A 125,324-nucleotide genomic window follows, 5' to 3' on the forward strand; every position below is an offset into this window, starting at 1 on the left:
AAGGGAAATTTATTGACATTTTAGAAAGGAAATACAATTTACTTTCATATGCTATTTTAATAAGGGAATAAACACTGTCAGAAATGAAGCTGCCAATGTGTCACCTTTTATACCTGTACAACAAAACTAATTGACTGCCATAATATGTCATGTACTGACCAGGGATGGGTGAGTCCAGTGCGGCTTGGCTGTAGTCACAAGTCTCTGCTGCCCCATGACTCAAGTTGGGAGGGACTGTGTGAGAGTGAGGACAGAAGCAGCAAGTAGGAGGGACATGCGGAGCAGCCGCAAGGCTTACCAGAATGACCCAATCCTTTGCAGCTCTACTCAGAAGTACTCCCATTTGCATCAGTCATTCAATGAGGCTTCCTCCTTCCAAATAACAGAGCCCACCTGTAGCATAACTAGAGGGGATGCAAAACACTAGGTTTTGTGTTTCACAGATTATGTTGCACAGATTTTGTGTTGTGGTGGTGCAGAGCGTAACTGCAGGTGTGCAAGCAGCCCCCTCCCCTTCAGAGCAGGGATGTGCAGTGGGGGGGGGCGGCAGGTGAGGCAGAACTGCCCGTCCTTGTCCATGGAAAAACACCGCAGCTGTCCTGTCTGCAACCCAAGAAAGTGGGTGTAAGGAGATCCTCCTTGGGTGTAAGCAAGCGGGGCAGCTGCGGTGTTTTTCCACCGACAACAATGGGGCAGTTCTGCCTCACCTGCTGTCCCTGCAGTCTCTGTTCTGAAGGACAGGGGGCTGCTTGCACACCTGCAGTGAGGCTCCCTGCAAAGCACCCCATCTAACTACGCTACTAGAGCCTATAGAAGCCAGCCATGTGGTTGGAAAGCATGATAGCTACAAACTGCCTCCTCCCCCTCCCTGGACTTCTTCAGCCAATTCTAACCCCCTTGGGCTCCTCCTTCTGCCCTACTTCAGCCAAAGAAAAACATCAGACCACCCATCCTTCCTTCAATGATCATAGAAGGAAAAGAGAGCCTGCTCCTGCCTTCTCTCTCCTTGATGCAAAAGCTAAACATTAACCCTTCCCTGCCCCCTGGCTGGAACTTCTTTTCTGCTCACCTGGTTGGCTCCACGAGGTCTTTCACACCACAAAAAAAAAGTAAGCATCCAGGCACAGACAGATTCCTGTGCCCATGCATGGGGAATCAATGCCAAGTCAAGTGGCCTCAGACTCAAGTGCCTGAGTCATTGGTGCAGGTCACTTGAGTCTCCACGAGTCAGCAAAAAATGCTGATTTTCACAACTTGGACTCAACTCACCTGACTTGAGTTCCCATCCCTGGTACTGACAAGATTTTATTCCTTACATAGCACCACTGGTGTTCATAGCACTTGACACAGAACTGGACCCTGCCCGGAAGGGCTTACAATCTATAGACAAGTGAAACAGCAGGTGAAGGAGAGGAAAACCACACTTGTCTCAGTTACAGGTGCTTAAGCTTAGTTAGAGTAGGGAAAGAGGGCCCAATCCAATACAGAGCTACCACTGCCAGAACTAGCATTCTGGTGGTGGTGCGTGTGTTTTGGTAATCACAAATGGCATTCAAAAAGTGCACAAAGCTATCCACTTCTGGATTGTTGTTGGAGATGCTGTCCAGGCCCAGCATGTGGCAACTTAGTGAAGATGGCCCACCAACACTGCTGGTAAGTCAGCAGGGTGGGCATAATGGAGGGGGACCAGAGTTATGTCAGAGGTTGGAATTGGTAGCACCTAGCACAGGTGACTTGAACCAGATGCTACCCTCTCTGGTGTGAGCTGACAAGCCCCCTTTGTCTCTTTGGACTTGCACCTCTGCCTTACAGTGTTGCAGAAGGTACATTCCTGAATCCTGCATGTTGTTGCTTTTGATGCACCTGGAATACAGGCTGAGACTAATTATTTGCATGGGTTCCATTGCAAGTACTCATGTGAATGGCAAAAAAACTATTTGCACTATAGCAAATCAATTTAAAAAACAAGGTTTCTTTGCCCAGGTGATTTAAAAACAGCCTTGCTGACCTTTGTGATGTAAGATAAGAGTCATTAACAAGACTATCAATCAGTCTTCCTCCAAGAGCTTAGAAAGGCACTTCACTCAGCCTCTCCCTTCACCAATGCAAAGGATCACCTTTCTTTCATGTGCTCATGGGGAAGGGAGGGGTTGCCTGGAGAGAGGATTGATGGATTGTCATTAAGGAGGCTATTGTTAAAGGACTGTTCAGTTTTTAAAATTGATTTTAAAGGGATGCATTTTCCCCTTCTCCAGGGATCAGCACATTCCTTCTCATTTGCAGGGGCCGTTTGTGTTGAGTCAAATCTGTGTATAAATAGGTTGGACCTGTATAGCCATTTTTCTTGCTTATATAAGTGATCATACTTTATCATTTGGGCAAAATCACAGTATCTATCAAGGATGATTTTTATACTGTTAAAGTTTGTATTGTACCTGAAAATAAAAATACAAAACATAGTATTGTGCTGAAATTTAAAAAAGCAAATATGTTCTCTTTCCTTGTAGGCCTTTTCTGTCAAAAACATGCTTCTTCATTTGGATTGGCTTGTTCCTTTCTCACTCATTTTCTTGTATGACTGGATGCATACAACGTTTTCCCTAAATCTTGAGGATCCAAATGTGTGTAGCCACTGGGAGAGGTAAACTCTTTTTTTTACTAGACCACTCATAATATTTTGCTTGTAATTTGTTTATATTACTTTAAAGGATATATATTTATATTAATCCCTTTTTTAAAAAGTTTGTTTATTTAAAATATATGTTGCATCTATGACAACAAGCTATGGACCAGATCCTGAAGTTATCAAATGGACAGAAATGCACAAGTAAGACAAATATACACAATTCTATGTTGAAATATATCCATGTCTGGATTAGGAAACAGCCATCATTATAAATAACAGCCACACTAGAAATGAAGTATACCTTTAATCCAATTAACTCAGTGGGAGAATCTGCATATTCAGAGTGTAATTAGCCCTATTGGAAGCCATCCTGCTGTAATTATGAAGCTTTTTAATCTATTTTAAAAGTTGTTGGTTTTAATTATTTCTTTTTGGGGGAGGGGCAGGAAATTCAGAATTACACAATATGTAGCTGTAATTTTAGTGCAGTGTGTCATTCACTTTAATAGATGGGGCAATTCTGTGTATAGAAAGAGATGTGTGCAAAGTTGCCCTCTTACTATAACAGTTGCAGGAGTGCTAAGTGCATCAGAGTTCTCATGGATGAAAGACAGCAGTGATTATTTAACACAATACAAAGCTTGCAAAAACAATTTGAGAAGCTGTTATGACTGTTTCATACTCATTCCTATAAATAGTTGCATCTTTTAATTTTTGTCCCCTGAGGAAACTGCTGCACAGTAGAGAAATGCATAGTCAACAGATGAATCCAGAGCATTTATGTGAAATAAATAGCAAAAATCTGTTGGAAAAAACACAAGCAACTAAAAGAAAAGCAAAAACCCAAGTCCTAGTGGTTGTGTTTAAATATAGTACCGTAATCTTTCATCTGTCTTCCCATATTCAGGGGTGGGGCAGGAGGGAAGAACATAGAAAAACCACAATCTGGAACATTAACAAAGCACTCGCAGTTGTATTGGTGGGGCATACATGTTAATTAACATTAACTTGTCCTTGCTGTATCTTTCGCAACTTAACATACTTTGCATAAAATATTTTCATAGATGAAATGTGACTGTTGATAGAAAGAAAATAGGAGAAAGTTAACCTGCTAAAGGCTGTAATCCTATTCTATTACTTGGAAGTAAATTCTACTAATCTCAGTTGCACTTACTACTCAATAAATTGGCACAGGATTGGACTGCACTTTACTTAAATTGCATGGTGTTGTCTTGGACAATCTTAAGCAGCTGGATAAACTGTGTAAGATCACAGAAGCCACATTTCGTCCTGCAAAAAGCATAGTACTACAGGCTTTTATTGGAATTTGAGAGATTGTATTTTAATTGTGTAAACTACAAAAGAAGTAATTTCAGGTTTGTCCAGATAAGCTTGAAAATGGTCAAAATGGTAGAAACTGCAGAACAGGCAAGCAGTATTTAAATTATTTCATTTTAAATCCATATATTAGGGCCAGCCCAACCATGAGTCAAGGTTAGGGAGGCTGCCTTGGGTAGCAGATGCGTGCAGGTGGCACTCTGAACCTATTTGCTACTTCTGAATCTCTCCTTAACTCTCCTGAGGCCTCTCCTTGCCTCTCCTCACCTCCTGTTTCTTTGCTTTCTCATTTTTTTTTCAAATGGAGTAGCAGAGTGGATAGGAAGAAGGATGTCAGGAGAAGCACCATCTCACTTCCAAAAAAGGAAAGTTTTTTTTTTTGATTGGTTGGTTCTTCTTCCAACTTCTTCTTGATCTATTTAAAAACAGTGGCAGAATGAAGACTGAGAAAGTTAGAAGGGACAGTGTGTGGACATGCAGGCTGGTGGGGAGCTGCTTCCAGCACCACAGCCACAAGAACTTGGAGATGAAGGAGGTGGGAGGAGCTCACCCTGGTAGGGGTTCCTGCCATCATCCTGCCATTGTCTCATCTCTTTCTCTACCTCTGGTTCCTCTAAGCTGACAGATCCAGATGGCTTAGAGGAGGTGACAATGGCTGTGGAGGGTATGTGCCAATAAACAAAGAAAGGAGGAGGCAAATTCTGTATTTGTGTGTGTTGCCTGGCAACAGGGGGATGCCACCATGTGGAGGGGGCCTGACTCATGAGCTGCCAAGTGAGAATGGCTGAGTTTGGGCAGTGGGGTGTACGCCAGTATGCCAGGCAATGTTTCAGGAGGCAGATCATCTTGGGTTACCCCGCCTTACCCCATGATGATTTTTCTTATTTTTTTTCGTATTTGAGGACATCTGTTTTCATAGTAACAATATTTAATGAGTAAACTTAATGCGCCATCCAAAACTACAGACTTGTAGCTGCCACATTAATAAAAATGTTATTGTGTGCATTACCACATGTGCAAATAAACTTTAGTTCCCTTGCACATCATAATTTCTAGCGTTGAATGAAGTACCCCATGCCTGGATAAGTGCTAATAGCAGATTAATGGACACAAACAAGTGAAATGGAGAGAAAACACATTACCTGAGAAGGTGAAAAACTCCTTCAGTATGTACTGGGTGAAAGCACTGACATACCCATATTGTCTGGCTTGGGCAAATACAGACATGCCTCCAGGTCTGTATTACTGAAGAAAGAGTACCATTCATTTAATAGTTTACAATACCTTTATGCAGTCTCGTTTCATAGACTATTTCAGCAGTAAGCATTTGATTAAAAAGGACAAATTGATTTTTTTCATCTGTAATGTGGTTGGTGTTCACTTGCCAATTGTTATTACACTACTTCATCACAGACTATGCTGGGCTGGTTATGTTCTGCAACTTGGGATCTAGCCAAGATCCTAGAAATCGCAGAGAGATCTTTGTAGGATTCTTGCTTTTCCAAACAATGTTGTTTTCTGGAGCTGAGCTGGTGTAATTTGCTTAAGGTCAAGATCATTGAGGTGTTTCTTCAGACTTTTAAGCGCTGCTCCAAGGGCTCTAATGACAATTGGCACAATATTGACTTTCTTCTACCAGGGACACCCACGTTCTACTCTCAGATCTTAATATTTTCTGATCTTCTCATGTTCTTTATTTGCAACGCTACTGTCACCTGGGATTGCAATATCAGTGATCTTTGATTTTTCTTGATTTTTCTTGATTTTTCTTTTTGTCAATTACTGTTTCATCTGGAATATTGTGTTCTAGAAGTTTATCTGTCTGTAATCAGAAGTTCCAAAGAATCTATGTTTGGTTGTTTATCAGATTAAAGATTCCAGGAATTTTGGTGTGAAGGTAAATTGTGTTGTTTGCAAAGATTCCACTGAACCATAGCCACAACTCTAACCTGAGATTCTTTATAGTCAATTTGGATAATCCTACTACAGGCACTGATCAGATGGTCAACTGTTTTGATCTTTCATACTACAAAGTTGACATTTGCTGTTGTCATTGGTCTTCTGAATCTTTGCTTTGATATTATTATTGATATTATTATTAAAAATATCTATTTACCACTTATGAGCAAAAAAAATTCACAAAGTGGTTTACAAAGTTAAATCTCTGCTTTAAGTCTAAATCTTCAGTTTCCTCTCATCAGACTCTGAAATAATTGCAATAGGGTGCATACTTAGTAATTGGTTTTTGTTTCTGTTCAGTTATTCTGTTACAGTACAAGAATCCTATCCCCATCCTTTTGATCAAATTTACTACACCAGCTGTACGGACATATTGAACTGGTTTAAATGCACACGACACAGGTGAATTCTGTTTTCCAATTGTTTTCAGATATGTAGGAGAGTAATAGTTGTTTTATACAGTTATTTTAGATTTAACCTGTGATTTTACAAATGGGCTATGTCAGAATGCCAGATGCAAGGGAAGGCACCAGGATGCAGATCTCTTGTTGTCTTGTATGCTCCCTGGGGCATTTGGTGGGCCACTGTGAGATACAGGAAGCTGGACTAGATGAGCCTATGGCCTGATCCAGTGGGGCTCTTCTTATGTTCTTAACCTGATTTGCTAGTGGGTGAAGCTATAATTTGCATGTGGGCATGTGGTACTCACATGACTTCAGAATGATTTCTGAATTCTTCTGAAGGTTTTTGAATCTCCTTTTTTGTCAGAAAGACTGACTGTCCCAGCTTAGGGCTCAGTCCAGTTGGAGGTGGTCCTGCCTGCTGTCTCTTTGGCTTGTTGCCTATTCAGCCATTCATTGCCAGTGGCATAGCAAGTGGGGGGGCAGGAGATGGTCCACCCTGGGTACCAGGCCAGAAGGGGGTGCTGTGTGGTTGCGATGCAAGTCAACTCTCCACTGCAAGCAGTTATGACAGGTACAGGAGGCAGAAGCAGCAGGTATCTTGGTGATCATATTCTGAATGTTCCCCTTCTAAGAGAAAAATCAAAAGAGGATTGTTTCACCTCTACCCTCTTGCCTGCTCTGCCGTGACCAGGCAGGCAAGAAGGAGACAGATTTGACACCCATCTCCTTACCTTTACCTCTGCTGCCACCTGCTTATTTCATAATGTACATAAAGCACATTTATGGCATCCAGTGAGTAGGGAGCATTGGCGCTGGGCCTGTACCAGTCAGGTAATGAGCACAGCTCCAGCAGGAGGAAGATGCACCGCTACTGAGGATAAGTGAGACCACTGGGCGGCAGTGCGGCTTCTGGGGGGCAGGGGAGAGCAAGTTGGGGGAGGAACCAGGGCAGGAGGGAGGTGGGACTGGTGGAGCTCTGCTGTACCATATCCTGAACTCCGTGTCAGATAGCAAAACCTGACATGGAGTCTCTCAAGTCTGCAAAATAGCTGGCGCAGACTTGAAAAACCCCATTGCGGGGCTTGAGGCTTTCCCTTGGGGTAAGGAACATTTGTCTGGCAGCTTCCTGGCACCCACTGGATACAGCCATAGCCTCTTTGGTGCTACTGCCTCAGCAGGCACTGGGAAGTTTAGGACTGGGCTGCCCAACAGTTGGATAGGCAAGGAAGAAGAGGCAGCAGTAGGCTGTGTGCGCTAATGAATATGTGATTGAATGAAAGAAAAAAGAGGGTGGAAAATTAGGGTGCCACCTAAGACACCACTTCAGTTTGGGCTGTTCCTGGGTGTGCTTAAGCCCATGCCAGGGAATTGGTTTAAATGCTCCTAACTTCATGCAAAATAAACTCAGTGCACAACTGTGGCCATAATTTCAAGTTCACTTTTGAAGGCAGTATTGCTGACTGAGTTTTGAATAGTTCTGCTTTTTTGTTTTTTTACTGCTTCAAATCTGAACTAGCTTTGGAAATATTTGAAAGCTCCTCTGTATGGTATGGCTCATTGTACAAATACCTGAACAAAAGGTTTTTAGTGTCTTGACTTACATGTTATTTCATAGCAGATATTTTAAAGTATGCGATAACACATTTTACATTTGCCTATTTTAATAGAATCAGTTACCGTACCGCTTACAGGCATGGAGAAAAAACAATGTACAGACGAAAATCCCAGTGTTGCCCTGGATTTTATGAAAGCAGGGAAATGTGCATCCGTAAGTATCTTCACATCAAGGGTTTGATTTTTTTCTCTTTCTGCTTTCATTATTAGGATTTCATTGTGTTTATGCAACTCTTGATGAACCTTGTATGTAGATGACTGCTGATGTTGGTTGCCAAGAAAAGGAGTGCAGAGGCATGCTGCTCCTGCAGCGCAAGGTCGCCCCACAATAGGTAGTCCCATTCGAACTAGAGAGTTGGCCCAAGAGGATGTGCTCCAATTGCTTCCCCACTAGGTGGAATTACTAGGTATACAGTTTTTGTACAACGCCATGTGGTATCCCAAAGATATGGAAAGCTATTAGTTACTGTAGAAGCACTGTTACTGTAGTAAAATAAACCTCTGTCCATATCAGTCCTTCCTGTGTGGATGCTTTTGAGAGCTAAGCAAGCAGGTTTGTTGTAATTAGAACTGTTGTGTTTTAAGGCAACATCTCTGAATTCCTCTTCCTTGAAAGTGCCAATGCTGATGAATGCATAATGTTTCTGACTGACAGCTCCAGTTGGCTATTCTACGTTCTTGTCTAGCATCTCTGGTGCCAGGATTAGAAGAGCCCCTGATTATTTCTTCAGCTGTCAGTCAGCCAGAGAGATTGTAGTGTGCAAGTTTAAGAGTGGACAGTGGCTCTCTCATGCCACTGGAGAACAAAACTATGGTCTCTTCCTGCAGATGAAGAGATGGAAATGAGTGTCTTGGATTCCATGAATATTGGCCTTGAGAGAGACATGACATTCATGTCTTCTTTCTCAGTGGCAGTACCTTATTTTTCCTATTGCTTATGCAGTTTTCACTGGTAGTTGCAACTGAAGAAAATTATGCCTTTTGGGTACTTTAAATAATTAGCACTTTAGGGCGCACTTCTGACCCAGGATTGGGCCGGCGCAAGTCCCTTGCGCTGGCTGTGACGTAAAGCACGTTTGCGCCTCCTTGAGAGGAAACCAGGCCGGTGCTCTGAGAAGCACCGGCCTGTGTAGGCTGACATAAGCCTCTGCACCGGTTTCCACTCTGAGGCTTGTGTTGGCCCAGGTGGGCCAACGCAAGCAGCAAAGGTAGGTGGGGGGAGGTGGGAGGGAGGCATTCCTGGGCGGGGGGGAGGGTGGGTGGCCCCGGGGGCAGGAGGTGGGGCTGGGATCTGGCAATTATGCCAGATCCCAGCCCCTGTTCCTGGGGAGAATGGAGCAGCTTCAAGTTCTCCTCATCACTGGGCTGCCTTGCGTGTTGTAGACAGAACACGTAAACTCCTATCTGCAAGTTCTCCTACCCACAAAGTTCAACTGACAAATTTACAGCTCTCTCAGGTTCCATCTTCATACAAGTACTGAGTCTCCCATCCAGGTGGTCATGTGTCTAGAATCTTGACAAGTATGTCCCTTCTTTAGGTGGAGTATGGTTCTCATACAATAAAGGCAACTGACCAGTGGCTGCAGGACCATTAGACTATGAGGTCAAGTCACAGGACTTATTCACTCTGCACTTTCAATACAAGTCTCATGACCTGCCAGCTATATAGGGTGTGGTTAAAGCGAAACCTCTGTGTTCTAAGATGCTGAGCAAAATAGGAAAATGTTATGTTTTGAAGCTCAACAGGAAGCTCACCTTATGTCTGTTAGTTGACAATATTAGATATAGAAAATGGGGTTTAGGAACTTTCCACCTCTCCCCAGCATAAGTGCACACCTCTGGCTTGGATGTTGAAGAATCATACAGGAGTCCTAACTTTCCAGTTGTGTGCCTATGACTCCCAAGGCTTGGCGTTCATGTGGATGTCATTCCAGACAGACACAGCTACCTGTGAGACACAAGAAACTGTTCTGAAACCTAACCACAAGAAAAACAGTATGCATTTTGAAGGTTTGGGCAAAGGAGCTAAGATTCAGACTTGAGGCAAGCAATTTTGCCATAACACTATGGCCTGGACTGGCCAAGCTCTGGTCTGACTTAGATTTTTAACCATCATATCTATGATTCTCCCCTGATCCTTCCATTCTGCCAATTTACTGGTGATGACAGGGCACATAGGGGGTACAGCAGGCTGCTGTTGCCTTTGTATGATCTCTAGCCGTTTGCCCTGGCAGTTGTGACCTGCTTAAGGGCAGAGCAGCTCTCCTGTTATTGGCACAGGACATATGCTGACAAATTTGGAGATCCATCAGCGTAAAGCGCTGATGCGATTGGGCCATAAGGCAGTAATCTTATGCAATCTCATGCACACTTTCCTAAGAGTAAGCCCCGCTGAACACATTGTGACTTACTTCCAAATAAACATGCAGAGAATTGCACTATAAATTTAATTAGACAATTAGGTAATACTTAAAAATCTAGCTGTCTGATACTGCATCTCCTTACATTCCTTGTAGCAAACTGGATTTTAAATTATATCAGGCTTTGTAATTTTAGCATCTCCCTACATCTGGTTTTAAGATTTCCTGACAAACCATGATACAGACACAACCCTTTTCACCTTCCTAAAACTCTCCAAGTCTTTGAACAAAGTCCAAATGTAAATATCATTACAGCTGTTTCTAGCATGTTACATATGTCCCTAATAGCTGTGCTGTTTTGTGTGTCCTAGCCGATGCACAGATTATGTTCCCTTGTGTAGTACCAGCACTAAGATTAACCTAGGAATGTGTAAAAGGTCATAATTTACAGCGCAATTCTATCTTGTGCTGGAACAGGCAGGCCAGGAGGCCTACACTGTATTCAGTGCAAGGTAGGGGCCCAAAGTGGCTCAGCCGGAGGTAAGGAGAAACTCTTCCCCTTTCCCCTGGTAAGCCACCGCAGCCCCAATGGGTCTCCTCGGACTTGTGCCCCCTCTGGAGGTGGCATAAGTCTGTGGAGAGCGAAGCGGCTTGCAGCTGTTCCACACTGCTCGGGAACAGGGGCTAGGATTCGAGCTGAGTCCCAGCCCCGTCATATGTACCGAGTCCCAGCCCCGCCCCCCGGACCGCCCTCCCCCCTGCCCCAGAATGCCTCCCTCCCACCTCCTTCCCGCCCTCCACAGAGCTTTGTATCAGCCAAGCTCGGCCAACACAAGACTCCCCCGTGAAGTTGCTGTGGAGGCTGGATTTGGCCTCCACGGGCCAGCGCGTGTCCCTGTGCCAGCCCTGCCAACTCTAGCAGAGGCACAAACACGCCTTATGGCAGGTTTGTGACCCTCTTGGGCCAGCACAAGGGACTTGCACCAGCCCAGGGCACTCCTAGGATTGCGCCCTTAGTCATGTAGTCAAGAGGAAGGACTGGCAGGACAATAGGAAGAGGGACAGGGAAGAAAGAGGCAAGGAGTTGTACCCACTGACTCTTGTACACTCTGACCATAATTCATATTAACATCTTATTAGCATCTGTATTCAAGATTACTGAATGGAGAATTGTCTTTAACATTGTATACAATTCACAGACATTCTACATGCATTTAATTGTTGACGTAGCATAGTACCACTAGAGGGTAAAATTACTGCACCTTGAAAACATATTGATGCTTGGTGCAGGAATTGCAAGTTCAGAACCAGGTAACAATTGCAATGACACATGCTAATCATAAAGAATGATGAAAGGAAAAAAAAATTAATGCAGCTGACCATAAGGTGTATAGACTGTTGGTCTATACAACTGTTATATTTTGCAGGATTTGTTTTGAGAAAATGTGAGGAGGGACACGTTGAAATGGAAGCTCTCCATTTGCATTGTTTTATTTTCTTGTAGTTGTTTATGCCCCTGAATGCAGTAGAGCACAGGCTGTCCTGGCTGTCATCTTCATAGCTGAAAACAGTGGGCTGCTTATTGGCATATCAAAAAGTTAAAGAAAGAAGAAAAACATTATAAATGAAGAGTAGAAAAATAGGTAATTAAATGTTGCATGTTGGTTGAAACAACAAAGACTCTAATTATTAAAGTTTAACCACTGTGCAAGCCTATGCATGTTTACTTGGAAGTAAGTGTTCAGTGAAGCTTACTTCCAGCAAAGTGTGCATAGGATTGCAGGGTAAATTTATTTTGGTGTAAGCTTTTGTGAACTACTGTCTTCTTCATCAGGTGCAATCAACTGATCATACTTGTAGTCCACAAAAGCTTAGGCTAAAATAAATTCCTTAGTTCTTAAGGTGCTATAAGACTCTTTGTTGTTTTTGCTGCAACAAAAGGGTCAAACTAGACAAGATCCTATACACATGATTGGAATTTCTGTGTTTTACCATTTTTCATGAGTAGCTCATGGGAGTGGAAGGGAATATGACACAATGGCCTGAAATCACAGTGGGGATAGGGGGCTTTAATACTTCGTTCCTGCCAAGATTCCACTCTCAATTGTGGCATCAAACATGTTGTTTTTAATGGATGTAAACTTCCACTGAAAGCTAAGAGAAGCTTTTTTCCCTATTAAGAATAGCAAGGGGGTAGTCACAACCAGGATTATAACAACAGCAGGGACAAAGTACTTAAGACTCCTTTCCCATGCCCTAGTTTTGGGCTATTTAACCCCCCCCCCCATGTGCTCTTTACTAAAGAAAAACAAAATATGGAAGCTCCAACAGTATGCTTAGGGTCATGTCTACTTTGACTCCAATGCACTTACCTGTTTGAAAATTATTTGTGTGAGTTGAGTGTGTCAACTATCCACAGTATATAACAGGGGTGGCCAGACTTGCTTAATGTAAGAGTCACATATAATAAACTTCAGATATTTGAGAGGTGCAATAGAGATGTTTGACAGCCACAATTTAAGACGCATTAAAATTCTTAATGGTCCAGTCCTATCAGCCTCTTCCTTGCTGATGCAACTAGCATTGTGCCAGCAAAGGCTTCTTTTAGCAGTTGCAAAGCAGCCTCCACTGGTGTGTGCTGCAGGCCTGCTGGTGGGGAGGCTGGAGCTGCCTCCTGTACCCTGGCGGATCCACAAAGACTTGCCAGAGCAGATAAGCCTGCTCAGGAGGTTTGAGGGAGGTGGGAAGGGGGTTGAATGCAGTGGGTGGTAGTAGAACAGGGTGGTGACAAGAGCAGAGAGGAGGGTGGATTGGGTCTGCAAGGGGGCTAGTTTGGCAGTAGCACATGCCAAATTCTAGGCCTCATCCTCCATCATGGTTCAACATGGACTTGCACCGGCAATATCACTGCTGCAGGTCTGGATTGTCTCATACCTGCTGCTAGGACTTACTCTGGGGCAAGGGGACAAACTTTCCCTTACCCTGAGGAGACCTCCAGCAACTAAAAATCACCCATGGGATACAGTGCTAGCTGTGCTAGCACTCCTGCATCACCCCATAGGGATTTAGGTAGGATTGAACATTAAACTTACTGTGCGTTTTAATCCAGTTGACTCTCAGTTTGTACCTGGTAAATATAGTGCTTGAACATTTTTTATTTATCTTTTATATTAATGTTGACATATTTCTGCGAGCTGCATGTTGTATGTCAAAGAATGACTTGCAAGCTGTGGTTTGGCCACCCTGGTGTATAACATAGAAGTAGAAAAAACAAAGTAAGACTTCTTTTCTGCATATAACTGATGGTAGTTATTCTCTGAAAGTGAAGTGTGTCCTTAACTATGTTTATGTATAAAGCTGGAATGGCTGCGGTGGAATCCTTGCTGAAATGTTCAAGCTGGAGAGAACAATTTGTAGCTGTTAAACATATATTCACTCTGCAGAAGTTTTAAAAACTAAATATGTTAACATTTTCTTTGTTAAGAGAAATGGAAGAATAGAAAACAGCTGGGTCATAGAGAGCATTGGTTTCTCCCCCCCCCCCCGATCATACATTTGTATTCTTCCTGATTTCTGTCTCTCTCTGACAGCTCACTGTGCTGACAAATGTGTACACGGCCGTTGTATTGCTCCAAACACCTGTCAGTGTGAGCCTGGCTGGGGTGGACCCAATTGCTCCAGTGGTAAGTCTACATCTGTTGCTGTCTATCTGGTGCTCTGTCTAGTCTGTTGTCCTCCTTTGCAAGGAGATTTCAAAAGTTTAGTGCCAGGATTCCCTAGTGCCTGTCTGAGAACTCAGCTCTGATTTACAAAAAGGTATAGAAAGAACTGCTTTGTGTGATCCAGTTTTTTCTCTGAATTTTCTTTATTAAATTACAGGAGATGCCAAGTGTCAGCAGCTAAATACCCACATTAATTCATTTCTTCACATATAGGACACAGGTTTTAATAGAATATAAGTGACTGATTTTTCAGTTCAGCAGAACTAAGTGGAATTCATTGCAAGTTCAGCAGAATATGCATCTGGAGACCTGTAAAGTTGGTATTTCCTTGCTTTCCCTCCTCCATTACACACAAAAAGCAATGAATTAACTAAATAAATGAATGCAGTGATTGTATATGGAAGACTAAAATCTTTTAAACATATTCTCCATGTTGATTTTCATTTTCCTTTCATTGGTGCCGGTGTTAAAGCCCTTTCTTCTGTTAGTGCCTCCGTTCATGCGGCACTTGCTGCTAGTGTCATCAGGTTCAACTGTGCAAATACTATGTTCTTGTCTGTGCACAATAGAAGCCATGTGAAAGAGCACTTGTTGCTGCATCTTGAATTGAGTGGCCTCCCGGGAGGTTTGTGATCCCTTGCAAAAGTTTTTGCATACTAATTGCAGCTAACTTGAAGTACTAAAATTTGTTTCAGAATACTGTCATACTTCAAGGACATATTAGGATCAAATATGACATTTTGTTCATAGGCTGCCGGGTATGGGGGACTGTTTAAGGGAAGCTGTGACTAGAATACATCCCTTTTTCCCCAGTAGACAAAAGAGATGCTATGTTTATTGAATTGTCTTGCTGCAAATCAAATTGTTCACAGTCATTCCAAGACTTGTAGGCTGCATAATTTTGATGAACACTGTTGTCTGTTGTGCAATGTCAGGTGTGATTTCCTTATCTGTGTTGACAAACAGAGCTTTTTGCTGCAAGATGGCAGTGAAATTCTCACCAAAAACGCGATACTGGGAGATAGTGCTTGGAATTCTATGACAATCTGGATCTGTTAATATTGCCAATATTAAAATTGCTAGGGGAGGGAGAGAGGCAGGTCCAGTGGAACTCCGCTCCACCGGATCCTGTGCGTTCGTGTGGGGCTCGGTGCCCTACACAAATGCCTTTACCTTGGGGCTGGTAAAGATAAATTGAGTAGCCCCATACTTGAGTAGCTCCATTGCGGGGCTACTTCCCTTACCCGTGAGAAGGGGACAAAAGTCCCCTTCTCCCGAGGTGCCGCCCACGGTAGCCTGTGGCACGTAGGATCTGGCAGCAGCTGTTTTCGGTGCCGCCAAAGCTGCGTGCCACAGTTGCTCAGGATTGGGTTGGGAGTGGAGTAGGTCAGACTTAGATAAACCAGTTCTTTTGTACTCACACAGCCACAAGTCTGTAATAATAAATGAGTTATTTAACCCTTTTCGTCCATACCATGATTGCTTTTTAAAAAAAAATAAGACATTTGAGAGTTTCATTAAAGGAGCTCCTGTATTACATCCAGTCTGTGTGTTAGTTAAAATAATCAAGTTGATAAGGGCCAAGCTACACATTATAATGAATATTAGTTTTCTCTGGTTCTGTTCTTTTTTGTACATACAGGGATGTGCGCCTTAAAACACTTCTAAAAAGTCTTCCGAGACTGAAGGTTGCCAACGAACGGTGGGGGATATTGCACGCTCCCTGCAAGCTGCTTACAGTTTATGAAGCTTTTAAAAACTTAAATAGTCCACAAGTAGTGCACAATCAGGATAGGTATTGCAACAGGGGTTATGAGCTAAAGCCCCCTTTCCTCAGCATGTTTGTGCACCATTTTGTATGCTGAAAAGCAAGGACCACATTTAGTGTATAGCATGACCTTTATTGTTATGTAGGGTCTTAAATTCTTAATGTATATTGTGAAGAACAAGGTAAAATCACTGGCTTCGTTCTGGTTCCATCTTGTAGGCCTGCAGCCATTTTGCAGCAGCTGTGAGAACAGAGCTTGTTAGCAGTGGCATCAGTATGGGAGTGCAGGCAGTGTCACTCAGGACGGGTAACACCATACCACCAAAGCCTCTGTTTGCTGATCTTCGGCTTGCTTCGGTTCTAGCTGCCTTGCACTCTTGCTGACGATATTGTTTTTGCCGCTCACCAACAAGAACACAGTGACTGGGCTGTGAGCAGACCAGAGATGGCTGGATGGAAGTGGTCTGAAGGCAGGCTTTTCACATTTAAAGTAGTGTGATAGCCTGGAAGGTCAGGGGTGATGTGATTATGGTATTACATCACTCTCGAACTTCTGACATGCTGGACTTCTGCAGGTAAGCACTGCACCATTCCTTATCAAGAATCTCACTTCCTCCAGATCCTGAGCTCGAAAATGTGCAGGACATCAAGGTATTGCTAATTGGAAATGGGAGCCAGCTGTGAATCTTCAGTTGGGAGGGGTCAGAGTATGTTACTGGCACTAACACCAGATGGTGAGGTTATTTGCCTGAAGGTTTGGCAGCCCCAAATCTCTGGTTGACGAAGGGCTAATTTTAAGGTGTAAAAAAAACCCTGGTGCTGGGAAGGGATGAGCAGCTCTTTGCCATTACTGATTGCTGATCTCTGTTTGTATCTGCTGTGGTGCAACAGGTAGAAGAGCTGCCCTTTGGTTATGCTCAAAAGTTGGAAAAATTCACATGAGCGCTAGGAACAAGTAAATTTAGGAGCTTAGCTTTATTGCTTTAGGATTATGTATGTGTTGTACTTATTCTCTCAAATACCTAAATGCCTTTCATAATAATGTGTAACCATAATTCTGTTCTTTAAAAAGAAACTCTTCTTGCACCATGGTGCTAATCCAAATTCTCCCTCTTTCTGTAGCTGCACTTTGAAAATGATGTTGGGACTGTCACTTATGGAACTCCCACATCATGCTCAATTCCTCTGGAGAAACGTCTCCTACTGTACGTGTTCTTACACCCATTGCTATCAGCTCCAAGCATCCAATTTGCTGTGATTGTGGTTTTGACCATATGTCTTTGCTTTGTCACAATTATGCTTAAGGAGCAATGTGCTGTTGTGTTTATGACTCTGGGAAGCTCATGTTGGCAAAGCTTGAGATCCTTGCTTGGAGCAGAAAATTAAACAGAGGCATCAGAACATGACATGTCTTATCTTGTTCCGAAAATTATTGTAGTAAAGAAGATGATACTTTTTTTGTTCTTATCTGATCTTTCTTTGGCAAATGTGTTATATATTGGATGTCTTGTATTGCCTGAAGTATAATTTGATGGAAGCAGATGGAGGAAGCTTATATGCAACTGAAAAGATGCATTACATGATGTAACAGGATATACACATAGAGAATATTTTCTTTTCAGCTAAAGAGCTGACATTCATGAACAAAATTATGTGATTAAAGGTTTATTGAATGGACACAGTAGACAGATCAATGTCATTTGTGCAGACAGAAAACAAGTTGAAGCTATCCCTTGCAGCTAGGGAGTCAACACAACACATTGAGAAAGTTGTTCATCTAGCTGGAAGAATATTGATTGATATGTTTGTTTCCAAATGTATGGAAGAACAGGGAGATGGTGATTGCAAGCACAATGGAAGCAGTTTTATGGTTTTCAGTAATTTTAATAAAACTGACTTTGTAACACTACTACAACAGTCCTTTTTAAAATGGAAATAATGTTTTTGGCAATGCAACTATTAGAGGAGAACATATTGGGATGAAGAGGTGCTTTACCATTTCTTTTTCAACTGGTTCCCCATTCCAGAACACTCCCAAAGTTCTTTTCCCTGTTGGGGTTCCTGATGCAGGTTGAGCACCCTCTTTGCACCCTTCTTTCTTCTCCAGTTGACCAGCTGGAAGTGACTTTTCCTGTTTTAAAAGGATTGCTGGATAACATTACACAGATGTGTATGCACTATCTAATTTTGCCAATTTTGTTTAGTTATACCCAATAGAAAGTGAGTGGGTGATTTATTGACCATGCACACTGTGACTCCTGTGAGACTTTGCCAATGAAAAGCAAATAATTGTCATCATTAATCTTCTATTTCCTTAAGTGAAAACACTTGCTTTCACTGGTAGTATTCTTGTTTGTCGCTAGGGGTAATTCTGGGTCAATACAGGTGTGAAAGCTTCATTGTGTAATTTAACATCAATAGAATTGCAGTGAGAACTGGATTTTAAAGAGCACAGCTGCTATTAAAAGCAGTTACTCCCCAAAGTGTTACTCCTCCCAGTCTTTATTATAAGTGAAAGTGTTTGATTTAAAAAAGTCTCAGTTTGGGCCCAATATTTTCATGTTAAGTTTGCAGGCTGGACAAATCAAAAACCAAAAACAAAACCCCACATCTTTTTATTTTTAAGTTGCACACATTTATTAAGGAAATTTTCAGACACAATTATGGTATCCTGCAGTGCCATTTACTATAAGGAATGCCTGCAAAGTTTGTGAGTTCCATGCTCCCAGCTATTTTTCTCACAGGCCTGGCAGATAGAGAAGAGAAACACTATCCCTTGGCACATTTTCTGTGGGATATGCACACGAAGTACAAATGTTGCCAGATTCTCAGAGAAGTGTTTAGTTTTTAATCAACCTTTGAAAGACTAAACTCGATTGACAACCAAACCAAATGAATACATTCTGCCAACCCAGGAGGATTCAAGTCACCAGGGAGTCAAATCAAACTTGAACCTGCAGTGAAAATTGGGTCTCCTCCCCCCTAGCCAGAACAGAACCCAAGCAACCATTTGACTGTACCTAATGAATATGAACTAAAGCTGGACTGAAAAAGAAAATAAGATTTCTAACTCAAAATAAGATATGACTACAAAACTGATGTCATAACATACATTTCAGCTCACTTGCCTAACCTTAATTAATAATGAGCCTTTTATCAGTTCTATACATTTTGTATGTGTCTAGCCTCCTGTAGTGCTCTGCTGTGATCCAGGACTAGCCAAGGAAGAATGGGTAGCCTGCTGCTATTAGGATGCAAGTCCTTGTAGAATAAGCAATGAAGATAAACATTTTGATGGAGAAATGGGAAAGCTAGCTGTTTTTATATGCACTGTAGGGGAAAAAATGCCGTTTAGAGTGGCTCATCCATTCAGTAGGTGTTGAAATTGTTTCTTTAACTCTTAATCTAAAGGCTACCACAAGCATAGTTGAAAAGAAAATTTTCTTGCTGGTGAGCTGCATCTGTGGTTAGGTTAGCAGGATCCCAGACAAAGCAGATTGCAGTAATCTTCAAATGCACAGCTTGTTCCCTTAACCCAGCCATTTTCAACCCCTGTGCTGTGGCACACTGGTGTGCTGTGAATGGTCCCCAGGTGAGCAGCAGGAATTTGGGAAAGGGTCATTTATTAGTAGAGCCATTGGGGGATATGGGCCTCCCATTGGCAGCACAGTGTGCCTTGTCAATTGTATGTATAAAAATCGGATGGCATGCCTTGACCGGTTTAGTGCCTTGCCAGTGTGCTGTGAGATGAAAAAGGTTGAAATCACTGCCTTAACTAGTAAAAGCATTCTGGATGTTTAATTTGGGGCAGGTTGTTTTGCTTTTGCTATTAGTTCAGTAAGTTGCCAGAAATGCAAGGGGCGGGGCCATTCCTTCTGTTCCTCAACCTGTTTTCATTTAGGTATACAACTTTGGTGAACAGACAGTCTATGTATTGGGATCCAGATTCACCCAGAAACAATTGGCACTATTCCTAGACCCATTAAGAACAATTGAGCAGTGCTACCAGACTCATTAAAAACCACTGGATAGCACTCCTAGATCCGTCAGACAGCTGCTGCGCACTACCTTTGGCCAGCCAAGTAATGCTGGACTCCAGTTGTGTCACTGGAGGGTTTCAGTTTGTGTCACCCAGTGTAGGAGGCCAGCATGTCACCCCCTATGATGGACATCCTCCCATGCAGTGGGTGGGGCAATGCCCTGGACAGTGGGCTTGGTGATGTATCATCACCCCACACCTACTGGTTTTTTGGCTATAACTTTTGATAGAATGGAGATATTTCATTGACTTGTATGAAATTATACCTCGATTTATATATAACATGATGGTATTATTCAAAAATACCAAGATTTAAAAAATGTTGGTGAGTAGTGGAATCACCCCCCCGCCCCCGTGCATCACCTGGTGTGGCCCACATCCTCCTAGTGATGCCACTGCTGGCTCTTCTCTTAGGCCTGCTCTAGGAGCTAACTCAGGCCTCATCCAGGTGCCAGAATGTTTGGTGCTAAGAACTGGAAACTTTACCAAGTATTTAGGCTCTTACAAATCTATGCACACTTATTTGTATCAAGATAGAATGGATTAAAAATAATAATAAAAATTACTTCACACGTTTAGTAGCTCTGACTAAATGTGCTAGTGGGAAACAGCAAACATGCATAGGCTAATAGAGTAAAGGCACCTCCATAAGAAATGACAATATGTATCATTAAAAAAATAAAATACATAATCCTTCAGATGTTTCAGTGTGCAGGACAATGGACTATCAAGTGATACCCACTCACTTCTTCTCCAGCTTTGCAGGTGACACTAAAAAGTAAGAAGACACTCAGAAAGCTTTCATTGATTTTCATTATTTCCTTGATTCTATGTCCATGTGTGGCACTATCCTTAACTGACATTTAGTTCTTTATGCTAATATCAAAATTCCATACAAATGGTCAGCATTACATGAGAATTATCAACTGAACTTAGAAACAACTGTGAAATAATAACATAGTTAAACTGGGAAAAGCTCAACACAAATTCCATCCTGGTATAAACCACTCATACAGTATTTGTGTTTTTAAGGTTTCCTATAATTATGACTTGTTCCCAAAGATTTCCTGTTTTTCTGTAATGTACGATTGACAAGAAAACCCATGTGTGCTCTACCAAAAGAAAATTAAAAGGTCTTGTGAAATGTACAATGTGCAAAGCATACAATTCAGCCATTTTATACCTTTGACACCACATTTTCACTTTCTTCCATTTCATGGATCAAAAAGCTTTTTCAAAAAAATTAAGCCTAAATTCTCAGATGGAAAAAAATCCTTTCTTTACACAGAACAATAAGAATGGCATATACGCCAAAGGGTTGAAAGCCCACATGTAACAAACAAAATTTGAAAGAAACGAAAGATTCTGGTGGGGAACCTAGATGTGAAAGGAACTACACTCTACAAAATCATGTTATGTTTCTTAGGAACACAAAAGGCACATAAATATTTTAATGAAAATAATAGCAGAACCATATAAAATTATTCTAGTTGAAACCTGTGGAATAGAAATACAAATGCTAGTGTAAGGCTGCAATCCTAACTACACTTTCCTTGAAAGTAAGCCCCACTGAACAAAATAGGACTTATGAGTAGAACTGGTTAGGATTGTGCCCAAAGAGTGTTTTTGTAGGTTATTAGTGGTAACATAACCAATTTACAGTAATGCCCTGTTGTTTCTTGATAAACATTATTTTCTGTTATATTATTGATGCTTTAAATCCTCTGTCTTTCATTCCAATAGGAAAGTCAGCTGTTATCTTTCATCTCACATAAGCTGTGAATTGGATATTTTGCTATTTCCTTAAATCCAGTTTCAAGCATCATGGAAGAGAGCCTTGGACTTGTGCTTCTTACAGTGCAAGGCCAGTGGGCCTGCACTGTATCCAGTGCAAGTTTGGGGCTCTCTGAGGCTTGGCCCAAGGCAAGGGGAAACTTTTCCCCTTACCCTGGGAAGAGCTGCAGCAGCCCCAATGGGTCTACTTGGATCTGCGACTCCTAAAGAGGTGGCGCAGATCAGAGCAACACAGGACTGCCCCAAGCCACCAATGAGGTCAGAATCTGACATAACTGCTGGATCCTGACCCCACTCCCCACCCTCCCGGCCCTGGGAATGCCTGTCACCCGCCCTCCCCCCACCTCAAAACGCCACAGTGCAAAGGATAACAGGCAGTTGGAGGTGCATATTCATTTGGATAATCTCTAAAACACCTGAAATTATTTATTACAAATAGTATGTTAGAGAAGGAGCAGAAGGAGGGAAGGTGGAACAGGGAGAAGATGGGGCAGATCAGACCTGGGAGCGAGGCAGGTTCAGCAGCAGCCTTCCAGAAGGAGTCACAATGTAACTATAAGTGCTTGATTTTGTAGTTCATTTTTCCCTAGAATGCTGAGTTCCATCTGATAGCCTCATTCTGTTCTCGTTAAATTCTATTCTTTGGAGAAGAACAGGACTGCATGCAATCACAGTGAAATATTCAGGAATATTCTTACATTCATTCATGTTTCTATTTTTTTGCTACTTTGTCAGATGAAGTGAACAAAAAGAAGAAAAAAGCGAGGCAAAAACCCCTGTGGTCAGGTTCCGTTAATATTGGGCTGACATGTTGTTTACATTTTCAAAAAGACTTTTAAAACAATCAGAAATTCATGCAGAGTGACAGAAAATATGACTCATTTCATATTTCACGCTGTATACAATACCACAGTTCTTTCCTTCTCAGTTTACAAAGCAGTGGACGTTTAGGAAAGCTATCTGCATAAAACTGGATGTCAAGTAGCAGAATAATAATGTACGCTGATGCTGAATTACAATATGAAATGCACTCTTACATCTTCAAATGTACAAAAGTTCCAAGAATGATGCCCATTGATGTTAATACTGGGTTAGGGGAGGGAAGGCAGCTTCCTAGTTTGTCCCATTGAAAAAGAATTTTGTAGCCTGGGATTATTTCTCTGTACTGTATATAGTTGTCACTTGACAGTCAGCTTCAGAGAGCATTTATAATTTGCTTTTGTTGCAGTTGATGGTAAATGTGAATTGTCTTCATGATCTATGCATTTTAATAGCATTTATATAATGTAATATTCCTTTTCCCATAAGCATTTTTTCACTTGAGACATTGTCAGTGAAATGTTTGTTGTCCTATATTTTGTATGATCTGCTGAATCTGTACTACAGAGGATTAAAGCAATATTGTTCCCAAGTGATCTGAATGGGCAAGACAAATAAATACAAATATAAGTAGAATCACATTGTTTTATTTACTTAGAATATACCAGGGCTTTTCAAACTGGGGCGGCGCGGCGCCCCAACCTGCGGGCCCTGGCCCCTGCCCCCTTAAGGGGCGGGGGCAGCCTGGAGGCAGGGAGGAGGCAGCGGCGCGATCCCCAGGATCCCCAGGATCGCACCGCTCAGGGGGGCTGCAGGGCTTGGGTACACGTACCCAAGCCCCTGCAGCCTCCCGGGGATGCGGGGAGCCCAGCGTGACCTGCAGCAGGGCTCCCCGCAGCAGAGAAAGTAGATGCGGAGCATAAGTGGAGCGCGATTACTCTGCATCCACTTTCACTGCTGCGGGATGCTGCAGGAGCTTCTATATGTGTACACAAGCCCCTGCAGCCCCCCTGAGCGGTCCAATCCTGGGGATTGCGCAGCTGCCTTCCCCCGCCCCTGCTGCCTCCCCCCTCCCGCCCACGCAAGAACTTAGTGACTCTCAAACTCTCCCAGCGGAGACCCCCAGCTACTTCCCAGTACCTGCTGGATACAATGGTAGGCACTTTGGCGCTGCTGCTCCAGCAGGTGCCGGGAAGCACAGGACCGGTTTGTAAGCAGGCACATAGCTTCTTACTATAATGTACTGTGAGCACCATTTGTATGTCGCACATTTTGAAATAAACTGTATAAATATTTACCATCACCTTAAATGCTTACATTATGTAAAAGAATCACATTGTTCTTTGATATGATTTCCGCTTATGGTCAGTTCAGATGTTACTATCTGCAATTGTGTGAGTCAATTCCCATGCCTTTGGCATCTGCACTCATGTAAATAATGTGATGTGAGAACTGGGACCTCTTGTGTATTTGTGGGACAATTTAAATGTTGATGGAGACCAGGTGTCCAAACTTTTTGGCAGGAGAGCCACATCAGATCTCTGACACTAAGTTGGGGATTGTGCTGTTCGTTTCTTCTTTGTTGCTTACACCAGATTTTGGAACAGTAATGTCAGTCATTGTGATATATATTCCAATAAACCCATGTCTGATACACTGTAACCGGAGGATAGTCTGAAGGACTGCCTGTTTTCAGAATACTAAAAACTGTGCAACCTCTATGGATGTTTCAATGTTTTAAATACTCAGCAGAAGCAGTGAGATGAAACAGTGTTTCATTCATGGGGTCTTTAAGCATACTTGCTGTGAATACATTTTTGTAATAGTTTTTCACTGCAATTTTGCTCATTCTGTAGTTTTTAAATTTCACATAACTTATCCTTGGGAATCAACTATCTGGAGACCTATTGACTTCAGTAGTATGGAGCTAAGTAAAGAGAAAGGAAGTGTGCGCTTGCGCTCTCTCTCTCTTGCTCTCTCTCTTTCTCACACACACACACACACACACACACACACACACACACACACACACACAAAGGTACACCACCAAGCTTTTTATTGTATTGGCAACCTTCAGTCTCGAAAGACTATGGTATCGCGCTCTGAAAGGTGGTTCTGGCACAGCGTCTAGTGTGGCTGAAAAGGCCAATCCGGGAGTGACAATCCCTTCTGCACCGGGAGCAAGTGCAGTCTGTCCCTGGTCTGTCTCCCTGGCTATGGGCCTTCCTTCTTTGCCTCTTAGCCTCAGACTGTTGGCAAAGTGTCTCTTCAAACTGGGAAAGGCCATGCTGCACAGCCTGCCTAAGGTTGCTCTATGCAACTTTCTCTATGCAACTTTCTCTAGCATACTGTATAGCTATTTTTTTTAAAAGGTTAACCTCTACTTCACTGGTATTTAAAGTGGTAGGTTGCAACCCACCATAGAAACAAAAAACAGGCCATTCCCCCTTAAGGGGAGTGACCCAGAAATGGGTGCCCTGGTGGCGATACAGCGATCACGGTGTTGTGGGGACACAGAGGCTTGTCTCCCTCCCTGGTGAGGGGGTTAGCAAGCCTTGGAGAGGGTCCAGGAGGTCCACAGGCCCCTCTGTGGGTCTCCCCCAAGCGATTTAGCACTCTGATCTACATGTTGGAGCAACTTCTGGTTTACCCCAAGTGCCTCCTGGTAAACCAGAAGTCGCTCCAATCTGTAGATTGGAATAATAAATTGCTTGGGGGAGACCCGCAGAGGGGGAGCGGTCCTTCTGGACTCTCTGAGACTTGCTGACACTCCAGGTAGTGAGACAAGCCTCTGAGTGCCCATGGTGCTGTGATTGCTGTGCTGCCGCCAGAGCACATCCGCCCTCCCAGTCCCTGCCCTCGCAAGCACTTACCAGCAGTTCTTGAACTCCTGGTGAATTTGAGAACTATTGCTCTACTTATTAAATAAATGTACGCAGGTTTAGTTAGAGCTGAGGACTGTGGTGACTAAGGCAAACAGTTCTCTCTCAGCATTAAGCCCTCATCTACAATATAAGCATCACCATCATCATCATCAACCCACCTTAGAAGGCCAACAGTGTTGGCAGGATTATGAGTAAGTATATGTGAACTGCATTGTCTCTTTCTATATACTCTAGTCTAAGCATTGATTTACGAACTGCTCCCTCTCTTGAAACTTTCTGGTGAGGCCTGAAGACTTTCCTTTTTTAGACAAGACTTCTGAGTTCCTGGCCTTTTTAACATCATTTTTTAACATCTTTTAATACCTTTTAATATTGGTTATAAGCTCAGGTCTTTTTATAAAGTTGCTGTTTGCTCTTTTTACGCTTTTTATCTGATTGCTGTTTTTTAAGATGTCTTTTGGAAATATGTTTTTTTTCTTGTTTTTAATTCATGTTTTTAATTGTGTTTTAATCATTGTTGTAAGCCACTTGGGTCCCTTTGGGGAGAAAGGTGGGGTATTAATTAAATAAATAAATAAATAAATAAATAAATAAATAAGCACTACTATCAGGGGTCAGGAAGCCATAGAATCCATAATCTTGCTGACCTATGAATTAATGGCAAAATAACATTTGTGCTGCACCTCTCAAGTGCCACTTTTCTGCACAGGAAAGATTTCATGCAGTAAGTGATTTCATTATCCTCATATAGCCATAGTGTCCCTGAAACTTGGAACAAGATCATTGAACATGTGTGTTATATTCTAAATCAATCTAATATAGACAGAATTTGTTGAACACACTAGGGCACTAATAAATTATCTGTCTTCATTCAAAAAGTGTACCTTACAATGAAAATTATTTAAACTGACACACACACACAACATAGCTACTGTTTCTGTGGTTAAGAAGCAGAAGCATGTCCAGAAGATGTTTTGGCTTTTGACAAATAACATGAATCCAAAGGCTACAGTGTATCTTAGAAGAAACAGTGTGCCTGCTGTCTGGTCTGCATTAGTACCATGGCATGGGTGCAGTAGCACAAGGTAGTTGTGGTGAGTTGGAGAATGAGTAAGCTGTCTCTCCAGACATCTGCATGACCACTAGTGGGTTGCATCAAATATCCCACTTCCAGCCGGTGGTAAAATAATGTGAGCTGTGTGAGCTCTGTGAACCAAGATATTTCTTTTCTTATTGTTGAAGATAGTTTGAGTTATTTGACCAAGTTCATCCCTAGTGCAATCCACACTAGAGATGACTATATCCCATTTTATTTAATAGAACTGCTCTCCAATGTTCACTTTTAAATTCTGCAATTCTCCAGGTGGTTTGTGTAGACATTTCAAGATGTCCAAGTTCGCTCTTAATCTCTCTTTGGGGATTGACTGAAACAGTCTTGTTCCACTTTAAAGGGGACTGTAATCTGAATACACTAGAAGGTGTTAAGCAAAATTAGATTGGTGGTCTTCAGGGAACTTCTCTCTGAAAATTAATGCTAGCATATCTCATAACATGGCATTTAAAGTAAGGTAAGGTAGAGATTGAACAGAAACATAACATTTTCTCTTCAATCAGATACATTTAAAACTTTTAAAAAGTTTTTAAATCATGATTTTTCATGATTTTGAATAGATAAGACCTGCAATTTTTGAAGGCAATGGGAGTGCAGAACTGAATGTGCAGCAGGCCAAACAAGGAAAGAAGCATGGTAAAAGCTTGTTTTATGCAGTAAGACCCTATCTAATGGAGGGACATCCTTGTTTTTTGTCATAGTCTACCTATATATAGTGATGTTGGTACAACACATTGCAAATTATAATGCCATTAGAGGAGAATCCTGTTGAAGAAGACACTACTGCAGCAGTTATCTGTAATCTTATGATATATCTAGGTTACAAATCATATAAATGGGAAAAGATCCTTAAAAAAAAAAAAAAAGGCTAGCTCTTTTTATTTTTGCAATCTGAATGATCTGGTCTTGTGCTAGCACATTTTTCCTCCCTGAGGAGATGTCTTTTCTTTTGTCTCCTTTAAGAAAGTAGGACTGTTCTCTGCCTGATTGCTCTGCCTCAGGAGAAGGCTACCAGAATAATAGCTGTCAGTCATTAAGCAGTCTAAGTGTGTATGATCAGCAAGTAGTTACTCTGGAATTTTGCCATGGTTCTGTTATTATCTGTGCAACATGAAAATAAAAAGCAGATGCTTTGAGCATGCGTTGAGCAAATTCCTACTGAACTCCATATGACCTTTTTATTGGTTACTTAAAAAAAATTCTTCCTTTGAAAAGCTCTGTTTTATATTTTCCCTTGAAAGCAAGAAAATAAAAGGGTTTGGAAGTAACTTATTTATCAAGGTCTGACAATTCTTATAACTAGATATTGATTTGATCCAACCCACTTAGAGTGCAGCATCCACGCCTATAAGGATTGCTAGGGTTACAAAGGGGGAAAATAATTACTAAATTGATTTATGCTCTATAACGCCTCATTTGTTTCATTATCCAGTCATTGATATTAATTGTTTTCTTACCCATGTTTATTTTTATTAAGAGGGAGTGTCTCCCTGGTACTGTGGCAACAGTGGCAACAGACTTCCCTACTTTAAAAAAAAAATGAAATAAAACTTGAAATGAGGAAACAGATCAGGGAGGTGAAAAGGAGGGACAGGGTTGTAATCATGGGGGACTTCAATTATCCTCATATAGACTGGGTGAATTTGTGTTCTGGTCACGAAAAGGAGACCAGATTCCCTGACATGCTAAATAACTATGCCTTAGAGCAGCTAGTCATGCAGCCCACCAGAGAACAGGTGACTCTAGATTTAATATTGTGCAGTACTCAGGACCTGGTTAGAGATGTCAATGTTACTGAGCCATTGGGGAACAGTGATCATGCTACGATCCGTTTCGACATGAACGTCAGGGGAAGAATACCAGGCAAATCTCTCACAAAAACCCTTGACTTCAGACGGGCGGACTTTCCTCAAATAAGGAGGCTGGTTAGAAGGAGGTTGAAAGGGAAGGTAAAAAGAGTCCAATCTCTCCAGAGTGCATGGAGGCTGCTTAAAACAACAGTAATAGAGGCCCAGCAGAGGTGTGTACCACAAAGAAAGAAGGGTTCCACTAAATCCAGGCGGGTGCCCACATGGCTAACGAGCCAAGTTAGAGGCTGTGAAGGGCAAGGAAGCTCCCTTCCGTAAATGGAAGTCTTGCCCTAATGAGGAGAATAAAAAGGAACATAAACTGTGACAAGAGAAATGTAAGAAGGTGATATGGGAGGCCAAGAAAGACTATGAGGAACGCATGGCCGGCAACATTAAGGGGAATAATAAAAGCTTCTTCAAATATGTTAGAAGCAGGAAACCCGCCAGAGAAGTGGTTGGTCCTCTGGATGGTGAGGAAGGGAAGGGGGAGATAAAAGGAGACTTAGAGATAGCAGAGAAATTGAATGAGTTCTTTGCATCTGTCTTCACTGCAGAAGACCTCGGGCAGATACCGCTGCCTGAACGGCCCCTCCTGACCAAGGAATTAAGTCACATAGAGGTTAAAAGAGAAGATGTTCTAGACCTCATTGATAAATTAAAGATCAATAAGTCACTGGCCCTGATGGCATCCACCCTAGAGTTATTAAGGAATTGATGAAGTTGCTGATCTCTTGACTAAAATATGCAACTTGTCCCTCAAAATGGCCACGGTGCCAGAAGATTGGAGGATAGCAAATGTCACACCGATCTTTAAAAAGGGAAAGAGGGGGGACCCGGGAAACTATAGGCTGGTCAGCCTAACATCTATACCGGGTAAGATGGTGGAATGCCTCATCAAAGTTAGAATCTCAAAACACATAGACAAACAGGCCTTGCTGAGGGAAAATCAGCATAGCTTCTGTAAGGGTAAGTCTTGCCTCACAAACCTTATAGAATTCTTTGAAAAGGTCAACAGGCATGTGGATGCGGGAGAACCTGTAGACTTTATATAACTGGACTTTCAGAAGGCATTTGACACGGTCCCTCACCAAAGGCTACTAAAAAAACACCATAGTCAGGGAATTAGAGGACAGGTCCTCTCCTGGAATGAGAACTGGTTGAAGACCAGGAAACAGAGAGTGGGTGTCAATGGGCAATTTTCACAATGGAGAAAAATGAAAAGTGGTGTGCCCCAAGGATCTGTCCTGGGACCGGTGCTTTTCAACCTCTTCATGAACGACCTGGAGACACGGTTGAGCAGTGAGGTGGCTAAGTTTGCAGACAACACCAGACTTCTCCAGACTGGCAGAACGGGCAGCAAAATGGCAGATGCATTTCAATGTAAGTAAGTGTAAAGTTATGCACATTGGGGCAAAAAATCAAAACTTCATATATAGGCTAATGGGTTCTGAGCTGTCTCTGACAGATCAGGAGAGAGATCTTGGGGTGGTGGTGGACAGGTCGATGAAAGTGTCGACCCAGTGTGCGGCGGCAGTAGAGAAGGCCAATTCTATGCTTGGGATCATTAGAAAAGGTATTGAGAACAAAACAGCTAATATTATAATGCTGTTGTACAAATCAATGGTAAGGCCACACCTGGAGTATTGTGTCCAGTTCTGGTTGCCGCATCTCAAAAAAGACAGTGGAAATGGAAAAGGTGCAAAAGAGAGTGACGAAGATGATTACTGGGTTGGGGAACTTTCCTTATGAGGAAAGGCTACGGCGTTTGGGCCTCTTCAGTCTAGAAAAGAGGCGCCTTGGGGGACATGATTGAGACATACAAAATTATGCAGGGGATGGACAGAGTGGATAGGCAAATGCTCCTTACACTTTCACATAACACCAGAACCAGGGCACATCCACTAAAATTGAGTGTTGGGAGAGATAGAACAGACAAAAGAAAATATTTCTTTACTCAGCGTGTAAAGGGCTGAGGGCACCAGGATGAGGTCTCTTGTTATCTGGTGTGTTCCCTGGGGCATTTGATGGGCCGCTGTGAGATACAGGAAGCTGGACTTGATGGGCCTATGGCCTGATCCAGTGGGGTTGTTCTTATGTTCTTATTTTTATGCTTTATAAAGTACTGCATAAAAATCACGCTACACTAAAAGGTAGAGCTCCTTTCCTGGAACTTGCCACTGCCACTCTTCCCCATTACCTTGGATACTGTGTTGGTCTGGATCCTGAGGGAAAAGAAGTGGGAGCTGCCATGGTTTTTTTGGCATCCAGTCAACATTTCCACCTCTGGCATCCACCTCTCACAATGACCTGTAGATGCAACATTTGGGGCACGTTGAGAAAAAAAAGTGAAAGGATCTCTTGTATTGGTACTTTCTGTTTAGTGTAAAGAGTTTTTGAAAAAATAAAAAGAAGCTCACTCTTACTGTCAAACTGCAATATGAGCCCCCCCACCCGGTGAAAATGAATAGAGTTATGTACTTAATGAATGGCAATTTGGCTTTTTGTTTCGTTCGGACTGCCATTTGTTTCTGTATACATTCATTAAATGATGGTGAAAAAAATGAACCAAAGAGGTTCAATCTGGGTTATTTTTTCATTCATCCTGGAATGAATGACATCCTGAGGGATCATTATAGGTCATAATGGAGCTCTGTGCTCCCTTTCTCAACCTATGCGTTATGGGTGCATATTCAGACCTGCTACTTATGCATGTATCTCTTTGCTCTGTCCAGACAACATTCTCTGCTTAACCAAGGATCAATTCATTCATTAACTGAGCAGAAGCAGTGAATGGACAGAAGGGTGAGAAGTATGCCAGGGTTGTATGACCATGTCCATGCTGTCATGCATGGCTGTAGAGCCTTGCAGCAAGAGCAACAAAAAAATTGTCAGCATAATTGGGTTAATGTTGCCTTCCATAAAGCATTTATTAGTCCTCTCTCTCTCTCTCCAAGAACTAGACATGAAAGAAAACTCTTATTTCCAAAATTTTAATCTTTTGCTTAATCCAGTAACACACATGTCCTTACTTGTTTTTACTTGTCTTCTTTTTTTAATATAGAAAAGCTAACAATTCATATGTTTATCATTGCCATACTCTCAAGTATTTCAGAATAAGTAGAATCATAGGATTATAGTTGAAAGGGAACCTTGGAGATCATCTAACTCAAGTGTTTACTCCATGCAAGCAGGAACTGAAAAAAAGTGCATGTAACTTTTGCTTTGTTTTTGTACAGCCTGTGATAGTTATCACTGGGGACCCCACTGCAGTAGTCGCTGCCAGTGCAAAAATGGAGCTTTGTGCAACCCCATCACTGGAGCCTGCCACTGTGCTGCTGGATTCAAGGGATGGCGCTGTGAGGAGCACTGCGATCAAGGAACATATGGAAATGATTGCCACCAAAAATGCCAGTGTCAGAATGGAGCCACTTGTGACCATGTGACTGGAGAATGCAGATGCCCTCCTGGATACACTGGAGCTTTGTATGCAATAACTGTATTTACTATGTGAGGAGTATCACCAGTATTTGCCAAGAATGCAACTACACCTCTTTTCACAAAAGTTAAGGAAGGGTGACAAAATTTCCCCATGTCCTTTATAGCAGGAATATCACCAGCGATCAGAGTGGCTTAAGTAAAGCAACAAACTGCTCACTCCTATCCAGGGCTTATGATGACAGATCTTGTGATATTGGACTGGTGACTTGAAAGCTGCTCCATTGTTGTGTGCTTCAGGACCACCAGCACAAATGGCTGGAGGTTCCATGCATGTGACAGCAACTCCTCGCTGGGGATGGTTTGGTTTGGGGGAGAATCATGGGTGCTTTGGGGCAGGGAGAGGGCTAGGTAGGAGGGGGAGAATCTTGGTAGCTGCTGGGGTTTTCCCAAGGGCAAGGGGATATACAGGTTGAGTCTCATTATTCGCGTGGGTTCCGTTCTAAGCACTCACATGGATGGCAAAAAAGCACTATAGCAAATCAATTTAAAAAACAAAGTTTCTTTGCTCCTGTGATTTAAAAACAGCCTTGCTGACCTTTGTGATGTAAGATAAGAGTCATTAACAAGACAATCCATCAATCAGTCCTCCTCCAAGAGCTTACAAAGGCGCTTCATTCAACCGCTCCCTTCACCAATGCAAAGTGATCACCTTTCTTTCATGTGCTCAGGGAGAAGGGAGGGGTCGCCTGGAGAGAGAAGGACTGATGGATTGTCAGCCAGCTGCCCCCGCCCTCTCATTAAGGAGGCTATTGTTAAAGGACTGTTCAGTTTTTTAAACTGATTTTAAAGGGATGCATTTTTCCCCTTCTCCAGGGATCAGCACATTCCTTGTCATCTGCAGTGGCCATTTGTGTTGAGTCAAATCCTTGTATAAAAAATCAGTGTATAACAAGACTGGACCTGTATGTCCCCTTACTCCAATGTGACCTCCAGCAGCAAAAAAAAAAAAACAAAAACAAAACAAAACCCTACAGGATGCAGCAGAAACTATGCCAGTGCTATTGCATCTTTGCACTAGGATTTAGGTAGCATTGGGTTGTTAGGGCAGCAAAATACCTGGCATAGGTCCGGAGAGACCCATTGAAGGCCAGGTGGTCTACAGGGTGGTAAATAATAAAACGTTTTGCTTACCTCTCTTGGCCCGCCTGCTTGCCCCCCCATAGTGCACACACCATCAGTGATGCTGCATGCTATGGGCTGATGGGGATATGATTGGATGCTATACCAAACGTCATGTTAATCATATAATTTGACCCATGTTTTTGGTTTGTCTGGTTTTTTTACTTATGTGGTGGATATGAAGGAAGGGGCTTGATCAGGATTGGAACCGCCACACAACAGGAGGGACTATTTAAATCTCTCCTCTGGTCCTAAAAAATATGGCCCCCAAATTTGCTTTTAGTTTCTGAGTGAATGCTAACATCACCTCCAGTAGCAGTTTTCCTCTTAATGCCAAGGTAGATAGATATAATTAATATCTAAATAAAATAAATAATAAGCAATTTTGATTAGGTCTATGGTGCAAGGGCTAATACCATCTCCCTATTTTTTGTGGCCCAATCCTCAATACCTGTTTCCTTCCCACCGGTGGCTTCAAGTTAAAAAAAAATAATGCAGGACCAAACTTCACATTTAACGTAACGTGTAGTTTGACCCCGTTGGGATTTTAATTTGTCTACCAGGAGTCTACCAAATCCAACACCCTAAATTATGGATAAAATATCCACACTGGAAACATGAGAAACAAAAATATGAAAATATAAAATATTCTCATGCACAAAAGGGGGGAGGAGGCCATGAGCCTAAGAGGATTAGATGCTTTCATTGGTAAGAAATAGTTTCATCTGAATATGGGAAACCATAATTTCTACAAATAATGGTTTAATAAACTGGGACAGCAAACCAGAATTGGATTCTTCTTTTATACCTTTCTCATATTACTGATGTTTTCTGATCTTTTTTCTGATCTTTTTCTGATCTTTTACCTGTAATTTAAGGCGTTGAACTTGGTTTGCTGTTATGTCTGAATGAAGCCAATATATTTCAGCCTAATCTGGTGCCTGGTTGGTTGTGTTTGAGGGATCATGTATCCTCCAGAGTTGCTTGGAGGGAAAGTGAGATAAGAATGTAATACATTATTCTGCAGACTGCTAATACTTGTTCAGTCCTTGCTGAAATTTGTATTAGAGTTGTCACATTGGGTCTAGAATAGAACAAGTGCGAAAGGGGTAAGATATGTTTTCCTGGAAGCCTGAGGAATGTCTCTAGAAGTCACACTACCAAAACATTTAACAAGGCATTCCAAATATAAAAGTAAGGAGAAAACAGGGACAGTGATAAGAAAAAAGGGACTGTCCGTAGTAAATAGAGATAGTTGGAGCACATCTTGATTTAGTACGCCCCTTTAGAATCAGTCAGCCAGTCAACTAAATAAATCTGATTGCCTCCAGCATAAAGTCTCCATTTCCTATACATGTTCTAAAAGATAATAGTGGAAAGTCAAGTACTCCTGGTGCGCAAATGACAGCAACATAAATCTCTATACCAGCAGGTCTTAATATTTTCCATAATATAGGATCCTGAGGATACATGATTTCTATGTGTAAATAAGGAAGCATTAAAAATCTAATGAATGCTTGCTGGAGTTTAAACATTTGCTCATAGCATCTCAAATATAAATTGGATTTGGAAACATTTGTAAAAGGAAGTGGGCATATCTTTGCAGTCCTTTAATCTACTAGAAACTTTGTTTGCATACTTCATTGTAACTTACAGGAGTTTTGCAACTGAAGCAAAGAGTACTTGGTGTAATGTTCCTTTGGTTTCTGCAGATTAGTAGTCTTGCTCATTGTCCATTTTCTCATAGTTATGGAGAGCTTGATGTGTTGCTTTGCATTCTTAGCTTGAGTAATCATAGGGCACCTTAAAACCAAGGAGAGTGCTAGAATATTCATGAGTAATAATCATATTTAATATGCCCTCTTTTTCTTTTAGCTGTGAAGATCTTTGTCCCCCTGGTAAACATGGGCCACAGTGTGAAGAAAGATGTCCATGCCAGAATGGAGGAGTGTGTCATCATGTAACTGGGGAATGTGCCTGTCCTCCTGGATGGATGGTAAATACACCTGATAGTATGAATTTGCAACATTTTGAGCCTCTTGAGAACATGTAATTGGAATAACAGGCTGACATCAGGCAAGAAAGGACAGGATGTGTTATAGCATGCAATGTTAACACATGGGATCGAAAGCAAACCAATGCAAAAACATGTGTTAGTCAGCATTCTCTTATCCAGAGAAACGTACACAGCCTTTAGTGAACAGGAAAAGAAATGTGCTTTTCTAAGACTGCAGGTTGCTTACAAAAATATTCACATTTTGGAAAATAAAAATAAGTAGTATTAGGTCCAAATCCTAACCCACTTTCCAGCACTGGCGTGGCTGTGCCAATGGGACATGTGCTGCATCCTGCAGTTGGGTGGCACTCATTGAGCCCTCCTCAAAGTAAGGGAATGTTTAGTCCCTGCCCTCAGAGCTGCATTGCCCTTATGTCAGTGTTGGAAAGTGGGTTAGGATTATGCCCTTAACAGCATTATGAAGACAAAGATAATTCCCTAAACATTCCATAAACAGATCTCAGATGGATGATAGAGTGATTTGGCACATATCATTATTTGGTTTGGTATTATGTGAATGAGCAGAGAAAAACCTCAAGATGGTGTACTTTCTCTTCTCCTTATCTGCTGCAACTCTGTTCCTCCCGTCCTGGATTGCACCAAACTATAGTATACTGTTTTTCTCTGACTTGGCAAACTATGATTTGTGCTTTTCATGTAAATCAGGATTTTCAAACCACTGTTTATGTTCATTTGAATTACTCCAGTGCATTACTGAAATGACAAAGAACAGGTGGTAATTTTTAGTAGGCATCATCCACGTAAAGTTGTTCCAAAATTAGGAAGCTACTATCAAGAATGTTGTGGTGAATGAAATGCATGAACAAGAGAGGGAAACTGTACAACAGGGGTGTCAAACACGTTTTATACAGAGGGCCAAAGTTAGCATTCAGGGCTCCTGCTGAGCACCGGAAGTGATGTTATTAAACAGAAAGTGACATCATTAAGCAGCTAATGGCCAGAAATCAGACCTTGTTCTCATATAGAAACTCATTAACTGCAAATGACAGAAGAGAAAGTAAGCAAATCTTGATCGTATTGCATGATTTGGGAAAGCCCAATTTTTATGTGGGCTGCCATTTCAGCGTTGAGAGCAGCTGAACCTCAGTAGCTGAGAGCCTGAGGGCTGGATAAAAAGCTTTTGAGGGCCTCGTCCGGCCCCCGGGCCTTATGTTTGATACCCCTGCTGTACAAGAATATGTGATAGACTGTGATCTCAGAGATTCTGCTCTTCTCTCAGGACAGTACCTTGGTGACTTCTTGTCATCAACTATGTGTTTGTACCTGATCTGCTGTCAAAACCTGATGGGTGCTATTCCAATAATGGCCCAATCTTATCTGGGTCTTGTATTGACGGAACTATTATGATCACTTGTGAGATCACAAGGCCCAGTTTGCTGGTGTGGCAGCTGCTGCAACTGGGGCCATCAGTGCAATTGGCTGGTTGCCCTGGGTGCTCACCAATGACCTTCGGAGCCTGCACCGGATTAGGTAAATTTGTGTAGGGCACATTCTGGGCATCCCAAGGGAGGATCAGGGTGCAGATTAGGAATGGCTGGGGATGTCTTGTTGGCAGGCTAGGGGTGGATATCAGAAGCTGCTGCTGCACTGATATCCTATGCACCTGGCCCAGGCTTGACATACCGCCTTGGATATGCTTGGATTTATGCTAGCCAAAGAATGGGTATAGATCTGAGAAGGCCCATTGGGAACAAGGCAGTGCAGAGTACATAAGTAAAAATATTTTTACTCTGTCACTGCCTGGTTCCTGGCTGGCTCATAGCATAAAGTAGAGGCTGTGCCAGTGTGCTGCATGCTCTGGGCCAGCCCAAGATAGAATTGGACTGTAAGTCAGATTTCCTTGCTTAATTGCCACTTTTTCAAAGGCAATTTACCTTAAGCAAGGAGCCTGAGCAGCATCAACTCAACAGATATTTTATTTTGAACCTAATCCCCAAAGGATTTTAAAGCAAATCTAACAAATAAAGCAAAAATAGTGTTACATTACAATAAGTTTATTTTTGTTGGTGTTGTTTCAGGTATTTTAATTCCAAATATTTGCTTGTATTCCCCCCCAGTGTGAAAAAATGAAGAACTAGGTTTAAATATAGGTTTACTCTTGCCTGGAAATGAAATCTGGGATTAGATTTATTTTATAGGATGAAAATTCCAACAAATTAACAGCCTAGCTATTATGAAAAAAAACATTCATTGCATTGCAAGCTACAAAATATCTAGCATTTCTAAGATGTACACAAGCTGCTTGGCATAAGAACTTGTTAATCTATTTGTTTCCTTCATTTCCACTTCATCATTCATTCTCATAGCTGCACTTCTATGCATAATACTGAACTTTGGTTTCCAAACAGGGCACAGTCTGTGGTCAGCCTTGTCCCGAAGGGCGCTATGGAAAGAACTGCTCCCAAGAATGTCAATGCCACAATGGAGGAACATGTGACTCAGCCACAGGTCAATGCCACTGCAGTCCAGGTTATACAGGGGAACGGTAAGGAGATATTACTATCAAGGCTATTGTGGCAGAAGGGAAAATGAAGGAAGATGAAAATGAAAGGCATTCCAATAAATTTATTCAGAGTATTGTGCAAATTCATCAGCTGTTCCAAGCAAAATATTAGCTGTGACAATGTGATTAATGAAAGTTACTTTAATTCTTATGAAAAGGGATATGGCTATATAATTCTTCTGTGTGTTTCATGGAAAACTAGTTATCTAGGAGACTATTTTTAATGTATTTTATGTGGGTGCCACTGGCTGCCAAGACCAAGGATGAATTTGCTATAGGAAAATACTCTTTTCTTGACAAACTATCTGTAAAATAGGTAAATCAGAGGGCCAATGATGCAGTAAAGTGGATAAATGTCTGAAATACAGCATTTTCCTCTAGGGAAGAAAGCATAACCTTTCAGTTTTGTTACTCCAAACGAAAATAGTTCTTTCTCTTACAAATAAGAAAAAGACACAGAAAAGAAACTGTAATGAAAATTTATTGAGCAGCACACAGTACACAGTGCATATGTTTAAGCCAGAAATCATTTTAGAACCACTTCATATGCAAGTCGGGGCTGATCCTTTTCAAATCACAACCTACATATGTTTTGAAGTGAAAAGTCATCATTTATGCTCAAAGGTTCCTCTCATAACTGACACAATGTGAGTTAGGTTTCTGGTCATGAATTTGTTCCCAATCACAACACTCTCATATGAAATCTCCTGACATCTGTGAAGTTACACCAGGCAACTGCTTCCGCTGCAATCCAGTACCATTGCCACAAAAAATTTCCATGCAGAGTGCAAGGATAACTATAATATAACATAAACAAACCAAAAGGAAAAGATACTCCCTATTAAGTCAAGTCAGCTGTTCTTGTGCCAGACTGTTGTGTTTTCCTCTGTGAAGAAAGAGAACGGTGGTGCATTCAGTGTCTTTATTATGCAAAGAGCTAGGATTACATTGGAACAAGAATGGTGCAGGTATAATGCCATGTATCATGTTATTGTTACTGTCCCTTTCAGATATGAAGTTAGACATAAGAATACTTGGTGCTGACAATAAAAAGGAGCATATTTGGACAATAAAAAGGAGCATAATTTATTTTGTTTTGATAAATTATTTTTGTTTTATTTTTGAACATGGGAAGGACAAAAGCTATTCAAGGAGTCAACGGGCAGGACACTGAACCCTGCCCCTTGACTCCTGAAATTCTGTTTAGGAGTCTCTGGTTCTTAGGATCAGATTAGAGGTTCATGCAAATTTAGGCGTTTTGGCCCTTAAGTCTTGGTCTTTTTTTTAACAGCTTGAGGAGGAGTATGCAAAATGACCCAAAACCATAGCAGGGAATAGGAAGGCTTTAGCACTCAATGCACACCCCTGCATGCTATTTATACAGTGGTGCCTCGCATAACGAATGCCCCGCGCACCGAAAAACCCACATAACGAAAGCGTTTTTGCAATTTTGTCCGGTGACTCGCAAAACAAATTTTCTATGGCCGTGCTTCGCATAACGAATTTTTTTTATGACCGTGCTTCGCATAACGAATTTTTAAAATTAAAAAGTTGAAGTTTTGTGCTTGAAATTTTTGAAATCCTCAGTACAGTATGTATGCCTTTAAAGAGCACTTAATAAACACTTTGTAAACCAAATTTGACTTTGTTCTGACTTTTCTTGCCCATAGGAACGCATTAATTAAATTTCAATGCATTCCTATGGGAAAACGCGATTCGCATAACGAAAAATTCGCATAACGAAAGGACTTGCGGAACGGATTGATTTCGTTATGTGAGGCACCACTGTAGTTTTAAAACAAGCTTCTGCCCAACTAATCTGACCCTTAGAGTCACAGCTGCAACCAAAAGGGGGGCCATACAACACAACAGAATGATAAGAAGGGCACAATTGATGGGTGTAAGTTTACATATCACAAAGAAGCTGCTCTTTCCTCCTTTGGCTAGTAAACTTGTTTACTGATTCAGAAGCTAGTAAAAAACAATTATCAGATTCTTTTTGGTAAGAATTTAGATGCTGAGTAATTTTTCTTGAAGAAGTAAATTTATAATCAAAAACCATTGAGAACTGTGGAATCAACTTGTCAACAAATCTTTCTCCTGCATTCATCAGTTATACAAATGTATACCCTTTCTTACTATCGCCTCCCAATAAGAGAAGTAGGCAGCCCAATCCTAACTAAATTCTCCTGCGGCAATACAGCGGCACTGGTGCGGCTATGCTGTTTCCTGTGAGGGAATTTCGACTGTTGGAGGTCACCTCAAGATAAGGAGACATTTGTCCGCTTGTCCTGGGGTAACCCCCAGAAGCTGTAATTGATCAACGCAAGTCCTGAAAGGGGATTAGGCATGACGCATGCTGGTGCCAGCAATCTTGCCCCTTCCCAGGCCCTATCGGCCCAACCCTGCCCCACCTTACCTCTTTTGCTGCCCTCCCCACCCCATTCCACCTCCTACCTGCCCTTACCCACCAGACTTACCCGCTCTTGCAGGCATTGCTTTGGCCCAGTCATTTTCAACCACTGTGCCATGGCACATTGGTGTGCTGCGAGTGGTCCACGGGTGTGCCGCAGGAATTTGGGGAAAGGTCATTTATTAGTAGGGCCATTGGGGGATGTGAGCCTCCACTGGCAAGATGGTGTGCCTTGTCAATTGTCAAAAGACTGATGGTGTGCCTTGACAATTTTAATGCCTTGTCAGTGTGCCATGAGATGAAAAAGGTTGAAAATCGCTGCCCTGGCCACTAGCGTGGGGAGGGGGGAAGGCTCTGCCCAAGGTAAGCTCCAGCAGCTGCAAAGGGTCAGACCTGCACCAGCGACATCACAGGTAGATCAGGTATGGGAAGAGGGTTGGTATTTGGAATGCACTGCCACCACCAAACATGCCCCCTTCTGGGCCTGATCTGTCCATCCCTGCCCATCTCCTCCTTGCTCTACCCTTTCTCACCCTCTTCCAACCCTCCCCCCATGCCAGTTTTACCTGCCCTGACAGGCCTCCTTTGCTCCACTTGCGCATGTGGGAAGAGTCACACCTTCCTGCTGGTGCAGTGGCTCCCTGTGCTGCCACAAAGTGCTTTTACAGCAGTTCTGTGGCAGCCAGGGATGGAAGAACACATGTTCCACTGGTGCTTCCGATGATTAGGACTGGGCCGCTGGCTACAGAATTTGGAAGCAAATAGATATGATATGCCAGGTTGCAATTCAGAAAAGTTTCTTTATCAGCCCCATTCTGTTGCACGCACTCTACTGCCTTATGTCGTGCGGACAAAGCTAGAGGTTTGCATGCTGTAATTTATGCTAGTGTTAGTTTCTGTGTAATAGTTTGCAGTTTTCCTTCCTTCCTAATTTCTCTTGCTATTCCAGACCTAAACTATACTGGAACCTAAACAAGAATCCTTTTTTGTTTCAGAGTTATTCAGTTTTCAACCGACAGACTTTGGACTTATGCATTATCTTGCCTTTCGCTCTAATTGTCTTCCAGTTTTCCTGACATGGTATCAAAAATTATTTTTAGGAAGAGAGAGAAGGAAAAATGTGTGTGTTTTCCCAGGGCTTTCATTTGATGCTTGCCAGCACTAGAATTCATGCTCTGCTTCTTTGCTGTGCTTGTGCAAGAGAACTGCCCAGTGTATTCTGCCCTTAGCTAGTGAACACTAAGAACTGTCTATGCTCTCCCTTTGTATTTGATCAAATGTTGCATACTGTCTGTGTTGTTTGAAAAGAATGTGGAGCAGCTGGCCTTTAGCCTGGCCTCCTTTTCTAACCCTCAATTATCTCCGCATAACCACTTTTTATGCCATAAAGAGCACAGGCCTTTGGCACAGGGCTTTTCTAGTGTATTCTTGTTTCAACTGTCACAGGAAATATCACATTATGCAGGTTTTTTCATCTTGGATTTGATCCTAAAGTGAAGCGAAGGCACTTTTGTAAGACGGTAAATGACTCTTCACATGACGGATCCTACAGTGCTCTGCAGGAGAAGCATTCGGTTAAGAGTCATGTCAAAGTGACATTTCATATATAGGAATGATGACAGAATTTTTTAGAAGCCTACTTTAGAAAATTGACTTTTAGTTTCTAAGCAACAAATTATCTAAAGGGAATTTCCTCTTTCCTCTGAGGCATCAGGAACTGCCACAACTTTATACAGAACATTGGTATGAAGTCCTCCCTCCCTCAAAATGCCATTGGGAAGATTAATTGAATATGTTTTACTCATATAGTGTGCTCAGGAGCTGACTGGCTACCATGCTTCATTCGGAGTTAAAAAGAAATTTTCCATCAGCTTAGTTTTGTCAAGTCACCTTTTGCTATATTGCATTCCTCTATTTCGTGTAACTTGGTTTCCATGCTTGTGACATTCAGGATTACTTGACGTAGAGGCACCTTTCTGTCATGGCGCTTAGGGCCCAATCCTACTCCTCAACAGCCTGTGTGATGCAGTGGCACTGATAGAGCATGCATTGCATGCCATGATGGGAGGGGCGGTAAATAAATCTCCAGGCCTTCAATGGGTCCCTTTGAACCTATTGCTACAGATTTTTTGCTGGCATAAGTCTGAGGAATGGGGACAAAACAGGGCAGGGAGAGGGTGGGGAGGGAGTGGGGAGTGGGTGGATTGGGCCCTGGGAGGGTATTGGATCACTGGTGACAGTGCCACCGATATCCTAGCCCTCTTCCTGAGTCTGGTCCTATGGCACAGGTCAATGCAGTTCGAGTAGACCCATCCACACTGTGGAAGCTTTCCTCCAAGTAAGGGCACAATTGTTCCCTCACCTAGATGGGACCTTTGCAACTGTCCCCTCCCTACTATAGGATGCAGCAGTCACCATTTTGGCACTGCTGTATTAATGGGGGCAAAAGGAATAGGATTGGCTTGAAATCTTTATGAGAGTTTGCACATAGGAGACCTTCTGTCATAAACCAAATGAGCCTGCCACATCTTTTTATAAACTTTTTTAAAAAGGAATGGTATTATTGAGTCTAGTCAGTACACAACCATTCCAAAAATGCTTGCTGGTGTTTGAATGACTGAGGTCCTTCAGCAGTAGGATAACGCCTTGCAAATGGGCTTTAAAAGCTTAACAGCTGACTTAAATAGAAACACCACTCTCATAGCATTTATCCTGTTCTATTATTAAATACTCTTTTGCAAAGATTTGCTCTGTTTTTCTCAACTATTTAAATTTAGTAGAATACAATCCTTTATTTGTGTCACTGGAACTAAAACTCCTACCTCTCTTATTCATGTTCACAGTATTTCATAGAAGCATTGACCTACATTACTTGCAAGCTGCAAAACTTCTTTAAAACAGACTTGCTTTACTCTTTTCATGGTTCACATAGTAGTTATCTTCAAACCTACACTTAGATCTCGCCTGTATTTCATCAACAATTTTTTTATGTTAAGCAAATTAGAGCACTTGTCCCTTTGCATCTGGCTTTATTGTGTGGAAGAAAACTTGATTTGGCTTTTGTTTCGATCTGCATATTGTTTACAAAGACAAATATCTGCCTCTGTTAAGCACAGATTCTCAAACTTTATCACAGCAGTAGCCTCATGCTTTACATTCTGATACTCATATCAGTACCTAGGAATGGATGAGGTAGTAGGTTAATAATGTAAAGACAGAACTCCTTGTCATGTTGCAGGACCAACTTCAGTTCATCAGTCCTACTGCAGCAGTGCTTCCTTACCTTCCATTAAGCATATCAAAGGCGATAGGGAAGATTAAGGGCCAACAACAACTCTTTCTAGGCCTTCCTAACGGTTTGTTGCAGCTTAGGTTTTTATTCACTGGAGCGGTGCGCCTCTTTTATTAATCATTATGTGACAAGTAAGGGATGGTGTGCTAATTATCCATTCTCAGAACTGCAACCTCTTGCATTCTGACATTGAATATTTGTCAGCTCAGTCGATAAAAGTTATGATACTTAACATTTAAATTAGCATTGTATAGTTAGATGGTAGTTTTCTAACCCAGAGGGTTTATATTCAATGGACAAGTCCGTGGGAACAACAGAGATTGACGATGAGTGGGAGTGATGATGTGAAGAAGGCCATGGAAGGCCATGGAAGGTCAACGTTTGGGTGACAAAAGTTTTATAAGCACTTGAAAGCAATTATATATTAAGAATGGAGATTTAAATTGATCTGGAAAATGTTCAATAGAAGGCAAGTAGACCTAATTTTGTTTTGACTTTTTCAATAGGTGCCAAGATGAATGTCCAGTGGGTACTTTTGGAGTACAGTGTTCAGAGACTTGTCAATGCATGAATGGTGGAAAATGCTATCACATTAGTGGTGCATGCCTTTGTGAGCCAGGATACACTGGAGAACGCTGTGAAACAAGACTATGCGCTGAAGGTGTCTATGGCATCAAATGTGACAAAAGGTGTCCCTGCCATTTGCCAAACACTCATAGGTAAGCCTCCATTGTTTAGCAACTCTTTTCATTTGTCACAACATTTTTACCTAGATATGTAAGCCACCTTGGGAAAATCTTTAAAGATGAAAAGATGGGGAAAAAATATTTTTTATAAATACACAAATAACTAGAACTTTTGATAGACATTGTAATGTGACAGTGTTTGGGAAACTTTATATGGAACTATTTAGGGCCCAATCCTGAACCCAGCCAGTGCTGGCACTGAGCCCTAGTGCTGGCACTGGGTGCCATAAAACATGCTGTAAAGCAGTTTACTGTGACTGGCAAGTAAGGAGTGCTGGCGCTGGGCCCGTGCCAGTTAGGCGCCAGGCCCAGCACCAGCAGGAAGAGGACATACTGCTGCCAGGGGTAAATGCAACCACTGGGTGGCGGTGTGGCCTCTGGTGGGTAGGGAAGGTTGGAATGAGGGTAGGGTAGAGGAGCTGGAGTGGGAGGGGGTGGGACAGAGCCCTTCTCCACAGGATCCTGAACTCTGTGTCGCGTCAGAAGGCCTGACATGCAGTCTCTCAAGTCTGTGCCGGCAAAATAGCCAGCGCAAAATAGGCAATGCTGGACTTGGAGCTTTTCCCAGGGGAAGGGAATGAAAGTTCCCTTCTCCTGAAAAAACTTCCAGCTGCTTTCTAGCATCCACTGGATACAGCAGTAGCCACTTTGGTGCCGTTGCTCCACCAGGTGCTGAGAAGCTTAGAATTGGGCTGTTAATCAATTGGAGAGCTACACTGGGGGCTTTAAATAACTTGGGGAATCTGAAAGGTGTCTATTGCTTCTCTGCTGTCCTGAGATGTTACATTGCTGCACAAAGGTCTGATGAAACGTGTAGCTCTGTAGATGCTGATATTTGAGAAAAAGTCATTATGCTCTGGATTCCTTGTAGTAAAACAAGTTCCAGTAGAGAAACTTCAATGCAGAGGAACTTCAATGACAGTATTTCCACCTTTCCATGGCATCATTTTTAACAAGATTTGTATTTTTAAAAGTTCCAGTTGCTTGTTCTGCTCAGAAATGTACTAGGCAGTAAATTGCATCCCCTTCTCACTTTCTCTAATATGCATCCTCACTGGTAATTGTGCTTTTTTCCCATGAGCTGTAATCCAAAAATAGGGTGGAGAAAATAAGTGGTGGGCTTGGGTTGAATGCATGGGTTAATAAAACTTTAGTTCTATCAATCCCTCCCACCTTGTTTCTATTAAAAACTTGTATGGAGGAGTGTTGACTTTTTGAATAGTTAATCTTTTGGAAAATTAACTAAAATCTGCTATAAACATTTTCCATTGTCCAGAATGTATGGCTGAGCACTGTATAGCATTTCTGATATTTCAAGGATTGAGTCTGATTCATGTTCAACACAGCTGTTCATTTATACCACTGGAAAGCAGCTTGTGGTCAAGTCAAATTGCAAACGTTTAGATGTAAACAAAAGCATATGTCTATTTTTGAATGTTTTCAACATTTCCCTCTCTGTGTGACAAATTGAATGGGCTTAGTGACATTGTAGGCGTGGGAGCATCTCTGTTTATTCACTTACTGTTTAAAACACTTTGTAAGCAAAGCAAAACATGTTAGATATGCCAGACATATCTAAAATGTATTTGTATCTGGTTCCTAAAACCACCCCTAGCATTTCTACTTCACATTAACATCTGTATTCACTTTCTTTAAAATGAACATCTCCCTGTTAATTCCACTACTCTGCCTTTCCATTCAAATAAAATCTTGCACTGAAAACAGGAAATACATATTTGGGAGAATGGCAACTATTGCAGCCATATCAGCAACTGACACTGAAGTTATGGAGTAGGATGTGCCTGTCTCTGCACATCCAAGTCACAGTGGGGAAAACACAGTCTGGGGCAGCAGGACAAGGATTTTCCCCTCAACATTCAAAAGTTCAATGTTAAAAACTAAGATCACTGTGGATATACAAGGGCCATACCTATAGAAATATACTTCTCTCCGTGTTGACTAGTACAACCTGTTTGTTGTTTTTTAAAATAGTTACATCAGCTGCTAAACCAATAATATAAAAAAGAATGATGTGAGGCCTCCCTGTGGGGGGAGGGGAGGGCCCGCTCGGCCTTTCCGAGGGGGACCCCTTTGTGGAGGCCTCAGACTAGTTTCCCAGAAGAAAGGGGGGTTGTATCACCTGGCTCCTCCTCTTTGGGTTGGCAGCATTCACCAGAATCAGGAGCAGGGGCTGCTGTCAGCAGATCCTCCTGCCTACACTTCTAACTCCCAACTGCCTTGTCATCCCTGGCCTCCAGGTTTATGTAGGGCAGACCCCTCCCTTTGGCCCCTCCCCTTCCCTCACAGGAATGGTACAAAAAGGGCCTGTCGCTGGGACGGCCCTCCCCTGGGATTACCACCACTCCTCCCCTTCCTCTCTCTGTTTCCCTCCCACCTCCTCTCACCTGGAGCTGCCAGGGTTGCTCCTGCCTCTGTTCTGGTCTCTGCCTTTGGGAAGTGGGCTGGCCCTGCCCACCTGGGTCCTGTAGCTCTGCAGACGACTTCAGGAGGTCCAGCTGAGGGCTCCTGATGTCACAGCCAGGTGCCCTGCCCGGCAAGGCAGGCCCCAGCTGGCTGGGCAAGGGAGTGCTCCCCTTCTCCCCCGAGGCGGGGGAGGGGCGGCTGCCCAGCAGCCATATGGCTTGCGTCCTGTCTCCCCCCTTCCTCCTCCAAGGTGGAGGGAGGAGTGGGGGGGTTCGGCACGCAGTGTTCCTCTGCTGCGCTTTGCCACCCACAGGAGTGCCCAGGCAGCTTATGGGGAAGTGGCCCCATGCTCCACCTGCTTCCTCCCTGATCCTCTGACCCAGAAGTCCTCTCCCTGGGTAAGTTCGGATCCTGTGGGAGGAGGGGAACCCCGACAAATACATTTAAAAAAAATAAAATAGTGCGGACTATAAATCCTCTTTTGTATGTTGGCCTCACACAGTTAATCAAATCAGATAAAAATAACACAGGCCTATAAAACTGAGGGTCAGAAAAGTTTTTCCCAAACTTTATGGTAGTTTGATATGAATTTGGGGTGCTGATTCCAAAAATGGCATCCGTTTTACCCTATCACATCTAGTTTTGGAGAAATGGCATAGCCTCTTTAGTGAATGGTTCAAGCAGCTTTCTCATGAGGAAGCCATGATGTAGGCTTCCTCATGAGGAAGCTGCTTGAACCATTCACTAAAGAGGTTATGCCGTGTCTCCAAAACTAGACGTGATAGGGCAAAACAGATGCCATTTTTGGAATCAGCACCCCAAATATATCCAGGAATTGGTGTAAAGTGTCAGGAAGCAAAATGTGTGTTGTTGGCCTGTGTAATCATACCAACAAGTACAGTTGGTTTTAATTTATTATTGATAATTACTTTTTTGAATCACATAATCCTCTATGATAGTGGTTCCCAAACATTTTAAAAGCCTTAGAGGCTGCTACCTGATTTATCTACGCCAAGGAGTGTGGCTATAATGGGATTGGGCAGCTGTGCTCTCCCCCCCCCCCCCAGTAGCAGCTTGTTTAACCTTTGATGCACATAACCTAATCTGAGTTTTGTGACCCACCAAAAATTGTGTCCCAATCCACTGCTAGATGCCAGACCCACAATTTGGGAATTGTTGGTCTGTGATGTTTAAAGAGGTAGATAAAAGCTTGGGAGCACTAAGAAAAAATGAGAAGGAAGGGAGGAAGTAAGACTAGTCCTTGAGTCCTTGATTAGTCTTGTGGTGGTTTTTCAATATCAGTAAAACAAGTGTACTAGATTGGAGTTGCTGACCTGTTATTAATTATATGCCTCAGTGTATGCTGTACATGGGTTTTATCCTAGGTTTAGTTACTTATGACTAACTAAACATAGGATATAGACCTGTATGTTTTGATAAATGTTATCTCCGATACATAAATTGTGTAATTTTAAAAAAGGATAAAATGGTTCATTTTTGAATGCTCTACCTATAGTAAGCATTTCAGTTGCATGACTAGTGGCCCAGTCCTATCGATTGTTGCCACCCCAAGAACTATAGTAGCATTCTGGCATCAGAACATGCTTTCTGGCTTGTTGTGAAAGGTGCTCTGGAAGTGCATGGATCCATGCATTTCCGGACCACTGCTGTTAAGAGGCTGTTAAGAGGCTGTTAAGGCCCAGCACACAACAGCGGGAAGAGGAATGCCCACTGATGATGGTGAGAAGAAGAGAAAGGGGAGGAATATGGGAGTGGTATGCGGCATGTCAGAGAGGGGAGGGGGTGGCACTCAGCAATTATGGACCTGGCCCCTGTGGCGCCCCAGGGTGCAGGCCTGCAATGCCGCCCCACCGCATCATGCCAACCCCCCTCCTCCCTAGATACTTACCTAGCTCCATGGAGCCTTGCACGGCATTCAGGTCTGCTCTGAAGCCTTCTGAGGCTTCCACCATGGTCTTAAACAGGAGTTCTGGTTTCTGCTTAAGTCCGTGTCAGCAGCCTCTGAAGGCTTTTGGAGCAGTCCCAAAAGCCACGTGGGGCTTTGCCTACCCCCAGAATGCCTCTAGAGGGCAAGTGGAGATGGCACAGTGGGTGGAGGTGGCAGTGGCGGCAGCAGTGTTGCAGTAGCCTGGGGCTTTTGCCCCCCTCCCCTCGACCTGCCACTGGCACCTGGTATAGGCAACATGCGCCGGTTGCTATCCCATCCAGAATGAGCCAACATAACCTCTGAAATTTGCCTCCTAAGACTTGTGCCAGTTAGAGAGCTGGTGCAAGCCCAAGGAAACCCATGGCCAATCAAGAGGTTTATGGAAGGGTAAGAGAAAATAACTTCCCTTTCCCCTCCCAAGCCTCTCAATCTGTGTTCCCCCCCCCCCACTATAGCATGCAGCACAGCTTGTTTTGGTGCAGCCACATGCTATGGCAGGGAAAACAGTAGGATTAGGCTATATCGTCTTCATTTTTTGTTACCAGCTGGGAAATATTTGATTAACTATAAATTTAGAGACTAATTTGATGTTCTGCAGGCAAACACACTCCACAGCATGTGAACTCAGAGATAAGTATGTTCAGTACAGCATTCCTTGATATCGGTGTTAACTGCACGTTGGCAATTAAACTAACTGCACGAGAACCATCAAATGCATCAAAAGTGTTTCTGCTTCCTATATTTAATTACAAATTATAAAATTCTAATTATGATGTCAATCAATGTAGGTGCAAGCATGGTTTTCTAACGCTGTGGCAGGAGGAAAGAGATACAGAATATAAATGTCATGTTTGGCTTCTTCGATAGGAGACTCATAGGCGATCAAGCAGCCTACAAGGGCATAAGTAAACAATATATTTTTTAAAAATTTACTTACCTCCTGCAGGCTGTCTGACTTTCCCCTCCTGCGCCCCACCAAAGCATGCAGTGCAGCATCCATTGGTACAGCTGCATGCTCTAAAGTGGCAGGGAAAAGGATAGGGAAGTCTGTGCTTCAGCCTTTATGTCTCACCAGCTCTCAGTTACGTTAAGTCTAAGTCTCAGTTAAGGAATTCCTAGTTCTGTTTCTTTCTGGGGTGAAGCAACAAAAACCATTCCACAGCTGGGATAAGGATAAGGCAGGTTGGAGGTGGACCATTTCATCAGCTTTCAGGCAGGCTGGTACGCATGATTCACAGACAGGATCCCAAATCACATATGTACCAGGATATGGTATTTACCACATGTGTGAAACTGTACTTGGGAATCCCAGTTCTGTACTGGTGGAAGCTTCTGAACTATCTTCAAAGTCAGCACTTTATAGTGCATTGCTTAATCCAATCTGAAGTTTTCTATAACTGTGGGACCTCAGTCAATTTATCTGATACATTTGATAAAAATCATTCCTAGCCACTGCTGCTGCTTGGGTTTTCAGGAGCAAGACAGGCAGAAATACACTCTAGTCTCAGACCTCCCCTTTCAAGAAGAATACATCCAGTTCAATAGACACAGCCCACAACAAAAATCACAAGAAGCACCAAATCCACATATTATACGAGATGTATGCATCTTTTTGACCATTGTGTAAGACTGCTGTAACTGATCTTTTATTGTGGGTGACTGATTTTTAATAATAGCAATGAAGAACAGCTGAACATTGAGGAAATTAAATTGACATAAAATGAGAAAAGAATCATGCACAAAGGGTTTTTTAAAGAATTCCTGAAGGAAGGCATTTTTTTGTCATAGTTCATTTAATGTCTGAACTTGGGAACATTTTTTTCCTCAGAATGCCTAAGGGAATATTAGTGTGATCAGAGCCCTTCTTTAAACAGGCTGCATATTGTAAACATAATTGATCTGGATATTAAGACTTCCCTTTGGTGAAAGTCAAACTAAGAGCTTTGTCTGCCAGAGCACCATAGAACACCCCTTTGTGTCCACTTTCTCATCACATATATCTTAGCACAGCTGATGGTGTCCATTTGTTACGGGACAACAGCTGTGTTACTAGTTATTCAATGGAGCTGCTGTTTTCAGGTAGAGACAGCTGGTCTGTCACCAGGTATGGAGCTAGGCTGCCCACATTCTCCAAGGTTGTAAGAGTGCCCCTGATCTCTCCTGTTAAAATGATTTTGCATCACTTCTAGGAGAAAAAGACAGTTCCACTTAAACACAGTATTAAATGAAGACCACACAGCTTTCTGTTAAGTATTGTGTCATTTCCTGAAGCAGCACATTAATGTATCAGAAGGAAGCTATATATTCAATTTAGAGTCCAATTTAGACAATTTGTATATTTCAATTTAGACTTCACAATAAAAATCAGAGTGCAGATTATAACCACAATCTCAACAGCAGTAATTTTTGGTGACAATTGCAACTGTAATGAAACATAAAGTACTGAGGTTGTTTGCAAGGATATTATAAGAATTGTTTATTTGTCACAACCCATTCCAAAAGTACTGAGGTCTGGGATTCGAAAGGAAGTGGAAACAAAATATAGGATTTAGTCCAATCCTACCCTGAGTGTGCAGTGGTGCTGGGGCAGCCTTGGCTGCATGCAATGGGGCAGCTGGGGATTAGGTGGTAAAAAATGTTTTTACTTGTCTAGTTCGTCTCTGCCTTGTCCCCAATAGACCTACTCAGATCTGTGCCAGTTCTTGGCTGACATAAATCTGAGTGGATAGATGTGTCAAGGCCAGGCTGGGGGGGGCATATAATCTTGGTGGTGTTGCTGTTGCTGATACCTGCCCTATCATTTATGATATCCCATTCTAAATAAGCCCCACACTGGTGCAGATCCCCACCCTGATCCTCGCCAGAATACTCCCTGCACCAACTCCTCCTGCTCTGGTGGAGGCTCCAGAGGTTGTTGGCATGTGCCTGTGACCAGGGGTGATTGTGCTGGTGGCTGCGACCTGCAGACCTTTTCCAGCAGCCCTGATAGGATTGGGCTGTAAATCATATAATAGTTGAGGAATCTAATTATAAATATATTTATGTAACATGTCTGTGTGAGAGGTAGTTTTCAACAATACACATGGAGGAAGAAATAAGATACAGAATAAATATAAAGAGAATAGAGATTTTTAAATTTAATTACTAGCAGTAGTATTGTGACAGGATAGCATGTGTTCTTATACCCCCACATGCACATTAAAAAAAAAAAAGTTATCCATGTGAAATCCTTTTCTAACATGTCTATAACAATAATTTGCTGCAATGGGTTCTTGTTGTCATCTTTAGTTCCAAGTGTTTTATTCCTTTCATCTCTTTGTGGCAGCTGTCACCCTATGTCTGGAGAATGCTCCTGCAAGCCTGGCTGGTCTGGACTCTCTTGTAATGAGACATGTTCCCCAGGATTCTATGGTGAATCTTGTCAGCAGATTTGCAGTTGCCAAAATGGTGCTGACTGTGATAGTGTGACTGGAAAATGCATCTGTGCCCCAGGATTTAAGGTAAAGAATTCTGATTATTCTGATTGACTAGTTCAGCAATGTTGTCAGTCCCTTGGGCACAGAGTTATTGCTTTATACCCATCCTAATTATAGGTATACTAATACTGAGTTGCATAAAAATAAGATTCATATGTAGAGGTGAGAGTTTTTCTCCCATGGATTTTGGTGTTTTCCAAAACTAGAAGTGCAGAAAGCAGTGTTATGTGTTTTTATTCAAAATTAACATTTTAATTATAATCGCTTTAAAAGTGTACTAGGTAGGTGATATAGGTGGTATAGTGTCAACAGATGCGGCCACAATTATTAGCCATGCACTCCCCATTAAATAAGAAAAACAAAATAAATTGATTTTTTTTTTTTTTTGCAGTTTGGGGTTTTTTGTTTGTTTTACAAAAATGAAAAGTACAGAAAGCAGTGTTAATTGTCTTTATTTTTATGATGTTGTGATGTCTCACAATGTCACACAGCATTATGGTGTCACTTCTGGGTTTACCCTGGAGAGCAGGGTGCTCACTGCTGCAGCTTTGCATGCCACATTCCTTCTCCTGTGGAGGCTGGGTGCTCTGCAGGAGAGGCAATGAGATGTGTGACGCTACCAACACCTCCTCCATAACTAGGGTGTAGCCCAGGGTGTAGCATGGGGTTGGTCAAGTGCCTCCAGGGCACGTGCCCCTCCTCATGCTCTGCCCAAGTTACACCTTGCTGAGACGCTCCATGGAGTTCCTGCTTTTGTCCAAGATACTGCTGCCAGAAGGATTACTGCTGCCCACATCTAGAAAACAAAAACCTGTGTGAGCAGCAACGATTCACTTCACTCATCTCACTCCTTCCTTGAATGGGCTCTTTAAACTTAAAGGGACTGCATAAGGATAGAATAAGATGAAGGGGTAGAGAAGCCTTGCTTGGGGCTGGCTGAAGCTATTGGGCTGCTGAAGCTATTCAGCCCTCTGCCAGCATTGCTGCCCCCAAGACTCATTCAGCCGGGCTCTTTTCTTTACATGGGCTCAAGAATCAGTGAATAATCAGTTACGCTTAAAAATTAAATTATTAAAGTTATTCAAAGACCGGTCGCTTAGTAGTTGAGATAAAAAGAGAAACAAAAAGGTACACATGAAATTACTTTTCTTTTGCTGACTCTGTACTTTTGCTCATCTTTTGTCAAATGTGTTTTAGGGTTCTGATTGTTCTATTCCTTGCCCTCTTGGAGCATATGGAGTAAAATGTTCCTCCACGTGCAACTGCAAAAATGAGGCCATCTGTTCCCCAGTGGATGGTTCTTGTACCTGCAAAGCAGGTAAGCTGAATAATTTACCTCCTGTGATATGGAATTAATATGAAACATGCTTTGGTATGAGAATGAACTGCAAAAAAAAAGCAAAAAAAGAAATGGGTTTAAGCTAATAAATTGCCAGATATTAAAGCTACAATTGTGCTTTTTCTTTCTACTGTTTGCAAAGATGTCAAAGCAAAAATAGCAAAGAAGGAGCAGCAGTTTTCTCTATCTGTGCACTGCCCATGTAATAAAGTGCTTTTCAAAATCCCCAAAAAGTTTGTCTTAAAAATTTTTCCAGGAGAACTGTGGCTTGAGACTAGAAAAGGGAGCAGAAATAATATATACAATTTCATCATACAATGGTTGAGGAATCCAGTTTATCTTTTTCTCAGATAATATCTAAATTTCCAACAAAACAAATAGGCAAACAGAAAAGGTTTGTGTTGGCATGCAATCAGTGTGACCAGATAAAAGCAGCTTAACATAGAAGTGCTTCAAAAGCTGCAGCTGCCAAAATTCCCTGACATGACATGAAGTATATGTGTATGATTTTAACAGCAAGATATCTGTGTGGATGAGGTGAAAATCTGAGAATCGACCTCCAACTTACCTACCCGTAGCCTTAACCCCTAAGCACTTTCCTCGCAGCCAAATTCTGATCCGTTTTGCATATGGAGATTTTGTTTTTATTGTTCCAGGTTGGCATGGTGTGGATTGCTCCATAAACTGTCCTAGTGGGACATGGGGTCTTGGCTGTAACTTAACCTGCCAGTGCCTTAATGGAGGGGCATGCAATACTCTGGATGGAACTTGCACCTGTGCTCCAGGATGGAGAGGGGAAAAATGTGAACACCCTTGTCAGGTAATTTAACACAATTTTCTAAAAGGCGAAGTTTGGAATGGCAATCGGTTTGCTCATGGAAACAATTGCACTGCCCTATTGAGTTTAGGATGACATATTTTTGTTATGAAGCTTGGGAAACATTTTGCCACCAATTTCAAAGTGCTGAATGTATTTCATAGTATGCTACTCTGCCTTCAAATTACCTTTCCCAATATATATTAGGGAATTTTTTATTAAATCTGATTACACATTTTAATCTTGGATCTTTTGTGTTATAGTGGATTGCAGAGATAAACTGAGGAAGGCTATGTTATTTTGCTTTAGAACTGAAAGATAGATTTTGCTCACTAATCCCTTAGCTGTCTTGTATAAATATAAGTGTGAATGTCAGGAAGCAGCGATGATTCTTATTTGAGCTACATTTCAGGTTCTTGTCTTACTGTGAATAGTTTTAGCTTTGGAATTCAGATTTTTAGTTCCCCCCCCCCCTTTGGGTTTTCCCTTAACTGTATAATTGGAAGTTGCAGATGTGCCCTGCCATATATTTATATGGTTCCTCCACTGAGTTTGAAATGTACTTGTGATAGGAAAGCAATTCCAATAGTGCCATTAGATGCCAAAGAAAAGGCAAAACTCAGTTGAAGTTGACCCAATGATCACAGTATATAATCTGATCCTGGATTGCAGTCTCTCTTCTTTTTTTTCTTTTTTTCTAGGCAGACATTTGAGTAAAGGATAGAATTGGATTGAAACCACAGACATGTGCTGGAGGATGGAAGGGTGCTTAACACTTTTCTCCTGTGTCATTTCCTTGATCTAAATTGGCCCCTCTAATTTGCTTTGAGAATTGGTTAGAAATGACTTATGAGAAAAGGAAAAAAATCTACTTTGAATTGGCAAAAATTTACTGTGTGCCATTGATTTTTTTTGTAGCCAAAAGCCAGATTTATTAAAAAAAGAAAAGTATGGTGTTGGATCAAAAGACTTCCATGACTAGTTCTGTACCTTTTTTTTCACAAGAGCCACTTTATCTAGCCACAATATTTTGTATACTGACCATTTTCTAAGATTCCTGTTAAAGGCATCAAATTATCCTGAACTAAGGAAGAGAGATCTTACATTAATAATACTCCCAGGGATCAAATGTTCTTTGGTTTTCACCTGGGATAGGTGAAAACACCCTGGGGTTAAGCATCCTGGGATAGGTGAAGACAGCAATGGCAGCCCCAGGGAAAAGCTACAAAAGTTGAGGGAGGGGAAAAGAAAGATGCAGTCTTTTTTTCTGATGCAGCACTTCATGTCTACTCAAAAATAAGCCCCACAGAATTCAGTAGCTTTCTTGCTTCCAGGTAAATGTGCGTAGGGTTGCAGCCTCAAATACCTTTCTTATCTGCAGAGTAACATCTTTTTCAGCCTCCAGCGATATTTCCAGCAATGAATATTGGAATATCTACTGGCTGAGCCTCAGGCTGAGCCCCCGGCACTTGCCCTTTGGCTCATGCCTCTGCCAAGGCATGTGTTTTCTATGCAATTAATACATGAGGTGGGAGGAACACAAAAAGCACCCAGTCCGTCAGAAGCTACAGCTGCAAGCAGTTCGGCCACACAAATGTCCCTCCACTTGTCTGTTTTTGATGTGGCATAGGGATGTGCCTCTCAAAAGGAAGGAGCAAAAGGTTCTCTTAGTCATGGCCAAACCCTTGGGAGTGCCTAAGGCTACAATCCTATACACATTTACCTGCGTGTAAATTCCACTGAACTCAGTGGAGTTGCTTCTGAATAGAAATGCATAGGCTTATTATGCTGTAAGAAGCTCTTCAGATTTAAGCCTCCATACATACATTCCACCTTTAATTAATACATTTCTTTTCAAAATTATTTTTGAAAAGTTATACTTGTGAAAATGTTTTTATCTAGAGTAGTAAAATAATATATGTTCATACCCACACCCATTTTTTATATGACCACTTCAGGAAAGTAAGCCACTTCTGGCTTTAGTAAGTCGAACGTAGCTGTCCTCATGTCCTCTTTCACTTAGTAAGTAGATGTCCTGTTCCTACTTGTTGATGTCCTGCTCCTGCATTTAGTTTTAACTTTCTTAGGTTTTGTGCGCATTGCTTTGTATATGTGTGTTAGTTCACTTTATTACAGTTGCGGACCTACCATTGTATTCTATGGGAAAATGCCCCAGGCGCCAGGCTGTAGGACCCCGCGGAAGCCTCTCTTCTGATTTCCCAGAAGCACAGTCTATAGCAGTGATGGTGAACCTTTTAGAGACCGAGTGCCCAAACTGCAACCCAAAACCCACTTATTTATTGCAAAGTGCCAACGCAGCAATTTAACCTGAATACTGAGGTTTTAGTTTAGAAAAAACAACTCATACATTAACACCTTTTACCTACTATTACTTGTAACCCGTAATGAACCTTTCCTCTAGAAATTTGTCCAATCCCTTCTTAAAGGCATCTAGGCAAGTTGTCATCACTGCTTCCTGTGGCAAACAGTTCCACAGACTAATTACATGCTGGGTAAGGAAATATTGGCAGGGAAGGGGTGGTTGCAAGACCTTACCGCTGCTCATTTTCTCAAAGAAGGAAAAAAAATTTTTAAGCCCCACCCACAGAAGTGGGCTCTAAGGCTGCAATCCCAGCCACTCTTTCCTAGGAGTAAGCCTCATTGACTCTAATGAGGCTTACTTCTGAGTAGGCATGCACAGGAGCAGGCTCCAAGGCTGCATCCCGGCCACTCTTTCCTGGGAATAAGTCTCATCAACTCTAATGGGGTTGGTTGGATGGCTGCATCATGCTGTATTGCATGCTCACAGCTATGTGAAATTGTGCATGCACTTCTTTTCCAATAGGATTGGAGAAGCAATTCTGTGGTTTACCTTTAAGATAATATAAAAATTAGTTTTGTGTGACGTTCTTACAGATAAGCCTCCAGAGGGCAATAAGGCAGGGCCAGCAGCACGTGCAGGGCTGGCGCCACAAAGCCCAAGCTGTGGCCCGAGCGCTCTGCTCCCTTCCAGCTATGCCACGCTGTGAGCTATGCTCCCCTCCAGCCTAGCTCCTCTCCAACCCCACCACAGGAATGTCTGCACTGCACCCTCAGGCTGCAATCCTTCCCTCACATTCTTGGGAGTAGCCCCACTGACTACAGTGGACTTACCTCTGAGTAGACATGCATAGGAGTGGGCTCTCAGGCTGCAATCCAAGCCACACTTTCCTGCTCACCCCCAGCTGCGCCTGTGCTGCGGAGGAAAAGCCTCTCCTGGCGCTGAGTGGGCAGTTGGAAAGGCTCAAATGGCTGAGGAGGAGAGCAGCCCAGGATTAGCTGGTCGTCAGCCAGTGAAGGGCCCTGAGCCATTCTAACAGAAAAAGCCAGGAGCCTGCTGGATGCTGATTGGCTGAGCCTGCTGGAGAGTTGGGGAAGGGAAAAACAAGGAGGGAAACAAACTTGGGGCAGTGGGGGCAACGGAGTGAAGGGAGAGAGGCAGCAGCTTCAGCGCTCCTCTCCAGGCTGCCTGGCTCAGCACATGTGCCCACAGAAATGGCTCGGTGTGCCCTCTCTGGCACACGTGCCATAGGTTCGCCAACACTGGTCTATAGTGTCAGGGAATCTCAGAGAGGCTTCCCCAATGCAGACACAGGTCGTACGAGACTCCGTGAGCCTCAGGTGAGTGGGAGGGGGGAGATTTGCATGGGAGGGGGCAGTGACAGCCCACAGGGGTGCGCCATCACAGACTTTTGCCCCAGGGTGCGGAGCTGGGGAGGTCCACCGCTGCTTTATTAATTACAATATGTGCAATTGCTGTCCTCGCTCATTACAAATCATTGCTTTTATTCCTTCAGGAATTGCTCAGTAAATCAAGTTTTTAAGTTTCTTACATGTTAGCTGAATCTAAGTGTAATGTTCTTCTACCCTACTGCACCATCTTTTCTTATCTGACAGGATGGCACTTATGGGTTGGACTGTGCGGAGCGCTGTGACTGCAGCCATGCAGATGGTTGTCACCCAACTACAGGATACTGTCGCTGCCTCCCAGGATGGTCAGGTAAAGTGAACACTGATGGGCAATAACAAGGCAATATCCAAAGTGCTGTAAACTGTTGCTTCTGTGAACAGATTATCTAGGTCAGTATGTGAAATATTCAGAAGTAGCAAGCATTCTCTGGATGTAATCAGTAAAAATCAGAGTTCTATTAATTAAAAGTTGTCCAAAACAGAAAGGTCATCACCATTCATATAATAACAGAGAGGAAGGATGCCTGATTTCTTTAGTTGAAGGAGTTCCTCAACTGCGTTGCCACCACTTAGAAAGTCTTACCTCTGGTACCCACCAACTGAATCTCTTTTGATGTTGGGCAAGAGAGGAGAGCTCTTGCAGCCAATGTCAGAGCTTGGACAGATTCATATAGTACAGGGGTGTCCAAACTTTTTGGCAGGAGGGCCACATCATCTCTTTGACACTGTGTCAAGGGGGGACAGGGGAAAAAAATTGATTACATTTCAAATTTGAATAAATTTACATAAATTTACATAAAAGACTATATTAGAGATGGAACTTATATGAATGAATGAGAGTCTTGCAATAGCTCAAGGCCTATAAAAGTCATTCCACAAGGCAAGGCTGGTCTTTCCTTTTCACTGTGTGAAACAGCAAACAGTGGAAGGAGCCCTCGACTTCACACCCACAGTTCACACGAGAGGTCGAACAGTCGCCCTCATGCTGAGAGCAGTTGCATTGGGCCAGTATGGGCTCCAGCAAGTCTCCAGAGGGCCAGAGGCTCATTGGAGGCTGGGGGCTCCCTGTGGGCTGGATTGGGAGTACCCAAGGACCGCAAATGGCCCTCAGGCTGGGGTTTGGGCACCCCGATATAGGAGATGGCAGTCCTTAATGTAACCTGGTTCCAGATCATTCAGGGTCTTAGGGTGTAATCCTATCCTGTGTTGGAACAGGCAAGCCAAGAGGATAGGGGCCATAAGCGGCTCAGCCAGAGGCAAGGGGAAACATTTCCCCTTACCTCCGGGTAAGGGCACTGGCCTATGGGTCTCCTGGGACTTGCACCACCTCTTGAGGTGGCACAAGTCCAAGGAGAATGCAGCGACTTGGAGCCATTCCGTTCTCCCCGGGAATGGGGGTTGGGATCTGGCATAACTGCTGGATCCCAGCCCTGCCTCCTGCTCCCAGGGTTGCCCACCACCCACCCTCCCCCCGCCCAGGAATGCTTCCCTCCCGCCTCCTTTCCACCCCCCAGCTACCTCAGAGCCTTGCATCAGCACAGCCATGCCAACACAAGGCGCTTGGAGGAAGCCGGCGCAGAGGCTTCTGCCAACCTCCGCAGGCTGGCGCTTCTCTGAGCGCTGGCCCAGCTTCCTCCCAAGGAGGCGCAAACATGCCAGGATTGCACCCTTAAAGACCAAAACCAGCAATCTAAAGTGAGCATGGTAGTGAATGCAGTAATAGGCATAACATACTCGTCTTTTCCCCAGCAACCCTGCAGTGGCCACTGCATCTTTGAGTATTTACCAAGGACTTAAGAAGTATGAACATGTCCACTTTAATGCACATTGGAGTTAATAGCACACATTTCACTGAGTGACAGTAGCAGAAGGGAATACTATTTCATTTGTTCTTTCATCTACAGATTCACTGAGAAGCCTTTTTGAAAATATCTTGTTCACTTATAAGTTAATTTCTCTGAATGGTGCATTATGTTCATTCATCAACACTTCTTTCTATTTCTCTAATTGTTAGATGACTAATTCCATCATCCGAATACCATCACATAATGGCAAATCTGATCCAGCTATTTTAGAGACTATCCTTAAATATTATCTTGTTTCACAGTTGACACACACCCACTGTTATTTGTGAATCACAGCTGATAATACTATGTGTGGTGGGGATTCCTTTTGCAGATGCCCAGCACTAGAAAACTGTCTTGTTTAATCTTATATGGTATGTCTAGACAACACTGACATGTCAGTACTAGTTTCAGATAGGGTTACATAGTCCTTTGTAAGCTCACTCTACTGTGTGGGTAACACAGAGCTCTACTTGTTGTTTCCAATGTCTGATCCTAAGGAGCTAGTGAAGAATCTGAACCAGTCCTTAGAGTTGTTCCTGGTATGGATGAAGGCAAACTAATGCTCAAGTCAGCCAAAACATAGCTGGCGTTAGTTCTAGTTCTGTTATAGTTGGAGATGTTCAACCTGTCTTAGGTAGGGTTGTGCTTCCCCTTAAAGATCAAATAATCATTATCAGTTTGTGGATGTTGCTTAGTTCATTCCTGACACATCCCCAGCTGGCCTTGATCCTCCCCACCCCAATCCTGTCCCAGAATGCCCCCCTGCTAATTTACCTGCCCCAATAGGGACTGAGTGATCTGTTGGTGCATGCCTGGAATTGCCAGCCATTTACACTGGTGTCCCAAACCCATGTGCCTTTGTTGGTGCAGCTGCCATGCCAGCAGCCTGGGGCTTGCGCTGATGGGACACAAGTTCCATCAGAGCAAGGCTCAGATAGGATTGGGCTGTAAGATTACCTTTGCTAATTTGCTGAGCTCAGTGACATTGGAAAGCACAGAAATTTCAATATCCTTTCCTTTTCAGTGATGACCACTATTCTGTCCACTGAATATTTGGATGCCGCTCCTCTTCAGTAACAACAGATACTCTCTTACAGCTGCATCTTCTTGTGTCCTGAATGAACAGTTTCACCTCTTCCCAAAGCTTGTTAATATTGTATTCAGATGCATACCCCTAAAACCAACAAATCTGAACTCTGGTTGACAAGGATTTTCCATTAAACTGTTATGAAAAGCACAGGTTTTATGGAATTATCTGAAGAATGTTACAGGTCATAGCACATTATTTCTTTGCTGTGCTGTGACATTTTATGGAAAATGTCACGGCTTACTGATAACTTCTGTGCAGCTGTAAAAGCACTTTAAAACTTGTGTAAAGTCTCCAGTTCTGAAACACTGCTAGCCTACTAAAAAAAGTACTATGCACACCAATAACATACCAAGCTATAATACAGGTTTGTTTTATCTATTTCAAGCCATCATGAAGGATCTGGGGTTTTGAACTGTCCCCGACTGTCCACTGTGAATTTTTTTGTTTAATTATAAAATTAATTCAACACTATTGCGCAGTCTTGATTGAGAAACTTGGGGGGGGGGGGTGCCTGCCTGAAGTAGCACCCCAGCAGCAAGCTGATTCTGGACACTGTGCTCCCTTCCCCACACTTTTGCATGCAAGAATCCCTGTCCTTTATATGTTGCTTTTGTGTGGGGACTGATAGTCCAGTCCTTTCCAGGACTGAGCTGCCACGTCGAGCAGGTTACAACTCCAGAGCTCTGTTTCCACTGTTGTAAAATGGCTGTGGATGGTGTGCACAGTGTGCCCTTGGGGGCCATTTTGTATATGCTGACAAGAGAGGCAGCAGCGCTGCATCACCACTGTCAGACCCAGTAGGTCAGCGGTGGGGACAGGGGTGGGCAAGAGGGGGAGGGAGTGGGCAGATTGGGGGTGTAACTGGACACGGAAGGGGGAGGAACCAGGGGCAGGAAGGAGGTGGGAGCGGATATCCAGTGGCAGTGGCACATACCAGATCCTATCTGTCCTGAAGCTCCCTATCTCTTTGCTCTCCTTGGACACGGCACCAAAAATGTGGTGTGTGTCAGAGGAAACCCATAGGTGCCCCCAGGGCTTACTGGTAGGTAAGTATAAATAAGTTATATTTAACTTCTGTTTGCCTTCATGTTCTCCCCCCCCCCCCCCACACACACACTGCTGGATTCAGCACATGCCTTTTTGGCATGGCTGCATTGTGGGTGGAAGATGATAGGATTGGGCCCTTAGGCTGCAATCCTATGCACATTTACACTAATGAATTCCATTAAACTCAGTAGGGCTTAATTCTGGGTACACATGCATAGAATTGTGCTGTCAGTGCTATATGTGCTCCTTCAACAGAGTTGCTTTTGACTAACTACAAAATGTGTTTCTCTCTCTCTGACTGACATTACTGTTCGCTCATTTTCACTGCACTTTTTTCCGTGACTGTGATGCTCTGCTTGAGAATACTCCCCTGAAGCTATCCTTGGCAGATTCCCCCTGAAGGATACACCTGTGTTCCCTTGAGAGCCTGAGCTTACTTAAACTTAAATAGGTTTACACAGTTACAAGAGCTTTTGAAGGTTTTGGGGCCTCAGAATTAACTGTATTGCCAGAAGTCTGAGTATTTTGAAACACTTGTTATGGGTATATAGAACAAAGGCAAAAAAATTCACAGAAGATATTTGGGGGGGGGGGGAAACATTTCCAAGGTTGTAATTTTTATTTCAGTGTAGAACACACAAACTTTGCCTTTACTGTGTGCTTGCCACAAAGCAGAAATGATAATTTTTGTTACAGTTCTCATACGGTTCATAAGCATTCCATTAGTACAGACAACTTCCTAGATAGGTCCAGATCATTGGATCAAATCAGTAATTTTGGTAGCCGGATTTTATGGTAAGGGTGATGTGCAAAAGCTTTTCTCAAGTTAACCCTAATTCTGCGTCACAAAAGCTGAATTATGCCACCTGTATACATGATGCCAATTAAGCAAAACTGTGCGTATTTATTTTTGTAACTTATTCTGATACTCTAATCCAGCGGTGACCAAACTTTTTGGCAGGAGGGCCACATCATTTCTCTGACACTGCATCAGGGGCTGGGAAAAAAAGAATTAATTTAAATTCTAAATTTGAATAAATTTTACAGAAATGAATATATTAGTGATGAAACTTATATGAATGAATCATGATCTTGCAATAACTCAAGGCCTATAAAAGGCCTTGCACAAAGCAAGGCTGGCCTTTCCTTCGCTGCCACTGCTGCATTACAGATGTGAAACAGCAAGCAGTGGAGGAAGCCCTCGGCCTACAACTCATGTGAAAGGTTGAACAACTAAAATTGAGTGTTGGGCGGGTTAGGACAGACAAAAGAAAATATTTCTTTACTCAGCATGTGGTCGGTCTGTGGAACTCCTTGCCACAGGATGTGGTGCTGGCGTCTAGCCTAGACGCCTTTAAAAGGGGACAAGTTCAAGTTTCTGGAGGAAAAATCCATTATGGGGTACAAGCCATGATGTGTATGCGCAACCTCTTGATTGTAGAAATGGGTTATGTCAGAATGCCAGATGCAAGGGAGGGCACCAGGATGAGGTCTCTTGTTATCTGGTGTGCTCCCTGGGGCATTTGGTGGGCCGCTGTGAGATACAGGAAGCTGGACTAGATGGGCCTATGGCCTGATCCAGTGGGGGTGTTCTTATGTTCCAGTTACTCTCACATTAAGAGCAATTGTGTCAGGCCAGCACAGGCTCCAGCAAGTGTCCAGAGGGCCAGAGGCTCATTGGAGACTGTGGGTCCCTGTGGGCCAGATTGGGGGTCCCCAAGGGTCATAAATGGCCCCCAGGCTAGGGTTTGGGCACTCCTGCTCTAATCCTAGAAAAACAAAACATTATACAAAATACCTTCTAACCACTGTTATTGAGCCCAGTTTTGGCTGGGAGATTTCATCAGGCATTTCCCAATTTTTTTTTTAACTTTTTCTATGTATACAGTCTAAAAATGTGTTTCTTTAAAACAACATGATTATCAAAATTTCTGCTCCCTGGACTACATTCTGCCTTTTTTTTTTTTTTTGGAATCATAGAATATGTACTATTGCTTGATCGTGTTGTTTTATTTCTGCTATGTAAGTAGATGTTGGCTTGAAGCAAAGTGCACCTAAAATTCCACACTGTGGTGGGCAAGAAGGGTAAAATTAGTGCGGCTCTGCCCAAAATGCCCTTTTGAGTTCCTTGAAATGCTCTACTCCTCTGATCTATAAATTACTTACTGTATAAATTCCCTGTACATCTTGGCACTGATGTCAGGCTGTCAGTGCCATTCTAGCCTTTTGGATACCATACAAGTAGCTGCTGATGGCAATGCTGCTGTCACACAAGTCCAAGAACTGCATTGCAGCAACAGCAGTGGTAGAGCCCAGCCAGGTTGCAGTGTTCAGATGGGGTCACCCCTTATGTCAGTGTGACACTGTTATGCCAGATGTTTATATGCCACTGCCTTATTCACAGGGAAGTAAGCCCATTGAACTAAGTATGACTTACAGCTGAGTAAGCACACTCATGATTGGGCTGGATGAGCATTTGATATAAAGAACATTATACCTTGCACAGATTAAATCACTGATAAACCCACTTGCTTTTATTTACTTCATTCACACAATTACAGATGCTACAGGAATGCTGATTTAGATGTGAGGCTCTTGGCATAATGCTTTGAGCAGTAAATGCAAGAGGATTTTTTCAGAGCTGCTTAGCTGAAGTTTATCATGACCATTTAGCAATTGCCTAGCAACTTGTGAAGGCCATCAAAGAGGCCTTTGTCCATTCTCTTGGCAAGAACATTTCCTCACCAATCTGCTTATCAAGAATGAAATTAACTTGTAAACTTATTAATAATTCCTTTGTTTCATAAGACACATTTTAAATGTTCAGAGGTTATATGCAGATATATTATTTGTAGTGTTCTTAGTTAAAATTGTGTCAAAACCCTTGCATGCAAAACACCGCTGTATTGTTGTTTGTAGGCTAAAATCACTCACCAAAAAAGACAGAGCTCTTTGCTGACGTTTGGTATTCAAAATCCAAGCATGCACCAGTCTGCTGCTATTACAAATGCTTTTAGAAATGCTTGGGGTTTTTTGTGTGCCTAAAACAGATTGATTTAATATACACAGAGATAAATGTGAATTAACTACATTTATTTTATATATAAGACACGAACTCACTAGACAAAATAAGTCTTGCTGTATGTGTGAATGTGGACATTTTAATCAGCAGTCCCGTGTAGGGTTTCAGACCTGGGAGGGAGGGCAGGATAGGTGTAGGCCTCCTCCATCAATCCTGCCCTTATCCCAGGTGTGATCCACCCTCAGTCTGCCCTCCATGCCCCAAAACATGCCTTCCTTGTCTCCATTCCACACTCCTCAATCCCTGAGCCACTCAGTGCTTTTCTTATCTCTGCCAGCAGCCGTGAGTCTGGATGCAAGGCCGGCACAGGCCTTTCTACCAGTGCTGCTTGCTCCCAAGTAGTTGCGAATGTCTTTTATGGCACACTTGCAACACTCAAGGCTGGTGCAGTAACTGCACCAGTAGAAGACTTCAATAGGATTGTGCTGTCAGTCTATTCCAAACGTCTGGCAAAAGAGCCAAGTGTAAACCAATTATTGAAAAGTCATAATGGATGAAGCAGTGAAGGTCTCCTGGAATAGAGAATTCCAGAGCCTCATCAGGTGCAAGCACAGAAAGTAGAGCCTCTCCAGAGGGCTGTAACTAGTGGGGAAGTTCATATAAGAATAAGGAGTGCTTTACATAACCCAGGCCAAATACATTTTATGTTTTAATGGTAATGAACAATATGGAGAATCAGGCTCAGAAGAAAATGGGAAGCCAATGCAAGTGGATATGATATGCTTTGTGCCATAACCTCCTTGACACTATACTAGCAGCTGCATTTGACACCAACTGTGGTTTTGAAATACTTTTCCAGAGTAGCCCATAGACAGAACATTGTAGTAATCCAAATGTACACACAATTTCTGCCTTTCATTCAGGACACAGTTCAGAAGAGGACTTGGGTTGGCACAAGTCCCTTGCACCAGCTCAGGAGTGTCACAAATGTACTGTGAAGCACATTCGTGACTACTCCGGCGTTGGCTGAGCACAGAGGTGTGCTAGCTCACAGAGGTCAAATCCAGCCTCTGCAGTGCTGAAATCAGGTAAGTTTGTGTTGGCTGAGGACAGCTGGTGTAGAGGGTTGGAGAGGGTGGTGGAAGGGTGGAATGGAAATGTTTTGGATGGGGCAGGAGAGGGCAGGCCAGTGGGTGGACTGGACCCAGGAGGGGGGTGGAACCAGCCTCAACCCCTTAGGTCGGATGGTAACCCCCCTCCCAGCCAGCCCAGTGTTCCATCAGGCTGTTTGGATCTGTGCCAACAATTTTGCTGGCACAGATCAAAGTAGCCCCATAGGGGTAGCTGGCATGCAACGTGGGGTAAGGGGATAAATATCCCCTTAGTCTGAGTTGTGTGGCAGCCACTTGCTGACCTGCACTGGATACAGTCCCAGCCACTTAGCCTGCATATCCCAACACAGGTTAGGATTGGCCTGCACAGCACATAAATTGTAACTTAAGGCTCACTTCATTTGCTCATGTATATAATGTGATTTCATCAACATGTTTAAATACACTTCAGCTAAATCATACCCATTTGAAATTCATTACATTATTACACAGTGCGAGTCCAGAAGCATTTTTAATTTTCAGCTTAATATATAGGCATGCCGGTATCAGGCATGCATGGTATCAGTGGGGTTTCCGTTCTCGAACCCCTGCAGTTACTTGAAACCACAGATACTAGGGAATGCCCTTCCATCCTCCGGAGATTGTCTGAGCGTAGCAGAGGCCACGCATGTCCATCCATGACCTCTGCCAGGCTCAGACTAAACCATAGAGCAGGGATGCCCAAACCCTGGCCCTGGGGCCACTTGCGGCCCTCAAGAACTCCCAATCTGGTCCTCAGGGAGCCCCCAGTCTCCAATGAGTCTCTGGCCCTCCGGAGCCTCTGGCCCTCCGGAGACTTGCTGGAGCCTGTGCTGGCTTGATGCAACTGCTCTCAGTGTGATGGCCAACTGTTCAACCTCTCACGTGAGCTGTGGGAAGAAGGCTTCCTCCACTGCTTGCTGTTTCACATTTGTGATGCTGCAGCAGCAGCAAAGAAAAGGCTGGCCTTGCTTTGTGCAAAGCCTTTTATAGGCCTTGAGCTATTGCAAGACCTTCATTCATAAGTTCGATCTCTAATATATTCATTTATGTAAATGTATTCAAATTTGAAATGAAAATTAATTCTTTTTTTCCCCTGGCCCCTGACACAGTGTCAGAGAGATGATGTGGCCCTCCTGCCAAAAAGTTTGGACACCCCTGCTGCAGAGCAAAAAAAAAGTCACTTCAGGTTTTTTTTGAAAAACTGGAAGTGATGTTTTTAATGCCGTAGAAGGCATTAAAGCACTCCAGGCTTCCCTGGGCCTCCGAATGCCTTATAAGGCATTAAAAACATCACTTCCAGTTTTTTTGAAAACCAGAAGTGACTTTTTTTTGCTCCAAGGCTCATCTGAGCCCAGTAGAGACTGCAAACAGACATACGTGGCCTCTGCTTGGCTCAGATGAGCTTCTGGAGGCGAGGGGAGCACATGCTGGAGGGCTACAGGGCCAATCCACTGATAAATGGATTCATGGATACAGGATCCGTGGATACGCCCCTCCTGTTTTTGCTATTAATTCAGTGCACCATCAAACATGTTTGCTGAAGAATCAGCTGGAAAAAAGGAGCAGTGGTGGCGGCTTAGGGTGGCATCCCAATGAGAGCTCACTGTGCCAATGAAAGCTTCTTCTGCCAATGGAGGGAATGTTCTGTTCTTGCAGACCAACCCACTCCTGTCAGAGACTGAAACGCTTGTGCTGGGCAGTGATTTGGGAGAACAGTGAACTGAAGGGTATCCTGCTCCTCTCCAACCTGCTGCTCGTTGAGCCACTTCTGTTGGCTCTAGTATTGGGCAACACATCTGGAAGGACAGAGAAAATGCTGCTGCTGCTCCTGATTCCTCACTGCTTCCTGCTCATACTTGGCTGCTGAGGAAACACTGGATGTGGGCAAAGAGAGGGGGAAGAAGCCACCCACCCTGTCCGCTTTTTGCTCTGGCACCACTGCCTACATTCTCCCAGTATGCACTGCTCAATCCAGTTTAATTTTAGGCAGAACCAGTGGTCTGGCAGCAGGTGGCACCAGAGCACAAGATAAGGGTGTGTGTGTGTTGGGGGGTGTGACAATCTGCACCATCCTCTCCTTGCTCACAGTTTCCTGAATAACCTCTCCTTGACCGGTTTTCTGAGCAGTCAGGTGTGCAAGGTGGTGAGCAGTGTGCGTGCACAGACATGGAAAGTTGGCAATTTCATACTGCCTCAGGTAGCACCTGAGTTTGCTGAGTTTGCCTCAGGTAGCACCAAAGCACCAAAGGTACCTGAGTTTGCCTCAGGTAGCACCAAAGTTTCAACTGGGTCTGTGCTCACTGAAGACACCCACAATCATAAGGACCCCTTCCACAAGTGGAATGCTCCTTCTGCTCTCAAAGGAAGGTTTTGTTTGTGTGTCGGAGGTGCTACTTGGGGTGCCACCTTCTGTATGTAGCAACACAGAGTCTTTTGGACCTTAAAAACAAAGTAACAGATTTCACGAATAAAGAAATGATTTTAAAGACTAATAAATATACCAAAGTAGGGTACAGTCTATTTCATTAGATGCAGACATCTGAATACAAGAATACATTAAAAGTGAGGAAATCCCTCAAACTATTTAATTATTATTTGTGTGGAATGTGCTGGCACTAATTGTGTGTGTGCGTGTGGCATATATAAAAATAAAAAATAAGACTTTAGCTTTCAAAAGTGTGCATTTGAATTTCTAACCCTAAGCCAGTATTTAGATAGTTAGTAGCCTAGGCACATTTTTAAAGGTGAGATTCTTGCAGGGTTTTAGTGGCATCTAATAATGGCTCAGTGTTCTTGCAGGGTATTAGTGGCATCTAATAGTGGCTCAGTGTCTCTCACTCAGCAACCTTATTCAGATGCAAATGTCAATGCCTCCCTTTAGGTTTCAAGCTAAAAAGATTGTTCCAAGCTGCAGAAAAATAAGTAACTTTGTGTCTTGATTCAGAAAACTCAGTTAGCTGGGTGCTCAAAAATCAGCTTGTAACATGTTGATGCCTTTTGTGTCTTGGCAATCAGTTCAGATTCCATTCAAGTTTGTATTTGCAAGGGGAAAGTAGTCTCTTTATGGTTGTTCAGTATCCTGTGTAAAATTAGTTGCTGAGTTGTTGTCAAATTTCAGTGTGAGGAATTTTCCACTACAGTTGGCTATGGGGTCATTTCTCAGATGGTAGAAATGTCTGAGATGTAAAGGTTTTGACAGGCATTTTCATTGTTTCCAGTCAAGAGAAGATATTTTCCAAATAAGATGCAACATCTGGAGAAGGAGTGAGTAGGGCTGCATGTTGTACAGATCTGTAGGGTAATTAATTTTCATCGCTGACAGTCTCTCTTAATTCTGCCCCACGCTCTACAAAACATTCACTTTGGGATTTTTTTTTCTCCTATAAAAATCCAGAGCTGGTTTAGCCCTTTAAGAAGTTTGATCGAAAGTAGACCTGAAATGAATCTTGCCTGAAACCTGACAAAGCAAGCCATTCTTCTTCTAGCCCCTTTTTTCTTTAGCCAAATGATTCATTCAGTAGCTGCACTCCAATAATAGTCAATTGATAACAGAAAACACTGTAGACACAATAGGGTCTGAGAGAGACTGTAGATGCCTGCCTACTGGCATTTGACCCGAAAGGAGACTTTTTAGCAGGGAGAAAACACAAAGCAAAAGATAAAATGGAAATTCCATTTATTAACTGTAAAAGGAAAAATGCTTATCGTGCTAATGAGCTGTTGCATTTTTTGAGACCACTTATATACTGGAGTTCTGCCCATGAAACATGGATTGAATGGTATCCTTAGTGCAGCTACGCATGCTGGAATGCTCTTGTAGTTCATTCTAAATTCTTTCTTGTGCTCTGCTTTTCTTTTTTCTTATGTGGTTTGAAAGTCAGCAGTAAGCAGCTTACCACCAATTAGGAGAGAAATAGGTTTCTTCTGTACCTATTGCTTACAGATTTTCCTTATTCAAAAAAGGATAAAACCAAACTGAACATTTGTGGATTTTTTCCTTCTTTCTGAAGCAACTAAATAAGTCCATGAGATCTGCCTTTTGAAAAACAGAACCAAGATCCATCTAGTTCAACCTGTTCTTAATACCAGCTAATGGCTCTGGGGGCTCATGAGCAAGCCATGGATTATACCTGCATCTGATAATAACTGAGTTATATTGAGACTGTATATGGATACTTCATTTAGATACTATGGGTTGTATCCAAAGAAATGTAATCATGACTAGTTTGCCTCAACTAACTTATCGAATTCAATCATGTCTTACTCATGATTAACTTTCTTTGGACACATCCCCATGGATAATAGCAGTAAATAGACCATAGGTATATTTAATCCTTGTTTAAAGCTACCAATTGCCTCATTTTATTGGAATTATTGGAATTATTTCCATTAAATTCTTATTCTATTCTTTCAGTCATTCCTGAACCTACAGCCAGTCAATTTCATTTCCTCAAATGCACTCCCTGGGTTGTATCCTAAGGAATGGGTGTGAAAGGAAGTTCGTGGAAGTGAACTTTCCCACTATCTGCTTGGAATAGCAGCCATCTGTGCCTGCTGAAAATCCATTGCAAAGGACTGGAGAACACCCTCCCCCTGTATAGGACTGTACAGGGCACAAAGAGTTGTAGGTGGGAGAATTATTAAGATTTCCCACCTTGCACAAATGGAAGTCTTTGCAGAAGACAAATTTAGAATACAAGCTGTTGAAAACAATGTTTGGGTGTGGGTACCTTCCTTGCAGTACAATACTACACCTGTTATTCAGATGTCCCACTGTGTACAGTGGGCTTACCCTCAGGTAATTGTGTATAGAATTGCAGCATATCCATTATTACCAAAATGTAGTCATTAATTTGAGCTTGACTTATTTTCTTCTCTCTTAGCTTTATTTCTCCCATTAACAACAAGCATTCACAATATGGTGTGGAGAAGACACCCAAACCCTTTGTAATAATGGGGACAGGAACTGAACATTCCACTCTGGAGATTTGGCAGGCAGAATTTAAATACCTAATTTTTTGTTTAAATTGAATTGCCAATCTCTAGAATTTAGATGCTGATCAGGAATGAAAGACAAAGATAAGGGCCTACATAGAAACATTTTGTCTGTATGTCCAACGGTTTCACACACACACACACACACACACACACACACACACACACACACAAAACACCTATTGACTCTTGACATCAATACCATGGAGATTATAGTGTAATGTCTCAGTTGTGAAAATTCAATATTTATTTATTTCAAACCTAACCAGATAGTAATCAGCGCCATAGCACCAAGCAAGATGTGACGGCATGTGCCAAGTTTTTTGAATGTTAGTCTTCCCCAATCATAGATCGTGCATGATAAGGGGTCTAATTTCAAACCAAGAGGGGTTCATTTGTTTCCATAGTTCTCAAACAGCAAACTTTTTCTCATTTCAGTTATGAGAACAATGCCTGGGAGTGAGAGTCAGACTGGGTTTATGTAAAGGGCTAGTGGGGAAGAATTTAGCATTGAAACATACATCATATTTTTCTTTAACTTGGACTTACCCATCTCCATGTTTAACAAACAGAGTGATGTTGTCAAATACAATCTGATAGTTGATCACACTGTCCAGAAGACATGAGAAATGTGTGAAGTTTTGACTCCATATTTACCAAATAATGCACTATTGTGCTCCCCTCCATTTTCGTTGTAATAATTGTGCAACATTCACTTCCTAGTTATCATTCTCTTGCTTCTCACCTGAGATATTGGAGTGCTTTCTCTAGTAGTGTTAATGACAGCTCTGTATGTAAAATGCTTGCAGGTATGCGTTGTGACAGTGTATGTACAGAAGGCCACTGGGGTCCCAACTGTTCCTTGTCCTGCTACTGCAAAAATGGGGCATCATGCTCCCCAGATGAAGGAATCTGTGAATGTGCACCTGGCTACAGAGGAACTACTTGCCAAAGAAGTAAGTTTTACAAGGTACCTTCCTTTAGTCTGGGTATATTGCAAAGTGAAATATGGTATTGTATAGCAATTTCAGATAGTTCTGTGACATTTGGGTTTTTTGTTTTTCCTGATTTCCTACCGTGAATACCATTTTCCCTATAGACGACCTTCGTAATCCTACAATAGATTTTTAGACTTGCTGTACTGCTTCCCATCCATTGCACTTTGTATTGCTAGAATCCCATGCTGCTTCCTGTCTTCATTCACTTCCTATGTATATGGATTGTATTTCTGAAAACAGACCATAGAGTGGATTTCTGGTCTCCAAGTTTTGTCTGTGATCCATCATAAAATAAACCCAGATTCTGCAGAGGCCACTTACACATTGGCACCTAATCCTGGGAAAACCATGAATGCGTCATGCTACTGTTTTAATTCTTTTCAGCATTTCATGCCATGTACTGTAAATTGGGCCCTGATCCATGGAGTGGGAATTAAAAGGATTAGTCAGATGTGGAACTAGATGTAGCACCTCCTGTTGTGCCGCAGAATATAGAAACCTTTGTCTTAGTTAAATGAATGATCTGGGTGGTTCACTTGAAGCTTTGACTTTAGAGTAACATGCAACCATCCAAGCTCCCACACAAGACCTTTTGAAATGAATTGAAAACTATACAGCCTAGTATAACAATCCTTGATGGATTGTTTCCATGGTTGCCACTATTGTCACTATCTACAATGGCTTTAGAGTTAATCATTTAGTTAATGGAGAGGCACTGTAAGTAAAGATGAGGTAACACAACATGTAAATCTTTTACTGATTTTGCACAATGTGTATACAGTGGCTCCCCTCCCCCATTATCACATTTAAATGACCCTTGAAAGAACTAGGCTCTTGTAGACAAGTAATTGCACAAATCAATGGTTAAGGAACTAGGAACAGCCTGGACTATAAGAGGGGTAGGGAGAAGCTATGACTAACCCAAAGAATTACTGGAAAACCATGAAACTCTCTGGGATGCTTCTTCAGTTTAGACAACATGTTTCAACTATGTAGCCAAGCCGGCTGATTTCTAAACAACTTCAAATAATTTAAAGGTGAAAAGTTTGCTTTGGGAGTGTGAATGGCCGCTTTACAATAGGCACTTAACTTAAAGCATTGCTTAATATACTAATTTGTCATGAAAGAAATGCCAGAAGTTAGAGATGTAAAGAGTGAAATTCTACCCCACATTCTCTTTCTTGCTCTGTCAAGCCAACTGGTGATATGTCTGCAAAGAAGAGGGATCCAGTGTTCTTGGCATAAAAATGAATTCTCTTTAAGGCATGAGTTGAATAAAAACAAGGAATAGTGTGTAGCTGTCTGTACCCTGATTGCTCTTCTGTTGGGAAAAGTACTTTATACTGGTATTTTGTCAGAAGCTGCCAAGTTGCCGTGATTCAGTCCAGTCCTGCCAGTGAGGGTAAAAGTCATACTGTGGATAGTGATGTGTTGATACAGGTGGAGTGGCGCATGATGACAGCAACAGTGCTTTTGGTAAACATTGCGTGGATAGCAGTATCTTATCAGGCTAGGATTGTCTGTTGGATTTTTAAAAAATAAATTTAGTATGTATAAAATGGATCTTTTAAACCAGGGCTGTCCAAACATTTTGGCAGGAGGGCCACATCATCTCTCTGACACTGTGTGGGGGGCATAAAGAATTATAAAAAAATTTTATAATTCATCAAGAAAATAAAGAATTAATTTACATTTACAATTTGAATAAATTTACATAAATTAATATATTAGAGATGGAACTTATATGAATGAATAAAGGTCTTGCAGTAGCTCAAGGCCTATGAAAGGCCTTACACAAAGCAAGGCCAGCCTTTCCTTCACTGCCAGTGCTACATCACAGATGTGAAACAGCAAGTAGTGGAGCGAGCCCTTGTCCCACAGCTCACGTGAGTGGTCGAACAGTCATCCTCGCACTGAGAGCAGTTGTGTTGGGCCAGCACAGGCTCCAGCAAGTCTCCGGAGGGCCAGAGGCTCATTGGAGACTGGGGGCTCCCCGAGGGCCTGATTGGGAGCCTCTGAGGGCCGCAAGTGGCCCCTGGACCAGGGTTTGGGCACCCCTGTTTTAAACTATTCCTGTAGTACATCTGGGTTTTTTATGTGTTAGTGGCGTAGCTGACTTTTTCTTAAATCACCTGGATAACCAAGTATTCTAATCATTCTAAAGTTCCTACATTAGTCTTGCTTGGGTATGAAATCATGACCAGCAGGTGTAGTGGTGGGGGAGAATGGAGCTCTGGGATTTCTGCCACAGCAGGAGTAATGATGTCATCACCAGGAGTGCTTAGATAATGCCTTTGAAACATTTTCAAAAGCCAAGAAGAAGCATCAGGCTCAGTAGGAGACAAACTGAGAAATTTGCCTAAAGACATCCAGTAATGTCTAGGACCTAGAGTCTAGGTCAGGGGTGCCCAAACCCTGGCCCTGGGGCCACTTGCGGCCCTTGAGGCCTCTCAGTGCGGCCTTCAGGGAGCCCCCAGTCTTCAATGATCCTCTGGCCCTCTGGTGATTTGTTGGAGCCCACACTGGCCCGATGCAACTGCTCTCAGAGTGAGGGCAACTGTTTGACCTCTCGCGTGAGCTGTGGGATGTGAGCTCCACTGGTTGCTGTTTACATCTGTGATGCAGTAGTGGCAGCAAAGGAAAGGCCAGCCTTGCTTTGTGCAAGGTCTTTTATAGGCCTTGAGCTATTGCAAGACCTTCACTCATTCATATAAGTTCATCTTATATGAATGAGTTCATATAAGTTGGGCAGGAGGTCTGGTCTAGAGGGTAGAGCCTCCGTCTGCCTGAAGATAACATCCACAAGGTTGCCAGTTCGAGGCCACCGGCACCGTGCGACCTTGAAGCAGCTGACAAGCTGAAGCCGAGCTATTCCATCTGCTCTGAGCGTGGGAGGATGGAGGCCAGAATGTGAAGCCAGATCGGAATGAAACACCTGAATGTAGTGGTTCTTGAAAGAAAGAACCTTCTTTCAATTGTAAAAATCCCTATTTAATAAGGGATTTAAATAAAGCCTGCCTATGTAAACCGCCTTGAATAAAGTCTTAAATAAAGACCAAGAAAGGCGGTATATAAATACCTATTATTATTATTATTATCTTTATATATTCATTTATGTAAACATATGCAAATTTATTCAAATTTGAAATGTAAATTAATTCTTTTTTTCCCCGGCCCCCAATACAGTGTCAGAGAGACGATGTGGCCCTCCTGCCAAAAACTTTGGACACCCCTGGTCTAGGTCATAATCTTTTCTCAAGGAGTACTTGATTGACTTTATGTAGCTCATGTTATGTTAAGGCTGCATTATGTGCATTTTCTTGGGAGTAGTTCTTACTGAGCACAGCTGAACTTATTTCTGAGTATATGCATAAATTAGCACTCTTAACAGTACAGTCCTATGCATGCCCACGCAAAAGTAAGACTCTTTGAGTTTATTGGGTTTATTACTCCTATGCACACTTACCTTAAAGTAATTCCCATGGAATTCAGTGGTATTTACTTCTAAGTAGACTAGGATTGCACTGCTCTGGGGGTGTCATCATGAGCTATTACATTCTGAAATGTATCACCAAACCACTGATTATAACACTTGTATGCTTTCAGTTTGCTCTCCTGGATTTTATGGTCATCGCTGTAGCCAGGCATGCCCCCAGTGTGTGCACAGCAGTGGTCCATGCCATCATGTGACGGGTCTGTGTGATTGTTTACCTGGTTTCACAGGAGCTCTTTGCAATGAAGGTACAAATCTCAATACAATCCCATACCAAGTATTATATATATTTATATATTCTGTTTTTTCATACATAGTTTCTTTTGAAATATGTATACAGTAGTCTATTCTACTAAATAAAATTGATTTTAACAAGCTTTAGGGGAATTGTTCCTTTTGGATACTCTTCAAAGGTCACACTTTATTGTTGTGGCCGAAACTATTAAGAAGAGTGTTGGTTGAGAATGCATGTTTGATTACATAGGCTAACACACATTTTGCTTCCTTAAACGTTACACCAATTCCTGGGTATATTTGGGGTGCCGATTCAAAAAATGGCATCCATTTTGCCCTATCATGTCTAGTTTTGGAGACATGGCATAGCCTCTTTACTGAATGGTTCAAGCAGCTTCCTCATGAGGAAGCCTACACCATGGCTTCCTCATGAGGAAGCTGCTTGAACCATTCACTAATGAGGCTATACTATATCTCCAAAACTAGACAGGGCAAAATGGATGCCGTTTTTGGAATCGGCACCCCAAATTCATATCAAACCACCATAAAGTTTGGGAAAAACTTTTTCTGACCCTCAATTTTGTAGGCCTGTGTTATTTGTCACATATGATATGAATTTTATTTAATAGACAACCTGGAGCACAAAATAGTAATCATTAGCTGCAATTTATCTATATGTGTGTTGCTAAAAATAAATTTTCCTTAAAACACTTAACACATATTAGAGCATTGTACTGACTCATCTACCTGTATAATGTTCTAATTGCTTTGAGTAAGTTCATCTTTCTGCCACATTTTACTGAGCTACTTTGCTGACCTGGGTAGGAGGAATACTGCCAGAAAGTTCAGAGGAAGGGGAAAGTGACATGCACTGAATTGGGTCCACCTGTGAATTTTAAGAAATCCCCTCAAATGCTGCACCCTCTGAAAACCACAGAGGAGAAAACCACAAGATTGGTTTTGGATAAAGCCACAAGTCTGGATCAGCTCAGTGTATACTTCTTGGAGCCTTGGGGCTTCCCAAGACCATTGTTAGGAGTGCAAAGAACTCTGGAGACCAAAATGCTTGGGAATTTCTAATGGTCTCTCCAAGTAAAACCAGAAGTCCTGCTCTTCCACATTTAAAGGAACTGTAGTGCAAAGGTAGCAGTGGACAGTATTCTGGGTCACATCAGCCCTGATCATTGCCATGAACACCCAATGTTGGAAACAAGGAATGATTTTTCTGACAGAGAGATCAGTCAAAACCAAAACTGTTGCCTCAGTACACAGTGGACTACTTGGTGACAGAGAAATATATGTCTAGTGAATTTGTCACTTGGGGGAAAAAGTCCATCAAATATCACCTGCTAATCTTGCAAGGATTCACTTTCTCCATGGCCAGTAGGACTGTGAACAGAGACAGCCATAAGAATGAGCTACAGTAGAATGGTAATGAAGAGAAGAGCAGAAAGAAGCAGGCACATGGTAACAAGTGACAGAGAGGGAAAAGACTAAGGAAAGAGAAATGGAGGAAGCAGACTGGAGCAGGAAGCTAGGGAACAGGAAAGAGAAGCTGGAGAGGATCACTGAGTGGTTAGAAAAGAAAGAAGCAGGCAATGAATGAAGGGAATGGAGCCCGAAGGAAAAGAGAATTTGAAATAGTGGACAAAGACAAAGGAGCCAAGAGAAAGAGGGATTTGTACATTAGGAAGCTGCCCTAAGTATAATCAGATGGTTGATCCACCTGGTTCAGTATTGTCTTCACTGACTAGCAGTGGTTCTCTAGGTTTGCTGCCTGAAGTCTCTCCCATCTTATATGTAGAAATATTCTTATATGTAGAAGAATTTCTTATATGTAGATATTTCTTATAATGTACATATTTCTTATATGTAGAAATATTTTAAAACAAAAAGAAAAGAACACTATGCTAACCAAGCTCGACAAAAGCAAATTATTCATGAATTAAATATTGCTTTTTCAGTTTGTCCCAGTGGCAGATTTGGGAAGAACTGTGCAGGAATTTGCACATGTACCAACAATGGAACCTGTAATCCAATTGACAGGTCCTGTCAATGTTATCCTGGCTGGATTGGTAGTGACTGTTCTCAACGTAAGTACCAATATTTTATCTGTTCAGAGGTCTTGCTGAAAAAATCATAATTTTGTTCTCTTGCATATTGTCTGAGGTGGTGAGGACATACTTTTTGACTTATTGAAAGATGGTCAACGGCCTATATGGCTAATCGAGCTCAATCTATTTGTATTTCAAATAGTGCATTAGGAAAAATATTTACTCTACGGGTTTTTCATAGCAATGTCAATGTTGAAAAATTTAGCCCTTATAATACAGGCCATACTTATAGCCGTTTCAGGGTTTTACAAGCAGAGTATAAAACTGCCTTCCATGCTAAATATTATTGCCTTCATCTTTGTTGCACATATGGAGAAAAAAGCCTTCTTGTGTTTTATGCATCAGAATCTGCAGTATAGAAAGGTTATGTGAGACTCCATCAGCAACACAAAGGATTAATGGCACTGCTCAGAACAGACCATGCTCTCTAAATATGTGTGCAGAACATTAAATACAATTGCATTTTGAATTTCTGCATTTTTGTAGTAAAAATAACAAAGGGTCTTTTTATTGTGACACAAACTTTCATGGACTTAAGGCAAAGCAATCATAACTACCTATTACAGCTATACATGCATAAATTGTAATAGGTTGCGGGGGGCGGTCAAATGGCTGTGAAATGCAAAAGCCGTCTTTTGCAGTGGAGGAGGGTGCTACTTATAAAAGCTGCATCTCTCACTGTCTCTCAGAAACAGGGCCATGCAAATCTTTGTCTTCCCCTGGTTCTGTGGGATGTAGCCACTCCCAGTTTTGGTCCTGTCTTGGTTCCAGGGAGCAGGACTTCAGTGGAGCTTGGTCAATTTTTTTTCCTTTTTTTGTTATTCAGTCAGATAATTTTTCTTTGCCCCCTCTGATGTAATTGAGGCAGTTAAGGTAGGATAGGAGTCCGAGGACAACCTTCCCTGAAGCCTCATTTTTCCAAGTGCTCTTTCATAAGCACAAAGGGTGTTGAAGCCAGAAGGAACCAAGAGCACAGATCAAATCAAGGAGGCACGTAGTCACACAGAAGCAGAGGAGGTTTTCACTGTCTGATCCTCTTGAGCACATCATTCCTTTTCTCCAAGTTTTTCAAGAAGTTCACTGTAAGAAGAAGATACATTGACAAATTGTGCAAAAATGGGTTATAGTTATAAATAATTATAAATTACTGGAACAAAAATTTCCATTTTGTCCATGTTGTGTTTTCCATTAATGTGATGTCAATGCCAGTGTGTGATTGTAAGTTTATTTGTTGTATGTTAGGTGTGGGTTGCTAAATTTAAAAAAAAATAACAAAAGTCTGAGTGGCATGAGTATTGCACAATCAGCATGAACTTCCTTCTGTTGTTTATGTCTGCTTGAATCAGTATTCAACGGAATTAGTAAGTACTTGACAAAGAGTAGGTGTACCAGAGTCAGGCAGCTACAAGCTTTTAAGAGTCCGGTCTTGATTTGTGGGTACATGTAAAGTTTCAGCAACGCTTGCATGAGTTCTAGCAATATGCCAGACCTGAGGGCACAGAAAAGCTATTCTGTTTCCCAGCTGGCTGCAGCAGGACTCACATAATTCAGGACTCACAGGACTCAGCATGGTTCACATAATTAATGGCTTGACTAACACTGGTTGGGGGTGGCTGTCTCCCAGTTGTGAAACATCTGGTCCATTCAGAAACCTTTACAGTGCAATCCTATGCATGTCTGCTCAGAACTCAAGTGGGACTTGTGTGTGTGCGCAGGTAACACTCATGTAAGTCTGTATAGGATTGCAGCCCTAAATACTTTATTCCTTGTACATTTCTAGTCTTGCCCTTGTACCTTTTTCTTCCTATCGCTTTGCATTGTAGACGTTATATAATGTTTGTGCAATTGCAATAATGTTGGTGGTTTCATGCTATATTTTAGATTAAATAAAACCTAAGCATAGAATTATGCACCTCTCTTTTTTTGAAACAAGTACTAAAAGATTGATTAAAATGTTGTTCATTAATTATTTTTATGCTTATTCCTACGAACTGATGCTTTGTATGTGTCCCTTAAGAAAGTGTTAACTGAAACACTGGGATGTTTGGTAGGAGTATCAGCCTGAAGTTTGTCACTCTTTTTGTGTTTGTAGAAATCATTAGTGTAGTTCTTCAGTTGCTTCCTCACTATGAACAATTGATAAAGAGCAATAAGAAAAAAAATGCCAGGAGCATAAAAGGGAATGTCTGCTAAGTCTGACCTCTAGATCAGGAAAAGGAAGTTTTACTTGAGTTGTGTCATTGATTTGTGCCTCATGTTCTTGTCCCATTACTTTAAAATGATTTCAGTGTGAAGTCTCTTAAAGACTTCTGTGTATATGAACTGACAGCCTTCAGTTGTCTAACAGCACAATTCTACGCATGCATCCTGAAACAAAGTCCCATTGAGTTCCAGATAAGTGTGCACAGCAGTGGTTCTCACATGTTTAGCACCGGGACCCACTTTTTAGAATGAGAATCTGTCAGAACCCACCAGAAATGATGTCATGACTGGAAGTGACATCATCAAGCAGGAAAATTTTTAACAATTCTAGGCTGCAATCTTACCCACACTTACTCAGGAGTTAGTCCCATTTACTATCATTGTTAAAAGCATATACATAGTAGCCTGTTAAAAGTATGATCTGTAACATGTCCCCAAATGCAGTCACATACCATTGTAGCATCAAGTTTAATATATTAAAAATAAAATATTGAAATGAATGGGGACCCACCTGAAATTGGCTCACGACCCACCTAGTGGGTCCCAACCCACAGTTTGAGAAACACTGGTGCATAGAATCTTATCCTGTCACTAGTTCCCCTCCCTTAAAATTATTTGTCATAAAAAAATTGAAACTGAAAAACGATTTAAACCGTTGACATATTCCTCATTGTAGTCCTTCTAGGTGTTACATTAAAGGAGAAAAATTTCTTGTTGGTCATTGATTTCTAAAAATTGGCCATTGAGCCATTGTCATTTTCTCTCAAAATAACACACAGGCATACTTTAAAGACATCTGTTTTGCATTTGTCCCCAATCAGGTCAGACAGCATGCCAGTGCTTGTTAACTTTATTGTTCTATAATGAGTTGTGATATGGAAAGTATTATTGATTGGTGGAATGATGAAAACAAAGATGATCCTCAGGCAAGATCTGTGATCCCAACCCTGTGAATAGGTTCCAACAAAGGTTATTTAGCATACAGGATATGTATTTTGGTGTTGCAGTTTTAGTGGGATTGAACATTTAGATTATGTTCCTCCCCACTGTCAGCATGTGTGGCTGATATGGTTGACATGAATGCTGAGATGCTCCTACTCCACGGTCATCAGGGTGAGTCAGAGTTTCTCAAAACCAGTAATCGGGGCACTCCAACACCACACCCAAAATCACTCCAGCAGGGCAACTGTTACACAGTAAGGTGAGTAGTAAACCAACAGAATCCCTATCCTGTCTCATCCATGGAACATTATTTGAATGAAAAACCTTTGACATACATGGAGAAAGCAATACACAAGTTCTTTTAGCATCATATGGAGATGCTCTAAGCAAAAACCAGAACAGGCATGTTGCTCTTATCAAAGGACTTTAGGAGATAACCAGAAAAAAATGAGAACTATTCAATATTTTACTTGTGCTTTTTTTCCATTTCACAGTTAGCTCACCCATGGATTCAATTAGAAAGCATGGAATATAAATTTAGGTCATGTACTACAACAGAGATAAAATTAAATATAGCCAGTGTTTAAAATGACTGATGAATACTGTTCATGTGTTATGTTCTTATTTGAGTTTTTATGATGAAGGTTCACAATTAACGGCTCAGTGCTTTTGGCCAGTGAGACTAATTATGAAATTTGATTGTTTCAGCTTGCCCTCCTTCTCACTGGGGCCCAAACTGTATCCACACCTGCAACTGTCATAACGGAGCTCGCTGTAGCGCCTATGATGGGGAGTGTAAATGTATGCCAGGGTGGACTGGTCTCTATTGCACCCAGAGTGAGTCTTTCCTCATTTATCTTCTAGAGCAGGGTGTCCAGTGTTCAGTAGCACAGACACTTATAATTCAGGAACAGCTGCTGTTAGCCAGAAGAGAAATATATATTTGCACTATTAGCCTGCCTTTTGAGTTTTCACTGAAGGTGGAGTTTCTGATCCATTCACGAGCTAACACTGGTAGAAAAGTGAGTAGTATGCATATGCTGAGGCAAGGTGCTCAGTCTTTTTTAATCTCTCTGAGCAAGGGCGTCATGCCTTTGATCCAAATTCCTTCAATAATGTTGAGAATGAAGTTGGGTTTTCTACACATCTTCAAAAGAGGATCTGCACTGAACCCCATTCACTCATAGTTACAACAGCAGTATTATTATGGCCAAGTTTTTCCTTTCTCAAACAGGAAAACTTCAAAATGACATACTGTTACAGAGCCATATGGCTGTTCTGTGCTGCTTGAACCATCAATGCTTGAGTTCTTTTGCTTACTGTTTTTGAGTATTGATCACTTTCCATGTAACAAACCCTCTTTAGACTGAAATGGAATCTCTGTGTGGGGCTCAATCACAATGAGTTGTTTTTTTTTTTTTTTACTGTTTTAGCTTCAGAATCTTTTCTGCAGAATATATCTCCAAATACCAATATCATTCAAAAGCCTCCCTGTTTTTTTTTCCCACTTGAAAGATTCCTCAAAATCTCACTACTTTCATTAGTCTTTCTAACCTGTCTGTCACTAATATGACTGATCTTGCCAGTGTAATTTCTCCAAAATAGCATTCCTTATTTGGAATATACATAGGACTTCATGGTGGGAAATAGTTTATTTATTTATTTCAATGTTATACCACCACATTATTTTTTTTTTAATTTTTAATAGGCTGCTTTACTCTTTTCCTTTTATTCCTTTCTACTGTAGGATGTCCTTTGGGGTTTTATGGAAAGGACTGTGCATTAATCTGCCAGTGTCAGAATGGAGCCGACTGTGATCACATCTCAGGACAGTGTACATGTCGCACAGGATTTATGGGAAAACACTGTGAACAGAGTAAGCTGCAAACAAATTTCTTGCACCTTGATAATGGAGAAAATGCAGAAGTGAATCAAACCTTACCAGGCACCCCCCTCCCAATGTAGACAAACCTAATTATATGAATGCTTTCATATCAACAACTAGTAGAGTATTTCTATAGGACAGATCTATAATAAAACCCACTGACTTCAATGGGACAGTTCCTACTAAGAGCCCATATATTGAGCAATGTATGTGCTGTGGCTGCAGCACCAGCACTGGGTGTCATAAAACCTCTGTAAACCGCTTTTCGACACTACACAAATAAGCGGTGATGGTGGGAATGTTCCCTATACCCCGAGACCTCCGGTGTGCTCATTTGCAACACCGGGTACAGTGTGGGCCTAGCAGCCCCACTGCACCAGTGCTGCATAGGATTGGGCTGCCTGTGTGCTTAGGGGCTTTGGTCTTGTTCCTATTCTGTGGAATTAATAAAAACTAAAGTACATAGTTAAATGTTTCTTTAATTTAACTTTATTTCACTGGAACTTAGTTTCAACTAGATTTTTCTTAGGCCATGTTCAGGATTTTAAAAACTGTCTACAGAGAAGGGACAGTAGACAGTGACGGTGAAAATATTTTTCTTCTGAACTTCTGTACTCCTATTACTGCTCTGAAAACAGCTCTTTTGACATATTGTGAAGCATCAGCAAATAAGTGTATTTGTACAGCCTATGTATTATCAGCACAAAATATTTAAAATTAATAACTGAAAACTGGACTCCAATACAAATACAATCTTATCAGCTGAGAGGTGTATTCTTGTATGATGTCTAATACTACAAGGGAAACTTCAGTTTTTTTCTTTTTGTTCAGTGAATTTACTGTCTATCTCTCATGTATCTTTCTACCTATCTGGCGACCTGAGTTTTAGTAGAGGTTTCTAAGAATCCTGAATGAACTGTATACCTTATAAGGCAATACTGTATACTTAAATTATATTTTCTCCACATTTGTAAAAACATTTTAACACATCTGGTTGGAGACTGATTCTTTGTGGAACTGGCACAATGAAATATTGCCACCTGGTGGTGACATACAACATCTGCAGCGAACAGAATCTTAAGTCCCATTGAGCTCTTCTTTCAAAACACCTGCTCCGTGAGCCAAAGGCATCCTGTCAGCAGTGTACAAAACACATCTTACGATGATGCAATCAAAAATCCCATCTGCATCTAAGCCTGGGAAACTAACCTCAGGTAACAAAATGGCATGAATCAAAGGTTACTGCATGGTTCTCCACCTTTCAGTGAAGAATATGCAATAACTTCCCAGAAATACAGTTTGGCTAATTCCAAAGTGGTATACTATACCTGCCACATTCTACAGAAACAATAGCTCATACTCCATTTATTGTTGGAAAACATGCATGTTTAGTGGGCATGTCAGCAAATTCCAGAATCTTGGTACATAGAGCTCAGAAAGTGTAGAAATCTCTTACAAAGCATGATTAGCTTTCTAATTAGTTCCTGAAAAGTATTTATGGCTGCTGATGGTATGCACAGTGTGCTGTTGGTCACCATTTTGTGTATGCTGCTGTGAGAGCACAGGCAAGTTGTTGGAAGCAATCAAGTTCCCAGATATATAAAGAGTAATTAAGAAAAATCTGTGATTATGTCAAGGCTATCCTTGCAATTATGTAAACATTTTAAGCAGATAAAATTCTTTTTAAAACAAACAAACAAACAAAAAACACAATATCTGGTCTCTCTCTCTCGCTTTTTAATAATGTCCTATAGGGAAAAAAACCCATTAAACCTAACTTACATCAAAGCATATCATTCTTATAATATGAACCCTAATGTGTATTAGTTACATGCTTGTAGAACATATTTGCAAACCAAAATGTTTTTGTTACTGAATTGTTGTTTTGTCTGCTGTTTGGGAAACTGAAATGTTTGATAATGGCCTATTATAGAAGTCTCTTTCTGTAGAGCCATATGTAAAGTAGTGCAAAAGAAGTGCAAGGTGCTTAACTGCCTCAAACTGTGAAACCCTGTTCATGCCCCATTTTAAAATGGGAACTTCTTTGAAAATCCATTGACTTTGATTTAAAAGACTGAAGAGCACTTGGGGTTTCCATTAGTAGGTGTGTCACTGCAAAGCTCTGAAGGTATGGTGTAGTGTGCTTTCATTTTCTGTAGCTGACAAGTTGAAACTCCCAGTTGCAGACAGAGTTCTGTCTTAGGGGATCATGATCACAGTCTATAATAATGAGAAATGCCAAGTACCTGAATACAGTCTGGAATAGTTTAAAAAGCAACATCTACATCTGAACTTCTTTTATTTGCTACAGAGTGCCCCCAAGGAACATATGGCTATGGCTGCCGGCAAATATGTGACTGTCTGAACAACTCAACTTGTGACCATATCACAGGAACCTGTTATTGCAGCCCTGGCTGGAAAGGAGCAAGATGTGATCAAGGTAGTATTTTTGTATAATGCCAAAATAAGTGAGCTTTTAAGTGCTCACATGGGCACCACAAGCATCTCAAAGCAGAGGGAAACAAAAACTCTTTCTTTTTAGCTTTTCCAGGGAGAGGAACAAGACTTACAGATATGTTTGCTTATTGCCTTCCCTAAAAAACGTGTGGCAGACTGTGATGCTGCATTCAGTCTACTTCCTCTTTGTTTTTGGGTAAATGGCCTAGGTTGCCCTCATACTCTATTTGGAAAAGGAATAAGTCAGCACTTCAGGGAGAATGCAGAGTGGGAAATTGGCCCCTAGAGGCCCAATTTAGGGAAGACAGGCATTTTCCTAAATTCTTATCCCCACTCAGCATTTTAAATTTTGCCTTTTTTCCACTGTTATATTTCTATTCCATCATTGTGTAAAAATGTAGTATATTTTACTTACAGTAGTTGCATACTTTTTACACAGAAGATAGTCTGCTAAGTTTACAGCCCAGTCCTATCTAAATCCCACCCACAAATGCACCACACCACTGTATTCTATGGGGGGGGGGGGAGGCAGTCCCAGAGGTCTCCTCTGGGTAAGTGAACATTTGTTCCCTTGCCCTGGGGGTAAGCCTCCACTGCCTGAATGTGCCTACTCTACAGTTTTGTTGGTGCAAGTCAGGGTGGACCAGGCAGGGCCTCTGAGAGGAATTTTATCAGGGGGTACAAAGTTTCTTTGGGGCCCCTTTGCAAAGGGGGAGGGGTGAAAGAGCAGGGGTGGGTGGTGATGGACAAGCAGAATGGGGCAGGGAGGGGCAAAACAGGGTGGGGGGAGGGTGGAGACAGCTGGAAAAGTCTTCTGAGCCCTGGTCTATCCAACCACATGGCATTGGCAGATAGACATAGTAATAAGGAAAACCAAACACACTCCTAAGCATATATGGCTTGCCAGTAGCTGCAGCTGCATGCTCGTGTTCCCAGCATCCCATGCAGGCCACAATAGAACAGATGGGAAAATGTGAGATCCCAAGAAATTTCTGGGCCCCTTCCTTTGGCTCCTGGGCCCCCTTTTTGACCCTGGGCCTGGGTACAAATTACCCCCTTCACCCCCCTCTCCTAGGCTGGCCTCCCTTCCTGACCTTGACCCACTGCCCTCCCTACCCTACTCTCTGTCCTGTTCCTTCCACTTCCTGCATTGCTCTGCAATTAATACTACATTTCAGGTATCTTGAAGCTTGAATGGAATTACTGTATTTTTCGCTCCATAAGATGCACTTTTTCCCCCCAAAAAAGTGGGGGCAAAAGTGTGTGCGTCTTATGGAGCGAAAACTGCAACGCTGCAGGCGTTCTCAGGGACAGGAGAGCCTCCTCGGCAGGCAGCTGCGGTGCTTCTGCGTGGACCGGGTCCTGCCTCCCCGCCGCCTCTGCGTTCCCACGGCCAGCACCGCAGCTTCTCCGGGGCGGGACCTGCCCCTGCGCCGCGAGTGCTGCAGCGGCCTGGAGGGGAGCAGCGCCGCCTGCTCTGGCCCGGCCCGGCGCCTCTTCAGACCCCTGCCCCGCCCACTCACGGAAGAACTCAGCCACGATCTCGGCACTGCCCTGCAGGGTGATGCCCTGCTCCCAGCTCTGCTGCTTTGCCATCAGGAGGGGGGAAGGCGCCTGGCGGAGAACAAAGCCCCTCAGCCTTCCTGCCACCCGGTTCAAAACTCAGCCCAGCCCCTTCAAGTCTCGCGAGAGCGCAAACCGCCCGCGTCGTCTCTCAGCCCAGGTCTTCACTGAGCAGGCGCACCGGGGGCAAGGTCCTCATTTGCGCAGGTGCCACAGGGGGAGGGCAGGCTCGTAAGTGTTGCAGCCTGGAGCTTAGTGTCTGAATCCCGCCACGCCACTGCGCATGCACCAAAGCTAGGCTTCAGTAGTGGTTTTTATGCAGGGATGGGCTGGGTGGGGAGGCAGGAGAGGTAGAGCCTCCCCATCTGGGGTGTGCAGTGGGTGGGGGGGCAGGTGAGGCAGAACCTGCCCCCCAGAGTCCTTTGAAAAGCGGTGCCAGTCTGAGGCACCCAAGCACCCCACAGAGCAAGGAAGGAGGGAGTACAGAGCGCGTGTCATTGATTTAAGAGTATGCTCAGTGCAGGTTAGTGCAGGTTATTGGTCAGTGGTAATGCAAATGGTCAGCGCTCAGTGGTAACACAAATGGTCAGCGCTCAATGGTAATGCAAATGTTCAGCACTTAGTGACAACGCACTTGCAGAAAAATACTACAGTACCTCATTCTACCAGTGCAAGGATGATAAAGCCGAAAAAGGCTAGCATATAAAATTCCTTTTAAACTAGAGGTAGTAAAATATGCTAAGGAGCATGGAAACAGAGCAGCGGAGAGACATTTTGGGCCTCCTCCAACTGAAAAAATGATTAGAGAGTGGAGGAAACAGGAGGATCAGCTGCAAAAAGCAGATAAAAGTACCGGTAAGCACACTTTCCGTGGGCATGCTGCAAAGTGGCCACAGTTGGAGGTGGACATGAAAGAATGGATCATACGTCACCGGAATAGTGGCTTCTCTGTCTCGACAAAAATGATCATATTTGAAGCGAAACACATTTCTATAGAGAAAGGCATTCAAGATTTTACAGGATCACGATCATGGTGCTACAGATTTATGAGGCGATATGGTCTTGCTATGCGGACCAAAACTAGAATTGCGCAAAAAATGCCAAAAGAATATGAATCTAAGATTCTGTCCTTTCATAAATTTGTTATTGATGCTAGGAAGAAAAATGGCTTTGAAATTGGCCAGATTGGGAATATGGATGAAGTCCCGCTGACCTTTGATGTGCCATCTAATAGGACTGTAGATCTGAAGGGTGCCAAAACCATCACTGTGAAAACTTCAGGGCATGAGAAGACCCATTACACAGCTGTGTTGTCCTGCTGTGCCGATGGCACCAAATTGCCACCCATGTTGATTTTCAAAAGAAAAACATTTCCAAAAGAAGTGATTCCGTGAGGAGTTGTTGTACATGTACATGAGAAAGGATGGATGGATGAAAATGGAATGAGAATATGGGTTGAAAAGGTGTGGTCCAAACATCCTGGAGGACTTCTGAAAAAACCTGCCTTATTAGTGCTTGACCAGTTTAGAGCACATAGCGAACCAACAAAAGAGTGCTTCAAAGAAGTGAAGACTCATCTAGCTGTAATTCCCGGAGGTCTTACCAGCCAGTTGCAATCTCTTGATGTTTCCATCAACAAGCCATTTAAGGTCTTAATGAGAGAAGAGTGGAACAAATGGATGGCTGCTGGTAATCATGATCTGACATCTACTGGACGAATGAAGAGGCCCACCATCACTCAAGTTTGTGAATGGGTGAAAACATCATGGGACTCAGTAAAGGAGGAGATCGTTGTACAGTCATTCAAAAAATGCGGCATTAGCAATGCCTTAGATGGAAGTGAAGACGGTATCTTATATGAAGACAGCGAAGAAAGTGATGTCAGTGATTGTTAGCAAATGAGCTTCATAAATTCTGACTCTAGCGATGATGAGTTCTTGGGGTTTCCAGAAAACTAGAGTACTCAAACCTTTAAGTCTCTCCATTTGTTAATGACAGTGATAATGGTTCTTAATGCCACTGTTGACTGCTGTTCACTTTACATGGTTCAAATGTTATTCTGTTATAGTTTATTAAATATTTTATTACACTATTTGGTTCAGAATATTTTTTTTTCCTGTTGTCCTCCTCTAAAAACTAGGTGTGTCTTATGGTCAGGTGCATCTTATGGAGCGAAAAATACGGTATTAAACCTTTCAGTTTATTTAAAAACTAAATTATCATTCTATATAATCACAAAAAATAACATTAAAAGGTTTTTTTCCTTACTGCAAAAAATATTCCAGCCCTCCTTTCCTAGTGCTTATATTTTGAGTGTAACATTCCAATGTATGATAAGAAAACTGTCCAAATGAAAATCTGTGTAACAGAAAAATATAAAGAGCATTCAGATGAAACCAGTTTCTACAACAGTGTAACCAAAAGGAACCTGCAACTTAAACAAATTCATGCAAATATGCTTCACCGGCATAGCTGTCTTTTTTAAAGTATAGATTTCCAGAGAATGTTGGCTGACTGATGCTTTCAATATGTTTTCAAATATATTTAAAAGTTGTAAAGAAAGTTAAAGCTGTATGTTTCATGCATTTTGTATTCTTTCTGTGCATTTATGAGTGGATTTTAATATCTTCTTGTTTTCCAGCTGGTGTAATCATTGTAGGAAACTTGAACAGCTTAAGCCGCACTAGTGCTGCAGTGCCTGCTGATTCTTACCAGATTGGGGCTATTGCCGGCATCATTATTCTTGTCCTAGTTGTCCTCTTCCTGCTAGCACTATTCATCATTTATAGACAGAAGCAGAAGGGGAAGGAGGGAAACATGCCGGCTGTTACCTATACACCTGCCATGAGGGTCATCAATACAGACTATACCATTTCTGGTAAGAGCACAATGGTGTGAACCTTAATCACATCTGTATTAAGCACTCATTTAAACAAAAGAAGGTTTTATTTTCTTGATTTTTGTATCTGTTTGTCTTTAAGCTTTTTTGGATGTGTGTTCTGTGTATTTTCATGCATTTACTACAGGTGGTGAAGGACACTTAATTGCACCATCAAATTACTTTCTGATTTAGAGCCCAATCCTAAACAGTGTGTGCAAGCTCACTGCAGGCGTGCAGTTGCAAACATGCAGTAAAGCATATTTGTGAGCCCTTGGCGCTGACCCGGCACAGGGCTAGCGCGGTGGAAAGCTGATGCTCTGCTGCTTGGTGTTCACCTGAACCACCAGGTGGCAGAGAGGTAGGTGGGGGCATGAGGGAAGGTGAGGAGGAGGTATTCTGGGATGGGGGAGGGAGGGGAGGAGGCATTCCGGGAGAGGGAGCGGGGCGGGAGAATGGTGGGACTGATGTAGCTCTGCTGCAATGGATCCTGAGCAACATGTCAGGCCTCATGGCCTGACACGGAGGCTCTTGATTCTGCACCAGCCTAAGGGCTGCCACAGAATTGAGTAGCCCCATTGCAGGGATACTTTCCTTATCTGGAGGAAAGGACAAAAGTCCCCTTCTCACAAGGAGCCACTGGTGGCTGCCTGGTGCGCTTAGGATACCGCAGCAGACATCTTAGGCGCCGCGGGAGCCCTGCATGCTGGAAAGTTTAATATTGGGCTGTGAGAGGCATTCACTTTCAGGAGGAATGGGAATTGATAACTACCTTAATCTCCCATAATCCTTCCCATTTCCATCAATACATCATTTCGTAGGTGAAAAATAAGCAGCACCATTAATGTGCCTTTCCATAACGCAGCTACATTGACAGCTACGTCGAACAGCTTCCCAAGCAATGTCAGGATCGGGATGGCAGCCTGCTGTTTCAGATCTTGGTTTAAGGGAAGTTCACTTGAGTGCTTTGTCATGTCAATGAATGGCTCAGCTGTGGTTAAAGGAGCTGAGAGGAAAGGGGTACGGTGGGGATTTCCAAAGGCTGTCTCCTTATTTGCTAACTAGCAAGCAAACTGAACTGTTAAAAAGGAGCCAACACCACATCTGCTTTGGCTCATAAAATCAGAGACTTTGGGAATGGAAAAAATATATTGGACTTTGTCTAGAACTGCATATACATGCTTATCCAGAAATAGGTCCCACTGAACTCAATGGGACTTACTTCTGAGTAGACATGCATAGGAGTGAGCTATAAAGTGAGGTTAAGACATTGTTGAAACTTCCATGCAAGAAAAAGAATTACGTATGTACGTATGTAGTGAGATTAACCAATTTCAAGAAGCTTGTTTTCATGTATATAGAAAGAGACCAAATTAAGCTCTGGAGAGGGATGTTAGGAGCAAAAACCAATGATTATTTATGACATCAATCCCTATTAAAGTGTTTTAGTCCCAGCAGAGCTCATGCCAGTAGTGTAAAGTCAAGGATGAGCTATAATAATACTACAGGACTCACATTTCATTCCTTTTCTTTTCAGAAACAATTCCTCACAATAATGGTGGAAATGCCAACAGCCACTACTTCTCCAATCCAAGCTATCACACTCTAACGCAGTGTTCAAACCAAACCAATGTCAACAACATGGACAGGATGACATTGGCAAAGGTAAACATAGAGTAATATTTCCTGTGCACATACAGTATTTTATATAAGACAAACATGACTGCTCAGTTGTTATCTTCATTGTGTGCTACCTTCTTTTATTTAAAACAGTCAAATAACAACCAACTGTTCGTGAATCTTAAGAATGTGGATCCTGGGAAGCGAACTCCTGCCATGGAATACACAGGAACACTCCCCGCTGACTGGAAGCATGGAGGCTATCTCAACGAGCTTGGTATGAAAATAAAATAATTGTCCTGTTTTGGACAAGATAGTGTAGACGTCAGAACAAGAGTTGTATCCCCAACCTTCCCTTTCCTCTTTATAAGAACACAGTTTTGTTTTTTCTGCTCTCCTAGAATCAAGCACTTGGGGCATTTGACTATTAGTACATGCATACTGATTGACACATACTTTGGGCTGACCCCTAAGAGCCCTTATGTCAACCTCTCAGTATTCAGAAACATGCAAAATTTGCAAGAGATAGTTCCAAGAATGTCATGTTGCTGTTCCCAACATGTTGTTAGTTCTTGTTTCTCTCCATTTTCACAGGAGCTTTTGGAATTGATAGAAGCTGTATGGGGAAATCTCTGAAAGGTGAGCTTCTACTTCCTCACAGATTTAACTATACTGTGATCCTGTGAATAGATTCAAGCAACAAATATTGCAGCATTGCTGATGTTAAGCAGGTGCAGACCTTATTCCGTCCCCGAGAAGGGACACTGCTAGGAGTTCCATGGAAGAGTGGGGTTTGAGCTGAATAAATTAATACTTAAAAAATGAAATATCACAATATATTCCTAAACCATGAAATAATTTATGTATTTCATCTCTAAATAATGTCTGTTTTATTATCCTTAGCTTTTCAGCTGAGATAAAATTTTTCTCCCCCCCCCCTTTCAATCAAAAGTCTAGGAATTTTTTCTGAAAAGAGTGAACACAAACTAAGCAGCACTGAAATTATTGACTAATTTAATTGTTTAGTTAGGGTACATTTTCTTTTGATACAATCCACTAACTTCTGCAAATTCAGAATAGTTCTTCATAGGAAAAAAAAAAAATCATTATGTTGTGACCTCCTTGCTATTTGCCTGTACTTAAGCTTTCTTGTGGAGGTGGGTTGCAGTGGCTAGTGTTTGTAAAATAAACCACCTTTAAAACACAGTAAAACAAAGTGTACCCCAAAACATGATAAAATATACCTCTGACCACATGGAAACAGAGAACATAAAAATTTATGAGAGAGAGAGAGAGATCAACACTTTGCACTTCCATCTGGTTATTGGGGACCATAGCATGGATGGAAGTAAAAAACAGATGAATGGCACAACAATGGGGCAGGAGGTCTGGTCTAGAGGGTAGAGCCTTCATTTGCCTGAAGATTAACATCCACAAGGTCGCCAGTTCGAGGCCACCGGCACCGTGCGACCTTGAAGCAGCTGACAAGCTGCAGCTGAGCTGTTCCATCTGCTCGGAGCGTGGGAGGATGGAGGCCAGAATGTTAAACCAGATCGGAGTGTAACACCTTGAATGTAGTGGTTCTTGAAAGAAAGAACCTTCTTTCAATTTGTAAAAATCCCTGCGTGGATTTAATAAGCCTGCCTATGTAAACCGCCTTGAATAAAGTCTTGAATAAAGACCAAGAAAGGCGGTATATAAATACTGTATATTATTATTATATTATAACCTTATTTAGCTTGCAAATTTATTTTGGCCAGTGAAAAACGTAAATAACTAATTATATAACACATGCGCGTGAAATCTAAATAAACAGAAATAAAAGAAAAATAAGCATTTGTCCATGAATGTCATAGAAGGTTGGGTGAATCGGACAAAAGAGGAAAGAACATGGACAAAATTTGAAATGTGGTTATACATTAATTAAAAACAGCTGAAAGAGCAAAGTGATGGAAGTCAAATGGATGAAAATCAAGGTGTTGCTGTAAATAAAACTACAGAAGCATCAAAAGTTAATCCACCACATGGTGACATGTACTGTCAAATAACATTATGTAAAATGATTTCCATTGTTTGTGCACACATGCATGTGTGTTCAGTTCTCAAGCATTTTTAGGGCATTATGGAACATTTGCAATAGATACTAAGGGAACAAAAGAGCTGGAGATATCTTGCTAGTTTGTTTCACTGTTGTTGGCATCCTTCAGTCTCGGAAGACTATGGTGTCACGCTCTGAATGGTGGTTCTGGAACAGAGTGTCCTCTCCAGTGTGTGAAGCCTGGGTAAAGTAGGTATGGAGGATAGGCTGTTACCCATGCAGCAAATCCCCCCTCTCCACGTCGCTGAAATGGTCCAGTGGAAAGGCAGAGGCCAATACGGTTAGTGCCAGCGGCGTCGCAGGAGTTGCCAGAATGTGACTGTGTTCAGCCATGAACTGCCTCAGGGACTCCGGCTCCGGATTTTGCCTCGAGGTTGACTCCTGAAGCCTTTTCCATAACTGGATGTAGCCACAAGGCAGTGGAGGTTTGGGATCAGAGTTTTCCTTCTCTCAGATGAGCTGCCTTCCCAGGCTGACGAGTCCCATCTACCCGGTGGCTGTTTAGTCGCCTCTTACGACAAGTACAGCCAAACTGAGGGCCTATTCTTATCCCCAGCCCCCAGGGGGTTTCACTGTGTGTTGTTGTATACTGTAAGTCAGTATTTCTCAAACTGAAGGTCAGGACCTACTAGGTGGGTCACAAGCCAATTTCAGGTGGGTCCCCATTCATTTTAATATTTTATTAATATATTAGACTTGATGCTACCCTGATACGTGACTGCATTTGGGGAAATGTTACAGACCTGTACTTTTAACAAGTTACTATGTATGGGCCCAATCCTATCAAATTTTCCAGCACCAGTGTAGCCACAATGCAGCCCCAAGATAAGGGAACAAATGTTCCCATACCTTAAGGTGACCTCTGTGACTGCTGCCCCATGACAAGATGCAGTGCATGCCCCATTGGCACAGCAGCACCGGCATTGGAAAATTGGATAGGATTGGGCCTATATTCTCTTAACAATGATAGTAAATGGGAGTAACCTCTGGGTAAGTGCGGGTAAGATTGCAGCCTATGATTGTTAAACATTTTCCTGCTTGACGATGTCACTTCCAGTCACGACATTACTTCCGGTGGGTCTTGACAAATTCTAATTCTTAAAAGTGGGTCACAGTGCTAAATGTTTGAGAACCACTGCTGTTAAAATGTGGAATCCTCAAAATAAAGGGACATCTGTTAAGAAGCAAAAGGATTCTAGAAGGAAGGAATGATTTGTTTTTCCCCCTATAAATTTCCCTGTACATCACCACCAAAAACATTCTTTTTTTGTGTGTTTTCAGATTTAGTGAAAAGTTCTGAATATAATTTAAGTAACTGTTCCTTAAGTAGTTCTGAAAATCCCTATGCCACTATTAAAGATCCACCAGCACTCACACCAAAAAATTCAGAATGTGGGTATGTTGAGATGAAGTCACCAGCACGGAGGGATTCCGCCTATGCAGAAATCAGCAATTCTGCTTCAACCAACAAGAATGTCTATGAAGTGGGTAAGTTCACCCCAGATAAATTCCCCCTGAACTGAATATGAAACAGAAACTTATCACAAAAACAAATCAATGTAGACAAATGAGTGCTGTAGCAGTGAGTATCTGCCACATTATTAAGCACCATCTGTGCACATGGCACTTTACAAAGAATGAAACTGCAGGTCATTGCCCCAAGTGGCTCACAATCTAAAACAGTCACAAGGAAGAAGGCAGAGGAAGGGAAGGAACTTGGAGGCCAGGACAGACTGAGGAAGAACAAGGAAATAGCTGATATAATGTAGGCTTAGATACAAAAATGAAGTGTGACCAATGGCCCAATCCTATTCCCCCTCCTCCACCGGCATAACTAGTGTTGCACCTGTTACAGCAGTTGCAAAGCAGCCTCTACTAGTGTTCGCTGCAGGCCTGCTGGCAAATCCACGAAGACCCATAAGAGTAGGTGAACCCATGTAGGGGGTTGAAGAGCGGCTGGGAGGGGGTTGAGCATGGCAGAGGCAGACAGAAAGGGAGTGGGTGGACTTAAATGGGCATTGAAGGGGCAGGGAAGATGGTGGATCAGGCCCAGGAGGTGGAGGGACTGGCGGCAGCAGCATATGCTAAATCCTGACCCTCTCCTCAGGTTTGATCCACCTTCCTGGGTCAATGTGGACTTGTACCTGTGATCAAGCTGGCACAAGTCCGAATCAATTCATTGTGGCTGCTGGGGTTTACTCAAGCAAGGGAACAAATGTTCCCTTCCCTGAGGAGACTTCTAGCAGCGAAAAATCAATTGCAAGGTACAGCAATAGCTGCATCTGTGGTGCTGCACTGCTGTGTGGAGATAGGGCTGTAAGAGGGAGGGCCAAAGGCTCACAGAAAAGGTGGGTTTTGAGGAGGGACTTGAAGGAAGTAAAAGAGATGGCATCATAGAGGCTTTCAGGGAGGCAGTTCCAGGCACAAGGGGCATCAAGAGAGAAAAGTGTATTGTATTTTTATATTTTTATGTGTTGTATGTATTTTAAATGTTGTTAGCTGCCTTGGGTGCCCTTTGGGGGGAAAGGTGGATTACAGATCAAATAAATAAATAAATAAGGTGGAGTTGTTTGAGAGAGCAGAATGCCTTCAGAAGACCAAGGATGGTGAAGCTGAAAGAGTGAAAGCCATAGGCAGGGATGTGTCAAAATATAAGAGCAGAAGCATACAGGGACCAAGACTGTAGACAGTTTTAAAAGAACAAGATGCCTGTGCTGGATGCAGAAGCAGACTGGAAGCCTGTGTAGGATTTAATGATAATTATGCTCTTTAACTGAGACATGCCATTTTTCAACACCTTAGTGAAAAGAGTATCTTTCCTGATCTCCTGCTGCTTCTTTCCCACATGAAAGCAACAAATTTAGGAAATGAGTCCCATTTTAGAAATTACCATTACTCTACTTTCTAATGGAAGGGAAGGAATTGGTAGAAGAGGCTGCAAAGCACTCGTATGTCAACTTTACAAATTATGGCTTTGAATTAGGGAAATGTTTTTATAAGATTTGTACTGTTGTCATTTCTACCCCATAAAACTAGGTACTTTTTCTCATTATTTTGAAGTGAGGGATCTTCAGCTCTAGTTATGCAGCTATAGTGACATTTTATGGTCCGCTTTGGCATGATTATACATTCTGGTGCTATACATACATTATAGCATACTGGGAACTATGTGGGGTGCGGGACAATCTTCATTTGAAAACACAAAGGAGAATAGTGTAACTAGTTTGTTAAAATTCATTAAATGTTGTGATTCTTCCCCGGTTCAGAGCACCAATGTATGTATGTGTTTTTAACTCGCAGAACCTACAGTGAGTGTTGTCCAAGGAACATTTAGCAACAATGGACCTTTCAGCCAAGACCTTTATGATCTACCAAAAAACAGTCACATTCCCTCTCATTATGATCTGCTGCCTGTTCGAGATAGTCCTACATCTTCAGAGAAAGATGATGGCAGTGAATGACATCTGATGAGCATATTGAAGCACAGGTGAACTCTTATGAAGAACTGACACCTCGTTATCCTTCTCCTCTATTTTTCCATTTCTGTTCAGTGGACATTTGCTGTACAGGAGTATCAAACTCTGGTTTGTATACATGGCAGAGGGATAGATATCAAGTTGGGAAGACCTAGATATTTCATGGCAATTGATTTTTTAAGAAAATGATATGCCAAACAGTAACATTGCAGCGTATTGGCTCAAAGGTAGAAGCTTGCACAGCAGTTCTGGTGCCAATTGCATTGCTGTTCTTCATAAAAGATGACAAATGTTTCATGCACAGTTGATGTGCAGCCAAGACTTTGCGACCTACCAAATGCTCACTTAATCAAGCATCTGAATTGCTAGGTACTTTGGAACAAAAGAAACTTTTTCATCATGTCTTGATATGACCCCTTGCCTAAGACACGTAAGGACATACAATCAGCTAGACCTTAATTACTGACAGTGCTGGATTGATTTGAGAAAGGCAGCACAAGTTATTTAGCCATTGCTGGTAATGGAAAGATAAGACAGGAATTGTTTTGAATGCAAGGGAAGTCATGGATGAGTATACTGGGAGAACTTAATTGTGAAACAGGCTTAGGGCCGTTCCTGGCAAATCATTGGCATACCTGAGGCTCACAGCAGTTCTGACAACCATTTCTGCTAGACACAAGTAATAGTTCAAACATATCAGTAAATGTTTCATAAACGTGTAAGTAAAATAGTTTATTTTTGTTGAAATGAACTGAATGAGTGTGTAAGAGAAGGACAAAACGTAGTGTATGCTGTACATTTTAAATGCAAGAAAAGGTTTACGTTTTATAAACAGGTAGCACTATTATTATAATATGGAATAAGTACAATGTTTGGTTAATTAATTTGTCTGGCATCAACAGAGCAATCTCTGTGCATACTTGTTAGAAAGGCACCTTTTCTTTTTATAAATGATTTTGAGAAAACTATGCTTAAGCTGGTCTTTTGCATTGCTAATAACCTGGCACAACAGTATACCCCACATTTCATTAACTTGTATCTCTATTTTAAAATAATGTAGCTATGTTTTCTAGAGCTTTAGAATAACAGTGCAGAAATATTGTATTTTATGTCCCTTGTATTTTTGTCAGCTCCCTCTTTGCAATTTTGTTCGATTTAGGAGCACTGTTCTTTAATAATAATAAAAAAAACTTATTTAGATAATGTCAGTTTCTCCTACCAGAGATAGGCTAGAAAGGTCATCTTAAACTAGTTGGAATTAGTCAGAAAATGAAAAAAATTGACAGAATTTTGACTGAATCCCTTAATGCAAGGGATAATGTTTATAACATGAAATGCTCTTAAAAAGAAATCAGATTATTTCCCATCTTAAGTTTCAACTAATTTCTTTGACTCTGGAAGTGCCATCTGTGTGTTCCAAAGGCATTTATTCTGTATTCCACTGAACAGGTTTTATAATTGAATTCTCATATAGAAGTAAGAATTGCCAAGGAATCTATTTCTCAGTGTAGAGTTGTTCTTCCACAACTCAACATTCCATGCCAAGATTATTTCTAGTTCTAAAAACAGAGAATTCCCTAAATTATGAACTGAGTGTAATCATTAATGTTCCTTTAGTTTTCAGTCGTCCTCATCATCTCCTTATGTACATCTAAATCTGGAGGTCATAGGTCAGGATGTTAAGGTTATCACAGTTGAGCATGTCAGCAAAATGTTTCCAACATGGTGTTTAACTTGTGTACAGATATCAGGACCATCTGAACTCTACTACTGATATGATTTTCAGCAGCTGTTACACTCAAGGACCTGTTGTGCTTTGATCCACCAAATGGAGCTGAAAATGGACACTGGTAGTGGTGGAACTTTTCTAGTTTCTCAAAACACCTTCGGGCTGAAGTAGAAGTTTATTCTGCTTTGTTCAATGTCATTTAAGGCATTCTCCATCAAACAGAATTGCCATAGCTTAATTTAGTCCTTGGCAATCTGTTTCTTTATATACTAAAAGACATATAATCCGCTTGGGACATGCAGACATGTAAGGCAACACAGAGCTTCAGAAGTTAAACAGCACAAATAATCTGCTGTGTAATGGGGTTTGGTAGGGTGTTTAGAAATATAGTTCAACCCTCTTTTGTACTATGTTATACAAACTCACAAATAAAGCCTATCTTTTTTTGAATTTGCAATTATAGTTATGATTTCTAGAAGTTTTAAGGTCACAATTTACTTGTGTCCTGAGCCCCCAAACTTGGATGGACACAAGACAGTTCTCAGCACACACAAAAATGACCTGTGATGAAGAACAATTCTATAGGCCAGTGGTTCTCAAAGTTCCCCATAGGAGTTGGGAACCATTTAAGTCACTGCAGGGGCGGGGCTATGTATGCATTTCAGGGTGGGTGGAGGGTGGGTGGCAGGCACTCCTGGGAGCAAGAAGCGGGAAGGGGGTCAGGATCCAGCGGTTATGCCAGATCCTAGCCCTGTTCTCTGGGCAACATGGAGTGGCTCCAGGCCTGCTCCATTCTGCTTGGATCTGCACTACCTCCTGAGGTGGCGCAGATCCAAGTAAACCCATTGGGGTTGCTTTGGCTCTCCCTGGGGTAAGGGGAAAAGGGGTAAGGTGGTGCAGATCCGGGTAGACCCATTGGGGCTGTTGCAGCGCAGCACAGGATATGGGGAAAAGTTTCCCCTTGCCTCGGTCTGTGCTGTTTTTGGCCCCAAACTTGCGCTGGATGCAGCACAGGCCTAACGTCCAGTGCAAGCTCATAATATATCAAATCACTATAACCAGGTCTTTTCAGGGTTTGATGTTAGAATCTCTGACTTACTAAGTAATGGTTTTAACAACAGGAAAGGAGCACTAGATTTTTTAAGTGGGCATGAAAAGGCTCAAACTTATAAGGCAGCATGAGTCAACACAAGGAAGGTGTGCAGAAACTACAAGGCTCTTCCAACAAAACTGATCAGCAGGAGATTCTAAACGGACATAAGGAAGTACTTCTTCACTTAACATATAATTAACATATGGAATTTTCTGTCACAAGATGGTGTTTTCTTCAGCAAAAAAAAAGGCACCACATATGAAACAAAGAATGGCAGCTGAAACCCATTTGTGGCACAGCCAGCCCTCCCCCCCCCTGCACTAAGCTACTGTTAACTCAATAAGACCAGAAAGGCTGAGGAGAGCGTGTTCTCCAAATGTGCTGGCCTGTCTTCTGGTAACAGATGAAGCAGAGATTGCCCGCAGTGACTTGATTTCTGTTCCTTTAATACAGACAATCTAAAGCTTTATGTTTCATTTTCCGAAGTTCTGTTTTATTTATTTTTTTAGCATTTTTCTCTGATGTTGATGAAGCTTGCTTCTGATGTTTGAAGTGGGAGTCAAGAGCTAAGGGCCTCAGGTGTTAGCTGCTAACATCACTCATTCTGTATTTGGGGAAAAGAGTTTAGTACATTGCTAACCTTTGTGTTTTTACTTGGCAAAAGCATATCTTGTACTTTTTGTTTGCCCCAAGAATTCCTCCCAGAGAGCTTTTATCAAACTTCAAAACAAAAACAACTTTTTACTGTACAGCTAACATTCCATTTTAAACAGCTTCTTCACGCCTATAGAAGGATACAAATTTCCTCACAGGCCCACAAGCTGATCCATGATATAGAGCTGCGGGTCCCAAAGTGCTGGGTTGTGACCCATCACAGGAACTGGAAGCAGGGCATTCTCCCTTAAGAAGAGTGACTCTGCTCCAATTACAGTGAGGGCACTGCAGCAATTGTCACTACCAAGGATTTTTTTTGCCTGCGGGGCAGAGCTGGCCTCTTGCAGGCTCCTGGTGGCTCACAGCCCTCTCTGGTGTCTTCTGTGGCTGTGTAAATGGTCCTTATCTCTGATCAGCAGTTACTTTGGTTTTCACCCGTTTTCACATTCCAATCCTTGAAGCACAGCTATCTGAACACCTCACCTTCCTCCTCCTCTAAAAGTGGGGGAAGAAGCAAAAATCACGACTTCCTCCACTTGGGCCCTTTGAAAATAGGAAGAGAGCCAGGATGGTATAGTGGTTTGGGTGTTGGAAGATTTGGGCTCGTCCCCAATGAACCATGAAGCTTCCTGGGTGACCTAGAGCCAGTCACTGTCTCTTAGCCTAAACTACCTCACAGTGTTGTTGTGAGGAGAAAAAGAGGGAAGGAACCATGTACAACACCCTGAGCTCCTTGGAGGAAAGGATGTATAAAAACATGAAAAATAAAAATAAAGGAAGAACAGTAGAGTATACTGGGAGCAAACTTGCTGTGCTTCATGTTTCCTGCTGCGATTCAAGAGTCCACAAAGGAGGAGGAGTCAGGTAAGGGGGGGCAGTGGAGTCTGGCTCTGCCAGTAATTGTATGAGAACACAAAGTATTGAAGGCTGCAATTCTGTACACACTTACGTGGGAATAAATCCCATTTAACTCAACTGGACTTACTTTCTTAAGTCATACCAATACACCACTAGTTCTCAATTTTCCTGGGCATAATTTCCACATTTTTAAAATAGCACAATTTACAAATTAAAAATGGAAGGATGATTTGCACAGGTTTGTTTTTGAAATAGTGCAGTTAAGATTTTCATGTTTCCAGACGTTCAGCAGCAAGACAAATACCTTTCAAATGAAACTGAATTATGCCTTTTTGCTGGCTTTCTTGTGCTTCTTTCGCTCCCTCCCTTTTGTTGTGGGAGGTGGGTCAAAAGAGTCCAGCCAAATTCCCTTCCACATGTAAAAAAAACAAACAAAACTTTTGGAAAGGGAGCATGCGCTGGATCTCCAGGCCCAGAAGACTTTGGGCAATTCACTTCCCCTGCTATATATTTGTTTTTTCCAAGTGGGTTTAATGCAAGCTGCCTCCCTCTCCCCCTAAGTTCACCCCACACATGCAGATCTCTACCAAGCCACAAACATCGCTGTTCCACCTCCCTTCATAAACACAATCAACATGAGAGGTCAGTGACATTTCCCCCAAACCAGCAGTCCTCAAACTGTGGGTCAGGACCCACCAGTGGGTTACGATCCTATCTTTTGTGGGATGCAAAATGAACAAGCTGAGAGCTAACAAAGAAAAAGTTATTGAAAAGTTGAAAGTAAAACTGAGCCAGACGTGCACGTTTACTCACAAGTACGTGGATGTGCCTCGGATCTTATCAAAGACCAGGCGAAGGAGAACACAAGGCCAGCAGAATGGTTCCAATCCAATGAATATGGAGCTTAACAAATGCTCCAGAAGGTGGTCCTCCCTACCATGGTATAAAAGAAAAAAACAGAGACTTGAGTGGCTGGTAAAGGGAAACTTTTTTAGTCTCATGAGGCTAGGTAGGTCCGTATAGGATGTCATATTAAAAAGTGGGTCCAGGTGCTAAATAATTTGGGCACTGTCAGGGTGAAATTGGGTTATAGGAATATATTATAATAATTAAAGCATGGTTTATTAATAAAATAGCACAATGCCATGGCCCAACAGAACAGTAACTATAGTGACTTGGCCTAACAACAACAAAGTGGAGAACTCAGTTCTGGTAATCCCAAGAGCCAGTGATGAATGGCATCCCTGCAAGATAGCCCACTTAAAAACAAAGGGACATTTAGGATGAATTGTAGAGACCAAATGGTCAAGCAGGCAGAGCAATAAACAAGAGGGCTAATTTGCTTTCAAATGCTGAGAGGCCTAGCAGATAGAGGTGCCAGTAGAGACCTTGAAAGAGAGATAATGCCAGATGACGAATGTAACACAGGTGTGAAACATCAGCCTGGTAACTAACAGATGAGGTGGACATGACATGAAATGTGATTGGATGACAACTTGGGGTGAGGTGACTCAGTATATTTCTAATTGGGTGATTGGTCCGGGACACCTCCTGGGACTTAGAAAATTTCCTATAACTATGCGCAAGGCAAATCCATCTCTTGCTCTTGAGTCTGGCATCTGCCGCACGAGTGCTGTTGGAATGAGTATCCATCTGCCAAAGTAAACTGTGTTTGGTACGTTAGACTTAGCATTCGAAGTACAGTGATGCCTCGCAAGATGAATGCCTCGCGCAACGAAAAACTCGCAAGACGAAAGCGTTTTGTGATTTTTTGGGTGACTTGCAAGACGAATTTTTCTATGGCCATGCTTCGCAAGACGAATTTTTTTGCTTTTTTTTGGGGGGGGGGTTGTTTTAAATCGCGCTTCGCAAGACGAAATTTTTGCAATACGAAATGACTCGCGGAACGAATTAATTTCGTCTTGCGAGGCATCACTGTAGTGTAGACCAAGATAGTTTATTATTTTGTGCTGAATGTATACTGTACCCAGGTGCCTTTCCATCTCTCCCCTGGCCTAGCCAGGATGAACACCGGTCACCTGAGCAATTTGTAATCTTGTTTCTTCCATAAACTTTCTATGTTGAATGCATGTGTGTGCATTTCATGCTGGCAGGGGTTTGTTCATGAAGGACCCAAGCATTTGGTACCTGCACTGAGGGTGGGTTATTGAGGTTGAAGGGGGATAGCCTGCCCCACAGGAGTGCAGAAGCCCTTAAGGCAGGGGAAAGCCTTCACAGGTACCACTCACCTAACGCATAGCAATCCCATTGTTTCCTACAGGAAAAGCTGTTTTCATTTAAGCGTTTTTGACATGCACACTATTTTCTGAGAATGTAAACCCCAAATAAATTGAGAGCTGCCTGTATTAGAAAAAAAACAAGATCAATCAAACTATAGATTTGTTTACAACATATGGAACTATGGGACATAGAGTGATAACAGATTGAGGCCATATATCTAATAATGTAGAGGTGTTTGTTTCCAGTGAGTAAGAGATTATTACAGTCTAAGTCTTACCAAACACAATGGGCTTCCTTCTGAGTAAAATAAATAACACCGTTATTTATAAGAAATTCACACAAGTTCCTACAGAACAAATGGAGTAGCTATTGAAGTGGTAGGAGCAAACAAATCCTTTCTGTGCAATTTCATCTTACTTACACATATGCTCCTACACAAAAGTGCCACATATGCTCCCACACAGAAGGCTGCACTCTTAGACAATGGTCACAATCTACCACAAGTTCTCCTGGTTCTTACTAACCCCATCTTACTAGCTGCCTTATTTATGTCACTAAAGTAGCGTTTGTAGCGCTACCACTTTTTTCTGATTATGAAAGCATTTGGAATACTTTGCTAACATGATTTGTTTGGGAATATGTGCTTCTAACTCTGCTTGAAAGACTGGGGGTTAGAATTCTACTATTCTGTTCTACACTTTTGTAAAACATGTTTCACGCCCCCACCGCTCACGTATCGAGAATGGTAGGTGCAAAGGGGGTGACAGCGAAGTTGTTGTGCTGCTGCCTCTTGCGGCACTGCTTGCACAATGGCCCCTGATGGAGTGCTGCGTGCACCATCAGCGGCCATTTTACAACCTTGGAAGACTCACTGTCAAACACCCCTCTGCCTGACAGCCCAATTAGGATTGGGCTGTTTGTTAGGAAAACTGTCATTTCAGCAGATGGCTTCAACACGCAACTGAATATCCCAGCCTTTACTGATTGATTCAAACAAGTATCCACAACAATTCTAACTCTCAAGGTGGAGGGAGCATTCCTCAGAGTGCATTAGCCCCCGCACTGCCAGGAGGCAGGGTCTCACAGGGCATGTGGTCTCCTCTGTGTGGAGAGCTCCCATGCCCAGACCTGTACTGTCTCACTGGCTCAATGTTAGCAGGTCTGCTTGCTCCCTCTCTGTGAGCCAGCGAGGGTATGGTTCCAAGAAGCTCCCAGCCCAGTCCCTCCTCCTCTTCAGCCTCCTTCAGAGGACAGAGACCCGTCTGGCACCCAAGAAGACCCGCTCACAAGCCCAGAGGCCAACAGCCCCAGCGCTTCGGCACAAAGGGCTCAAAGTCACAATGACGATCAGCCATCCTCGTCCCACGCCATTGGAGGAAGGCTGCAATGATTTACGGACAGATGGGATGAGGTGACCACCAACGAGTGGGTGCGAGACACCATCCACCTGAGCTACTCCCTGGAGCTACACGCAACCCCCCACAACCGGTTCCTGCAGGTCCCCAGACCCAAATGCCCCCTAAAGCACAGCAAGACACTTGAGGCAATCCAACAGGTTGGGGCCATTGAACCGGTTCCAAGGGATCAGTGGGGATCCAGGGTGTACTCCCACCTCTTCACAGTGCCCAAGAGAGCTAGCGGCACCAGAGCCATCCTCGACCTTAAGTGGCTCAACAGGTGATGCGGCATTAGAAATTCAAGATGGAGACCCTATGCTCCATCCTGATGCCCATCAGAAGGCACAGCTACATGACCTCAGACTTCCAGGAGGTGTACCTACACATGCCCATTTTGCCCGCCCACCACTGCTACCTCAAGTTCTGCTATCAGAACCAGCACCATCAGTACGGGGCCCTTCTTTTTGGGCTATCTTTGGCACCAAAGGTTTTCACAAAGATCCTCGTTGTGCTAATCGTGCACTTGCGCACAAGGGGCGTGGCTGCCTTTCTGTACCTGGACAACATCCTCCTGAGGTCAACAATGCCAGAGTCTGGCTCACTGCACCTGCGCCAGACCATCCAAAGCCTCAGGCACCACGGGTTCCTCATCAACATGGAAAAGAGTCACCTGACGCCCTCACAGACATAGAACATCTGGGAGCAATCATTGACACCTCCCAGTTCAAGGTTTTCCTGTCCCCGGATTGGCAGGCCAAGACAGCGGACCCGATCAGTACCATCCTCCATTCCCCCAGACCAGACGTACTGATGTTGGCCCATCTCCTGGGCATGCTGACCTCCTGCCAAGACATCATCCCCTGGTTCAACATCCCTCTAGCACCTCCTGCTACCCTGGGCCAGAGCAAGGTCCCTCCAGCACCTCCTGCCATTCCAGGACTTAGTCACCATTCAAAGGAGCAAGCGTGTCAGACTGGACCACCTCACTATTGCGGACCTCCGATAGTGGATGCGTCCACACAGACTGAACCAGGGCTCGCCCATCCAGATACACCACAAAGCCGTCCTGTTCACCTATGTGAGTCTCCAGGGCTGGGGGGCACACCCCCCGAGGAGGTAGCCCAAGGCCACTGGTCCCCCCGTGAGAGGACGGGCCCCATCAATCTGCTCGAGCTGAGGACCAGCCAACTGGCCCTGCTGGCATTCCCTTGACTCAAGAACCAGGATGTCCTCATGTACACCAACAACATCGCAGCAAGGTCTTACGTAAACTGGCAAGGGGGCACCAGGTCAGCAGATGGAGGTGCGCAGACTGATGCTATGGGTGGAAAAGAACCTCAGGTCCATCAGAGCCGAGCACATCGCCAGACTAGACAACACAGCAGCGGACTGGCTGAGCTGCCAGGACCTCGACCAATCAGAGTGGAAGCTCCACCCGCAGGGCTTCACTTGGATCAACTGCCGGTTCGGACTGCTGACCATAGACCTGTTTGCCAGCAGCCACAACCACCAGCTGCCGAGGTTCTCCCGAGGACACTTTCCAAACGCAGAGGGGATAAATACATTCCACCAATGGTGGCCCCGAGGGGTAATGTATGCCTTTCCCCCCACAAAGCTCCTGCAGAGGGTCCTCGTGAAGGTCAGGCTGGAACAGGCCAAGGTCCTTCTCATAGCCCCAGACTGGCCCCACTGGCCCTGGTACTTGGACCTGCAGGAGCTGGCCATCTTCCCACCAATTCCCCTTCCCCAGCACTCGGACCTCCTGTGACAGGGCCCAATTCTGCGCCCCCAGCTAGCCATGCTCCACCTAGCTGCCTGGAGATTGAGCAGAAGAGACTAACCAAGTCAGGCTACTCCCCCGCCGCCCAGGCTACCCTCCTCTCCAACGGGAGAGGATCCACCAACTGGGTCTACAATGGAACCTGGAGGGTCTTAGCAGAATGGTGCCACCCCAGGAAGCTTAACCCGGAAAAGATCCAAGTCAAGGACTTCCTGAGCTTCCTCCAGGCCGGCCTCGACAAGGGTCTCAGCATAGCCACCCGTAAGAGGCAGGTCTCCACTATCACCTCCATCCTGGGCTCCCCCAAGGCCAGGGTCCTGGTGTCCCACCCGCACATCAGAAAATTCCTTAAAGAGGTGAGCCTCATCAATCCACCTCCCGTGACCAGAGCCCCCATGTGGGACTTGACCCTGGTCCTGCGGGTCTTGATGAGGCCTCCCTTTGAGCCGATGGCGACATGCTCACTAAAGCTCCTCTCACAAAAGAAGGCCTTCCTGGTGGGCGTGACATCGCCAGAAGGGTGTCTGAGCTGGTAGCCCTCTCTGTAGCCAGGGAGCTATGTCTAATCCAGGAGGACAGGATAGTCCTCCGCACGGACCCCACCTTCCTACCCAAGGCGAACTCCCTCTTTCACTGGTCACAAGAGGTGGTGCTGCCCACCTTCTGCCCCAATCCCTCTCATCCCAGGGAGCGAGACTGGCACACAGCGTGCTTCAGCGTGAGCCTTTACCTCTCCAGGACCTCTGCCCACCGGTGATCTGAGGCTCTGTTAATCTCTTACCGGCCCAGCAACCAGGGCAGGAAGGTGTCTCCCTCCACCATCTCCAGATGGGTCAGGGATGCTATAGCTGAGGCCTACAGGGCCTCAGGCAAGTAACCTCCTAGGGCAGTGGTGGCGAACCTATGGCACGCATGCCAGAGCGGGCACTCAGAGCCGTCTCTGTGGGCACGCAGCGCTGAGCCAGGCAGCCTGGAGAGGGCGCTGAGCCTGTGTGTCACTTTAAATAAAACAGAAGTTTTTTCCAAGCCTCCATGTGTTGGGAGAGAAGGCTGCTTCCCTCCACCTTCTGAGCTCACTGTTCTCCTCTCCCTTCACTCTGTTGCCGCCCCCACCTGCCCCACGTTTGTTTCCCTTTTCAATTTTGCCTGCTCTGCAGGCTTAAGGTTCCTGTTTTTCCCTTTCCCAACTCTCCAGCAGGCTCAGCCAATTGGCATTTAGCAGGCTCCTGGCTTTTTCTGTTGGAATGGCTCAGGGCCCTTCACTGGCTGACCACCAGCCAATCCTGAGCCGCCCTCCTCCTCAGTCATTTCGAGCCTTTGCAGCCCGCCTTTCCGTGAGCAGCTCCCCACTCAGTGCCAGGAGAGGCTTTACCTCCATAGCACAGGCAGGGACAAGTCCTGCGTGTCTACTCAGAGGTAAGCCCCATTACAGTGGATGAGGCTTACTCCCAGGAAAGAGTGCCTGGGATTGGAGCCTTGGAGTCTGCTCCTGTGCATGTCTACTCAGAAGTAAGTCCCATTAGAGTCGATGAGGCTTACTCCCAGGAAGGAGTGCCTGGGATTGCAGCCTTAGAGCCCACTTCTGTGGGTGGGGCTTTAAAAAAATTTTTTTTTCTTGTTTACGAAAATGAGCAGTGGCAAGGTCTTGCAGCCACCCCGTCCCTGCCAATATTTCTTTACCCAGCATGTAATTAGTTTGCAGAACTCTTTGCCACAGGAAGCAGTGATGACAACTTGCCTAGATGCCTTTAAGAAGAGATTGGACAAATATCTAGAGCAGGGGTGCCCAAACCCCAGCCCTGGGGCCACTTGCGGCCCTCCAGGACTCTCAATGCGGCCCTCAGGGAGCCCCCAGTCTCCAATGAGCCTCTGGCCCTCCGGAGATTTGTTGGTGCCCGCACTGGCCTGACACAACCGCTCTCGGTGTGAGGGCGACTGTTTGACTGTTCATGAGCTGTGGGATGAGGGCTCTCTCCACTGCTTGCTGTTTCACGTCTGTGATGCAGTAGTGGCAGCAAAGGAAAGGCCAGCTTTGCTTTGTGCAAAGCCTTTTATAGGTCTTGTGCTATTGCAAGACCTTCATTCATTCATATACATTCATCTTTAATATATTCATTTATGTAAACTTATGTAAATTTATTCAAATTTTAAATGTAAATTAATTCTTTTTTCCCCCTGGCCCCCAACACAATGTCAAAGAGATGATGTGGCCCTCCTGCCAAAAACTTTGCACCCCTGTTCTAGAGGAAATGTTCATTACGGGTTACAAGTAATAGTAGGTAAAAGATGTTAATGTATGAGTTGTTTTTTCTAAACTAAAACCTCAGTATTCAGGTTAAATTGCCGTGTTGGCACTTTGCGATAAATAAGTGGGTTTTGAGTTGCAGTTTGGGCACTCAGTCTCTAAAAGGTTTGCCATCACTGTCCTAGGGGCATAATGGCTCATTCCCTCAGGGGAGCTGCCACCTCAGTAGCGTTCAGGGCTCACCCCTCCCTGGAGGCTGTGTGCAGGGCAGCCACCTGGAGTTCACCCAACACATTTATCAAGCATTACAAAATAGATGCCTTCACCTCTGGGATGCAGCCTTTGCCAGGTGCATCCTCCAGAGCACGGCAGTATAGGTACACAGTAGCTCCCACCCTTGAGGGGCACCGCTTGGGCACATCCCACTTGGAGGACTAAGACGGACATGGAGATCACACTGGAGTACAGGGAGATTTGTACATCTATTTCAACTCTAATTAACAGGATTACATTGCAAGCATGGTTGAAATCATGCAGTTCCTTGTAGATAATGAACTTCCAATGAGGGGAATGTACATTGAAGAACATGTTGAGGAACGTTTATTTAAAAATCTTTTCAAATATACCCTCAAAGATGATGATTCCAAAGAATGCCACTTACTAATCCCCAGAAATTCAAAATGAAATAGAGTAATGACTGATCTCATTCAAGAGGAAGTTTCCAATGACATAAAGAATGCAGATGTCCCATTTTTTACGGTCTAGAAGGATGGAACTGAAGACAAAAATCAAAGAGAAAATATAGCAATTGTTACTAGTTTTGATAAAAGATGGTGAAATTTACGAATCCATGCTATCCATAGCTATCCACAGCTGCTTTGGATGCTGAGACATTTACAAACACAACTTTGAATACGTCACAAAGGTATGCTTTAAAACCGAACAATACGTTGAGCCAATGTTATGAAGGAGTATCGGTTATGAGTGGCAATAAAGGTGGTGTCCAGGCATTAATTTAAAAAAAACCTGAAGAAATTCCTTATGTCCACTGTTTTAACCACAGGCTGCATTTAGTTGTAGTTATTGCAGTTTAGGTTATGCCAATGGTGAAGAAATTTTTTGGACAATGTGTGGAATTATACAACATTTTGTCCAGTGGGATAGCAGCTGAGGAGTATGAAGGTAAGGCTCTTTCTCGTCTGTTGGAACAGAGATGGTCAGGACATCTTTGTGTGTAGGACAATTTTTGAAGAGTACAATCATATATCAGAAACTCTTGAACTGAAATTCAATAAATATCAATAAATAATGAAAAAAATTTGTTAGAGAAGATGTGGCTCTTAGCACTGGTGTCCATATTGTAGGGCAGAGGCAAGATCTTGTCTACTGGTATGAAAACTATTTTTAAAATTCTTTCTCAAGTAGATAAAGGACTCCAAAGTCATGACAATTCCTTGGAGCAGGACTATAACTTAATTCAAGCTACAAAAAGTTCACTAGAAGACTTAAGAAATAGTGAGACTTCGAAATCAATACTGCAGGAAACATTGAAACTGGCCAAAGAGGAAAAAGTAAAAATGCAAAGGAAATTTAACTCCTTATTTTATTATTATATGGTGCCTGAAACAACAAATACAGAACATCATGCAGTAACACTAATACCCACAATAAGCTTCTGTCTGGTTTTTCTGACAATCTGCAAGAAATAGACGATCCATGCAAAACAGCTGTCATTAACATAGAACTGAGCAGACTGCAGATGGACATCATCGCCCTTCAAGAGACAAGGTTGCCAGATTCAGGATCTGTCAAGGGAGAAATTTCTCATTTTTCTGGCAGGGAAAACCACTAAACGAGACCAAGGAACATGGCATTGACTTTGCAGTCAGAAATACACTGCTAGGATTAATCATCCCACTTACTGTGGGAAGTGAAAGAATTTTGTCCCTGCAGCTCCACTCATCAGCAGGACTGGTCACTCTCATCAGTGCATATGCACTGACTCGGTCATCTCCAGCAGAAGCTAAAGATAAATTCAAAATGACCTGGCCACCACTATCAAGAAAATTCCTGAGAAAGAGCCATTGTTCATCCTTGGCTATTTCAATACTAGCATTGGTGCTGATCACAGTTCATGGCCTACTTGCTTAAGTCTGTTCAGCACTGGGAAGATGAACAAAAACGCCCAACACCTGCTAGAGCTTTGCTGTCATCACGGTCTCTGCATCAGCAACACATTCTTCAATACGAAGTGTGACAGAAAAGTGAACCTTGGGTGATCAGGTAACATCAGAATAAGGAAAGCCTCTGCTTGTAGCCATGTTGTTAGGCCTGAGCTACAAGACCCAGCTGCAACTAACTTCTCATTAGTGCATACCAGATCTGGGAGAACTGTGGAGGCGGCCGCTTCACAGGACTCTCAGATAAGGTACCAAGCTACTAAATTGGCTCCAAGGCCGACTTAATTAACAAGGTACAGCTGTGAACTTTTCAGGTTGGGCGGGGGGAGTCCACCATGAGAGAGAAGACTTGTGGTGCGTTCACACCTAGAATGTTCAGCTGGATCCGAGTTCTAATTGGTTGATGGGTCAGGAGACCTATAAAGGTGGAAGGAAGTAGTTTTCCTTTGTTACAGCTTTGTCTCTAGCCAAGGGGGCCTGAGCTTCGACCATTCTGACAAGATGGACCCGCCTTGACTGCAGCAACGATGGGTTACACTGGAACTTGGAAAGTATAAGACTTTGGTGAATGATAGAGGTAGAGTTAGGAGTTAGCTCTTTATTGTTTTCTTGTGGCTGAGTATTGTATTGTATTGATATGCTCTACCCTAAATTCTGAAATCTATGACTGAAGCAGTGCCTGTCTGTATGACTATTCTTTAAATCTTTATTCAATAAATCCTATCTATTACAACTGACTGGATTATTGAGACTGATGGAATAAAGGGACTCGGTTGTGGGAGCTAATCCAGATTGGTTGCTATGTGAACTGGAGACCCCAGTAACAGAAACCTGCTCCTGGGTTCAAGTCGAGACAGGGTGGCTCAGGCTGGAGCAAGGCTAAAAGGGGTTTACCAAATTGGCCTGGCTACCAGGACTGGAAGCTCTTATGGTAAAAGAGCAGTTGGCAACTGAAACTGGAGAAGCCTGAGAGGTGTTAAGTGGCTAAGAGGGTTATGGCCATTTAATTACCTCTAGGGGCAATAAACAGACTACACGGCCCTCAAGGAGGAGGGTTGTGCAGCCTGTCCCATGAAGCTCCAACACAGAGTCTCCTGGAGACACTCAAGATTGAAGCACTGGCACAGCTCAACCTGATTCTCACCAGACGCTCCAGCCTTCCCAGCATCAAGATCACACGCAGTTATCAGGGTGCTGACTGTGACACTCACCACTCCCTGGTGTGCAGCAGAATGAAACTGCAAAGAGATTGTATCATATGAAAAAGGAAGACCTCACATTGACACCAGCAAGAACCACGATCAGGGAGAAGTGGAGGAATTTGCATGAGCGCTTGAAGAATCTTTTCCAGGCCCAGCCGACACAAATGCATCCAACAGATGGGAACATTTCAAGAGTGCTGTTTACATCACTGCCTTGTCCATATTTGGCAAGAAGACTAACAAAACAGTAAACTGGTTTGAAGCCCACTCTGAGGAGTTGACACCAGTCACTGAGGAAAAGAGGAGAGCTCAAGCAGCATACAAAGACTGTCCCAGTGAGTGCAACCTGCAGGTCCTCTGAGCTGCTCACAGCAAAGTCCAGCAGATTGCCAGGAGATGTGCTAACGACTACTGGCTCCAGCTCTGTTCCCAGATACAGATAGCAGCTGACACGGGTAACATCAAGGGGATATATGATGGTATCAAGCAGGCCCTAGGTCCAACACAGAAGAAAACTGCCCCTCTGCCACAGGCAAGGTCATCCAGGATCGGGTGCAGCAGATAAATCACTGGGTGCGGCACTACTCTGAGCTGTATTCCAGAAAAAATGTAGTAATTGAAGAAGCACTGAACAACATTGAGTGCCTGCCTGTATTGGAGGAGCTTGACAGTGAACCAACCCTAGCAGAACTTAACGTGGCCCTGGACTCCCTTGCCTCTGGCAAGGCACCTGGGAAAGACAGCATCCCTGCTGAAGTCCTAAAGTGCTGCAAAGGGATCATCGTCACTGAGCTGCATGAAATCCTCTGTCTCTGCCGGAGAGAAGGTGGAGTACCACAGGACAAGAGGGATGCAAACATCACACTGTACAAGAACAAAGGCAACAAGGGTGACTGCAATAACTACCGTGGCATCTCTCTCCTTAGTATTGTAGGGAAGCTGTTTGCCCAAGTTGCACCGAAGAGGCTCCAGGTACTTGCAGAGAGTGTCTACCCAGTATCACAGTGTGGATTCCGAGCCAACAGGTCCACCACTGATATGATATTCTCCCTTAGGCAGCTGCAGGAGAAATGCAGGGAACAAGATCCACTCTTTGTAGCCTTCATAGGCTGAAGCACGCCTTTGGAACTGCAACAGAAGACATCTATCTTCAGACCAGATCAGATGGAAAGCTCTTCAACCTCTCCAGACTGAGAGCAAAGTCCAAAGTCCAGCTGAAATGTCTGCATGACTTTCTCTTTGCCAACGATGCAGCTGTCACCAGCCACTCAGCCAAAGACCTGCAGCAGCTCATGAATCGTTTTAGTGGGGGGCTTGCCAAGACTTTGGGCTGACAATCAACCTGAAGAAAACAGGTCATGGTTCAGGATGTGGACTCACCTTCCTGCATTGCAATCTCTGCACATGAACTGGAGGTTGTCCATGACTTTGTATACCTTGGCTCAACTATCACTCTTTTTCTCGATACTAAGCTAAACAAACACATCAATAAAGCAGCTACCACATTTTCCAGACCTACAAAGAGTATGGTCCAACAAGAAGCTGACAGAAGATACCAAGATCCAGGTCTACAGAGCTTGCGTCTTGAGTACACTTCTGTACTGCAGTGAGTCCTGGACTCTTCGCACACGACAGGAGAGGAAGCTGAACACTTTCCACATGCGCTGCCTCCGACGCATCTTTGGTATCACCTGGCAGGACAAAGTTCCAAACAACACAGTCCTGGAACAAGCTGGAATCCCTAGCATGTATGCACTGCTGAAACAGAAACGCCTGAGTTGGCTTGGTTATGTCGTGAGAATGGATGATGGCCGGATCCCAAAGGATCTCCTCTATGGAGAACTCGTGCAGGGAAAGTGCCCTACAGGTAGACCACAGCTGCGATACAAGGATATCTGAAAGAGGGATCTGAAGGCCTTAGGATTGGACCACAGCAGATGGGAAACCTTGGCCTCTGAGCATCCCGCTTGAAGGCAGGCTGTGAAGCATGGCCTCTCCCAGTTTGAAGAGACACTTGGCCATCAGACTAAGGCAAAGAGGCAAAGAAGGAAGGCCCATAGCCAGGGAGACAGACCAGGGACAGACTACAGTTGCTCTCAGTTTGGAAGGGATTGTCACTCTCGAATCGGCCTTTTGAACCACACTAGACGCTTTTCCAGAACCACCATTCAGAGTACGATACCATAGTCTTTCGAGACTGAAGCATGCCAACAACCTGTGTATAAGGTGAAGTCATGTGACCTCAAGGTAAAATGCTGAGTCACGGTAGTGATGCAGCAAGAGCTACAAAGCATGCAAGACTTGGGGGTATATACCAGAGTATCGCTCAGGGAGTGAGTGATAAGACTGTACAGATGGCTGTATAAGGTTAAAAGAGGAAGGAGCCAATGGAAAACCAATTTATAAAGGTTTGGTTAGTGGCAGGAGGCTTTGCCCAGATCCCTGATCAAGATTATGGGAAGGTTTCTTTATAGAACACTCCCATTGTTATAGTGACAATTGCTTCTTCCGTCTCCTGTCTCAATGAGACACTTTACATGCAGGAACCAGCAGGGATCAAAAGAATGGATCAATTGTCGGGTGAAATTAAAGAAGTGGAGTATTTTGAAATGAGACAGGAGACGGAAGAAGCAATTGTCACTATAACAATTAAGAATCTTAAGGAAGAAAAAAGAGGAAGCGTTCAGGGAGCAAGCTGTCTCAAGAAGAGGAAGAATTTATGGATTAAATCCAAAAACTACAGAATGAAGAAGAAGAAAGAAAAACAGAGAGGGGCCAAGAAACTTAAGAGATTTAAGAAGAAATGGAAGAAGCAGTGGGAGGAGTAAGAAAGAACACAAATATGACAGTGAATAAAGCAAGCACTAAGACAGAAAATTAAAATGGCTGAACAACTAGTAGAATTTTTTTAAAATCATATTAAATCAAAATAGATGCAAATGAAAATTTGAAAGATAAATATTGCAAAAATTAAGTGGTATTAAGATAAATAAAGGTTATTTTTTTAAAGAGAAGTTATATAAGATAATCTACAGGTGGTATTTTATCCTAGAAGAAATGGTAAAAGTGTAGCCTGGATTATCAAACATGTTGGAGTAGTAAAGAATTGAGGGAATTTTTAATTATGTGTGGTGGAATGGCGAAAAAGTAAAGAAATTTTGGAAAGTGATATATAACATGTTATTAGAGATATTGAAGTCTGTATTACCATTTCAATTGGAGACATTCTTCTTAAATGCGATATTAGAAACTAAGAATCAGATAAGAAAAACCTCGTTTTAAATATTAGCTTAGTGGCAAGAAGACTGTATAAGTGAAAGTTTGAAGCCTTTTTATGATTGGAGTATATTTTAGAGAAAAAGTATTGATTGTTTAGTTAAACTATTAATTAGTAGATTAATAAATATGATAATTTTTGTATTAATGAATAATTTAGTTTGGACCAAGGTATGTTGTAATCGATGGCCATTTCCCTCATGTGTAACCTGTGTAGTCCCAGTCCTAAATTTATCCAATCTTCCTTACCTGTATCTGTAATAAATAAATAAAGTATTGCAAAAAAAAAGAACACTGTACCAGAACCACCATTCAGAGCATGATACCATAGTCTTCGAGACTGAAGGTTGCCAACAACAATGATGTTGACGAGGTGGATACACTGCAAATTAATGGTTGCATTATTTCCAATCATATGCAATATGATACAGTATACGTGTTAATCAAAAGTGACTTTGAAAGAGCTTGCAAAATTTAACATCGATATTGCAGCCCTATGTGAAACTCTTCTAGCCAACAAGGGCAGCCGTCAGGTCACTGATCTTCAGTGAGATAGGGACTTGTCTATCTCAAGCATGTGAAGACAGACTCCGGCAGATTGAGCGGATGAGACCTACTAGAATAGGACCAATGATCATGAAGGTGGTTTCTGCAAGCGACATGGTACGCTAAAAGCATGACAAGACATGAAAACGCCCTGGTCAACCACTGCGCCCAGTCCATCTCCAACCATCTCGACTTTTGTTCTGCCATTGGAGCAAGATGGAATCTGGGAAGAGAGAGTGAGGCTGACTACACGTACCTCTCCATCACTGTGATCCAATTCACGCACAAGTCTTGACATCCCCCCCCCCCGAAATGCTAAAGTCTTATGGGGATGGGCGAGTGACAAAGCAGTAGGTGTGGATACACTAGGAGCTGTAGCCATGGACCTGCACACAGGCTGCTCAGGTCTAATGGTCATCTACTTAAAACCCCTGCTAACTGGGTAAGAAACACTTTTTAAGTGGGTGCTCTTATTTAGCAGGGGGAGAGTAACTGGCCCTCCTCACCCCAGCACTGTCTTTTCTAGTGGCTGTCTGCTGGTGTTCTTTTGCATCCTTTTAGATTGTGAGCCCTTTTGGGACAGGGAGCCATTAGTTGTTCGTTTGATTTTCTCTGTAAACCGCTTTGTGAACTTTCCATTGAAAAGCAGTATACAAATACTGTTAATAATAATAATAATAATAATAATAATAATAATAATAATAATAATAATAATAATAATAATAATAATTGCTGACCGAAGCAACAGTTGGATTCGGAATCTACCTCAGTGACTGAGCAGCCCTCTTTAGGACCGCACTGCTCACCTCCGTAGCAGAGGAAGGGGCTAGAAAAGGTGCCCTAAACATTGTTTGCTTCACAGAACCCTGGCCAGCTTACCGTGGCTGTAGGGGATCCCATCTCATGCGGTCAAACAACAAAACTTCAAATAAAACACAAGGTGACACCGCTCACTATTCACATGGAATGTTTGCACACTTCAAGATAACCAAGATAACCCCTCAGCAGATCGACCAGAAAGGAGAACAACCCTGGTTGCTAGAGAGATCGCAAAATTTAACATCGATATTGTGGCCCTATGTGAAACTCGTCTAGCCAACGAAGGTCAGCTTACAGAAACAGGAGGTGGTTACACATTCTTCTGGTGTGGATGCAGCAGTGACGAATGTCATGAATCTGCAGTTGACTTTGCGGTCAAGAATTATCTCGTCTGTAAATTTGCCAGTCTACCCAAGGGTGTGAACGATCGGTTTATGACACTGCATCTCCCGCTACTGAGAGGAAAGCAAGCCACACTGATCAGCGCCTATGCACCCACAATGACGAATCCGGATGAAGTAAAGGATAAGTTTTATGAAGATCTCGATGCCCTACTCTCATCAATGAAGTGCACCAACAGGCTGATTCTACTTGGCGATTTCAAAGCGAGAGTAGGATCCAATCATTCTGCCTAGGATGGCATCATTGGAAAAAATGGAATCGGCAAATGTAACAGCAATGGCCTACTACTACTGAAGACATGTGCGGCTCATGATCTGATCATTACCAACACCATCTTCCGCCTGCCCACTCGCAAAAAAGATGTCCTGGATGCATCCATGCTCTAAGCACTGGCATCTCATTGATTATGTCATCATGCAGAGGAAAGACAGACAGGATGTAAGGGTGACCAAGGCCATGAGAGTGCTGAATGCTGGACTGACCACAGACTTATCATATCCAAATTAAGCCTTCACATCAAGTCACAGAGACGTCCACAGGGAAACAAAGCTATGATGAAAAAGATCAACATCAGTAAACTGAGGAATCCCATCACAGCAGCTTCACTAGCAGAAGATCTTGGAGGGCAGGAGGTCTGGTCTAGAGGGTAGAGCCTCCATTTGCCTGAAGATTAACATCCACAAGGTCGCCAGTTCGAGGCCACCGGCACCGTGCGACCTTGAAGCAGCTGGCAAGCTGCAGCTGAGCTGTTCCATCTGCTCGGAGCGGGGGAGGATGGAGGCCAGAATGTTAAACCAGATCAAAGTGTAACACCTTGAATGTGGTGGTTCTTGAAAGAGAGAACCTTCTTTCAATTTGTAAAAATCCCTGCGTGGATTTAATAAGCCTGCCTGTGTAAACCGCCTTGAATAAAGTCTTGAATAAAGACCAAGAAAGGCGGTATATAAATACTGTATATTATTATTATTATTATTATTATTATTATTATTATTATTATTATATCTTGACAACCAACTCTCAGAGCTGCAATTAGAAGAAAATGCTGAGAAGGACTGGGATAATTCCAGGATATTGTGCACTCTTCTGCACTAAAGGTTTTGAACCCTCATACAGCAAACAGCAGGACCGGTTTGATGAAAACAATGAAGAGATCAAGATCCTACTTGCTGAAAATCACCGCCTTCACCGTGCTCATCAGAATGACCTGTCATCAGCAGCTAAGAAAAATATCTTCAACAACACTCATAGGACCGTACAGAGTAAGCTTTGCAAGATGCAGGACTCATGGTTGAGTGCCAAAGCAGATGAAATTCAGAAGTTTTCTGATAGAAACGATGCCAAACGGTTCTATGAAGCCCTCAGATCCTTGTACAGACCTCAACCTTCAGGGAGCTCCCCTCTACTGGACTCAGATGGTGCAACTCTCGTTACTGAGAAGACCCTGATTCTACAACACTGGGCTGAACATTTCCATTCCGTACTGAACCGTCCATCCTCCATCAATAACGAGGCGATTGACAGAATGCCCCAGGAGGATATCAACCACAGTCTGGACGTCTCGCCATGAGAGACTAAAACCCTACAGGCCATTAGCTAGTTGTCCAGTGGCAAGGCCCCAGGATCTAACGCGATTCCAGTAGAAGTCTATAAAGATGGTGGTGCAGTGCTTGTTGATAAACTCACTCAGCTGTTCCAGTCCTCCTAGAATCAAGGATCAATTCCTCAGGAACTGAAAGATGCGTCCATCGTACACCTCTACAAGAGGAAAGGAAATCGTCAAGTCTGCAATAACTACAGAGGAATATCATTGCTCTCCATCGCAGGCAAGATCCTTGCACGAGTGTTGCTGAATCGCCTGATTGACCATCTGGAACAGGGTTTACTACCCGAGACACAGTGCGGCTTCCGTAAAGAGCATGGCACTGTGGACATGATCTTCGCAGCCCACCAGTTCCGAGAGAAATGTCAAGAGCAGAATCGTGAATTGTACACCACCTTTGTGAATCTCACCAAGGCTTTTGACACTGTCAGTTGTGAAGGTCTATGGCGTATCATGTCGAAGTTTGGGTACCTTGATTTATCCTGATGGTACGTCAGTTCCATGACGGCATGATGGCTCGTGTCCTGGATGACGGAGTAGCTTCAGAGAGCCTTTCCCGTTACAAACGGCATCAAGCAAGGGTGCGTGCTGACACCATCCCTGTTCAATATAATGTTTTCAGTCATGCTGTCAGATGCCTTTCAGAACAACTCCTTGGGAGTCAGCCTGAGATACAGGACTGATGGGAAACTGTTTAACCTGCGAAGACTCCAGGCTGTCACCAAGATAAAGGAGACAGTGTTACGAGACCTCCTTTTTGCTGATGACTGTGCCCTGAATGCTGGATAAGAGCAGGAAATACAAGCCAGCATGGACAAATTCGCAGCAGCAAGTGACAACTTCAGTCTCCTCATCAACACAAAGAAAATCGAAGTGATGCACCAGCCAGCTCCAAAAGCCCAACACCAAGAGCCCACCATCACAGTGAAGGACCAAAAGATGTAAGCAGTGGATCAATTTATACCTAGGCAGCACCCTCTCCTGCGCAGTGACAATAATACCGAGGTCAACTGCAGAATCGCCAAGGCAAGCTCTGCATTTGGCGGACTGCTGACCAACGTGAGGGATCACCGCAGAATAAGCCTTGTTCCAAAGCTTAAAGCCTACCGAACAGTAGTGTTAACTACTCTGATGTATGCAACTGAGACTTGGACTGTAAATAAGAGGCACGCTAGGCAACTGAACCATTTCCACACGACTTACCTCTACAGACTTCTGAGGATCCGGTGGCAGGACAAGGTGCCAGATACAGAAGTCCTCTCCAGAGCAGGACTGCCATCAGTTCACACCCTGCTGACAAAAGCCCAGAGACGCTGGGCAGGTCATGTTGTAAGGATGCCAGACCACTGCATCCCTAAACAGCTCTTCTATGGTAAGCTGTCTCAAGGAAAGCGATCACATGAGGGGCAAAAAAAGTGATACAAAGACACACTGAAAGCTTTTCTCAAGTCATTGGATATTGACACCACCTCCTGGGAAACCCTGGCACAAGACCGAACAACATGGCGCACGTTGATACACCAAGGCTGCCAGACATATGAAGCCAAAAGGACAACTACAGCACAAGAGAAGCAAGCACTCCGCAAAGCTAGAGCTGCAAATGTTGCAACAGTGGTGTCTACACATATCTCCCCGACATGCGGTAGAACATTCCGTGCCCTTATTGGCCTTATCAGTCACCTGCGGAAACACCATGGGCAGTCCACAACCCGTTAGATGTCAAGGTCCTCTCCAAAAACGATGGATGAACATCATCATTTGAAAGTTGATTGAATATTTGGCCACTGAAACAAACGTGACCAAAATTTACTACTTCAGTGACGGCTCAGTTGCGCAAAATAAAAACTACAAGAACTTCGTCAATTTGTGCAAGCATAGAAATGATTTCAACATTGAGTCTGAATGGAACTTTTTCAGTACAAGCCATGGAAAATAACCATGTGATGGAGTTGGTGGAACAACTAAATGATTGGCTGTCCGAGCAAGCCTCCGAAGACAATCAGTTGACCAAATATTGATGCCAAAAAGATCTATTCAATTTTTGCAACCAAAATATACATTGAATTAAATATATTCAGGGTGACCCGTCAATTCCCGGAAACTACAGACCAATTTGTTTACTCTCGGCTCTTGGGAAGCTTTATGCTAAGCATCTTTTAATACATCTCGTTAACTGGGCCTCCTCTAAGAACCTGAGTGTGAACAAATTGGTTTCCGGCCTGGTTCCACTACGTTGGACCACGTCCTTACCCTCTCTTTCTTAGCTGAGAAATACTCCATTTATTTCAAGGGAAATTTGTTTGCGGCATTTATAGACCTAAGAGCTGCCTTTGATTCAGTTTGCAAAAACACTCTGTGGGAAAAACTAGCTTCGTGGGATATTCCTCCCCGTCTACTTTTCCTAATCCGCAAACTGCATTCTGCTAACTCTTGCCAGGCTCGTTATGATAGTAATGGCTCGCTATCAGGGAAGATACCAATCACTAAAGGTGTTAGACAAGGCTGTATTCTAGCCCCTTTTTTGTTTAATCTCTTCCTAGCCGATCTCCGGACCCATTTGTCAGCAGCTGAGAAGTCCGCCCCTCTCCTAAATAAAATGTTTGTTCCCATTCTATTATATGCGGATGATGCTGTCCTCCTTTCAATCACCAGTACAGGTCTTAGACATCTCCTTGTTCAATTTTAATCTTATTGCTCGCATAACAATTTCTCCATTAATGAGGAAAAAACCAAAATGGAGGCCCCTCCAATGGGCAATTAACAACCGGCCTATTGAACAAGTAAAAACCTTTAAATATCTCGGTATTTTCTTACATTACCAGCTTAAATGGTCTTTCCACATGAACTCCGTGATAGCCTCTTCTTCTCATTTAATTGGAGCGATCTCTAAATTCCATTATACAACAGGTAATCAGTACGTTCCAGCTGCGCTTCTTATTTTTAATACTAAAATGGTTAGTCGTTTGCTTTACGGGGTTCCAATTTGGATTCAGGCCATGTCCAACAAAATCGACCAGTTGGCTGCCTCTTTCTACAGGCGGATCCTTGGGGTCCCCAACTATATTAAACTGTCCACTCTGGCTTTTGAGCTTGGTACACATCTTCCTTCTACAATGGCTTGGAAATTTACTTTTAAATTCTGGTTATGCTTTTTTTTTTTAAGATTGATTCTGATTCTTTTCTTGTTCATTTACTCAAAGACCCTTTTCAATCTTCTTGGTCTGTGTACTGTATCTCTAAATTAGCCTCTATTGGTATCCCTCTAGATTCTCTTTTCAATAGCAATTTTGATCAGGCATTATCCCTTATTAATGATAGACTCTGGGAGTTTGAACATCTGTGGCTATCTTCCAATCTGAACCAGGTATGTTCCCCTATTTATTATGGAATCTCAACCTGCCTTTGCCAATGGCCATTCTTATTTCCAGCTTCTTGTGAACCCCCTTGAGAGGAGGGCTTTCATGTTAGCTCGGCTTAACATATTTCCCTCTGTGGTGCTGAATGGCCGTTACTCTCGGGTTCCATTCGATCAAAGGCATTGTAATTGGTGTGGCATTGAGCCTGATTCCGTTACCCATTTTCTTTGCGTTTGCCCAACATTCAATAAACTTCGCTGCTTTATTTTGGGCCCTGTCCTCTCCAGTTATTCCAGCCCCCCCCCCACCTTCTTGCAGCGTTCCTCTTACACGACTTTTTGCACGATATTACATCTCTTGTTGCCGAGTTTCTTGCAGAAGTCCTTACCGCCAACAGTTTTAAGCAGTCCTGATTGGTGTACTTGGGGGAGCAATTTTTTTTTGTAGTTTTGTTTTTGTGTAATTTATCTGTTATTTTGTATCTGCGCCGTTTATTTATGTATGTTGTAGCTATCTCTGCTATGCCATTAAAGGTTGTTGAAATTGAATTGAATTATATACATTCCAAAAGAAGAAGTCAAAGAAAGCAAAAAGTTTCACGAAAGTGGCAAGAAAGCAGCACAATAGCTGGTACTAGAGAGCATCACCAATTTGTACCACTCATCTCAAACACGGTTTGTGTCAGTAAAGTTTCAGATTATACAATAAATTGTTGCCAAAATTTCTGATACCTTCATTCTGTGTTTGAGAGTATCTGAACTGTTTCCCAGTTGTTATGTTGCCTATATTTATGACGACAAATGATGGATCGGCAATGTTGTTGAAGTCTCAACTGAACAAAATGATGCATTGATAAAATTTAAGCATCCTCAAGGTCCTGCTCATTCAATTTATTGGCCAGAAAGGCAAGATGTTTGTTGGGTTCCAGAGCAACACCTCATTTGCATGCTCCCTGCTCCTTCAGTTACATCGTCTGGCCGACAATATCAATTTCCAGAAACTGTTGAAGAAAGTGGCTTGTAAATGCAACAGAATGTAAAAAAAGATTGTTAGTGGTTAAAATTGAACTGCAGACTTTGGCTTGGGAACCATATAAGATACCCAATTTAGGCTTGGGAACCTAGGATAAGCAGCCCATTCATTGGCTTGGGAACCAGATAGATGCACCAGGCTTTGGAACCTTGACAAAGAAACCAAATTACAGGCTTAGGAACCTGGATGAAGAAATCCACCCGTGGCTGGTATTGCATGGCTATCGGGCATGACCCTAACGCAATGGGGTTGCCAGTTCAAGTTCTTGAACTGGTAGTGACTATGTTACCACGGACCAACGCAATGGAATAGTTATGATGTGGATAAAAAACTGTGAGGGGAAAAAATAAGCACAACCTGAAAAACAACAGAACTGCATGTTGAAAAATAGGCTGTTGATATGGTAATGTCTCCCAAATTTGTCCCTCTTGTTCAGGCACCGTTTGCCTGCGTTAGAAAATCAAACCCATTTTTCTGGGGGTTTGAAACATGCTCTTTCTAATGAGATTAGTTTAAAAGTGTTTCTAGAAGGTACTTTTTTGCAAAAGCAGGTTGAAAATACCTTATTTTTGGCCTTTTTACAAAACTCATCAACTTTACTCTTAATTTTTAAACTAATGGAAAGAGTTAGAAGGTTAAAATTACATATTTGAAAACAAAGTTATATTGGGATATTATGCACTAAATTTCACAATTATTATTTATTGCTGGAGCTATTCAACATTACATAGGATGTCCACAAAAACACTCCCTGTATAATGAGCACTGGAAGGATTTGTGATGTGGTGGCTGCCAGCTGTGCAGAAAACTGTTCTATGTGTAGCAAAGCAGGTGATGCTATGCTTGGAGGGGCAGCACATTTCTGTAGCAATCAGAAGCTCGGTTATGGCCAGCTGTGTATGAGGGTGTGTGGAAAACACATCTGCAAGGTGGCAGGAGGAGGAAGAGACAGAGGTTTTTCCACTTGCTATTGCCAGTGTAACAGACTGGTGCAGTTTCAGCACCAAATTGGCCTTATTTGTGGACCATTGAGATGCGACTGCATCTGGGTACCAGCTGGAATGTAGCATAACCCAGAATTGCCCCTGGTCGTGTTTGCCATCTTTGTGTTTTAGCTACCAATATGGAGCATAATTGTGTGCGAATGTGTATGTCGATAGGCTTCCAAGTGGAAAGCAATCTTAATGGGACTTGGCAAATTAAGGGAGGAGGTCTGTCTGTGGCTTCATGATGGTGGACATATGGACCCTCCATCTTCAGGGTCAGCCTGCCTCAAGAGAGGAATGCTGGAAGAGGACTGTAGCCTCGCTACTCTGCAGTTAGGCATGTGGCTCGTGGGATGCTGGACAGATGTACCCTTGACTGGGTCCATTGTGTTCTCCTTGTACTACTACAGAAGTGTTGGAATACTAGGAATTATCAATCAGTTACCCCTGCTAACTGGGTAAGAGGCACTTTTTCAAGTAGGTGCTCCTCTTTTATTTAGCGGGGGAGAGTAACTGGCCCTCCTCACCCCAGCAGTATCTTTTCTAGTGGCTGTCTACTGGCGTTTTGCATCTTTTAGATTGTGAGCCCTTCTGGGACAGGAAGCCATTTAGTTATTTGACTTTGTCTGTAAACCGCTTTGTGAACTTTTTGTTGAAAAGCGGGATATAAATACTGTTAATAATAATAATACTATTTGAAAGGGAGCAATACTATTTGTATCTCAGTGGCCCACCAGATGCCTCAGGAAGCATACAAGCAAACAAGAGACCTGCATCCTGGTGCCATCCCTTGCATCTGGCATGTCATTAGAGGATAAGAACACTGCTGGATCAGGCCATAGGCTCATCTAGTCCAGACTGCTATGAGCCCCGACTGGCAGCATGGTGTGCCTTGTCAATTGTCAAAAACCTGACAGTGTGCCTTGACAATTTCAGCACCTTGTCAGTGTGCTGTGAGACAGAAAAAGTTGAAAACTGCTGTACTATACTATCAATGGCCGCTAGTCACAACTGTTGTGTGCTACCTCCAGGAACGACTGCAGAATACCTCTGAATACTACCTGAAAGAGAGCGATACTATCTGTATCTCACAGCAGCCCACTAGATGCCTCAGGGAGCATACAAGACAAGAAGAGACCTGCGTCCTGGTGCCCTCCCTTGCAT

The 125,324-nt window shown here is 42.9% G+C and overlaps 1 protein-coding gene across 2 annotated transcripts; it reads left to right on the plus strand.

Annotated features, from left to right (window-relative positions):
• The first annotated feature begins 2,525 nt into the window (after positions 1-2,525).
• Positions 2,526-96,749, plus strand: MEGF10 (multiple EGF like domains 10). 2 transcript variants are annotated; one of them, XM_066614730.1, is made up of 24 exons: positions 2,526-2,641; positions 6,224-6,325; positions 7,995-8,095; positions 13,892-13,984; positions 31,526-31,772; positions 34,782-34,902; positions 37,332-37,468; positions 43,698-43,910; positions 51,635-51,809; positions 52,983-53,103; positions 53,781-53,944; positions 57,878-57,980; positions 71,614-71,760; positions 75,409-75,543; positions 77,494-77,622; positions 81,496-81,624; positions 82,535-82,663; positions 84,984-85,112; positions 89,334-89,570; positions 91,108-91,235; positions 91,344-91,467; positions 91,785-91,829; positions 94,570-94,776; positions 96,589-96,749. In XM_066614730.1, exons 1-24 carry the CDS (start codon positions 2,526-2,528, stop codon positions 96,747-96,749), a joined length of 3,393 nt encoding a protein of 1,130 aa, XP_066470827.1. The 2 variants fall into 2 exon arrangements, with proteins under 2 accessions (XP_066470827.1, XP_066470828.1); XM_066614731.1 differs by lacking the exon at positions 91,785-91,829.
• The last annotated feature ends 28,575 nt before the right edge of the window (positions 96,750-125,324 follow it).

This window comes from Tiliqua scincoides, chromosome 2, assembly GCF_035046505.1.
Source record: "Tiliqua scincoides isolate rTilSci1 chromosome 2, rTilSci1.hap2, whole genome shotgun sequence".
NCBI classification, from domain to species: domain Eukaryota; kingdom Metazoa; phylum Chordata; class Lepidosauria; order Squamata; family Scincidae; genus Tiliqua; species Tiliqua scincoides.

Excerpts from the sequence above, each read along its gene's own strand:
- MEGF10 (XM_066614730.1), top strand. The coding sequence starts at position 2,526 with ATGCTTCTTCATTTGGATTGGCTTGTTCCTTTCTCACTCATTTTCTTG. Across the intron at positions 53,945-57,877 it reads AATGTGAACACCCTTGTCAG|GATGGCACTTATGGGTTGGA; the intron begins GTAATTTAACAC and ends CTTATCTGACAG. Across the intron at positions 77,623-81,495 it reads TGGTAGTGACTGTTCTCAAC|CTTGCCCTCCTTCTCACTGG; the intron begins GTAAGTACCAAT and ends TGATTGTTTCAG.